Genomic DNA, 108,534 nt, shown 5'->3' with positions numbered 1-108,534 from the left:
GCCCCCTGATTTGGTGGGGAAAGTGAGGCGCAACGAGCGGAAATTACTCAGGCCAACTCAGGCAGCCGGTCAGCAGCAGAGCTGGGAACGGAACCCAGGAGTCCGGCTTCCCTGTCCTGAGCACTGAGCAGGAGGCAGTTCTTGTGCTGCCCAGTCCCCCCTGGTGTTAGGTCGCCTCTCCCCTAGGCCCCACCTTGTAGGACAGCTCGCCCCTTGCACTCACTCCCACACCCATCGGACACCTCCCCCCAGGGCAGAGAGGTGGGGCTGCCTGAGAGGGTATAATTCCCACTAGAGCCTGCTCTGGGGCAGGGCGACTCATCCGCTTCTCTGGTACGTCGGGTGTGGGGGGCAGTGATCAGTTTTCGCCGAGCCCAGAACTCACATGAGCCCGAAGGAGAAGATTCTTGCCCCCAAGGCAGGTTGGTAGATGGGCCTGCATGGAGAGTTGTTTCCCTTTAAATGGAGTGAAACCCTCCCATGTGCACGTCTCTGTTTGAACCAGGTTCTAGCAGTTTAACTTCAGTGGATTGGGAACTGGTTCAAGCTGACGTGCGATCAGTGTGTCCTCACGGGGGTGATGCTGGTTTCACTAAACTGGCACAAATCGCGGGCGGGGGGCTGCCTTTTCATTGTGTGGCATCCCAGGCACTGCCACAATCCAGATACTCAGACAATCCTGCAAACCTTTCTGTGCCTGGGTCACTTTCAGACCCTGCTCGTGTCTAGCTACATACAGAACAACCGTGCCACTAAGCTCAAAGTGCTTGCAATGGGCACCATGGCTGTCCCCATTTTACCAATGAGGAAACTGAGGCACAGGAAGGGAAAGCCCAAGGGTCACCCAGCAAACCCATGGTCTAACCACTCGCCACATGGCTTTCCTGAAATTAAAGAGAATAGTTACCTTTCCTGCAATGGGATTGGACCATGCAGCCATTTGCACGCAACGGTTGCATGGCCAAATACTTGTCCTTCTGTCACGTTCTTGCAGTGATGGGGGTCTGCGGGGTGGTGGGAGTTCTGGGAGGCACACTGGTTTCACACAGAATGGTGGTCTTCGGTTGTCTGTTTACCATTCAGAGTTTACAGCCGCAGTATCCGAGCCGGACCCCACCCGCTGGATGTATTTCTGCGGCCTGCGTGGCATGTTCAGATCCTGCGGCATCTCAGTCTTCGTTTGAACTGCAAAGGGAATGTCTAGCCAGTGGGGTAGTGAACAAACCCCTGAAAATGTGCCCTGTGAGATAGCATTGCCTGCCTGAGTCTGCAGAGAGACTGAAGCAGGGGCTCGGAGAGCTGCGAACACTACACTGAGCCCAGTGTTGACTCCAAAGCCGGTTGATGGCACTTTCAATGTCTGTGTTCGGTGTCCCATTGTGGATCCTTCGAGCAGCTGGGGGAGGGGGGGCGCCAGTCTCGGGTGGCAACAGCTGACGGGAAGAACAGGAAAGATGCACTGTACCAAGGGAGCGGGGGAGAGAAACGGGGCAGGGCTGGCCTCCAGGGAAGCAGAGACTCCCATCAGGCCATGCTGGATGCGACAAGAAGGGCCTAAGGATAACCATGAGAGTTGCTACCTGCAGGCCACATTCTCCCCCTATCTCTGTTCAGCTCCCCTTGGCATCAGCAGCTGCTCCAAGGGGGCCAGGGTGTCCCAGGGCCATGGCCAGGCCATGGAACGTGGCATCCAACCATGTCCACCAAACGAGCTTGTCAGCCGAGGTTTGTAACAAGTCTGTGCCCGTCGCTGCCCCCAAACGCTACGGTGAATCCAGGGCTCTAGACCACTGCTGAGCACACGGTGCGTAACTGACTGGGCCCCAGGGGATCCGGGCTCATTCTGGTGCCGGTCATCCCAGAGTAGCCATGGGTTGTCTCAGATGGGTTTGGAGATGGGTTATTTGCCTGATATCCCCTGTGTCTGCAGGCACGTGGCAAGCTGGGGGAAGGACCCAGCTGTCCTGGGCTCTCTTACCCATGAGAAGCACTCTCCTTTTTCACAGCCCTGGAGCCACAAGGCCTCTAGCCACAGCTCGGGTCCAGGGGGAGTGACCCCCCCTCTAGGCAGCCCCTCTCAGCCCTGCTCGGTGGGATGCACTCTAGGGAGCGGAGGGGATTCAGCCCATGGCCTTCCTGCTGGGACTAGCAAGGAGGGGTGACACCTGCCCTGCTATGACCTGCACCGAGTCCCCTCAGACTCCCTTTACACAGCAGCCACCCAATGGGCAGCATGGGCCAGATTCGAACCCAAGGGTGAGGGGATCTGAGTGTAGGGCAGAGCATGACACCCACTGCTGGGAATCTGCAGCGCCTGCCAGCCAGGGATCCCCAGCCACTGTATGCAGGAGTGACTTAGCTGCACAGGGCAGTGTCCTCTCCTCCAGGCTACAGCTGGGGAAACTGAGGCACGGAGTGGGGAAGTGATGTGTTGAAGGTCACACAGTCAGTGGTAGCGATGGGGCTAGAGCCCAGGAGCCCTGAGTCCCAGCCCCTCTGCTCCAGCGCACCAACACGCTGACTCCTGGAGCTGCTTTGAGCTGGGACCTGATGAATTCCCATTTCGCTCCCCCCATATTCACCCAGTCTGCAGCGTCCCCACCCAGCTGCCCTGCTACTCGCGGCTCTTGTTCACCCCGCTACCCTGGCAGCAGCGCGGCCCAGAAACCTACAGCCAGTGGGGAACGGGTCCTGGGTTGTCAGATCCATGGTCTCCCATCCCAGGGCCTGCGGCCACCAGGGTAGGAGTGATTTTGGGAATAACCAGGGGACTTGTTTATAATCTCCCAGGCTCGGCTCTGGTGTATCTCCAGAGCTGAGATTAGCCCCCTTCCCGCTGGCTGGGATGTTGAGGCTCCACGGGTGATGTGGGGAACCGACAATGCAGTCGTGGCTGCTGGCTTGGAGGCAGTGGCAGATTAGCCCTGGCCAATTGGGGGGGACAAAAAAATGGGCACCCCCATGCCCCGACTAACTCCGCCTGCCCACCCAGTGCTCCTGCCGGGGAGCAGAGGAAGCCCCCACATCCCAACCTCATTTCCCTGGCAGGAGAATGTGGGGGAGGGGACCCCACTTGCTTTGGTCCAGGGCCCCACAAAAGCTTAACCCACCTCTGCTTGGAGGCATGGGGTCAGTGCTGGCAGGGTCCTGGAGGGCAGAGAGGGTGAGTCACAGGCTGCAGGCTTCTCCAGACCTAGGGAAGGCCCGAAAGCAACCGGTGCCCCCCTGGCACCCATAGGATTGTGTTTGAAAAGGGATTGTGTGGTGGGCAATGGGGCCTGATCCACTCCCTCATCATCTGGTTTACATGGCTGGCGGGATGGAGGAAGGCCCCTGACCCCAGCACTCGGCAGGGAGAGGTGTCACTGCCGGCGTGACCAGAAGATCTCGCCCACACGGAGCTGGTGGAACGGGGCAGCACTGAGGTTGGGTGGGTCATTTCCAGCCTCTCCTGGAGGCGGAAAGCTTCTGGCTAGACATGCCAAACCTACAGAAAAAACACAAAAATTGGGCTTGTTTTTGGCTTAATTGGCTTGTGAGTTGCTTGTTGGCTAGTTTGGAGCTTGTAGCTTGTTGCTTCTTTTGTTTTATTAGCTCCTGGGAAAGGGGGGGGGGCAATCAGGGCAAAGGGGTGCACAGCAGGCCCCAGACTGCACACCGGGGGGATCTAGTCACATGGAGTGTTGGGGTTCTTAGGGATTGGCTTGTTTTGGCCTTGTCTTGATGGGACTAGCTTGATTTTGGGCTTATTGTGAAAGTCCAGGTGCTTATTTACTGCAGGAAAGTTGGCAACTGTGTTCTGGGTTGATCCACTGCCAGGCTGTTTGTCTGGGGATGGTTGGATCCATCGGGGCAGAGGGGAGCCAGCAGCCAGTGGGATGTTAAGGATGGTGCACAATGTGAGCAGGGCACCCCAGAGTGCATGGTGGGGCCGGGGGCACCAGCCCTGTGCAGCCCCCACCCACTCCGTGGTAATATCTGCTCCTCCTTTTCCTCAATCCACGTGGGACACAAACGCTCCCCAAACCCCCCTGGCTGCAGCCCAGGCTCCTGAGCTCAGATCCCCCCAAGGCCTGGACTCAGCCTAGAGCCAGGATTTGGACCCCGAGCTGGGACCCCTAATTCAGGACTTGGACCTGTGGCAGGACCCTTGGCCCTGACCAGGGAACCCCCAGTATTGTGCCCCCCTGACCTGTGCCGAGGACAGGACTCGAACCTGCAACACAGGAATTCCTGAGGGAGGGGGAACTTTGACCCGCTCCCCATCTCAGAGATGGGTCAGTCCAGCCTGATTCAAACGTAAAACCCCGCCCCTTCTCAGGGATCCCTGTCCGTAGTAGAAGCCCCGCCCCGTCCGATAGAGCTCCGCCCCAGCCCCCCTCCCTTCTATTGTGAGGGGGGGCGTGGCCGGGCGTTCGGCCCGTCCCGGCTGTGGTCGCTTCGCGCTGCATGGCGGGAGTTGTAGTCCTGCGCTGGGGTGGCTCGGAAACGACAGCTCCCGTCGGGCCTTGCGCGCCGCGGGTCAGCTGAGCGGGGGCGGGGCCGGCCTGGCCTGGTAAAGGTCCGTGTGGAGCCGGCAGCCGTGGCGCGGTGGGGCCGGGACGGGACGGGAGGCTGCGGCGGGGAGCGGGTAAGAGATCCCCCCCCAGCCCCCCATCGGTGGGAACGCGCTTGGCCCCGCCCCGGATCTGCCCCCCAGAGACCCGGGTCCCTCCACACACCCGGGTCCCCCCCGGCACTTGCCCCCGGGTTTGTGAGCTCGCGAGCAGGGGCGGGGCGGGCTCCCGTCTGTCCGGCCTCGCTCCGGGGGCACTGGGTGGGCGTGGGCGCTGCCCGCCCCTGGATGGAGAAGTCGGGTCCGCCCCCCCCCCCCAGCGCTGGCAGCTCTGCGGGGTCCCTGCTGCACCAGCCCCGGGAACCCGGCAGCGGGGGGCCGGGGCCGGCTTTGCCGGAATGACCCGGGAAACCCGGGGGGATCCAGCGCTGGCGGCGGCCCAGAGGTGCGGGATGAATGAAATGTTGCTGCCCCTGTCCCGAGCCCGGCCCGTAACCCTGCTACTTGGCTGGGACGCGAAGCCTTGGGGTGTGTGGCCCCAGGGGCTGCCAGGACCTGGCTCGTCAGGTAAATCGCCATCCCCTGGTGGCAGCCGATCGGAAAGGGCTGGGCCCTGGAAGCTGAATTCCACTCTCACTGCTAGGCGGGGTCCCTCCAGGCCAGGGGCATTGGGGGGGGGGAGAGTCCTTGTCTCTGCACCCCCTGCGATGGGGAGAGCTATGTTCTCCAGGGCTGCGTAGCCAGACCAAGTCCCACGCAAGGGAGGAGCGAGCAGGGCCGGCTTTAGGCCAATTCCCCCGAATCGGGCCCTGCGCCCAAGAGGGCCCCGCGCCCAGTGGCAGGGCCGCGGGGTGGGGGGAAGTGGCTGAGAATCCCTTCTCTGGCTAGAGGCTCCTTTTTAATTTTTTACTCACCCAGCGGCGCTCCAGGTCTTCGGCAGCACTTCGGCAGCGGGTCCTTCACTCACTCCAGGACTTCGGCAGCACTTCGGCGGCAGGTCCTTCGGTGCCGCTGAAGACCCGGAGCGAGTGAAGGACCAGTCGTCGAAGACTAGGAATGCCACCCGGTGAGTACAAGCCCCACGTGTTTTTTTTAGTCATCCCTGTCGGGGCCCCGTCGAAACTGTTTGAATCGGGCCCCACACTTCCTAAAGCTGGCCCTGGGAGCGAGTGCCAGAAAGTCCGTGTCCTTGAGCCCCTGGACCAGTGCATGGGGAGGGTGCTAAGCAACAGGGCCAGGGATGGCCGCTAAGTTGGGCTCTTGGCTTTGAATCCAGCAGCGTGAGGGAGAAGCGAATGTCCTGCTTCCTTGGCTGGAAGTGCACAAGGATCTGGAAAGAGAAGGGGGGTGTGAAGTACCTGTAGCTTTGAAGTGGGGATGTGGCTTAGTGGCAGGGGGGCTGTGTCAGCGGGAGGGGGGGTGTTGTATCAGAATGTGGCAATGCAGCTGTAGCACGAAGCGGGGGAGCGCACAGGGGAAGGCTGGGCTGGAAGAATCTGCAACTGCCCTATTCCCAAGAGGGTCTCCCTGCCCCGATGGAAGCATGGTCAGGAAGAACTTGCTGTGTGTCCCAGCATTGACACGCATTGTGCCCTGGCTGAAAGGTTAGGGGGGAGTGGGGGAGGGCTTTGTAGTGCTACCAGGGATTTGATGGGAGAGCAGAGGTGGTGTGTGCATTGGCTAGAGCCGGGGGTTGGCCTGGGGACTCCTGGGTCGGTGGGTGGGATGATGGACACCTGCTGTCCAAGGGATGTGGCTGTTAAAGAGGAAAATGGTCCCAACCTGAGCAGGGGCGGCTCTAGGCATTTTGCTGCCCCAATCATGGCAGGCAGGCTGCCTTCAGAGGCTCCCCTGCAGGAGGTCCGCCGAAGTCCCCTGCGCGACCAGTGGACCCTCTGCAAGCGTGCTGCTGAAGGCAGCCTGCCTGCCGCCCTCACGGCGACCGGCAGAGCGCCCCCAGTGGCTTGCCACCCCAAGCATGCGCTTGGCGTGCTGGGGCCTGGAGCTGCCCCTGAACCTGAGGGGCTCCAAGGTAGTGGTGACACCGCCCCCCCCCCCCACTGTGTAACAGTAGGTCTGGCTGCTGTTGGTTGACATCAGCACCTCTCTCTCTCTCTCTCTCTTCCAGGCAGGTGCCTTCTGATGGTTCCGAGTGGAGGCCTTGGGTTGTAGCTGGTGCCCACCCGTCCCCCCTTCTCCCTTCCTTTCCCACCTCATCTCCAAGTCCCCACCCACCCACCCACACACACATGTTCCGTATCTGGACTCACTAATGACAGCCTGGATCATCCTCCCCATTAGCCTGTCCACCTTCTCCATCACCGGGATATGGATCGTGTAAGCAGCCACTTTGCTCTGGTTTGTGTAGTGATGTGGGGAGGGTTGGGCTGGGCTAACCAACGGGGGCTGGGAGCTGGCTAATGAATGGGGTGCTCCAATAGCCATGAGATTGGGTGGCTAGTCCATGGGCTGCTTCCTCTGACAGTCTAAGCCCAAAACCAAGTGACTTTGAATCCAGTGAAGGGCAGGTTCCTGCCTCTCTGTGGGCTAACAGCCCCTCCCTTTAGTAGCCTCCTATGCTATGAACTAATTGTTGCCACCATGTTTTACTTGAGTCTTGGGTTCACTCCAGTTCTGCCCCCTCCTGGTGTAACTGTTTGGTGGCTCTTTGGTGTGTCCCCAGCCCAGCTCAGGCTACAGGGTGGCCGCTGTCTGGGGTGTTGGTGGGGGTCACGGAGTGAGCACTGAGGTTTGCTTTGTGATGGGGTGGGGAAAATAGAAAGGTGGGGTGGGACTGGGAGCATTTACTTTGGGAGGTGCAGATACCACTATTCCAGTGCTGGGGGCACTTCTGTGTCCTCTCTGGGCCCTGCCCCTCTGTGATCAGGGCATCAAACTGGCATAAGCTGTGTGGTGAATCCTCAGTTGCCAGGCTCCATGAGCTGGGAGCCATAGTTACCTGTGGGCCTGGCCAACATCCTGCCACTTACACTTCAGTGCGTTCCCCTTGCTGTAGCCCCTGGGCCTGTGTCTGACACGGGAGCCTGGGGGGAGGGTTAACTGGCTCCCCTTTGCACCTGGTAAATGGTGGTCACTACAGGGTTCAGCGTTCTTGTGTCTGACCCGTGGTGTCTGCTGAGTCTGGCTTCAGGACTGGCCTTACGAGCCCAGAACAGGACTTCCTGCCTGCAGGTTGAGCGGCTCGAGGGCTGCGTTCCAACCCAGGGCAGCAAAGGGTCCACTGACGGCCCCTCCTAAGGGGCGCAGTTCAGTGCTCCCGTGGGTACAGCCTTCTGGCACTTACCCACCCCCTCCCAGTGATGGGGAGCTACCGGCCAGTGTGTTTTCAGGCAGACCTAGATGCTAGTGGAGCTGGGTGGGGTCCCTCTCCTAATCCTCACCAAGGTGGGGCTGGCGTGTCTCCCACAGTCCTCAGCACGGCTGCCTTGACAATGGCTGCCCTTGTCCTCATCTCTGAGAGAGCCCTGGTGTGTCCCGAACTCACCCTGCAGTACCAGGCTCCAGCCACTGGGGGGACCCTTGTCCTCATCCACATGGGCAGAGCCAGGGTCACCCCAAACCATGTTGGGCTGAGTGCCCCTCTGCAGGAGGGGAGCCCCTGGGGGCTGCCGATGCTAGGGGGCAGGATTGAGGGGAGTGGCCTTGCAAAGCTGCCCATGAAACAGATGGGAATTCAGATGCAGAGTGCTAACCTAGGCATAATCCCCTGGATCCAGCTGCTGCCTCACCTGCAGGGCCCCCTGCCCCATGAGGTCTCCACAGAGCCCGCCGGGGCAGGCTGGCCAGCCTGCCGGCCTTCCGGGACCCCATCCCTGCCCCTGGGAGACTCTTGAGCACGCTGGGTGCTTAGAGTAGCCAGCAGTTGTTGCTGATGGCTCCAGCCCTGGCCTGGGACCTCAGCAGTGAAGTGACAGCTTGGTTAACGGCAGGGAGGTGGAAACTCGTTATAGATGGCAACCGGGGGCTTGTGCAGTCACACAGAAGGTAGCTCAGAACCCCCTGTATCTCACCCCTAGCTGCTCCTGGGGTTGGTGAAAGCCCCCCCGCCCCCGACACACACATGCTCTCCCAGAGCCACTGGGGAGTAGGGAGGCTGTGCCAGTTTCAGGGTTGGCTCCAGGCCCCAGCATGCCAAGTGCGTGCTTGGGGCGGCATGCCGCAGGGGGCACTCTGCCAGTCGCCGGGAGGGTGGCAGGCAGGCAGCCTTCGGCAGCAAGACCTGTGGAGGGTCCGCTGGTCCCGCGGCTTTGGTGGACCTCCTGCAGGCATCCCTGCGGGAGGTCCACCGGAGCCGCGGGACTGGCGACCGGCGCAGCGCCCCCCACGGCATGACGCCATGCTTGGGGCGGCAAAATGTCTCGAGCTGCCCCTGGCCAGTTTGGCCCAGTCTGGAGTGGCAGAAGCTCAGAGGGGCGCAGGGGTCGGGGGGGGGGGCCCTGCTAGGGCTCAGCACCAGCTACTCTCTCTGGCTGTAACTGGAGGTGAGGACTCAGGACCCGGCTGGGAAGCAGGGCCTGGTGAGAGCAGGGCGGAGGCAGGGCTCTCAGCCGGGGGGTGCTGGCAGGTGCGGTGTCAGGCCAGGCCATCAAAGTCAACCCCATCTGCTCCCCCAGTATAAGGAGGTATTGGGGAGGGGGCTGTGCTGGGGGCAGCTCTGCACCCGGTGGGGGAGGGGCCAAGGGCGGCTGGAGGTTCCTCAGAGCAGTTTGCCCCTGACTTTGCCTGTCAGGTGACCTCTGACCATACAGGGTCCTGGGCAAGGAGCGCAGGCCTCCGCATGCGCCGGGAATGAGCCGGGCCTGGCTGCCTCGAGCAGCATGGACACAAGACTGAGCCCTTCACCCCTGCAGTGCTGCACGCGCCCTGCTCAGGGAGGGGTGGGGGTAGTGATGGAGTGGGGAAGGGGTCGCAGGCCGGGAGCTCTGCTGCCCCTCCCCTGCCAGCTCCCAGGCCTTTCTCATGCTCTCTTGGGCCAGGCTATCAAACCGTAGTGCCCCAGCCTTGCCAGTGCAGGAGTCCAGGCTCCACAAGGAGTCATGGCAGTGGCATTGCTGTGCCTTCAAACTGCCCCAAATCTTCCCCCCACAGAATAGCTCCTGGCCCACATGCCCACTGGCCTGCCAGCCTGGATCACAGCTCTGAGCTGGTGCCCCCAGACACCAGCCCCTCCCTGCCACCACCACGGTGCTATTTGCTCTAGCGTGATGGGCAGCTGGGGCAGTACCCCCTCACCCAGGGCAACAAATGGGCTGTTCCTTCTGCACCGGGGAGCCGCTCTCTTCCCCCAAGGCGGTTCTGCCCTGGGGTTGGGGGGGCAGGATCTGGGCTGTGAGTGTGGATGTTCTTGGCACAGGCCCTGTGGTGACTGGCTGGAGCCCAGGGAGAATGGCTTGTCCCTGCGCTGGCACCGAAGGCGGCTGTTGAAAGCGTGGCGGGATGAAGGGCACATTCCTTCATGTTGCCCTGGCTGCTGTTTGGCTCGGCTCCCTGGGCTGAGTGTGCATCGCTCCACCAGTGGCCCAGATACCAGGTTCATCCGAGCCGTCGTGCTGCTGGGGGAAGGGGGTCTATGGGGAAAGTTGGGGACCTCTCAAATTGCTTGTAACTTTCCAAAACCCCCCCACTTGGTCTTTCCGAAGGTGACGCCTGGGAGCGGCAGGGGAAGCCGACTCACAATGCTTCCACTTCCCCTCTGCCCCAGCTCACGCATGGCCATGCTCTGAAACGTCCTGGGGCACGTGCCCTGGTATCGGGTGTGCTGCAAAGCCAAGCAGATCCCAATCCCTGTTCTAGTGCTGTTCTGCTCCCCGAAGGGAGGATTTGGGGGGGATGGTCCTGCTGAGCCCAGTGCCCCCCCAGTAACTCCCTTAACCCAGCGGAGATACCACCCATGGCAGGGGCTGCTCCCTGGGCAGCATCAGGCAGCGAGGGGCCGAGCCGTTTGGAGACCTCTGTGCACCCCGTCACCCGCAGGGCAGAAGCCAGTGAGGGAAGATCCCAGCATTTGCAGAGGTTAGGAAAAAATTGTCTCTGTGCCTGTGACCCAAGGCTGCTTGATGGAGACTTACTTGGGGGACAGACTGAGCCCCCGCAGTGCCGTGGCTGGTCGCTCTTCAGAGCAGAGCCCTGCATGCGGTGTTGGCTACGGAGCCCCTGGCTGCCGGCGCTGCAACAAGCACCAAAGAATGGAGCCGTTTGGTTCCCCCAGCACAGCGTGAGCTGAGCGACTCCCTGGGCTGGGCAGGGCACTGGCTTGTGTCCCTCGAGGGGTTTGCAGGGGTGAGAGTGGTGGTGCTAGGGGGCAGAGGTAGCTGGGTATTTGGCCTGCGTGGCCCAATGGGCAGGGCCTGTGTCATGTACCCCCAGGTGGGCTGGGTGAGGGGCTTCCTATGGGTAGTGGGTGTGGATCACACTGCCAGGTCTCAGCCCCAGTGAGCTGGCCTTCCCAGTGCTGTGTCCATTCCCAGCACCACCACCCCCCCCAGGCTCTTCAGGGCACCTGTCTGGAGATGGCACCATTACCCAGGGCTCGGCTATGGACACTGGATGCGCCTCAAGGGGTTCTTAAGTTGGGCTCCCCTGCTCCAGAGGCCAGGGAGGTGAGAAGACTTCTATGAGGCAGGAGGCTGGGTAGGTGCATTAATTTCCCTCACTAGTTCAGGTGTGGTGACCCTCGCTCTGCTCCTCGCAGGTACGCCATGGCAGTGATGAACCACCACGTGTGCCCCGTCGAGAACTGGTGAGCAGCAGCCCCCATGGCTGGCAGTGCGCATGCAGCCCCTGCCAGATGCTGTGGCCCCACCCGCTTCCTTCCTTGCCCTGGCCAATTGTAGTACCTAATCTCTAACCAGTATGGTCAGGCTCTGGGGCTAGCCCCCCTGCTCCAGTCCAGCTCCTTGGCCTGGATCCGGAGTGCTGCCCCTGGGATGGGGGGAACAGGGGGTGCCCAGGAAAGTCCAGAGCACCAGCTGCCTGGCTGTAACCTTCCCCTGCCTGCCTAGTGTGTGGGGCCTGGCGGCAGCCATGTTAAAAAGACCCTATGGTGGGGGAAGCAGTCCCTCTGTGCTGCCAGGGGAGGGTGCCAGGGCTTCTGGGCAGCCTGGAGGAGGTGGGGCCATGTCTCCAGGCCCCCAGGGCAGGGAGAGGAGCCCCTATGGTCTCCCCTGTGTATGGAGGGCACCGTGCCCAGGGGTGGGTAATATGGACTATACCACTGCTCTGGGAAGCGGTAGGGCAGAGGTCAGTTGCTCCTGCCCCCTATGTCTGTTCCTAACTCCCCCTTCCCCCCCATGCTGTTCTGGCCCCTTTCATCCCCCTCCCCCCCACTTACCAATTGGTTTCAGGTCCTACAACGAGTCATGCTCCTCCAGCCCTGCCAAGCATGGCTACCCCAAAAGCTGCTGCACCTTGGAAGATGTGCCTCTGATCAGGTGAGGCTGAAGGGGGGGGGTTGGTGTGAGTGGTACCTGGGGCCCATCGCACTAGGGGCTGTATCCCACCCCGAGGAGCTTACATGAGGCCAGAGGAGCTGCACCCTCTGCCCTAAGTGAGAGAGCGTCACAGCTCCCTCACCCCAGGGCAGCCCCAGCCTCGCTGTCAGGCTCCTCTTGCCGCCCGCTTCTCCCCCTCCATGTATCACTCAGGGCTGGGGGCGGGGTGCTGTGGTGGCTGTTTGCTGGGCTCTCTGGAAGTGCCAGGCACCCAGAGCCCTCTGGCAGCATGTGATGGAGTGAGCCATGGCCAAGCTGCCTGTGTGCAACAGGGAGATGGTGCTGTGGGCCACTCAACCCACAGCTGATCCCACCCTGCTGGGGGCAGCAGTGCAAACCAGCTCACCCCTAAGCTGCAGGGCCAGCGCTTCCACTAGGCAAGCCTAGGCGGTCGCCTAGGGCGGCAGCATTTGGGGGGGTGGCATTTTGGCACCCTTGGTGGAAATTTGGCGGCGGGGGGGAGGGGTCCTTCCACTCTGGGTCTTCGGCAGAAATTCAGTGGCGGGTCCTTCACTCGCTCTGGGACCTGCCGCTGAAGTGCCCCGAAGATGCGGAGCGGAAGGACCCCCGCCACCGAATACTCAGGAAGAGCGCTGCCGCCTAGGGCAGCAAAAACCCTGGCGCTGCTCCTACTGAGCTGTGGCATTGCATCATCCCAAGTCACATGCAGCATGTGTGGCATGGTTGCAGGAGAGTCAAGGAGGGGGATAGGGGAGCAGCACAACTTGTGGGGGCCCAGGGCCTGGCGCAATATGTGCCATGTGTGACAGGTTCCCCCCAGGGTGCCACCTGGGGCTGGGGTACCACTGAGCCTCTGACCCACCAGCCTGGGCTCCCACTCGCACTGTGCTGCTGTGACAAGCTGCAAAGCCCTCCAAGCCTGCACTTCCACCAACATTCACACAGGTGCAGTCACATGCAGGCTCTCTAACCACCAGCGTCTCAGCCTAGGCACCCAGAGCAGTACCGTCCTGCCCTGCTCAAATCTGGCCGGTATATGGGTTTAATACCTGGTCCACTGCTCCCTCAGTGTGAAGAGGACCATGCACACTTGTGGTAACCAAGCTGAGATTTTCCCCAGGCACCTTAGTCAAATGCACACTGGTTTAGATTAAAACTTAAAAGAAGTGTATTAAAATCTATCTTTCTGTAATTAAGTGATTGTAAGTGATCGCAAACAGATCAAGGCAGGTTACCTAGCAAATAAACCAAACCACAAGCTGAGCTTGACGCACTAGATAGCTAGGATATGAATTAGCAAATTCTCACCCTGAGTGATAAACAGGCTGGCAGATTCTTAAGGCACAAGCTGCCTTGGCTTTGCAGCTTGGCTTTCCCAGGCTTTAATACACAGGCTAAAACTCCCTTAACCTGGGACCATCACTTCCCCCGTTCAGTCTTTATTCGTCAGGTGTTTCCAGGTGTGGTGTTGTCAAGAGTGAGGCCCCCTCAGGTTGTCATTGCCCCTCTTTAATATCTCCCCCCCCCCCCCCACTTGCTGGAAAGCTCGTTTGCTGTGACCTGGGTCAGACAGGTCCCATTGTGCAGTGCTGTATCAGAGAGGTTTCTGTTGCACGCAGTTCCTGGGGTAATCCTGGTGCTTGTGCATTTCCTCAGTAAGCCATTAACATTGTTTGGCCTTTTTACTGTTGTAGCTGAAAGGCTGCTTGTGGGTGTTTTCAACCTCATAACATGTTTCCGTAGCCCATACCTAGCCAAACTTCACATACGCTGGTAGCACGTACAGTCCAACGAGATATTACTGTTGAGCAGATCAAGACTTAGATCCCTCACAAGGCACACTTTGTGCAAAACAGAATAATTACATGACAGTGGTGAATATTGGGGTGCCAAGGTGTCACCATGCCCAAGAGGCATGCAAGGGCACAGCTGCCAGGAGCCAGGGAGGTGACCAGCCCAGAGGGGTGCTGGGTGGGGGTCACACCCACCCCCTTTCCATGCCCACCGGGGAAGGCATGTGCTGCTCTGATCATATCCTGGCTTTGCTGACTGCTTTCTCCTTGCTCTGCAGTAAGTGTGGCACGTATCCCCCTGAGAGCTGCCTCTTCAGCCTTATTGGGAACATCGGGGCTTTCATGGGTAAGTGTTGTCAGGGACTCGAACCCCGACAGCGAAGTTCGTTGTCTGACCGCAGAGAGACAGGCAACACCAGCAAGGTCCGATCAAAAGCTCTTTATTGACAAGTGCACGCGTCAGTAAAGAACAGCTCATATCCAAAGAGAACCAGCCAGCCCTCTTACAACTAAGTATAGGTTATATAGACAGTTCCATCGCGTCACAAATTATTCATTTCACACAACCCATATCCCACCCCCCTTTGGTTAGTAACAAACCCTAATAACAAAGCACATCTGTCTGTCTTTATAATGTAAGCAAGTTGTGATGCCCCAGCAACTTTCTTATCAGCATGGTTGCCAAGCACCAGAAACTGGAAGACAGGAGTTAACAACGGACCTAAGACAGAAACAGGGAGTGAATACAGGGAGGCTGGCTCCCTATCAATCCTTCAAACACTCCCCTCTCTTATCTCACTTTTTCCCTGGGCTTTGTGAAACATGCTGCTTCTCAGTATTTTTCCATGCTGGGATTACCCAGAAACCTCTGTTAGCCTGACTTCAGTCAGGTTGGCATAACTGGTTTTGTGCTACATCTTTATTCAGGCCTAACAGTGTCCACCCCGCCTGGCCTGCTGAGGAGCCGCTCTGTGCTGAGGGCCCCTCTCCTGCGACAGCCTTGGCCTGCTGGCCATGTAGCCTGCACCAGGCTCAGCCTCCCTGCTGTGGGGATGGATCTGGGGCTGCATTTGCTGATCTGGCTCTGTAGAGGGGACCCTGTGCTGTTCTGTCCCCAGCGCTGCCTCTGCATTGGACTGGGGCCCAACCTCCACTCTGGGCAGGCAGCAGATCCCCACCGGGGCACAGAGCAGGCTGCTCCCTGCCCAGGGTGGCTCAGTGGTGGTTGGAAGGTTTTCTTTGCAACAGAAGTGCTGGAAACTGTTTTAAAATGTTATGCTTGTGGGATATGCTGAGGACATTGTCATGGACTCACAGGTCATGCCCACTCTGAGCCTTAGCACATCTGTCTCTTGCCATGGGCCACCTCAGGGAGTCCACTCACTCTGGACCCTCGGGGCCTCCACTCCCAGAGGGAATAATGCAACCTTGTTCTCTAGACCGGAGTGACTCTCAGCCAGCGTAACACAGGAGGGTTTATTGAGCATCTGAACACAGCACAGGAAACTCTCAGGGCCTCAGGCCTGGCCTCCCTCAGCACAGCACATCCCAGTCTCCCCTGCATCCAGGTGGGCCCTGCCTGCTCCCCCTCTCCAGCCCAGAGCCTTCCCCCCCCCCCTGCTTTCCAGCTGGGCATCTGAGATCACTGGCCCCAGGCCCCGCCTCTGTCCATTGTCCTCTTTCCAGGTAAACAGGGTCGCCTGGGCCTCCTTGCCTCTCTTTACAGCCCATTGCCTCACCAGGATCCTCTCTTTACAGCCCATTGTCCTCCCAATGGCCAGAACCAGCTGTGACTCCTGAGCTGGGCCTCCCCGTCACCAGTCAGTGGGGTCTCCATTCTCCAGGCCATTGGCTGGGGTGCCAAGTTCCATTGCCGGCCCTCTGTAACAACAAACTCCCTCTCCCCTCACCTTGTTAAACCATTAACACCTGGGGACACTGAATCCCACTCCCTCTGCATGAAAACCATTGGGGAAAAAAGAAACCCCCCCTCCACTTCATCACAGGATCCCCTGGCCCAGGGAGTAGGTCTGTCACTGCCAATCCTGTGGCCTCAGGAGCTGCTGTGGCTCAGAGCCCTCACCCCCGTAGCCAGCCCATAAGTGTAAAGGTCTTACCCTGGCTTCCGTGGGCTTGGCTATGCCTTTCATGGTGACCCCAACTGCCCTGCAGGTTCCCCTGGCCTCCCCCAAGTTCTTAACTACCAGACATTTTCCCCTCTGGTTTGTCACCCCCTGAGGTGTGAACCCAGCTCCCCAGTCACTGGGGGGGACACTCCATGTAGGTTGCACACTAGCGAGCTGGTGGAGGTGAAAATAAGCAATTGATTTAATAGACCCCCCCCAGACTGAGATGAGATAGCAAGGGACTGAACAGCTTCCCCTGGCACAATCAACATCTGCAGGCTTTCCACTGGCTCCCCCCATGCCCCTGCCACAGGATCCAGTGCTCAGGCAGCCCCTCGAGTTCTAGGGCCTTCCATTGGGGGAGGGTGGGGGGTTTCCCCGTCAGTCACTATCAATACACACAATGGGGGTATGATGGGTTCCCTGTGGGGTGCTGTGATGGTGCTGCCTGTAGGAGCCAACTGAGGTCACTCAGTTAGGGTGAACTGCAAACAAAATGGGGCAGACCAACCCCAGAAGCTGGTGGTTATTCCAATACTTAGATTTATCAAGCTAGCACAAAACAGCTTCTGTAGTACCTCACTGGTTACTTAAAAGTCTAAACAACGCATTTCCCTTAAAGTGCCCAGCCTCAGGCCTCTGTCCAGACACGCATGTCAGATATGATGATGATGCCTAAAAATCTTCTCATCATATAAAAGAAAAGGTTCTTCCAATCCCCAAGGATCAGCCACATACCCAAGTCCAATTACAACTTAGATCTTACCCAAAATACACACTATTAGCCAATTCTTATTAACTAAGCTAAAATTTATTAAAAGAGAGAGTGTGTTGGTTAAAAGATCAATATACAGACAGACTTGAATTCAGTTCTTGAGGTTTAGATACATAGTAGAGGTGAGCTTGTAGTTGCTAAAAATCCTTTTAGAAATAGTCCCGAGGTTATAGTCCAATGTCCATATTCAGGGTGACTCCAGTCAGTGACTGGGGATCTCAATCCTTATGGCTTAAGGTTTCCCCCTCTTGAAACCCAAAGCAGACCTGAGATCAAGTAGGATCATGTGCCAGGCTTCTTATACATTTCCAACAGCCTTTCGGCCTGAGAAAACAATAGGCTTAACTCCTTCTCCCAAACAGCCTGGCAATTAGTACAGGGTAATTTATCCATTAAACAGTTCAGATACAGGTTACCACAATCTTCAAAGAGACACATAGACAATAATACTATTTCACTCAAGTATCTTCCTATATGTTAATATTCCTTTTTTGATCTTTGAATCAAAGCTATAGTGATAGACAAGACTTGTTTGCTCATATCACAAGACCTGAACAAACATCTACCCTTGATCTCTAACAATGGAGACTTGCATTTCAAAGCTCTATTCATTTACAGATCTTCCTAACCAGTTCTTAAGGTTCACCCATGGGTCAGGTCAGTCGGGGAGTTAATTAACTCTTTCTGGCCCTGTCATCTTTCACAGAGATATTAGATCAGACTCATAACATCACAGGTGCCATCTGGAACTGGGGTACCCCTGACTCACCAGCCTGGGCTCCCTTTACCTAGTACTGCTGTGACCAGCCGGTGAAGCCCTCTCCCAGGCTCCAGGAAACATACTGGTAGAGACACACCCAGCTGCTGAACATCTGGAAAAGGGGGTAAACAGTGAAGTGGTGAAATTTGCAGATGATACAGAACTACTCAAGATCGTTAAGTCCAAAGCAGCCTGAGAAGAGCTACTACAGAATCTTGCAAAACTGGGTGACTGGGCAACAAAATGGCAGATGAAATTCAATGTTGATAAATGCAAAGTAAGGGACATTGGAAAACATAATCCCAACTATACATATAAAATGATGGGGTCTAAATTAGCTATTACCACTCAAGAAAGAGATCTTGGAGTCCATGGGTGGCGGGTAGCGGAGGCATGGGAAGGTGTTGCCTTCCCAAACAGCCTGATGTCCCCAGCCCATGCTCCACCCCCATGCCCCCCCCTGCCTGCTGTTCCTTGCGGCAGGCAGGCTTGGGCCCGGGCCCACCCCAGCTGAGCTGTCTGCCCACCCAGTGCTGGGGCCAGCAGCTCTGCCAGGAGGTGCCTTCACAGGCAGGGGGGTGTGCCGGCTAGGGGTCGGGCCCAGCAGCATGGTGCTCCGAGTGGGGGCTGGGTTCTGGTGGGCACAGAAGGGGCAGGGCTGGGGGGGGCTAGCCTCCCCCAAGCCAGGGGTTTACCCACCACCCATGTTGGAATCATTGCAGATAGTTCTCTGAAAACATCACTCAATGTGCAGTGGCAGTCAGAAAAGCTAACAATGTTGGGAATCATTAAGAGAGGGACAGATAATAAGACAGAAAATATCATATTGCCTTTGTATAAATCCATGGTACACCGACATCTTAAATACTGTGTGCAGGTTGCCCCATCTCAAAGATATATTGGAATTGGAAAAGGTTCAGAAAAGGGCAACAAAAATGATTAGGGGTATGGAGCGGCTTCCATAGGAGGAGAGATTAATAAGACTGGGACTTTTCAGCTTGGAAAAGAGATGGCTAAGGGGGGGGCGGATATGATAGAGATCTATAAAATCATGACTGGTGTGAAGAAAGTAAATAAGGACGTGCTATTTACTCCTCATAACACAAGAACTAGGGGTCACCAAATGAAAATAGGCATCAGATTTAAAACAAATAAAAGGAAGTATTTTTTTCACACAGAGCACAGTCAACCTGTGGAACTCCTTGCCAGAGGATGTTGTCAAGGCCAAGACTATAACGGGGTTCAAAAAAGAACTAGATAAGTTAATGGAGGATAGGTCCATCAATGGCTATTAGCCAAGATGGGCAGGGATGGTGGCCTTACCCTCTGTTTACCAGAAGCTGGGAATGGGCGACAGGGGATGGATCACTTGATGATTCCCTGTTCTGTTCATTCCCTCTGGGGCACCTGGCATAGGCCCCAGTCAGAAGCCAGGACACTGGGCTAGATGGACATTTGGTCTGACCCAGTCTGGCTGCTGTTATGTTCATACATATGCTGTGATCAGCTCTGCAGGGGGAGACTACAGCTAAGGAACTGCCCAGCTGCTCAAGTATACACCCCCCCTCGAGAGTGTAAACCCCAAATTATACCATCTTGCATGGCACAGAGACCTGTACAGTGTAAGCTCATGAAATCGCCCTCTCCCTTAATGCAGAGAAGGATATGCCACAGCTTTCTGCCCCAAGTTAGGACTCCCCCACAGTGGTTTTAGATAAAGCAAAAACAAGTTTATTAACTACAAAAGATAGATTTTAAGTGAGTATAAGGGATAGCAAACAGAGCAAAGCACATGACCTAGCAAACAAACAAAACATGCAAACTAAGCTTAATCTACTAAAGAGACTGGATATGAGTAGCACCTTCTCACCCCAGGTGATGGTTCAAGCAGGCTGCAGAGATTCTTAAGGGGCCAGCTGCACTTGCATACAGCTTAAAAGCCCCTCTAGCCTGTGTCCAGCACTTCCCCCAGTTCAGTCTTTGTTCCTCGGGTGTTTCCAAGAGTCTCGGGGGAAGTCAGTGAAGAACCCTGATGATGTCACTCCCCTGCCTTAAATAGCTTTTGCATATGGTGGGAACCCTTTGTCCCCAAGCTTGGTTCCCATGCCTTTCAGTGGGAAAACACTGGTATTCCAAGATGGAGTCCAGCCCAGGTGACCTATCCCTGTAGTGCCGCAGCAGCCATTGCTCAGAGGCCATTTGTAGCATCCTCAGGAAGACCCTCAGGTGGGGAATAAGCTCCTTCTAAGGCCTATTGTTCTCCCTAATGATTCATTCATTTGAATGGGCCCTTCCCAGCCAGCCATCTAGACGAGTGATTTTCAAACTGCAGGTCCCGACCCGGTACTGTTAAAAGTCCCGTCAGTGGTGCTGCCTGGCTAAGACAGGCTAGTCCCTACCTGTTCTGACACCGAGCTGTGCCCCGGAAGCGGCCAGTAGCGGGTCCAGCTCCTAGGTGGGGGGGAGCCACAGGGCTTTGCCTGCTGCCCCCGCCCCAAGCACTGGCTCTGCACTCCCGGCCGATGGGAGCTGGGGGGGAGGTGGTGCCTGTGGGCGAGACCTGTATGGAGCCGCTTGTGCACCTCTGCCTAGGAGCTGGACCTGCTGCTGGCCGCTTCCAAGGTGCAGCGCGGTCCGCAGTGCCAGGACAGGCAGGAAGCCTGCCTTAGCACCCCTGCTGCACCACTGACCTGACGCTGCCCAAGGTAGCCCTGTGCCCCAATCCCCTGTCTAGCCCTGAGCCCCCCACAACCTGGAGCCCCTTCCTGCACCCCAAACCCCTCATCCATGGCCCCACCCCAGAGCCTGCACCCCCAGCCCAGGGCCATCTCCTGCACCCCAACCCCTTGCCCCAGCCCTGAGCCCCTCCCACACTCTAAACCCCTCATCCCCAGCTCTGTTGGGTCACGGGCATCAACAATTTTCTTTAACTGGGTGCCCAGAAAAAAAAGTTTGAAAACCACTGCCCTAGTAGGCATTCCCCAAGTGTAAACACATTTGTAATACAGATACAGTGTCAATATCTTGCACTTCAGATACAGAAATGATCCATGCACACAAGTAAGATAATCATATTCAGTAAAGCAGAACCTTTCCAATGACCCCCCACATGCCTTGTCTGGTATACGATCAATCAGAATTGGGCCAGAATGATCCTCGCTCTGAAGAATAAGGGGTGCAGTGTCCCAGGAGCGATCCCCAGGTGCCTCATTCCAGTGGTGTTAATGGCCCTCTGGTCTGTGAGGGCTCGTTGCTGTGGCTGGGTTTGTGAGCACAGCTGGCTTGGGGGCACCTCCCCCAGCTGGCTACAAGGTGAAGCTGATCTAGCCCCACACACATCACATCAGAGCCACAGCCCAGCCATGCAGCTGGAGGGCGGGGCGCCCCATGGCTCCTGGTGTGGCTGGGGTCCTCTGGGTGTGGGAGGAGGTAGCCCCCCAAGCCCTGCTAACAGCCTGTCTCTCGGCAGTGGTGCTGATCTGCTTCCTGCGCTACGGGCAGCTGATTGAGCAGAGCCACCGCTCCTGGGTCAACACAACGGCGCTTGTCGCGGGCTGCACCAACGCTGCCGGCCTCGTCGTGGTTGGCAACTTCCAGGTGGGCTGGGCAGGAGCCGCTCTGCTTGGGCCAGCACCCGTCAGGGGCCAGGCTCTTCTCCTGCCCTGGCACCCTCAGCCTCTCCTCCCATGGGTGCCACGTGCCCCCTGTCCCCCGTCCCCTAAGCTGGCTGTGATGTCCCTTTGCTGGGGGGACGCTGCTGCCTGTCTGGCCATGGGGGAAGGAGGGGGCAGATGCTAGCTCCCCAGACCGGAAGGGCTGGGTGAGAAGAGGGCTTGGCAGCTGTGGAGCAGGGCATGTCTGGGGCATACGGGGTGATAGGGAAGCAGCACAGCATGGGAGGAGCTACTGGGGTGCAGAACAAGCAAGCCTGGGATGGGGGGGTTGTGCAGGTCCCCCATGGTGTGAGACCAGCCAGGCTGAACTGGGAGGGGGGAAGGTGAGGGCCTGAGAGGCAGGAATGGCCCAGGCTCACTGCTGTCCCTCCCTGTGCCCCAGGTGGACAACGCCAAGTCCCTGCACTACATCGGAGCGGGCATTGCCTTCCCGGCCGGGCTGCTCTTCGTCTGCCTCCAGTGCATCCTCACCTACCACACTGCCGTCAGCGCCCTGGACGGCTGGATGGCGCACCTCCGCGTCTCGCTCACCGGCGTGGCCTTAATCGCCCTCGTCCTCAGTATCCTTCCAGGGTTCCCTCGCCGCCCAGCAGGCACGGAGCACTAACCCCCACTCAACATCCATGAACATTACCTAGGTAACGGCGGGGCTGTGTCCTGCAGGCCGCCCCAGGGAGCCTGCTGCTGGTCTGAGCTAACAGAGCGGCCCCAGGTTTGATCCCTGGGCCCGATGTCCCCCCGTGGCCTCAGAGAGCAGGGTAGTTCCCAGGGCTGGAGCAGAACATCAGGCTCTCCCTGCTGCAGGGTAGGGGCATCACCTGCTGAAGGGGCTATGAACTGGCAGCCCCTCTCTGTGCCCCAAACGGGACGGCCTAGCACAGACACTGGGAAGGGCTGGGGCATATGGTGCCCTCTACAGCTCTGCCTGGCTGACCTCCCTGGTGCCAGGGTGCCCCCAGCATGCCAGGGGCTGGCCCTCTCCTGCTGTACTGATACATGGCAGGGTCCCCTGCCCCAGGCCTCACCTGTACCCACAGCTTCTAGCACTAGTGATCAGGGGTTGTGCGTGCCACCCTGCAGGCAGCACAGGGTTAAAGATACCCATTTGCCTGGGGCTAGAGCCACATCACCCTTCCCATGGGCACCTCCTGCAGACAGGCTGGGGGGGGGGGTGAGCTCGCCAGGTGTGGGGGCAGGGAAGGCTCATAAGGGTCATGCCAGGTGTGAGCTGACCCAGGGGGCTTCTGGCATGCCTCCCCTCCCCCTGCAGTGGGGGGATGGGGGCGGTGCCTGCAGTCAGTCCTCAGGGGGAGGGGAATGAGGGAAGCTGGTGACCCTTCCCCCCATGGCTGGAGGGGGAGGAGAGGCACACGGGACTCCAAGTCAGTGTGCAGGGTGGGGAGTGGGGTCTGTGACTCCACCCTCTGCTGAGGCCACACCCAGTGGGTGCCTTTCCTTAGCCAGCCCCTAGGCGGTGTCTTCTTCATCCATGAGAGCCCCCTGCTGCAGCACCTGGCAGCCGTCTGCGAGTGGGTCTTCGTCATCGACATGCTGGTCTTCTACGGCACCTTCGCCTACGACTTTGGGGCTGTCTCCACCGACACTCTGGTGACAGCGCTGCAGCGGGCCAGCAGCCGGGGCTGCAAGTCGCCCGGTGGCAGCAGCACCTCCACCCACCTCAACTGCACCCCTGAGAGCATCGCCATGATCTGAGCAGGGGCTCCCCTCCCTCCCCCTTTGATTTTGTACCAAAAAACATTTTTTAAAGAAAACACAGTATTGGGGCTGCCCCCCACAGCAGGGCTGAGCCCAGCAGCCCTCCCTGCTGGCCAGCCTAGCTGCTGCATCAATGGCCAAAGGGCGCCCTGGAGTGGGGCCACCAGCCTTCTCCTACCCGGGCTGGCTCCCGCAGGAACCTCACCCCTTCTGCAGATCAGACCCCTGCCGGCAGCGGCTGCTCAGGGAAAGGAGATCGGAGCTGGCTGCAGGGCGCGACTGCTCATGCTGCTCTGCTGGGGGCTTTCCTACCCCCGTCGGGGCAGCCTCTCCTGGGCAGGAGCCCTCTGCACATGTTCCCTTGCTCAAGCCCCTACCCCATTCAGAAAGGATTTGGGGTAACCCCACCGCAAAGTGGGGGGGGACGCACAGGGCTGTCCGATGGTGTCTGACCTTTGGAGGGAGGGTCTTTTCTCCCCCACCCATTAACCCCTCTCCTTCCTCTCCCCGTCCTGGGGGAGGTCTTGGCAGTGGGATGGTGGATGACGTGGCAGGGGGCAAAGAGCCTCGATCCCCATCCTTCTGAGCCGGTTTCTTTGGGTAAACTGGATTGGTATTTTTAGTACTTTTTATATCTCGAAGGTGTATAAAGAGACTTGTATGGAGCAGAGTGTGCTGCCTGGTCACTGGAGAAGCTTCCTGCGGAGGAGCCCTGTTTACCTGCCTGGAGTTGGCAGGGCTGTGCTGCTCACTGGGCCAGCCTTGAGAACGGCCAGCCAGGGCCTGGTTCCCCCCTTGCTCATGACACGTTGGGGCCCCTGTGGCAGGTGGCTATCCCCTGGAGGCCATGGGAGCTGCCCCACATGCCTCAGGAGCAAGCCCTCTCCTTGTGTAAGTGGGGAGGGGGGGGATCTGCTACAGCTGGCTGGTTACTGAGCTGGGCCAGAGCGGGGGGGCACCCACCAGCTTTTCATCCTTCATGGCTATGCCCTCCCTGCCTCCCTCAGCTGGGCATCCATTGCTGGGGAGCATAACCCCACTGGAGGCCAGGATTCTCCCAATGCCCCCCAGCTGGGTGCTCCTGCTTGGGGGTGAGCAGAGAGTCCTGGGCCATACCAGGGACAACGTTATCCAAATCCCTTTTCCATCGGGGGGGGGGGGGGAAACCTGAATCCAAGAGAGGGTCCCCTGGGCCCAGCTGGGCTCCAGCTCCCCGTAACTGGGTAGGGGTGTCAAATCAGCAGCCCCCCTTAAACACAGATTATGGGGAAACAGCCCTAATCCCCTGGCCCTCCCAGCCCCAGCTGTTCTGAGTCCGGTGCTGGTAGGGAGCAGGGAACACGGGCTGATCAGCAAAGGAGGAGCCCCATTCACTTCAGGGGACATCCCACCGCCACCCCTCTCCTGGCACCAGCAACATGCTGTGATCTCCCTCTGAACAGCAGGGAGGGCCTGCCCCAGCCTGGCCTGCTATTGCCCCACCACGGGGAGCTAGAGCCAGGGGCCCTGGGACAGCAGTTGGGGAAGGAGTTCAGCCCGCAGGCATGTTCCAGGCAGCCAGCTGGCTGTGGGGACTCTTGCAGGGTCCAGCACCCACCTGCATGGGAATGAAAGACAGACCCACCCTCCTGGCCTTCCCCTCCCAATTCCCTGGCTCCCCCGCAGAGATGGTTCCATACCCCAATCCCTCACCCCTCTGAAACCACACCCCCAGCGACGCCCCATAAACACTCTGGGTCAGAGAAAAACAGCTTTAATCAGCCTGGAGAGATGGCTGGATGGGAGGGTGGAGTCAGTTACTCCTGCCCCTGTGGTGATCCCACAGCGAAGTGGGGGAGACGCCCAGGGCTGTTCCATGGGGATGCTGGGGCTGGTCAGCAAAGGAAGGGCCCTGTCCATGTCAGGACACCCCCTGTGGACCCAGCTCTGGAATGTACCCATCCTGATGGGTCACCCCCACCGACCCTGAGAGCCCCCCACCCAGAAAGGGCATCCAGTGCCCCAGGCAGGCAGGGGCCAAGGTGGGGCCCCCCCCAGTCACGTGTACATGGCCCCATGCAGGTACTCCAGCCGGTGCTCACGCTGCTGCCTCCGCACCTGAAACATACCAGGGCAGGCAGTGGTAAAGGCGAGCATCACCCGCCCCACCTAACACATCGCCCCCACCTAGCACGGGCAGCAGGAGGCGCCGGTACCCACCACGTTTCCCTCCCACGCTGGGCAGTCTGCTGGGGCCCACAGCCAGACAGGGTGCTAAGTATTGGGCTTTAGCAGCACGTCACTGCGATTACCATCACGCTTCGGGCCTGACCCCCACACCATCATCCGGTGCAGCCAGACGAAGCCCTGGGCTGCCACCTCCAGCCTCTTCCCCAGGCATTGGGTGCTCTGTGACAAACATACCCACAGCCGGCCAGGCAGGCTCAGCTCTGGGCTGGAAGGGCAGGGGGGTCTGTGGGTCAGCAAGGAGGGGCACTGGCAGAACTACCAGGGATGGGGAAAACTGGCACTGCTCCACCCGAATTACACTCCAGCCCAGCAGGCCCTGAATTCTCCCCCCTTCCTGGGCTCAGCGTTCAATTTTCTAATGCTTTGCTCCCCGGCCACTCCCGCCCCCTGCAGCAGGACCCCACACTGCCCATCCCTGGCTCCCTGCGGGGGGCTGCGTGGTAACAAGCACCCCACCTTGTCTTTCTTGTACTCTTCGTACTCCTGGTCGTCCGTGGGCAGCTCGTGGCGGCACAGGGGGCAGGAGTTGGTCTGGGGGAGAGAAGAGAAATCTCGCTGATGCATCGTCCCCTCGCCCACCCTGGCACCTGCAGCCCCAGACCTTTCGGGCATCTCCTTGGCGCTGCCAATTCAGCAGAGGGTCACCTCCCATTGTTTCTGCTTTCAGTGGCCTGGCTACAGCCGGCAGCTCGAAAGGGGCCAGCCCCAGCCAGGGGAGGGGAAGCACAGCTGGCCCTGCAGGCTTGTGAAAGGAGTGGCACCTACCTTCCCCAGCCAGGGCAGGATGCAGCCCGAGTGGAAGAGATGCTCACAGGGCATCTTCCTGGCCCCCTCATCCTCCTCGAACTCCAGCAGGCACACGGGGCATTTCAGCCCTTTGTCTGGGCAGCAGCACCGGGCGGCAGGCAGGGGAGAGAGAAAAGCATCAGGCTCATCCAGCCCACTCCCGGACCCGACGCCCCAGGACCCCGTGAAAACGGGCACCAGGCCATCGTCCTGAGCGCCACGATCCAGCACTGACCCACCCCGCGGGAAGGGAAGCAGAGACCCCGAGTGCAGGCGCAGCAAAGCGTTTCTGTCAGTCGGACACCTGGGTCCAATCCTTGGTCTCATTCGGTGGCGAGGGGGCACACGGCACCCCTCGGGGGGGGGGCTGGGCACCAGCAGAGCCCCCGAGCTGCCCAGGCCCTTCCGGAGCCCTGACCGGGGGGGGGGATGGCCTCCCTCACCTGCCTGGGCCGGCGTCACCTGCACCGTGGGGAGGCTCAGCACGGCCCGGCGCGCGGCCGGCGGGGGCAGCCGCTGATCCCAGTCGGTGAAGTCCACGGAGCCCAGGTCGATCTGCTGCCCATTGAACAGGGTCCTGCGGGGGGGAGAGGCCGGTCAGGGGCGGGGCCAGGCTCCTGCGCGCGGGCGGCCCGGGGGGGCGCGTTCCCTGACCCCCCTCCCGGGCCCCGCCCTCACCGCGCGAGCTCCAGCAGCACGTTCTCCCGCGCGCGCTCCGCGGGCTCGCCGGGCTCGCAGTTGTGCTCCTCGAAGTACGAAGCCATCGGGGCCAGTGACTCTCGGCCCGGCCCGGCCCGGCCCCGGCCCGGCCCAATGGCCTCGCGAGACGGGCCGCGCCAGCCAATCCCCGCGGCCGGGGGCGGGGCTGGATGGGGAAGTACCAGGGGAGCTAATCGCCGGTTGGCCGGACGCGAGGCACGGGGACGCAGCCAGGAGCCAATCAGGACGCGCCGTGCGGAGAAGGGCGGTGACTCGTGCGGGACTGTCTGAGCCCCGGCCCGGACTGAGCGGGGGGCGGAGCTGGGAGGGCACCGCCCTGGGGGGGCTCACAGCTGGGGAGGGAGGCGCTGCTCTGAGAGCGCAGGCGCACACATCCTGCGAGGGTGCTGCCCTGGGGACGCTCACAGGCGGGGGGGGAGGTGCTGCCCTGGGGGGACACAGCTGGGGGGTGGAGGGGGACGAGGCACTGCTTTGGGGGAGCTCACAGCCGGGGGTGGGGTCATTCAGGATAATTTTCTTCACTGTTATCAGGGACTCGGGAAACAGATCCTGCTATTGATGATGCAGAATGCCCCTCCCCCCACTCCATCCTTCCAGAACAGGTTATAACCATGGTGGGAATCATCCCCCCTGGGCCCAGTAAGACCAACTGGATCGAATTTCTGCTCAGCAATGAGTGATGCCCATTCCTCCTAAAGAGAGACCGGTGAGGGTGTTGCCCGCAGAACCGTTGAGCTACCAGGAAGCTCCGGAGATCAGCCATGAGCTTTTAGAGACATTTGCCTCTAGGTCACTGATTCCAGTCCAGCCCAGGGTGGGAATGTCTGGCAGGGTTTTGATGGCCCTGGAGTTGGTGGGTCTCAGCCCAGTTCTTAGCAGACAGGTGCCCACATCCCAAACACTACCCATTGTGCTGAGCACTGTAGGTTATTTATGAGGTGTATTACAGTAATGCCCAGGGACCCCAGTTCTGGACCAGGACCCATCATGCTACGTATATTACGGTAGCACCTAGGAGCCTCCCTCATGGAGCAAGACCCCATTTTGCTGGGCGCTGTACAGACCCAGAGCCAACAGACGGGCCTTGCTCATAGGTGCTGGGGATGCAGGGTTTAGTTTGGTTCACTGGTTCTCAGCACCCCCACTACACAAATTGTTCTGCTCCAAAGAGTTAACAATCTACATACGAGATGTGACAACATTAGGAGACGGACCAGGAAACCACAAGTGGCTATTGTAAAAGCAGCAAAGAATCCTGTGGCACCTTATAGACTAACAGACGTTTGGGAGCATGAGCTTACGTGGGTGAATACCCACTTCGTCGGATGCAAGTGGCTATTGCCGCTCAGCCATGGGCTCAGCACACCCCCAACGTAACTGCTGTCGAGTTTGTTATAGGCATGATGGCAAAGGAGTGTGCTGACCTGTGCTCCGAGCACACCTTCACTGCAAGCATCTGGGTCTGACCCTAAGAACATTAGAGTGGCCAGACTGGGTCAGACCAAAGGGCCATCTAGCCCAGTGCCCTGTCTGCTGACAGTGGCCAATGGCAGGTGCCCCAGAGGGAATGAAGAGAACAGGGAATCATCAAGTGATCCATCCCCTGTTGCTCATTCCCAGCTTCTGGCAAACAGAGGGTAGGGACACCATCCCTGCTCATCCTGGCTAATAGCCATTGATGGATCTAGCCTCCATGAACTCATCTAGTTCTTTATTGAACCATTACAGTTACGGGCACAAAGGATGTGGTGTGTGTCTCAGCTTAACCTGGAGATTCAATTTGACTCCAGGGTGGTGGGGAGTTGGGGGAACAATGGGAAGGGATCGGGCGCCCCCTGGGCACAGATTGCTGCTGTGTGCAGCAAGCTCTAGGAGGTGGGGAAATCAAGCCAGCCATGTGGGGCCAGCAGACAAAGAGGTGGGGAAGATGGTGGACTCTCGATCGGTTTATCCGTCTCTCTGTCCATCCCCATTTGTCCCTCCCCGGCAGCCATATCGACCCACAAACACGAACATTTTACAAACAATCCGCCTTTACTGACCTGCCCGCAGCAGTGCACAGGACAGCGAGAGCTTTAAACAGATCGGGGGACTGGTCTTAAAACCAGGTCTAGTGGTTTTAGCACAACAAAACTAAAGCACAACTGTCTGCAAACCTCTCCCCGCACCCCCATTATTCTAACTAAAGCTTAAGGCACTTGTGAGCATTTATCTACCTGACCTGCCAGGAAACCTAACGCAGGGGCCTTCTCCCTTGCTGAGGTCCCTTCCCAGGGACTGCAAGCGTTATTGTAGGGTTGCTGGGGCTGATCCCAATGCGTTGTTATTGAGGGATTGTATGTCAGAGCTCAGCTGCACACACTGGTTTGTTATTGTAGGGTTGCTCTTGAGCCCTGGGCTGTGTAAGTAGGGGCACTGCCAGCAGATCAAAGGACGTGATCATTCCCCTCTATTCGACACCTGGAGTACTGTGTCCAGTTTTGGGCCCCACACTACAAGGAGGATGTGGAAAAATTGGAAAGAGTCCAGCGGAGGGCAACAAAAATGATTAGGGGGCTGGAGCACATGACTTATGAGGAGAGGCTGAGGGAACTGGGATTGTTTAGTCTGCAGAAGGGTTGCTCCCTGGAGCTGGGCTGTCGATACTGTTTCCCAGTGTTGTGACCCATCTGTGAAGGGGCCTTTCCAAATAGCTAAAGAAAACCCTAGCTCCAATGGTAGCCCCTGCAGTCTCCATGTGCGCGGTGTCCATATTGCACTGAGCCCAGGGCAGCTGCGTCCCTAGCAGAGAGGGCACTGGGTCATCTCCTTCCCTCAGTCAGCCTGCATGGGGGTGATCCTACTCTCAGTGGCCTGGTTCACGGAGGCCCGGCTCTCGGTGGCCTGGTTCACGGAGGCCCGGCTCTCGGTGGCCTGGTTCACGGAGGCCCGGCTCTCGGTGGCCTGGTTCACGGCCCCGCGCAGCGACAGCCATAGAACCACGGCCAGGATGATCAACACCACGACCACCACTACCACCGCCAGGAATATCTTGTACTTCCTGTTCTCCCAGCGCTTCTTTTGCGCCACCGTCTTCGTCGTCCTGCTGAAGGTGGAGCTCTAGGAGGAAACAAAGCAAGAGCTGTCAAGGGGTGACCAGGGACCTGCCCCCAGGCCCAAGGAACTCGCCCCAGGCTTCAGCTTCCCTCCGCTCAATCCCTGTATGGCTGCCACTTGGAACGCCGGTTACATCACTGCCCCCTGCTGGCCGGAGTTGGAACCAGGCAGCTGTGTGTCATGGGGCACGTATTGCTAACGGGAATTCTCCTTTTGGCCCCACACTGGGAGCCCATTTGCACACCCGTGGGTCTTGGATTTGTTCCCCCAGGAAAGTGATGGTGCACGAGCAGCCCCCACCCCACTCCATTGCTCCCTCTCCTCACCCCCCCCCCCCCAGCGTACCATGTTGCGGAGCTCATCTGCTCTGTCGTCCAGGTCGCTGAGCTTGGCCTCCCGGTCCAGCACCTTGTTATAGTTGACCAGCATAATCTGAGTCACCTCCTCTGTCTCCTTCTGGCATCGGTCCAGGTTCTTCTCCACCTGCGGGGAGGACAGGGTTAAACACAGGAAGGCTGGCTTCAGCCGTCTGGGCCAGCTGCGGGGGGGGTTGCTGGTGTGTACCCAATGTCACATTGGGGGCCCCTTTTGGCCTTCAGGAAGGCAGGAGCAGGTCCTGGGGGCTAGGGGGAGCTCACTTGTTCTAAGGCTTAACTCACTGTTTCCTGAACTTTGCCAAGCTGTGCCCCCTGGGCTCATCTCTTACTCCCCTGGGCTGCAGGAGGGAGGGCAGGGGGACCCCACTCTGCACTCACCCAGGCAGTGGCAGCTCCCCACTCCGAGCGTCACGACCTGGCGAACATGGTCACAGTGCCACTCGGCCTATTGCAGGCACAACAGCAGCTGGTCCCGGGACCAGTTTGTACAGGAAGCTTAGGAACCAGCCCAGCCTTCCCTTGTGGTCCATGGAGGGAATGATTTTGAAAGCTCAGGGGTACATGCGGGAGGGCTCCCTCTTCCCCATAGGTCAGCATATTGTATTTAGCTCTTCTTGTGGCCTCTTGTGCCCTGCGCCTTCAAATCCCTCAGGGCCGTGCCAGCTGCAGAGACCATAGACGGATTGTGTCTGTGGAGACTTTACTTATGTTCTTTCTTGATTCATTTCTCCTTAACTTTGAGACACATCATGCCCAAGAGGCCCCATTTGCTCTGTGCTTGGGAGGGTGCAGCCCCTGGCTGAGAGGTGCTGATCAGAGCACATTCTCTCTGGCACATCCCGTGTGGGTTGCTCATGGAGGACCGGGTGGTCAGAGCAGGAAATATCCACAAGGATAAATTCTCAGAGCAGACAAGCGGATGCCCTCTGACATCCACAATTCCTGGAGCGATGTTCCTGGCTCCTGGGCTGGCGGGATTCAAATCCCCCAGGGAAATATTCTTTCCACAAAGAGGTAAAAGGAATCAGACCAGACCCCAGTCAAAGGGTGGAGACGCCCAAGCCAGCCTCTGATCACTGGGTGGGACAAGTCCACTGAGCCAACTCCAGCAGGAAAGGGGAACAGTGGAGGAAAAATCCTTCAGCGATTGCAGGATGCGGGGCCGGAAGCTAAGATTTCAGCGCAACCAGCAACAGCTGGCCTTCGGGGGAGAGACCTTCACGGAAATGTACAGCATGCTGCAGGGAGCGGGCTGTGGAGCTCAGGATGGGGCGCTGTCCCCTTGCAGTCAGGGAGCGCTCTGCCGCATGGAGCAGGGTGGGATCTGTGTGCCCAGCCCCACTGCTGTGACTACTGCACCCCTCTCCCCTCCCAGAAGTGGGGCTAGAACCCAAGAGTCCTGGCTCCCTGCCCCACCCCCGCTCTACCCAACAGACCCACTCCTCCCAGCATGGCCAATGCACATGTCCGCAGCCCCAGTAACGGATGCTGAAGATGACACCACACAAAGGACCCTGCTGCTCTCAGCCCCCCGGTCCCCGAGCTGGAGAACCCCCAGCTTACAGCTCCCCCCAGGTGCCCATCTCCTAGCACCTGCTGCGTAGCCCCCCATGGAGAACAGGCATGGGGCTGTCTCCTGCCCCCCAGCCAGCCCCCCCTTTCTCCCCATCTCACTGGGGGGGGGCTGGGCTAACGTATCCCTCTCACTGGGTGCTGGGGTTGGGGTGCGGCATGCGGGGGTTGGGGTGTGGAGGGCAGGGACTGGGGAGTTAGGAGTTGCGGTATGGCATGGTTGGGGTACGGTGAGCGGGGGTTGGGGTGCAGAAGGCAGGACTGGTGTGCGGGGGTTGGGGTATGACGGGCAGAGACTGGGTGTGCGGGGGTTGGGGTACGGCATGTGGGGGTTAGGGTGCGGAGGGCAGGGATTGGGTGTTAGGAGTTGGGGTACAGGGTGCGGTGGTTGGGGTGCGGAGGGCAGGGACTGGGCGTGCGGGGGTTGGGGTGTGGGGGCTGGGATTGGGGTTGCATTTGCCTATGCTGTGGGATTAGCTCAGGGACGGTGCCCCCCTCCCTTCACCCCAGCCATGGCTGACCCCAACCCAGCCCTCATTTCCCCCCCCGAGCCTCTCTCTCTCCCTGCCTGCTCTGCTCAGCTGAGGACAATGCTCAGGGTTCGTCCCCCCCACCCCTGCCCCGGGGTCACCCCCACAAGTCTGGGGTGCCGAGACACCCCACGCTATTTTGGTTCCATCCTTTCTCATAGGCCATGGCCTGGCGCCAGCACTGGGCCGGGGGGGCATTTCCTGTGGGGGCCCAAGGTGTCGGCATGTCCGGCTGCTGGAGCGCGTCCCAGTCTCTGGGCCGAGAGGGGGGTGGGGTTTTACGGGAATTGGCCATGTCACTATTGTTTGTTCCGGGCTCCTTTGATTGATGCCTGGAGGCAGCGAGAGCTGGAAAAAGAAGTCACCAGGATAGGGAATTCCCAGCGCTGCCGGCGTGGGCTAGGCCAGGGGCCCTACAAGATGGGTTCAGTTCCTGGCTCTGCCGTGGACTCCCCATGTGACCACAGACCAGTCACTGCATCTGGCTGGGCCTCAGCACCCAACCTGCAATGGGATCCTTCCTCCTTCCATCCAGTCAGACCAAGCTCTCTGGGGCAAGGAGAGGATCTGGGCAGCGCCCGGCACGACAGGGCCCTGATCTCAGGCGGGGTCTGTGTAGTGCTTGGCACGACGTGGCCCTGATCTCAGGCAGGGTCTGGGCAGAGCCCAGTGTGACGGGCCCTGATCTCAGTCGGGGTCTGGGCAGCGCCAGGCACGATGGGGCCCTGATCTCAGTTGGGGTCTGGGCAGCGCCCGGCATGATGAGGCCCTGATCTCAGTCGGGGTCTGGGCAGCGCCCGGCATGATGAGGCCCTGATCTCGGGCAGGGTTTCTAGGTGTGACTGGAATAAACACCGCTCCCCATGCAGTGGCAATAGCCCGTTAGACGGCTGGGGAGATCTGGGGCGGATCGCAGCGGGGGCTGAGACAGGAGGATCGAAGGGGGTTTCAGAGCAGAGGAATTTCGGGGCTAGTGGCATGTGCTGAGCCTGTGCTGACGCAGGCAGGTGGGATCAGAGACCCACATATCAATGAGGGAATCAGTTGGGGGGGTCTGGATTTCTTGGGGGGCCTGGGGCCTGACTTTCCAGGCTACTGCAGGTGCTTGGCTCCTTGGAGACTCCCTGCCCTGCAGCCCCCACCCTGGAGTGTCCTCCCAGCAGAGCTGCACCAGCCCCTCGCAGCCCAGGGGACGGGAAGGGGCACGACCTGCCCTGAGCAGCAGGGCCCCCAGCAGCCTGAGGATGGGGGACCCGGGGGAGGGGCAGAACAAGCCGCCTTTCCCCACTCCCTGCAGTGGGGCAGAACAACAGATAAACCCCCATGTGCAGGAGGTTATGCTCCCCGCAGCCCCCAGGGAGAGGGTGCAGCCGAGCAGCCAGTGGGCAGAACCCCCCTTGTCAGGCAGGGTCTTTCTCCACCCTGCTCTCGGTCAGTCCCATCGTCCCTGCTCGGCTCACAACCAGGTCAAATAGACCCCCAGGCTGGCGGCAAACCCCAACCCACCGATCTCGGGTGGGCACTGGGGATGTTGCTTTATTAGGGGTATTACGGTAGCAGGCAGAGGCCCCAGCTGAGATGGGCAGCCCACCATACAGGTGCTGCCCAGACACAGCCAGAGACACCCCCTGCCCCCCAAGAGCCGACAGCCTCATCAGAGAACAGAGACAAAGGGCCGTTATCCCTCTTTCACAAATGGGGAAACTGAGGCCCAGAGCAATTCAGTGACTGGACCAGCATCTGTGCAGAGCCAGGAATTCACCTGGGCTCTCCTGAGGCCCAGCCCAGCCCCTGATCTGCCAGGCCACTGTGTGAATCTCTTTGGGAATCTCAGAGCCCTTGGCACTGACACCAGCCTCCCCGCTGCGATCTCACAGGGCTCACCCCAGTGGCTTGGGATCTTGATCCGGCATCACACATGGGGAAATCGAGGCCCAGAGCAGGGGAGGGACTGAAGTCACCCAGAGAGGCAGAGCCGGGAACAGAACCCAGGAGTCCTGCCTGCCAGTACAGTCCGGTGGGAAAGCGCCAAGTCCCGTGATGGCTGCTGGGCAGCTCAGAGCAGCACGTCCCCAGGGAGCCTTGAATAATTTAAATTCCACACACCAGCCCCCCCTCCCCTCCAGCAGGATGTCCAGCAGCCCTGGGCTGGGCTGAGCCCCTCAGGAGGCAGCCAGGGCCAGCCAGCTTGCTCCTGTTCCTCCCCAGAGGGCCGTGCAACGCCCAGCCCCACGGAGGCCCCAGTCTCAGTCTGGGCTCTTGGGCACCGGGGGATTAACAGCACTGGTGGGCACAGCAGATGGCAAATGCCCCTGCCTAGATGAGGCCGGCCCCCCCTGCCAGCGCATGGCTGCCCCTTGGGGTGGAACAAGCCTTTAAAAGTGAAAGCAACTGAGGCCCGGAGGGGCGGGGCGGGGGGGACAGTTCCCACAACCCCAGCTCCTCTCTGCAGTGCTAAAGGAAGCGAAGCTCCTTAGCCACAGGAGCACGTGATCTACTCACATCCCCAGGGCCAGGGCAGGGCCAGGCTCCTGGGGTCCCATCGCCCTGCCAGCTGGGGGCTAAAGCTGAGCCTTTTGCAGTGGGGGCGGAGGAGGGGCTGAGCCCCGGTGTCGAAACCAAGACACGGGCCTCTCTGCACCGAGGTTTCCTGTTGTCTTTTGCAGCGAGAGGGAGCGGGGAGGAGGGGGCTGAGCCTGGGCTGTTTGGTGGAGCTGCCCTGCTGGTTCCCAGGATCGGGCCCTGCAGCCCACAGACAAACACCCAACTCCCTGAGAGAGAGGGGGGTGGGTGCCTCCGAGAGACCTGGGTGCAGTATTTACAGCCCAGCGCAAAGCAGCTGCAGTCCACGGGCCAGACCCTTGGCTGGTGCACATCACACAGCTGGCTCGCCCAGGCTGGCCACACGATGCCACATCTGGAACACCAAGGCGGGTACAGAGCAATAGACCAGCCCTTCCTCAGAGGAGCGCTGCCAGACCCCGCTCCCCGCAGACCCCCCTCTCCATAGGCCCTTCCTCATCTCCCCCAGGAGGGGCTGGGGCCAGGACCGGCTGCCTGCCAAAGCAGATTAATCCTGTAGGGACTGTCACATGCACCAGCATGGTCTCTGAAGGCCCTTCCTCCACGGATCAGAGTGGGTGAGACAGAACCACAGGCCTCCCCAGGATCTGCCCCAACAGCTGGGAGTCACTATGGGAGATCCAAGGGCCTGACCCCTAGATCTGGGGTGCACTCAGGCTGCCTGACCCCTGGGGAGGGGGTTTGCAAGGGGAGCTAAGGCACAGGCAAGCTGCCACCCATAGGTCCCTGCACCAGCAATCCCTCCCCGTACCTGTGAGCAGCTACTGGGCAAACTCCCCGATCTGTCGGGCCCAGAGATGCTACAGAGCCACAAGGGGGAAATCTCTGGGCTTGTCCACACTACAGTTGCAACCACATCAGGGCCCCAGCAGCCCAGGTGTGCTGTGGGTGTGCTCGTCCCGGGGGGGCCCCGCGAAGGGAGGGGCGGCCTGACAGCCCCAGTGAGCCTGCAGGCAGCACAGCTCTTGGGAAGCAGGGCGAAGTGAAAGTCCTCCCGAGACCCATCGTGGTGCCGTGACGCTGGCGAGCCTGACACAGGAGCTGGGGCTTTTACACAGAGATAAACAGGGGCCGACAGCTGGGCAGACTTAGCTTAGGGCAAGGCCTTGAGGCGTCAGCTGGGGTGGTGCCCTCAGAGCAGCACGACCCCACAGCGCAGGAGCGATGGGAGCCTTACACCGGTACAGCCGAGGGCTGTCTCCCCGGGGAAACCGACCGGCACAGCTAGTGGGCATCAGCTGCTTTCCTCTGGCGAGCTCCCTGCAGGGACACAGCCACTTTCCTCTGGAAACGACTGCAAGCAAAGAAAATCTTGCTCCACAAACCCTGAGCCTGCCAGGGCAAGGAATCTCAGCCAGCCCCTCCGCACATCGGCTCAGCAGTGGCCCCACCGATGCACTCTTTACTCTTTCTTTTAGAGGAAATGGGAGGGGGCTGCGGAGATATTTATTTATATCTATTTGTACATTGAATAAGGTCGGGGGGTTGGGGGGGGTGGGAGGGGGACGCACCGAGCTCAGGTATCAGGGGCCAGGCTACCTGGCAAGGTTGAGACATAAGGCCGAGGGCTTGGCCACACAAAGAAATTTACCAGCCTAATTACAGCACTATAGTGACACCAGGCTAATTCCCCACTTCAGTGCAAGGGTCTGTTCTTGGTTTAGCACTGAAGAGACATAAACTAAACCAGAGCAAGCCCCTTTACACCAAAATCCGCGTGTCCACACAGGGTGCATAATCCATGAGGCAGAGCACAGGACTGGCATGTGGGAGACCTGAGGTCTAGTCCCAGCTCTGCCACTGAAGTTCTGGGTGACTTTGGGTAGGTCTCGCCCCTGCTGTGTGCCTCAGTTTCCCCCACTGGTAAAATGGGGATAAGGACACCGACCTGCTTGGTAAAGTGCTGTGAGATCTACTGATGGAAAGCCCAGGAGGTTGTATCTAAGCCCTGCTAGCGCAGACAGCAAAAGAACTGGTGTAGCGCTTGGCGGATAGCCCAGCAAAACTGCCCGGTTTGGCCCAGGCCTGATCTGGTTTAAGATCCCAGCACAGGTTGTCCCGGGGTGGCTGTGTGTACACAATGCCTCTGCTGACTCCGATTAATCGATTGACTCGGTGAAGACAAAGGGTTGCCTGGAGCTGGGATCAGGATGTGGCCTTTGGCTTCTGGTTCACCCGGGCCGGCGTCCGGGAGGGGCTGGGCTGGAAAGCGCCTGTGGCGGGGCAGGCGACCGGAGAGCAGCGGGGGGTTGCCACAAGCAGGGAGGGAAACGGGGAGATAGAGGAGGGCACAAAGCTCGGGTGGGGCGTGTCAGGCACTGAACAGCACCATGTGCCCGGGCCAGCGGCTCACCGGCCCCCCAGCGCCCCAGGATCAGACCAGGGCCCCGTGACCCCGCAGGGCCCTGGGCCGGGGGCCCCCGCGCCTAGAAACCGAAGCTGCTGCCCGCGCCCCGCGCCCCTCACCATGGCGCCGGCTCTCGGGAAGCCCCGATCCGCTCTGCCCGGGCCGGGGTCCTGCTGCGCCGGGGGGTCCGACTCCCACCAGTTGCTCCGGGGCCCTGGGCGCTGCCGGACAGTCGGGGCTTTCCCAGCTGCGGACGCGAGGCCCCAGGCGGCTGCCTCCCAGCCTGCCCCACAGCGGCCACAGGAGAGGGGAGCGCAGAGAGGCGGGGCGGGAGAGGGGCGGGGCCATGAGAAGCGCCTGCCCAGAAAGCGCCCGGGAGCCGGCTCAGCCCAGTCCGCAGCGCACTTCGCCCTGCCGTCGTCACTCCGGAGTCACACCAAGGTCTCACACTGGATCACTCCGGAGTCACACCAGGGGGAAGTGTTGGGCGCTGGGCTCAGCCTCTCTCTCTTTCTTTCTAGTCTTTTCACTTTCACTCCTGTCCTAAATCTATTCTGGAGTGAATCTGGCAGGGCAGGAATTGGCCGGATCAGCAGCCGCAGAGGTGGATGTCTCTGGGCGATGGGCTGGGTTCCATACCTGGCTCTGCCACTGCCCTGCTGGGTGATCTTGGCCAAGTCCCCTCCCCTCACTGTGCCTCAGTTTCCCTTTCTGCAATATGGGGATAATGACCCCTCCTTTAGTGAACTGCTTGGAGATCTGTGGATGGGAGCTCAAGGCAGGCCTAGTTCGGGGAGAGGACAAGCCTCACGTTTAGCCCCCAGCCCTGATTTGCTCCTGCAGCACCTTTGGGTGTGAATGCAGGGCTCAGCTGTCATAAACCCAAGAGGGATTCTTCCCTGAGCCTGGGGCACTGCCGGTGTAAGCTGTGCGCAGCAGGGGCCGGCTGGCTGTAGGTTGGAAGGGAGCTCGGAAGGGGAGGCTGCGAGGGGCATTTTCTGGGGGGAGGGGTAGAGAGATGAACAGGGATCTGGGAGGAGAGAGCCTGACCATGGCTCTGGGGAGGAGCGGGTGGCAAATGCTGCTTTGTATTTAATTGCCACTCCTGGGAATTGCTGAGAGTTTCCAGCCGGCTTGTTAGTTTCTTTCCATGTACCCAGGTGAACGCTGGACTCCCAGGCCAGCGCCGGGGAAGCAGGAAGGTGAGGGCAGGGTGTGTGGCTTTCTCCGCAGCATGTGGCAGAGGGAGCAGCGCACAGAAAACACTGCACGTCAGTTACTACAGGCCACTGCTGCCCCACCTGGCTTCCCGGGGGGCAGGTTGCATGGCAGGGAGGGTATCAATTTCTGGTGTCTCACTGCACTGAAAAGCTCCCCCTTTCACTCTGCCAGTCCAAGTGCCTTGCCAAAGGCTCTGGAGGACATGAAGCAGTCAAGGAAAGAGGGAAGGCCCTGGATCAGTAGCTGTTAGACAGGAAACAAAGGGCAGGAGGTGAACGGTGGGGTCCCCCCAGACTGGGCTGTTCCACAAATTCATTAATGATCTGGAAAAGGGCGTGATCAGTGAAGTGGCAACATCTGCCTATGAACTAATATTGTTCAAGACAGCTGAGTTATGGGGGATCTCCCTGACCGGGGGACTGCAATTCAACATTTCTAGGTGCACAGTAATGCACAGTGGGGGAAACAAGCCCAACTCCACAGACATGGGGTCTAGCTCAAGAAGGAGTCTGGAGTCATGGGGCTAAAACTCCAGCTCAGTTCCCAGCAGTGATGGGAAAGACGACTAGGAACTACTAGCGCAGGGATAAAAAATAAGACAGAAGTTATCCCCTCCCCCCATCAATCCCTGGTGCGCCCACCCTGGAATCCTGTGCCCAGCGCTGGTCGCCCCAGCTCCAAAAGGAGAGAGTGGAGCTGGCAAAGAGTCAGAGAAGGGGAACAAAGATGGTCAAGGGTGTGGAACAGCTTCCCTATGCGGAGAGAGTGCAAAGTTCAGAGCTGTTCAGCTTAGAAAAGAGACAAATACAGGGGATGGGCTAGAGACACGTACGCTCACAAAGGGTGTGGGACAAGTGACTGGAGACGTCTTATTTACCCTTTCCCACAATACACAAACCAGGGGGCACCGGATGAAATTAAGACGCTGCAGGTTAATACAAACAAGAGGAAGTACTTCCTCACACAATGCACAATTAATCTGTGGAATTCCTTGCCAGGGGATGTTGTGAAGGCCAAAAGAATAACTGGGTTCAAAAAAGAATGAGATAAGTTCACGGAGGCTAGGCCCCTCAATGGCTATTAGCCAGGATGATCAGAGCCACAACCCTATGCTCAGGGCGACCTAAACCTCCAACTGCCAGAAACCAGGAGGAGAAGACGGGTGGATCTCTCCAGAATCGCCCAGTGCGGTGAGCTCCGCCTGAAGCACTGGCCATGTCTCAGGTCATGCTGCAGGGGGCGCACTAAGTCCTTGCCAACATGCAGAAGTGGCATTGGTGCCTGGTGCCACCCTTTGGGCATTCACACCAGGGAAGTGCATTGCATCCCCATGCCAGCCCATGGGGTCAACAAGAGCGGGGTGCATTGCTCATTTCCACTGCCATGTATTGTGGGATCCCAGCTGTGTGGTGTGGGGTTCCCACTGGTGGCACAGGGGATGGTGGGAGCTGGGGGGCCCATAACCCACTGGGCCGATGGCAGGAACATTGGTGTCAGCCCTGTGGCTTTGGCACCGTTACACCTGTGATGGGGCAAATCCACCACTGGTGCCAAACCCACTGAGCCCCAGGCTGTTGCACTTGGGATCGCCCTGCCCCAGTGTGACGGTTGTTTACCGTTTAATTACCTAATGGGAAGTGGGCTCTAACGAGGCCTCTCAGCTCTGGGGGCCGGGGAGGTGGCTGGGGAGTTGCACACTTCCCTTCTTATGCCGTGACGGTGCAGCTGCTGCACGGCTCCTGTGGGGGCTGGCACAGGGCTCTGCACTGGGAAGGTGCCCGGATTGTCTAGAGCTGGTCTCAGTCAGCCTGGGCCAGCTTTCAGGCTCATGAAGCTGGGGCCAAGGCCTCAGTTTTCGTTACACAGTAATTAAGGCTCTAGCTGTGGTGCTGTAAAGAGCCGGCAGAAGGTGACTTGAGCGGAACTGATGCAGCCATGGGTCCGAGTCTGCAGGCAGCTACTGTGCAGGCCCCATTCCCCGCCCCTGTGTTAACTCTGAAACCTAATGTTGACTGTGTAATTGGAGCTGTTAACTAGTTCACTGTAGATCGAATTCCATGACACAGGAGGGGCTGATGATAGCAGCAAGAGCTGGGCACAGGCTAGGCCAGTGGCAGTTCAGGCTGGCAGCTCGGGTGTGTGGCACCTGATCAGTGACGAGACCTGGTCTATGGGTGGCGCTGACGAGCATGCCGCCCCCCCCCCCCCCCCCCCCCCCCCCGCGTCCCATTCCCCAGGGCTCCAGGCAGATTTCCATACAAGGCAGCGCCGGCTGAGTGACAAGGAATGGTCAGGTGCTGGCCCAGGCCCAGAATGCGCCAGTCCCACCCGATGGCTCGCAGCATGAGATGGGGGTATGCAATGCAGACGGGCTGTGTTGGGGAGTCTGCCGGGTGGGTGGGGGGATGTGGACTTGGAGGTATTGGAGTCTGTTGTTAGCTGCTCCCTTCTCCTGGGTCCAGGAAAGAGTTGGGGGGCAGGGTTGTGGCTGGGGTAACTGGGATGCGAGGGGAGGGGCACTGAACAAAGTGCCCAGGACTTTGCTCATTTCAGGGTGTAACTGCATGGGGGTGGGGAGATCCGGGGGTGGCGGGGGTGGATCGAGTGAGGGAGGCCAGGGCCAGTGCTGGGGCTGCAGAGGGGATAGATCGGGGGGTGGGGGTGGGAATCGTGCTGGCATTGAATGGGGTAGATCCAGCGGGGATGGGGTGGCAGAGCTGGGCTGCAGCAGAGTAAACCCAGCTGAATAGTGCTGGCGCCAGTCCCTTTGGCTCATTGCATCTCTGCCCTGGCAGGGACCAGGTGACTCCGGTCCCCGCAGCCCTGAGAAGCGGCAGCCAGTGCCTGAGTCTGGGAGCCACCTGGCAGTGCCCACACGGCTGCAGATGCCCCCACCATCCTCCCAGTGGCCAGGGGCTGCCGACCCCCCTCTACCTCCCTGCCTCCCTGAGCCATCAGACCAGGCCTCAGCCCAGCCTCCGTTGCACCCGCCCATAGCTGAGGCCCAAGCAGGGAACACGAGCTGTTTCCCACACACTGCACATTGTCTGTGCTGCCCACCCCGGCTGCCCAGGCCAGCTCAGGCACAGAAGCCAGCATCTCAGTGCCCTGAGCAGCTGCATAGGGGAACACAGAGCTCCCACAGCCTCAGCCAGGTGGGGAAGCCCAGCCCCAGAGCCAGCTACCCCACTAGCAGATCCTGCCCAGTAACCTGGCTCCCATAGCAGCCAGTTCCAGCTGCTGCTGAGGAACGGGCAGGAAGCCCATGGCCTAGGGCCATTGTGGTGTCACCTGCCTATGGAGGGAGTTTTGCCACATCCCACCAGCCGGGGGCTAGCTCATATCCTGAGGCAGGACTCAGCGTAACAGGCTAGAAGTCTCTGAGGTCCCCCTGGCAGCTCTCATCACCAGCTCAATGTCTCAGCCTGCCCTCAAACACTGCTGAGCTTCTGGCCTCAGGGACACCCTGTGGCAGGGAGTTCCACATGTTAACACATGGTGCAAAACAGAACAGAGCTGTGGCGGGGGAACAGAGGGCATGGCCCAGCCACAAAAGGGTCCATCTGCTCACAGACACGCCCGGTCCTCAAGATCTCTGACCAGCCAATGGAAGTTTGTGCCAGTGATGGAATTGCATCTAGCTGGTGTCTCATTGACTGAACGGGTTGCTACCTCTGGGAGGAGCTTGTTTAATTTTTGCATTTGTTTGGTTGTTTTAAGTATCCCTCACTGGATTTGAGCCCTTGATCAAACATTAAAACCAACAGCTGTTACTGCCCTCTGCTGGGTGGAATCAGGTCTGCTCTCCTGTGTGTCATAGCCAACTGCGGCAGAGAGGCAGCCACATCTCTCTGCTCAGCAGAATCTGGTTACCTGTGGCCAAGGGAGTGTCCGGGGAGACTCCTGGGAGGGCGCTGCATGGGGAATCAGTGACGGTGCCCTCTAGTGGCTGAGCCTCGAGTGGACAATGGGCCAGCAAAGGGCAAGGCTCCTGAAGCTCAAGTGCTAGGGGCCTGGGCTTTGGGCCAAGGATCCCCTCTCCCTGTGTGTGTAGGGAGGGGAAGGTCACCCAGTAATCTCCTCTCCATTGGCTACAGCATGTGGCCCCTGGGCAGCCAGGGCAACATCAGCCTTCGCCAGCTGCCCTTGCCAACTCCACCCGTGTGGGCATTGGTGACAGCCTCAGGCACTGGCTGTAGCCCCACAGGGCTGGGGGGACCCAGTGCCAGGGGTGATGTGTCCTGCAGTACCCCTCCCCTGATCCCCACCATGAGCTCAGCCCATTCATGGGGGATGGAATAGCATCGGCCATGCTGTCTGTATAGGAAATGCAAAGGTGGGGAGAAGCCTGTGAGGCATGGGGCTGGGGTTGCAGCATGGGCAGGGAGGGCTCCAAAATCTGCCTCCTCCAACCTCCAGCCCCATCTTCAGCACAAACCGGCTGGAGGAAGGAGACACTCGCTGGTGCTGGTCACCACGGCCCCCTCCCAGCCTGGCCTGTGCCCAAGGAGGTGCTTTACGTCTCTCCGGCAGCGGGAATCAGGGACACCAAAAAGCAATAACCCGCTGGCTGTGGGAGAGGCCTCAGCCCATGCAAGGGGTTGGGGTGGGGCGGGGCCCTTGGTTCATGCAGGTGTGTCATCCCCCAGGGCAGGGCTCTGGTGAACGCTAAGGGGGTTCCTCACCAAGGCACAGACAGACGGTGGGGGTCTCTCTCGAGCTCTCCGCCTGCACTGTCACCATTGAGATTCTGCATTGGGTGAAGCAGTCCCAGCAGGGAACGCTAGGCCCTGCCCCACATGCTAGCCCCAGCCACTAGCCCCTAGCCCTCTCTCAGCTCTCACAACCAAGCTGCTGCCATGTTTGTGCCAGGAGACATGGGCAGGAATCCTGGGTTGTCTTCCTGGCTCTGGCATGGCCCTGGCAAGCAGCTTCAATGCCCCAGTTTCAGGGAGTGCAGCATGGCAGATCCTCACCTGGAGGGGCCCTGGAAAGAGCTGGGGGCAGGGCTGGCTGCCTGGCAAATCATGCGCTCTCAGCCCCAGAGGGTGAGGGGCTGAGGGTTACAAGTTGGTCACAGCATGGAACCAAGGACCATCACAAACACCCCTCTCACCTCCTGCTCCCCAGGCCAGGCACACTGCCAGCCTGTGCAGTCCCAGCCTCTGCCAGCAGGGGGCGCTGTGGGGAGCGATTCCACCAGGACTCAGCAGACAGAACAGAGCAGAGGCTGGTTCCTTCCAATAAATCTCTCTTCTCCAGTGAGGTATAAATACATTTATTACAGGGAGCGCAGCCTGCGTCTCTGGGGGGCGAGGGTGGTGAGGGGGGGAAAATCAGGAAGACTTGGCCTCCCACTCCAAGGTCAGGGTGGGGGGGGCTCTGAAACTACTTCCACTGCTTGGCTCAGGGACCCCCACAGGTCCGATGGGGGAGCCTGGTCATAAGATCCACATACACAGCCAAACTCAGGGCATGTGGGGAGGAGGCAGGGGGGACTGAGGCTGCAACAAGCCCTGCTCACCCTTCCCCGCCCCCCAGAGCACCCGCCAGCTCCCAGCTGCTCCCCTTGGCAGAGTCTCCCCCTGCAGGCAAGAGGGGGTTACTGCACCCCCAAGAAGACCTGCCCCTCCAGGCAGGACAGGGGGTGCACGGACTGTTGGGGTGCCATGGCGGAGATAGCTATGAGAACCTAGGGAATGAAGCCCACGAGGCCCCGGCCTAGACAGACAGAGGTTGCTGACAAATCCCCCACCCCCTCCTGCAGGGATCTCTCCTTCTCTCGTTATTTATTAAGGCAAAAGGTAGATTGCTCCTCGCAGGGCTGCATCTGGCTCAGGACAGAGCAGCCCTTGCCCACGCCCAGCTCTGCCTCAGAGAGGGCACGGGCTGGGGGGGGAGCATTCCCCAGATCCAAGCCCATCACCCCAGCCCCAGGAGCGCATCCTCCCTCAGCTGGACGAGAGCCAGCCGCACTGGGCAGAGGGCACAACCCGCCCCCTGGAGCCGAGCTGGGGGGCTGCGGCCATGGGCGGCAGATCTAGCTCCATCGGCCATATGGAGAGGGGCTGGGAGCTGCTCCCGTGTGGCTTGGCTCTGCCAGCCTGGGAACACCGATGGGGGTGCCCGGGAAAGGGTGTGACAGAGGGTTTGGGGGAAGGGAACTGGGCAGAGCCAGAGGGAGCAGGGGAGTTCCCCTCAGGGGGCTACAGTCCCCAAGGAGCTTTCATAGGAGCAATGGGGGTCAGGGTACGAGTGCCCTCCCCCTCCTGGCATAGGAATGGGCAGCCTCAGGGGGCTGACAGGAGGCGTTGCCCCCCCAGCCCAGCGACCCTCAGGCAGTGGGGGCAGGGAAGCTGTGGAGTGGGGGGAAGAGGCTGTGGGGCGGGGCCTATGTGGGGATGACGTTGGTGGCGAAGAGGATGATGAGGATGATGATGATGGCCACAATGACGCAGATGATGGCGATCATCTTGACGTTCTTCCACCAGTACTTGCGGGCCACCTTCTGCGAGGTCGTCTTGAAGTGCTCAGACTGGGGGGGAGACGCGGAGGAGTTAGCACCGTGCTGACCCAGAGCCTTCAGCCCCTGCCTGGCTTGGCCCTAGGCAGCTGGGCAGCCCCCCACCTGCTGGGGGCAGCTCTAATTAGAGAGATTTGGGGGGATTAGAGAGATTTGCACCCCCTTAGGGCGAGGCCGCACCTGGACACAGACTCACTGGGCTGGCAGATCGGGCCAGTACTGATCTTCATCCATATCTACACAGGCTACCCCAGTTCAGTGCTGGGTTACCAGACGTGCCCACTGGACTGCGCTCGCTGCGTCAGAGCCCGCACCGGGGGGGTTCGCCAGGGCATTTCCTCCTGCCGCGGCTAAACCAGGGCAGCAGTGGGCCCGGGCTCTCCAGCATGGCGGGTAGAAATCGAGCTTCCACCGCTTTAGCTCACGTGGGCAGATCTGCGGGCATGAGCAATGCCAGCAGGCGGGTCCACACGCGGGCGCGGCCCCAGCTCCAAGCCAAACCGGCGCCGGGGAGCTATGGGCACATTATTCCAGAGCTGACCACTAGAGGGTGCTTGTGTTTCCCTCAGCAGCTGCGGGCACCAGGTTAGACGGGCCCGGGCTGAGAGCTGAGAGCCTCAGATAAGCAGCGCCAGCGCAGGACAAAGGGCAGCGCAGGGACAGCATCTCGCTGGCTGCCAGGGATATCAGCGGCTGAGCAAATAGCCCCGCCCCGCGGGGAGCAGGCGTCACGCAATGCACGTGGGCAGGGACCAGAGGACTGGCAGGATCCGAACTAGAGTGAGGCGTCATCCGCCCACCCCCGCCGAGCAGCCCTGTGCCTGCTTGGCACCGTCTCCACGACGGCAGAATGCCCAGCTGAGCCTATTGGGGCAGCAGCCCCCAGAGCGAGGTTAGGGGTCACGGCAGTGCCCAGGCCTGTCTTAGGTTGGGTGGCACCAGAACCAGGGGCACCCAGTGCCAGGCCTTTGCCCCAAACCCCCTATCGAGCTCCAGCCCCCACCCCCTGCAAATCAACTCCAGACTTGGGGTCCCCATGACCTCACCAGGAACCTCACGAGCACAGGGTCGGGGTCTCCCCCAGCCTGCTGCTCCCCGGTCCCCTCCCCCACCAGGGCTCACCGTCGCCTCCAGGTCCTCGGTCTTGTTCCGCAGGTGGTCCAGGTTCTCGCCCCGCGCCAGGATCCGCTCCACGTTCTGCGACATGATGTTTTTCACCCCCTCCACCTCGCTCTGCAGGTTCTTCACCCGGTCGGTCGCCATCCCGCTGCCAGCAGTGCCCTCCTGTAGGGAGAGCGCCCGCCAGGGGTCAACGGGAGAGCGTCTGCAGCACACACGGCCCAGGCAAAGCCTCCGGGGGCCCAGAGAACAGAGGTCCAAAGGTGAATGGGGGAGGGGCCCTCGAGAAGAGGCCCAGCTGCAGCCCTGTCCCTCTGAGGAGCTCAGAATGCTTCACAGACACTGTTCGAGCCCACAGCCTACCACAGGAGAACAATCTTGTGGGGAAACTGAGGCAGCTGACATAGCAAACCCAAAGGCAGGGGCAGAACCAGGAATAGAACCCAGGAGTCCTGTCTCCCAGCATCCCCACACAGCGCTAGGAATAGAAGCAGGTGTCCTGGATCCCAGCCCCCTGCTCTAACCACTGGACCACAGCACCTCAGCCAGCATAAGGAAGGGAGAGGAGACAGCTGGGGAAGGAGGGTGCCTGGCCCAAGGCCAGGGGGGTCCAGGACACTGAGGCAGAGCTGTGGGCACAGAGGCTGAGGGAGGTCTCACGGGGCAGGACTGGGCTGGGGGGAGCTCTCTGGGCAGAGCACCCCCAGGGTGATTGCCCTTCCCCTCCTCCCCCCAACACTTATCACTGCGGAATGTCAACAGGGAACTTCCAGCGCCCGCATCACGTCACGTATCCACTGCCAGCCAGACTTGCCCAGCCGGTCGGGTCGGTCCCAGCAATCTCCCCTCCTGCAGTTCTGCCCTCTGCCTGCAGGGGGCACGGGGCAGCAGGTGTGACACCGCCAGCCCAGGGGGGCCCGGGGCAGAGCCCTCTGCAGGGGTGGAGAGGGGGGCTGTCTCCAAAGCTCTGCTTGGTCCTTTGCCTCCTGTGGAGAAGAGACCCAGCAAACTCAACCCACCCAGGGACCAGGGACAGCCCCAGGATGGAAGCATCCCCTGAGCCTGTGAGACCCCGGGGGGGGGTCAGGGTCAGAGACACCCCCTTGTCTCCTCCCCCTCCTGCTGAGCCTGGTCCAAGCAGCTGGGCTGGTCAGACCCAGGCATGTTGGGCTGGGCGGGTCCCAGGCCGGAATGTCAGAAACGCTGCCCTGGGCCAGCGCCCAAAGTACGTCAGGCACCGGGGAGTGGAGCCAGCCCAGGGCAGCGCTGCCCAGTGTGGGCCGGAGGGAGCCCAGGGTCTGTCTGAGTCCAGCAGCCCGCAGAGAGACTCCCCTTTAGACTGGCCCTGGCAGGCAGCATGACTGCCACCTCCCCTTTCCGGCCGTTCATAGCAGCTCACCCAGGCCCCCTCTCAATCCCCCAGCACCTGCCGAATTTAGCCCCCACCATGCCGATCCCCCAAATCTGACCCCGTTTTTAACCCAGGACAGGTCCGAGGTGGCCAACATGGCTCCAACAGGGGGATGCAGAGACTCCCCGCCGCCCCTGGGGAGGTGGAACCCCAGGTCCCCAGCAGGAAGCAAATAGCAGAGGGGCCAGCACGCCCCTCCATTCCCGCTGCGTGACCCCTTTAAGGGAAACCTCCCCAAGTCCCTACTGCACCCCTCACTGCCAGGGCACCTTGGCAACACCTGGGGCACCAGAGCTCCTTCCCTTAACCCTTCAGGTCCCAGGCTGCTACCCCTTCCCCCACCCCAGGGCTCTGGACTGGGGTGTCCTGCGCAGCCAGCACCGGGGCCAGGAATTAACCCCTTCTCTCCTGACTCAGGTGAATTAGTGACCCCAGATGCAGGGGGCTGGATGTGCCAGTGAGCCTGGGCGGGGGGGTGGGACGGGGACGTTAATCTTTTACCTTCTGCCCATTTGCTTTGCAGCTGCTCACAGACAGCTCAGATGGACAGACCATGGCTCAGAGCCTCTGTCCCCCTCAGTGGGGGATGACAGCTAGGGGGGCCTCAGAGGCACCAGTCCTTTCACATCCGCCCCTTAAAGATCCCCCCAGCCCCCTGCATCTTCCCAGCCCCTGCCAGCCCCACACAGCAGGCAGCTCAGGCCAGGAGCCCCCAGGGTCTGTGGCCCCTTTTAGACCCAACCCAGCTGTGAAAGACGCGATGGCCTCCATCCACTTCACCCGCCAATGCTGCCCCCAAATGCCCACTGAGCCATCCCCCCTCCCCCATCCTGATCCCAAAACAGCTCTGCAGTTCCAGGGGCCTGTCCCCCACCTGTGCCCGGCTCCGGCTGCAGACCAGGGCTTGGGCGCTGCAGTCCCTCTAGGGCGCAGGAACCGTTAGGCCGCCCACTTCCTCTTTCTAGGCAGCTCTGCAGGGATCCGGGGGGCGGGGGCTAATAATGAGACCCAGCACCCTTGGGGGGGGGGAGAAAAGAGAGGGGGCCATGCAGCTCAGATCCTGTGGACCAATGGGGGGCCTTGGCACACGACACAGCCAGGAGCCTGTTACTTTGGAGGTGGGGTGTCTCTCTGGGCTCAGGAATGACCCTGTTCCTGCTCTCCCTTTGAGAAGCTCCAGACCCCACCCCCATTCCCTTCCTGGAAAAGATCCCAGCTGCCCCTTCCCCTCCCCACGCTGGCTACAGCCAGCCCCCGCCTCACAGCAATCGCTACCTGCACCCAACCTCTGCTTACCCAGGCACTGCCCGGCCGTCACCATGGAGACGGCCCAGGGAGCAGCCTGCAGCGCCGAGCGCGCAGTTCGGGTCCCTTGTTTGAGCCCCCGCTTCCTCCCTCTGTCACCCGGATCCTGCCCTGTGCCCCCCTCCCCCCAGCAGCCACCAGACAGGGTGGGCCACGCTCAGCTACACCACAGTGGGTGTATGGCCCAGCTGGGAGCCAGGACTCCTGGGTTCTCTCCCCAGCACTAGAGAGGAGTGGGGGGTGGGGAGGGGGGTGGTTAGAGCTCAGGCAATTCACTTAACACCCCCCCCCATAGCGGGGGAGAGGCGTGTGGGGGGGGGGTGTTGGCCAGGCGGGATCCCCCCGCCCCCAGCAGCTGTTTTCAGTCCGCTCCCCCCTGGCAGCCGCTGTGCAGCCAGCTCCTGAGCCGGTCCCGGGCCCCTCCCCGCGCGGAGTCACTCCGGATCCCCTCCGGCCACCGGAGACCCGTGTAAAGGGGGGGAACTATTGCCCCTCGCCCGCGACCCCGATCCCGGGCACTCACCATGCTCCGGGGGCTCCGCTCCCGCCTCTCCGGACACTTCCTGGTGCGCTAAGTTTCAGCCCAAACTTCCTGCTTCCTGCAGCCCAGCCCGGCCCGGCCAGTCCCCAGGTGCGAGGGGCGGGACCGGCTCCTGCCGCTGCCTTTAAAGAGACACGGGCCGGGCCCGGCTCCCCCAGGGGGTTCGGGTCCCTCTGCCCCGGCACAGAACCCAGGCATTGGGCCCCCAGTGATGGGCTCCAAGCTTTGCCCGCCCCCCGTGTCCCCGGCACCCCCAGGTCATAGACCCCCCCCAGCTAGGTCATTCACAGACCTGTTCAGGAGACCCAGCCCCCCACCCAGCAGGTTGGTTCTGTGCACTGGTTATCCCCGGGGCAAATCCTTCATCTCCGAGCAATCAGCTCAGGCTCTCTGCAAACTCAGGCAGTTTTCCTCAGGGTCACCAGGGAAAAGTTTTCTTCATACCGAGAACAGATGGAGGCTGGATTTTGTTTTGTAGCAAAAGCCACAGCTGTGGGAAACGTTGGGGAGATCTCTATGTCCCTGTCCGCCACCAAGCTGGTCCTTTCTGCCGCCCCCCGCCCCCCTCAGGTCAGAGCCACAGAGAATGTAACATTTTTGGTCTACGTATAAATATTTGCCTCTTCCCTTCAAAGTGGATGAGCGAGAAGAACCAGCGAGGCTGCACTGGGAGCAAAAGGTGTTGGGGTTTGTACAGGGCTGGGGAGCAAAGCAAAGATCAGGCCGTGTCGCCCCCTGCTGGCAGGATGGAAATGCAGATTCAGCAGCATTTGAAAAAGGCAGTTGGGTGGGAGGGAGATGTGTGGTCGGTGGTTCTGCAGGCCGCACCCCCAGCAGTCTCTGTTTACAGCTTCCCAGCCCTGGGTAATTGTCAGTATTAAAAGTCTGTGTTGGTTTATGACTCTGTGTTCGGTGACCCAAAGCAGAAGTGCTGGTACCTGGCCCTTTCCTGCGGTATCCCAATGAGATTTATCAACATGAAAGGCCTCCTGCCTGCCCCCCCCAAGAGGAGGGGTCAATCTCATCAACCCCATTCTACAGCAGGGGAAACTGAGGCACTGAGAGGTGAAAGGGCAGAGTCACACAGCGAGTCAATAACAGAACTCAGGAGGGTTTTATTAGGTTTGAGCCCCCAAGCCCCAGATCACACTCCCTTCCCAGAGCCAGGCACAGAACCCCACTCCCAGAGCTGGGAAAACCCAGGAGACGCCCCCCCAGCTCTAACCACTAGACCCCACTCCCCTCCCCGGGCTGGGAACAGAAGAACCCAGCACTCCTGCCCCCCAGCCCACACACGAGCTCCGCCTGGTGCCTGTCACGGAAGCAGGGGGGCAATCTGATTAGCGCCCCGTCCTAACGACTGTCCCCCTTATCTGAGGAGTTACTCCTGATAAGAGGCCGGCCTGTTACCCAAGCCAACGAAAGGCCGTTACTGGGCAGGGACCCGAGTCTGCGGCCGAGGAGCAGCAGCGTAAACGGGCCCCGGCCCCGCACCCCCGGCCCGTCTCTCCAGCGCCCTTCACGGCCCGGCCCGGCCCGGCCCGGCCCGGCGGCCAGCAGGCCCGGCCAGCCGCGCAGAGGCCACGTGCCGCGCTCCCCAGCCCACTTAAAGCCCCCGCACTCGGCGCTCAGGGTGGGACCGGGGGCGCCAGGACCCCGAGCGCGGGGCTGTCTCGAAGCGGGAGGACCCAGGCGTCCGGGACAGGCCCGCGGGGGGGAGGGGCCGCACGGGAGGAGGCGGGGCTGGGTGGGGCCCCGGGTTCCGCCCGGCTCAGCGCTGGGAGTGGGGCGGGGACCCCCCGAGCGGCCCCTCGGGGCTGCCGCAAAGCGCCGCCGCCGCCCGCCCCGCGCTTGCGACACTCGCCCCCCCGCCGCTTTGCGGCCGCTGCGCTGGTGACGTGTCTGCGGCCAAGGGGCTCGCTCTGGAGCGTCTCCTAGCAACCGGGGCGGGGCGCTGGGAGCCGCGCGGAGATGGAGCCTTCGCGGGGCCGCGCGGCAGGTACCGGGGTTCGCAGCTGGACTCCTGGGTCCCCGCCCGGGACACCCGCCCCGCGAAGAGGGGCCCGGCCCGGGGCAGGCAGCCGGGTGCTGGGTCCCGCCTGGCGCTCAGTCTGCCCGGGGCTGCGGGGCGGGAGCGAGGGGCAGCGCAGAGCGGGGAGGGGGGCAGGGCCGGGAGTGAGGGGCTGCGGGGCGGGAGTGAGGGGCAGCGCAGAGCGGGGGGGGGGCAGGGCCGGGAGTGAGGGGCTGCGGGGCGGGAGTGAGGGGCAGCGCAGAGCGGGGAGGGGGGCCGGGCCGGGAGTGAGGGGCTGCGGGGCGGGAGTGAGGGGCAGCGCAGAGCGGGGGGGGGCAGGGCCGGGGTACCGGGGCTGCGGGGCGGGAGCGAGGGGCAGCGCAGAGCGGGGAGGGGGGCAGGGCCGGGAGTGAGGGGCTGCGGGGCGGGAGTGAGGGGCAGCGCAGAGCGGGGAGGGGGGCAGGGCCTGGGTACCGGGGCTGCGGGGCGGGAGTGAGGGGCAGCGCAGAGCGGGGGGGCAGGGCCGGGGTACCGGGGCTGCGGGGCGGGAGCGAGGGGCGCTGTTGGGGGGCTGTGGCGCTCTGAGCTGATCCTACGCCTAGAGCCCCCAGTGTCACACTGTCTAGGATGCTAAGAACCTCCTGCCCCCCGAATAATGAAGTGACCTGCCCTGTGTCCCCCCCCCCCACGCCCCCCGTTGGTTTGCAGCTGCCCTGCTGTCAGAGTCCTTGCCCGGCCGGAGGCGGCGCGATGGTGAGGGGGCGCGGGGGGCGCCGGAGCCCACACAGCAGAGCAGCAGTTGGGCCAAGCGCCTGCTGGGCTTCGAATGGGCTGATGTGTCCAGCTGGCACCGCTTCGTCTGCCTGCTCAACAGACCCACGGACCCGGCCTCCTTGGGTGTCTTCCGCTTCCTGTTCGGTGAGTGCCTTGGGCAGGGTGCCCCTGGGATCTCTGCCCCTCTGGGGAGCCTGACTGGTGAGAGGGCACCTCAGAAATTGTCCTGTGTCCCGGGGGGGGGGGGGTTCTAACCTCCCTTGAATGCTCAGACAGTTGGTGCTCAGTTTAGTCCCCCTCCCTCAAGCCCAGCCTCCTGATCTTGGGGCACTCCAGGCAGGTTAATGTTGTTCTCCTCATTTGTGGGAGGGAAACCAAGGCACAGAATGGCTGGAGGGAGAGCAGAGCTGGGGAGATGACCCAGGAGTCCTGGTACTTTGCTCTCACTACTCCTCGTGCTGCATGGGGTCCAGGAGCGGAGACGTGCAGGAGTCCCTCGTCCCCTGGCCTGTCCCTGCTTATGGGTTACCCGGCCCCCGCTGACCAGGCTGCGGTTTGAGAGGGCTCATGTGGTGCTGCTGCAGGCCCTGTCCAGAACCTCTGATGCCCCCCAGCCAGCCACAGCCTCCCCACATCCTGTCCCACCCACCCCACCCTGCCACTGTCTGGCTGCCAGCTGGTTCCGCTGGCCGGCCGTTGGGGGCGGGTCCAATCCCTGCTCCCAGCCCTGGGCAGGGCTGGTTTTGCAATGTGGTTAGGGCCAGTGTCCTGTGCTTGTGGGGGTGGGGAGGGACTTTGGCCTCAGAGTGCGGAGGAGAGGAGGCCCCAGTGGTCAGGAGGGAGCATGTGTGGTGGTCCCAGCCCTGCTTCCAGTGAGATCCGAGGGGTGCCCTCCCCTCTGGCCCCCAGTGCTTGGACAATGGGATCTCCTCAACCCCCTGACTCTAGCCATCCCATGGTGGGGCAGTGCAAGGCATCTTCCCCCTGCCCCCAGGGCTCAGCCTAGGGATCCAGAAGCCATGGCCAGCCCAGGCCCCACAGCCTCGTGCCAGGGTGGGTAGCTGTGCCCGTGTGGCTTGCAATGAGCCTGCCGGGAAAGGGGTTAAACCCTCCGTGCTGTGGGGCGTGGGGGTCTCCCTACGAGGCGGCTCCTGGACTTGGACGAGGAGGGTCCTGGGGCCATGCTATGAAGCAGGGACAAGCTGAGTCAGCACTTGGATGGGAGAGCTTTTTGGAAAAGGGGGCTCAGTCACGGGCGCTGTCCTCTCGGAGTCCAGGCTGACCCCACTGTCCTAGCATGGTGCTCAGAAGAGGGCTGGGAGCCAGGACTCCTGGGTTCTGTCCCCAGCAACAGGAGGGAAGTGGGTTAGAGTGGGGGTGGGGGAGTTGGTAGCCAGGATTCCTGTGTTCTCTGCCCAGCCCTGCTGCCTTACCCTGGGCAAGTCCGTTTCCCCTCAGGCCTGGCAACTTTCACAAGTGCTGTGTTCACATGACATGACTCCTGCTGCCTATGGCAGCCTCTCCCGGTCCTTAGTGGCCCCACTGGACCCTGGGGTTCCAAGCAGGCTCCCTGCAGAGGCTGGGTCTCCAAGCAGCTCTCTGAGCCAGACCGGGGGCTGCCTATTGGGGTGGGCGAGTCTCTCTGGCCCTTACTTCCAGCCCGGGGCAGGACAGCAGGATCCCTGCTGGGCTGCTACAGCCAGTGAGGTCAGCCTTGTGGGGAGGCAGGACACCTGGGTTCCTGAGGGTGCCCCATGGCGAGTCCCATCCCCTTGCTGTGGCTCAATTTCCCTGCCTGTGAAAGGGGGGTCACTGCACTGAGCCACTGGGGGAGTGAGTATTTGTCGTCGTGCAGGTGCTTGGTGGGGTGGGGGTGGCTCCAGGCACAGCTTCCATGTGGCTGCCTCGTCGCTGGGGTCCTGTGCCCAGACTGGGCCGGGTGGGCAGCAGGGCAGTGCCCAACTGCACGGGCTGCTGGCCCCAATCCGTGCTCTGCCTCTGGGACTGACCGAGCCTGGGGGGCCCAGTTAGCTCTGGGCTGGACGTGAGGGATTGATTAACCCTCTCCATGACTGACGCTGCCTCTGCCCGTGTCTCAGGGTTGCTGATGGCCCTGGACATCCCCCAGGAGCGCGGCCTGAGCTATCTGGACCATAAGTACCTGGACGGGCTGGAGGTCTGTCGCTTCCCCCTCATCAACTTCTTGGAGCCCCTGCCGCTGGACTGGATGTACCTGCTCTACGCAGTCATGCTGCTGGGTGAGGGCACGGGACTGGGCACTGCGGGTTGGGCTGGGGGAATCAAGGGGGGCTGGAGGAATTGGGAGATCTGGGAGTGTGACGTTCCCCTCTGGTGTTGTCTGGACCGGTGATCTGCTGGGTCACTCCAATCCTTGACTCTGGGAGCCGGCCTTACCCTGCTCTGCAGTGAGACCCCCACTCCTGGTCACGCACAGCCTCTGGCAGGTAAGCTGCTCCCAGCTCTTTGCAACTGAATGACACTAGACAACATCTCTTGTCCCAGATGCAACCCTAGGAACCTCTGTCTTGCAGTGTCCAGTTATGCCTGCTGGACGCTGCAAGCTTATGAGAGTTTGTCAATTTAACAAAGAAATTGATCTGCACCAGGCTTGTTATCCCAAGGGAAGTCTGACACACTGCAAACCAAACGCACTGCTTCAGGTAGAATAAACAAACACATTTATTAACTATAAAGGTAGATATAAGTGATTATGAGTCAAATCATAACAAGTCAGATTTGATCAAATGAAATAAAAGCAAAACTCATTCTAAGCTGATCTTAACACTTTCAGTGGCCTCACAAACTTAGCTGCTTCTCACCACAGACTGGCTGGTTGCTCTTCAGCCAGGCTCTCCCCTTTGATCAGCGCTTCAGTCGCTTGGTGGTGGTGTCTGTAGATGGAGTTGGAAGAGAGAGAACATGGCAAATGTCTCTCCCTTTTATCATGTTCTTTCTTCCCTCTTGGCTTTGCTCCCCGCCACTTCAGAGTCAGATGAGCATTACCTCATCGCAGTCCCAAACTGACCAAGGGAAGGGGGTGACTCACTGGAGAGTCCAACTGATGTTTTGTTGCTGCCTAGGCCAGTGTCCTTTGTTCCTGCCAGGCTGGGCTGGGTTTGTCTCATACCTGCCCTGATGAGGTGTGAACTGCCCCTCTGGTCCTGGAGAGTTTTTGCCTGGGTTTGTGTTAAGCCATGAGGACACATTTTCAGCCTCATAATTATATACATGAAATGATAACCTACAACATTACTATAACAACAATTACTGTAACATCACTACAACAACACTGCTCAGTGCATCATGAGCTTTCCAAAGACACCTGACATGACAAACTTTGCATTGATACCACACAATCATTTTACAAGGATGAACATGGGGGTGCAGGGTGTTCCCCCGAGGTACAGAGCATCACACCTCCCCTCTTAGTTTACTGCAAGAGGGTTAGTCACTGACTAGCTCAAGGTCAGTTTGTTGTTATAGTTCTCTTGGCACACAGCCATCAAGGCCAGGAGGCAGTGTGCCTCAGTTTCCCCACTCACAGCAAACCAGGTGTTTTATGGTTTTTCTGCTGTGATAAGCTTCAAACCTGTTTACAGGTGTTTATTGAAAAGTAGCATTATCATAAGGTTTAACATCCATGTCAAAATTCTTATCCCCAAAACTTAACATTGATACCAAACATTTTTTAATCACAGATGGAGCACGCCCTCTGTTCAATAGTCTAGTTCGAGGTTAGTTTGTTCATTACCCAGGGTGTCCTTTGACTCTCTCCCATGTAATCAGTCACTGACTTTTCCTTCCCTCCAGGGTTCCCCTCTGTGTTGGTTCTTAATTTAATAATGTTTCTGGCTTTTTGATATCTCAGGGTCTGGCAAGATAAGAGTCCAGGGGGATCCTCCACATTAACTGACCCTTTGGGGAGTGGTCTCCATATGTAGGAAATCCAGCTCACCCTTCGGGGTTACCTGGTGTTTCCCCCTCCCAGCACTGGGTCCTTCCCTGCCCCCTAGAGGGCTGTGATCTGTGTTCTGTGGGGGAGGTGTGTTTACTCTTTGATCACATTCACCCTTTCCCAGCAGCTCTCCCATAACTGCTCCCTGTGTCTGACCAGCCTGGGGGAAACCACCCCCATTCTGTGAGTTGGGTTGTCTGTATTCTGACAGATTACCCCCTGGCCATTTCCTGGTCTCAGCTCCTCTGCTGTTACAAAAACAACGAGGAGTCCTTGTGGCACCTTAGAGACTAACAAATGTATAAGATATATAACAGTACATGAAAAGATGGGAGTTGCCGTACCAACGAACATGTACTAACATGTACTGTTATATATCTTCCTACTGTATTTTCCACTCCATGCATCTGATGAAGTGGGTTTTAGCCCATGAAAGTTTATGCCCAAATAAATGTGTTAGTCTCTAAGGTGCCACAAGGACTCCTCGTTCTTTTTGGTGATACAGACTAACACGGCTACCACTGAAACCTGCTGCCCCAGGCGTTGGAGCTGCATCTTGATGTAAAGAGACACAGTTACTTTCCAAAAACTTCTCAGAAATAGCATCCTGAAAAACTGGGACCTGGATTGGAGTACCTCCGCCACCCCTTTGACTGTCCCCAAGAAGTCAGCTGTGTGACTGCTCCCCTCCAGGAGGTCAGTTACACAGTTCCCTCTCAAAACCTGGGTCACAGGCTGAGTGTCCTGGGCATCCTGCCCGAAGTGACTAGTGAGGAGACATTCCTGTACCCCCACTATTCCTTCCCCCGTTTCCTCCTCTGGGCCCCCCTCTAAGACACATTCCTCTGTGCTCCCTAGGAAGGGGTCTGTCTCTTGTTAGCTGGCAGAGTTCTGCAGATGAACAACTGGGACAGTTTCCTTAATCCCGGACAACCCCTCCCCTGCCCCTGCGCCTGAGGGCATGTTGCCTTCTGCTGGAAAGGAGCTAATCTCAGCCCCTCCCACACTTGGAAGCACCTGCTTCCCTGTGTTAGAGTCACAGAAATCCTCACCCACTTTAGTGGTTTCTGAGATCCCCTGCCCCTTCTCTGGGCTCTCCTCTGGGACACATTTCTCTATGCTTCCTAGAGCCCGGTTTGCCTCTGGTTCAGCCGCGACCTGCTGGCAGCTAACAACCTGGACAGGTCTCTCCCTGGCCGGCATTACAACCCCATCCCTTCCTGATGTTGCCTCCAGCTGCAGTGCAGGAGTTGGTCTCAACCACCCTCCCACCTGGAAGCATGTGGCTACTCAATGCTGCAGAAGAATGAAAGAGACTCTCTCCCATTCCTCAGCAGTTCCTGAGACCGTACCCTTTCCCTCCCTTGGGGGTCCCAGCATAACAGTCCCTCCTGTTGCAGGCAAATACTTTAACCTGAGCTACACGGAAAGGAGCAGGTGGAATAGGAGATGTTCCATCACCCCCACAGTCAGAACACTTTCCAAACCTTCCCACACCACATGGATTTTAGCTAATGGTACAAGGAATCTGCTTTCGCCCAGGGGTAAACAGTGAGGTGGCAAAGTTTGCAGATGATACTAAACTGCTCAAGATAGTTAAGACCAAAGCAGATTGTGAAGAACTTCAAAAAGATCTCACAAAACTAAGTGATTGGGCAACAAAATGGCAAATGAAATTTAATGTGGATAAATGTAAAGTAATGCATATTGGGGGAAAAATAACCCCAACTATACATACAATATAATGGGGGCTAATTTAGCTACAATTAGGAAAGAGATCTTGGAGTCATCGTGGGTAGTTTTCTGAAGACGTCCATGCAGTGTGCAGAGGTGGTCAAAAAAGCAAACAGGATGTTAGGAATCATTAAAAAAAGGATAGAGAATAAGATGGAGACTATCTTATTGCCCTTATATAAATCCATGGTACGCCCACATCTTGAATACTGCGTACAGATGTGGTCTCCTCATCTCAAAAAAGATATACTGGCATTAAAAAAAATTCAGAAAAGGGGTTTGGAATGGGTTCCATATGAGGAGAGATTAAAGAGGCTAGGACTTTTCAGCTTGGAAAAGAGGAGGCTAAGGGGGGATATGATAGAGGTCTATAAAATCATGAGTGGTGTGGAGAAGGTGAATAAGGAAAAGTCATTTACTTGTTCCCATAATATAAGAACTAGGGGCCACCAAATGAAATTAACGGGCAGCAGGTTTAAAATAAATAAAAGGAAGTTCTTCACACAGCGCACAGTCAACCTGTGGAACTCCTTGCCTGAGGAGGTTGTGAAGGCTAGGACTATAACAGGGTTTAAAAGAGAACTGGATAAATTCATGGAGGTTAAGTCCATTAATGGCTATTAGCCAGGATGGGTAAGGAATGCCGTCCCTAGCCTCTGTTTGTCAGAGGGTGGAGATGGATGGCAGGAGAGAGATCTTATATTGACCTTTGCAACCACACTCTGCTTAACCAGAGAGATCTGGGCCCCTGTATCCCTCTCCCCCAAGCATTCCCTGCCATCAGTTTGGACAGCCGAAACATGCTCCATGTCTGGTTCTGCAGAGGATGATGTCACAGAACCAGTATGATAGCTTTCAATGGCCTGGGGGGTTTCTGTGGTGAGGACAGCAGAACTAACATGAGCTATTGTTTGCCTGCTTCCTCCTAGCACAGGGCATCTATTCTTCAGGTGATCAGTGGAATTACACTCATAGCACCTGAGCTCTTCTGCTTTAACAGGAGATTTGGGATGAGAGTTACCAGTAGAGGAATGTTTTGGGCTAAGAGAGTGTTTAGGCTCCCAACCTCGTTCTCTCTTCTCAGGGGCAAAATGGGATCCTCCCTTCCCACCAGTTTTAAACCCCTCTTTCTGTGGCCTGCCCTCAATAGACGTCTGATTCTGTTCAAAGGCATCAGCTAAAAAATCCACCTCCTCCACAGACTTTACATCTTTGTCCCATAGACACTGCTTTACACCCGCCTTACGTATGGGTAGGAAATGCTCTTGAGTAACAAGATCCAACATTCCCTCAAAACTTCCCATCTCCTTACCCTGCACCTATTTCCCTGAGAAATCAATCATTTGGTTTACATATTCCCCATTACTCATCCCAATAGCCCTCTTCAGATTCCTAAATGTAACTCGATATGTTTCAGGGGTAATCTGAAAACTTCGCAAAACAGTATCTTTAAATTTACAATAGACTAAAGCATCTTCAATAGGCATCCCACTGAATGCATTTCGAGCTTTGCCAGTTAATTTTGCAATCACGGTAGGAACTTTCTTGTCAGGGATTTCAAGTATTACACACAGCCTTCAAAGGTAGTCAGATATTCAACAATATCATCGTCCTCACTCTATGCAGGACATAAGTGTCCCATTTCTGGATTTTTGGTGTGATGGGAGTCGTTGAGTTCTGGTTCTGCTTCTGTGTCTCTAGCAGGTCCAGTTGGTATTTTTGCTCTCTTTCTTCCCGCTCTCTCTCTTTTTCTTCCATGGCCCTTCTGTGTGCAGCCTCTTTTTCTTTTTCCTTTATCTCCAATTCCTTCAGCTGCAATAATCGCTGGTGCTCCAGCTCTTGTTCTGCAGATTAAAAAGCTCCAACTTCGCAATCGCTTCACTGCTTTCACTCATGTTCCTGCTTTTCTGCCCCTATTTCCCCTTCGGGAATAAACAGAAAATAACAAACCTGTGACCTCCTCCTGACTGTTCTTAGCCACTGCACTTAAGATTCACTTAAAATCTCAAATATCTTAAAGTGTGAACTTCACTTGGAGTAACAAGCCGCGCATACACCCTGCTCGCTGCACCACTGTGACATTCCCCTCTCTTGTTGTCTGGACCAGTGATCTGCTAGGTCACCCCAATGCTTGACTCTGGGAGCCAGCCTGACCCTGCTCTGCTATGAGACCTCCCCCCACTCCTGGGCTGTCCATGCACAGCCTCTGGCGTGTAAGCTGCTCCCAGCTACTTGCAACCGAATGACTCTAGCCAATATCTCCGGTCCCAGACACAACCCTAGGAACCTCCCTCTTTCAGTGCCCAGTTATGCCTGCTGGACGCTGCAAGCTTATATGAGTTCGTCAATTTAACAAAGAAATTGATCTGTACCAGGCTTGTTATCCCAAGGGGAGTCTCTGACACACTGCAAACCAAACGCACTGCTTCAGGTAGAACAAACAAACACATTTATTAACTATAAAGGTAGATATAAGTAATTACAGGTCAGAGCATAACAAGTCAGATTTGGTCAAATGAAATAAAAGCAAAACTCATTCTAAGCTGATCCTAACGCTTTCAGTGCCCTCACAAACTTAGCTGCTTCTCACCACAGACTGGCTGGTTGCTCTTCAGCCAGGCTCTCCCCTTTGATCAGCGCTTCAGTCGCTTGGTGGTGGTGTCTGTAGATGGAGGTGGAAGAGAGAGAACATGGCAAAGGTCTCTCCCTTTTATCATGTCCTTTCTTCCCTCTTGGCTCCCCCCCTCCCCCCCGCATCCCTTCAGAGTCAGGTGAGCATTAACTCATTGCAGCCACAAACTGTCCAAAGGAAGGAGTGACTCTCTCTAGGGTCCAACAGATCCTTTTGTTGCTGCCTAGGCCAGTGTCCTTTGTTCCTGCCAGGCTGTGCTGGGTTTGTCCCATACCTGCCCTGATGAGGTGTGAACTGCCTCTCTGCTCTTGGAGAGTTTTTGCCTGGGGTTGCTTTAAGCCAGGGGTTCTCAAACTGGGCGTCGTGAGCCCTCAGGGGGTCGTGAGCTGTCAACCTTCACCTCAAACCCCGCTTTGCCTCTAGCATTTATAATGGTGTTAAATATATAAAAAAGTGTTTTTAATTTGTAAGTGGGAGTTGCACTCAGAGGCTTGCTGTGTGAAAGGGGTCACTAGTACAAAAGTTTGAGAGCCACTGCTTTAAGCCATGAGGACACATTTTCAGCCTCGTAACTATATACATGAAATGATAACCTACAACATCACTGTAACAACACTGCTCAGTGCATCATCAGCCTTCCGAAGACACCTGACATGACAAACTTTGCATTGGATACCACACAATCATTTTACAACGATGAACGTGGGGGTGTAGGGAGTTCCTCCGAAGTACAGAGCATCACAGGGGGGTGCTGAGGGATCAGGGGGTCCTGGGCTGGGCTGGGAAGATTGGGGGGTGCAGTGTCTATGGGGCCCTGACCGGTTTGAGATTAGGGCTCACGTCCCATTTGGGGACAGGGGCTTGCCAGGACCATCCCAGACACAGGCATGCCAGGGCTGCTCTGCTAGCTGGTGGCCCTGTGCCCTGTACTGCCCCCCCAGGCTGGGCCAGGCCCCTCGCAGGGACAGGCTCAGAGCCATGGCCAGCAGGGTCATAGAATAGAATATCAGGGCTGGAAGGGACCTCAGGAGGTATCTAGTCCAACCCCCTGCTCAAAGCAGGACCAACACCAACTAAATCATCCCAGCCAGGGCTTTGTCAAGCCAGGCCTTAAAAACCTCTAAGGAAGGAGATTCCACCACCTCCCTAGGGAACCCTAGGATGGTACTGGCAGCATGGGGTCCAGGCTGGGGAGCCCTGGGGAGGAGGGGAGATCCCTGGCCCCTGCTGAATCCCTCCCACCTGTCCCAGGTGCCCTGGGGATCATGCTGGGCTGCTGCTACCGGCTGAGCTGCCTGCTCTTCATGCTGCCCTATTGGTACGTCTTCCTCTTGGACAAGACGACCTGGAACAACCACTCCTACCTCTACGGCCTCCTCGGCTTCCAGCTCACCTTCATGGACGCCAACCGCTACTGGTAGGGTGGGGCAGGCAGGGGGCGCACGTCGGGGAGGTGGGGGCAGAGCAAGTGGCAGGGAGGGGCTGGGGGTCGGGGCTCTTGAAACCGGCTCTGACTCAGCCCTTTCTCCTCTCGGATCTCCACCTCGGCCCCCCGCCAAACCCAGGACCCTGTCTGCCTGCTGGGTGCTGACACCGCTGCTGATCATGGGGGCCCTGGCTGGGACTCCTGGGTCCCCCTGCTGAACGCAGAGCGGGGCCCCAGGCAGCCTGGCTCTGTCCCTCCAGCCAGAGCTGTGGCAAGGCCCCAGGAGCCCTGATGCCCGAAGAGATGGAGGGCCCCTTCCCAAGTCCAAAGGCTCTTTCCCCTCCTGAAGAATGAGACTGGCTCCATCTTGGCGCAGCGCCCAGCGCAGGCTGTTGGCGCCCAGAGCCGTTCTAGTCACACGGCGTACGGGCTGGCTGGGACGTAGGCTGCATTTCCCAGTGCTGGAGCCCTGCCAAGACGCCCTCATGCTGGTAGCTCTGTCATGCGTGTCTCCGTGATCCGTCTTGTGCACGATGGCGCGGTGAGGTAAAGCAGCCGCCTGCAAAAACCAAACCAACTTCCTCCAGCCGCAAACTCTGCGTGACAGCAGTGCAGAGATCAGCCACGCTACTGACGAATACACGTCGCGAGCAGCCGTCGGGCTCAGCTTCTGTGAGCCAGGCCTCGTGCCATGGGGCAGGGCAGAGCCGAAGGGCGAGGCACCGCTGTCACTCCGGTGTCATGTTGGTGCCCCTCTCCTGGAGCTGCAGGACGGGTCAACGGGGATCAGGCCGCAAATCTTTATACCCGAACCCCCAATTCTGCCCAGGGGGAAACCTTGCAATCTGAGCACCACCCGCATCTGCTTTGCATTGCCCAGTCGTATGGCTGGGCACAAACGCCAAGCCACATTGCCACAAATAAACTGCAGCTCCCCGATGAAACCTGACCCAGCCCCACCTGGGCCCTTCTACATCACTTATGGCCTCTGCTTCCCTAGCCTAGAAATGGCACCTAACCTGCAGCAAAGCCAGATCCCCGGGCCAGATGGGACCATTGTGCTCAGAGAGTCTGACCCTGGATAGCGCAGGGCTGGCAGAGCAGGCCCGGAGCTGTGGGCGGGGAGCTGCTGGGGAGGGGGCTGGAGCGCTTCCCCTGGAGCCCAGCTGAGAGCCGCTGCCCAGCCTGCACTAGCCAGGCTGTGGCATAACTACCATGGTGCCTGTGGGGGGGCAGCCGTGGCTGCACTGCTCCCCGTGCTGGCACGGCCGCGCCCTGACAGCAGCTCCTTCCTCCCAGGTCCATCGATGGGCTCCGGCACCCCCGGAAGAGGAACGCCCACGTGCCCCTGTGGAACTACACGGTGCTGCGCATGCAGGTACGGGCGGGGGGTGTCCACGGGCAGCCTCCCCCAACCCACACCCACGCTGCCTCACTCTGCCCTGCAGGGGAGCACTGCCCTGGGCCCCTCTGTTGAATCCCCGGCAAGGGGCCAGCCCCCCTGCTCTGCCAGTTCTCACCAATGCCCTCTGCCCTGGGCGTCGGTCAGGACCCCTGCTGGGGCTGGCCCTGCCATGCTGGGGAAATGGGCCCCTTATATCTGGAGTATCGGCTGGGGCTGTGGCCATGCCTCTGAAGGTGGAGAATGCTGGTGCAGTCCCTTGGGCTGGCCACTAGGGGACAGCAGCATATAGCACGTCACTGCCTGGGAGGGTGAGGGCAGCAGGACTCTGCCCCCACCCCCCAAAATCTCAGGGCTCTGTGATGGATTGGAGAGGGGGATGGCCTGGGTGGGGGAGCTGGGAGCCAGGACTCCTGGGTTCTCTCCCCAGCTCTGGGAGGGGAGTGGGAGCTGGTGGGTTAGAGCGGGGCAGGCTGGGAGCCAGGACTCCTGGGTTCTATTCCCACCTTTTCTGTTGACTCACTGTGACCTTGGGCCCATCCTGGCCCCTCTCTGCCTCAGTTTCTCCACCTGTGGGGGAGGGATAACAATACCGAGGTGCTCTGAGACCCTGGTAACAGAGGTGCAGGCAGAGATTATCCCCCTCACCTGTAAATGGGGCACTTTGTCTGTGTGTGAGCTCTCGGGGCCCGCGCTCAGCGGTCGTCGCTTTCTGCCTGGTGCTGGCAGTGCTGGGAGCCAGGCGCTGGCCAGCCCCGGGGCCGGTTGGGGTTGCTCACGGGCGCTTTGTGTCACCCAGATCTTCATCGTCTACTTCATTGCGGGCATCAAGAAGCTGGATGCTGACTGGGTGGAAGGCTACTCCATGGGGTCGCTGTCCCGCCACTGGCTCTTCGACCCCTTCAAGTGAGTGTTGGGGTGACGGGGGCAGCCCTGGAGGCGGGTTGAGCTCTGGGTTCATCGTCCCGCTGGGGCGCTGCCACGGCAGACGTTGGCACTGGGGGTGGTCGGCCAGGCACTAACACCGATCGCCCAGCTTGGCCAGTGCCTGCGTGGGGACCCCCCCCCAATGGCTGCTCGGCCTGAGCTGGGAGCTCACGTGTGAAACACATGGGCTCACGCCAGGTCACCTGCACACGAACACAACAGGCCCCTGCACTGAAATCCCCCAGCTGGCACCAAGGGAGGCTGGCTGGCTCCTCTGGGTTTGCCCCATGCTCCGAACGGGGGTGGGTGGGTGTGTGGGTGTGTGTGGGTGTCACTGGGCACTGGGTGACATGGGGATGTCTGACTGCCCTGTGTCGCCGGGCGTGACCCCCCTATATGCTGGACCCATGCTGTGCTGGGCAGACGATGGTGGTGGGGAGAGTTGGGTGCTGGGAGATAGATGCTCCCCAAGTCTTTGCACCAAGGGTTCAAACACAGGACAATCTGCCCCAAGCCCCGAGATCTGGGGTCTCGAAGGCTCAGGGCTGGGATCCGAATGGCTGTTACAAAGTGAAGGGGACCTAGGGAGAGGGAAGGGGCCCTGGAAGGTCAGGCTGGAGGGGGAGGGGGCTGGGGCCTGTTTCCCTCCCTAGCCCAGCCAGGGCAGCCATCACCCCCTGGCCGCCACCAGTCAGTGCCATGAAGGGGCTGTGGCATTACCAGCCCTGCATCCCCAGAGGCTGCTTGGATATGGGGCTCGGTGCTGTCATGGGGCAGAGAACACAGGTGGTCTGGTGGGGGGAGGGGAGGGGGCAGGCAACCTGCAGGTGGCTGCAGGGGAGAAGCTCTCTCATCAGGGCAGGGGATGGGGGTCTCACCTCCTGCATGCTCCCCAGGCTGGTGCTGTCTGAGGAGATGACCAGCCTTCTGGTGGTGCATGGCGGAGGCCTGGTGCTGGACCTGACGGCTGGTTACCTGCTGTTCTTCGATGCCACCCGCCCGGCAGCGCTCGTCTTCGTCTCCTACTTCCACTGCATGAACTCGCAGCTCTTCAGCATCGGTAAGGGGGCTGGTGTGGGGACGGAACCCAGGAGTCCTGCTCCCACCCCCCACATCCCCTTCCCAGCACTGGGGAGAGAACCCAGGAGTCCCGGCTCCAGCCCCTCCCTCTAACCTACTTGACCCCCCCAGCACTGGGGAGAGAACCCCCGAGTCCTGGATCCCAGATCCTCCCTCTAACTCACTCGACGACCCCCCCCCCCCAGCACTGGGGAGAGAACCCAGGAGTTCTGCTCCCAACCCTCCTGTGACCACATCCCTCTCCCAGAGCTGGGAATGGAGTCTTCCCTCTCAGCACTGGGCATAGAACCCAGGAGTCCTGGCCCCCCATAGCTGCTCTAACCCCCGCCCAGCCAGTGCCCCTGGCCTTGCCTGAGGGGAGGGGAGCTCCCTGGCTGACGGCTCGTTTCTCCCCACAGGCATGTTCTCCTACACCATGCTTGCCACCAGCCCCTTGTTCTGCTCCCCGGACTGGCCGCGCCACCTGGGTGCCAGGTTCCCGGCCTGTCTCCGAAGGCTCCTGCCCTCCGTGGAGCCGCCGCAGCCCAGTGAGGCGTGCGTGTACGGGGGGTCCGAGCGCAAGGGCCAGGGCAGGGGGGAGCGAGGGCCGGGGCTGCGCCAGAAGCTGGGGGCCCTCTTCACTGTGCTGTACGTGCTGGAGCAGCTCTTCCTGCCCTACTCCCACTTCATCACCCAGGTAGGGGCCCCTGCGGCTGGGGCCGCGCTGCGCAGGGCTCTGGGGAGAGCTGTGGGGAGGGGAGGAGCTGGGGGCTAGTGGAGGGCAGCGCTGGGAGGGGTGCTGGGGTGCTGCTCCTCGGGGGACAAGCCGGTACCTCTGGCCCGGCACCGATTGTGCTGCCCCACCACGTAGCCGTGGCTGATGCCTGGCTCCCAGGGAGGGAGCCGGCTTTGTGGCTGGCCACCCTGACCCTCCCCAGCTGGGGTGACTTCCCCTAGGAGCTGGGTGTCCACCCGGTGACCAGTGGCCCATGCGAGCTGCACAGACCCAGCGGGGTGGTGATGGTCCCGCAGCTGGGGCTGCCAGGTGGGTAACATCAGCCAGATCCCCGACTGCCCAGCAGGGGGCAGCAAAACAGCACAAACCAGCTCCCCGGGAAAGCGGCTTGAACCCGCTCGGATGCTGGGTTCAGGGATCCCCGATGCTCCTCCCGACGTGGTCCCTGTCTCCCAACCTGGTCCCTATCGCTCCCCGCCTGTGCTCCCTATCTCCCCCGTGCTGCCCCCCAACATGCTCCCTATCCCCCCATGCTTCCTGTCCCCCCCCGCTCCCCCTGACGTGCTCCCTATCCCCCCATGCTCCCCCTGATGTGCTGCCCCCTCCCCCAGGGCTACAACAACTGGACCAAGGGGCTGTACGGCTACTCGTGGGACATGATGGTCCATTCCCGCTCCCACCAGCATGTGAAGATCACCTACCGGGATGGTGTGACTGGGGAGCTGGGCTACCTCAACCCCGGGGTAAGTGACCCCACCACGCTCTGGGGTGGAGCCAGGACCCCTAGGTTCTATTGCCGCCACTGACTCCCTGAGGCATCCCTGCCCCGCTCCCTGCCTCAGTTTCCCTCTCTGCGCAGCAAAGGGGACTGGACAATCAGTCTGGCCACCTGTGTCCGGCGCCCTCACTGTGGCCTGGCTGTGCTTGGTGCCCCAGAGGAGGTGGACATTAATGGTCGTTAACAATATTAATTAGCACAGACAATGAGGCTCTAGCTGAGGGTCTCAGGCCACTAAACAAAGGCGGGCCCAGGCCATCCCTGTTGTATGGATGGGGAAACTGAGGCGTGGGGAGCTTTTTGACTGAAGGTTACAGAGGAAATCTGTTACAGAGCCAGGGATAGAACCCAGGTGTCCTGGCTCCCACCAGACCCCACTCCCCTCCCTGAGCCCTGGATAGAACCCAGGAGTCCTGGTTCCCAGGACCCCCATCCCCCAGCTATAACTACTAAACCCCACTCCCCTCCCTGAGCCCTGGATAGTACCCAGGAGTCCTGTTGACTCATCTTCCTCAAACTCTGCTTGTCAGTGTGTGGTTCCCTGCCCTTGTGTCCCAGCCAGAGCCCCCTGTGCTGGGATGCGACTGTATCTGGGGCTGGGAGTCAAAATGGGGGGTTATTGGTTTGTTTAAATTCCCATGGAGTGAAATGTGGGGGAGGGTCTCTGCCGGGGCTCTCCCAGCCCTGCGCTCAGGCATGAGACTGTCCCTCGGCGGCTGTGCTGCCTTCTCTGCTGGACTATCTGAGCCTCGCAGATAGGACTGAATTTCCCTGTCCCGTTACAAGTGAGGAAACTGAGGCACTGAGCAGGGAAGGGACTTGCCCATAGTCCCCCCCAGGGAGTCAGCCGCAGAGCTGGGACCCAGGAGTCCTGACCCCCAATCCTGTGCCTTGCGCAGAGGGCTGGCGTCCCTCTGAACCTATGGGATGGGGAGGTCAGAGCTGGCTCTGAGGCAGAAGCTCGTGGGGATGGAAATCTCCTGACTTGTGGGGGGCTGGGGATCCCAGGGCTGGCTGGCGCCTGGCTCAGCGGGCGTGTCCGGGCAGGTGTTCACCCAGAGCCGGCGCTGGAAGGACCACGCTGACATGCTGAAGCAGTACGCCACCTGCCTGAGCCGCCTGCTACACAACTACAACGTCTCGCAGCCTGAGATCTACTTCGACATCTGGGTCTCCATCAACGACCGCTTCCAGCAGAGGCAAGTGTGGGGACAGGGGGTCCTACCTGCCCTGCGCTGGCCCCAGCCCAGCCGGCCCCATGCCCAGCCTTTGGCTGTCCCCCAGCAGGGAGAGGACAGAGTAGGGGGAGGGGCTGGGCTGCTGGGTAGCACTGCACAGAGAGAGAGAGAGAGGTGTGTGGGTGGATGGGTGGCACCTCAGGGACTTGATGCCCCTTCTGTCCTGCAATGACCCTGGGGCCGGCTGCCCACTGCCCCGCGGGAGACAAACCAGGCAGGGAGCCGGGTACCGGAGCGTCCTGCTGGCCCAGCCTCTGGCGCGCTCACCGGGTCCCTCTCGCCGGCCAGGCTCTTCGACCCGCAGGTGGACATCGTGCGGGCCGAGTGGTCTCCCTTCCGCCACACTCCGTGGCTCAAGCCACTGCTGGTCAACCTGTCCCCCTGGAGGGCAAAGCTTCAGGAGATCGAGAGCTCGCTGGACAACCAGACCGAGGTGGTTTTCATCGCTGATTTCCCAGGTATCTGCCTGCAGCCCATTCCTTTGGGGGGTTCCTGTTACTAATAGAACAACCCACCTGCCTCATCAACAGGATTGGAACCTGGCATCTTCAGAGCACAAACCTCAGCTGCTGCAGCTTGACCTAAAGGAGCTACTCCATTGCCGGGCAGCTGTAGGAGGCTATTATCCTCTCCTGAGGAGCTGCTGCTAGAGTGGGGCAGAGCTCCAGACGCTGCCAGTGTGGGTCACGAGTGTGTCCTGTGGCCAGATGGTGCGGAGGTGGGTCCCAGTGGGGCTGCCCTCGCCATCCTTTATGTCCCCTCCTATACCCCCAGGCCTGCACCTGGAGAACTTTGTGAGTGAGGATCTGGGCAACACGAGCCTGCAGCTGCTGAAGGGGGAGGTCGTGGTGGAGATTGTCAAGGAGCAGAGGAACTATACGCTGCAGGAAGGGGACAGGATGCAGGTGAGGGCTGGGCTTGGGGGGCAGGGGTGGAGCCCGGCCTGTGTCCCTGCCTGGCAGGAGAAGAGCCATGGAGGGTGGCTGGCTGGTTCTCAGCCCAGGTGTGCTAGACACGCTGGGGGGCCATGGGGACTGGGCCCGAGGGTCCTGGTTTCATATCTGGGGGTGGGGGATCCTCCCCCCAAGCTGGGAGCTGTGTTCTGGCTCAGCACATCTGGCAAGGGCAGAGAGTTGGCTGGTTCTCAGCCCGCTTGGCCTGCTGCCACTTGCTGACCCCCTCCGTGTCCCAGCTGCCCCCGGGCGAGTACCACAAGGTGCACACGGTGTCACCAGAGCCCTCCTGCTACATGTACGTCTACGTCAACACCACGGACGTGGCCCTGGAGCGGAACCTGACCCAGCTGCAGGAGCTGCGGGACAAGGTGCAGAACGGCAGCGGTGAGTCTCTGGGGCCCTGCCCCTTAGCCTAGCTCCTGGCTGCTGGGACCGGCACTGCCCCCTGAGCCCAGATCCCCTGGAGCGCTGGCTGTGGGGAGTAGCGGGCAGAGATCCCTCCCACTGGGCGCCAGTGGCTGTGTTCCTGCCATGGGGCTCCCCGAGCATCTCCCCTTCCCTGTGGCGTACGGGCCCCTGGGGGTGAGAAGCCATCTCATGCCTGCGCCCCACCCCCCGGTGCAGAGACGGAGCCCCTGCCCCCAGAGCTGCAGCCCATCCTAGATGGTGCCCTGGGGGACGCCATGCAGACGGACCCCGTCGTCCAGGTCTTCGTGCAGCGCCAGCAGCGATTGGAGGAGCTGCAGAGACGGCGAAACGCCACACTCGGAGAGCGGCTGCAGCGCTTCGGCGCCAGGAAGTACTTCCTGTTCCGCCGGAGGTGAGTGCCCGGTCATGCGCCAGCCCCCCGGCACCGTACACCCGCCTGGCACTATTCCCTCCACCACCACACACCAGCCCCCCCCCACTGCCCTGCCGCCACTGTGCCCACCTCCTCCCAGCCACGGGCCAGCCCCTCACTGCCGGATGCCACGCCAGGCCCCCACCACTGTGCCCACCTCCTCCCAGCCACGGGCCAGCCCCTCACTGCCGGACGCCACGCCAGGCCCCCACCGCTGCACCCACCTCCTCCCAGCCACGGGCCAGCCCCTCACCGCCATACACTCTGCCAGGCCCCCACCACTGCGCCCATCTCCCAGCCACGGGCCAGCCCCTCACCGCCAGATAGGGTGACCAGACTTCCCGATTTTATCGGGACTGTCCTGATATTTGCTTATTTGTTCCGCATCCTGACCAAAGGTCAGTCGGGACAGGAATTGTCCCAATATTTTGCCTCCGCTCACAGGCAGAGCGGAGCCCGGAGGGGGCTCATGCCTCCCCGCCCCCAGCCCTGACTCTGCCCCCTCCTTCCCCCATTGGATCCCTCCCCAAATCCCTGCCTTGGCCCCACCTCTTCCCCAAACACGCCACATTCCTCCTCCTCCTCTCCCCTCCCTCCCGGGCTTGTGCTGATCAGCTGTATGGCAGCGCAAGCACTGGAGGGAGTGGGGAGGTGGAGACAGAGCGGAGGAAAGCTGGTGGGGGGGGGGGGCAGGGTGTGGAGCTCCGGCAGCCGTTTTTTTGGTTGGTTTTTTGCTCCGCCCCCCGTGTCCCGATATTTCACCTGTGTGATCTGGTCACCCTACCGCCGGATGCCCTGCCAGGCCCCCACCACTGCACCCACCTCCTCCCAACCAGGGGCCAGGCCCCACTTCCGCACGAGCCATGACACCCCAGCTGCCATACCTTCCCGGCTCCCTCTACCCCAGCCACGTGAACCACCGCCCATCTGAGCTGAACACCCCCAGATCTGCCCCCCTGAGATGCCCCTCTGGGCCCATCTCCAGCCCTTGCTCTTTCTCTCCCCTCACAGCTTCCTGATGACCTGGATTTCGCTCAGGAACCTGGCGCTGGGGCGCCCGTCCCTGGAGCACCTGGCGCGGGAGGTGGCCTACGCCAACATGCAGCAGGAGGCGGGTGCAGCGGGGACGGAGGGGGTGCAGAAGGAGCCAGAGCGGGCTGAGCTCTGACCCTAGGGGGGACGGCCCAAGGACACATTGCAGATGAGGGATCCCCTCCTCCCATAATCTCAGCTTGATCGCCCAGTGCACCCGGGGATAGGCGCACGCCCTTGGGTCCTCCCGCTTCTGCTGGGCTGATGGGGAGCAGTGCTCACGCAAGGGGGACCAGGCCCCTGCTCACAGCCCGAGGCCCTCGAGTGCAAAGTCCTGGTGAGCATCAGGCCTGGGCCCACAGCACCACAGAGCCTGAGCCCCACGCTGCCCATGGCCCAGCCAGGCTGTCTGCTCTGTGCCAGCACCTACTGCCTGCAATAAAGGGGAAAAGTGTGTGAAGAGGTGGGGGAGTAGAGCACGGGGCTGGGAGCCAGGACTCCTGGCTTCTCTCCCCAGCTCTGGGAGGGGAGTGGGGGCTAGTGGTTAGAGGAGCAGCCTGGGGTCAGGACTCCTGGATTCCATGCCTGGCTCTACCATGGACTCATTGTGGTGCTGGGGACAGACATGCTCAAGGCTGAGCTACCTTGGGGGAGGGGCTGGCCAGGCTGGGGTCATTGGGTGGGGCAGCGGGGGGAGGGGGTGGGGGCGCTGTCTGATCACTGGGGGGGGAGGGGTGGCTTCTGTCTCAATGGTCTTAACCCTTTTCTCCCAATAAAGCGCCTTGTTTCTAAGCCTGGGGCTGTTCCCTGTGCACTGCCTGCGGGGTGGAGTTAGCGGCAGCCCAGCTACCCGTCCACACGGGCTCTCCCTCCCCTGCACTGGGCAGCCCTCCTCTGTCAAGGAGTTTGTGGGGTGGGGATTGGAGCACAGGATGTGGGTCCGGCACTGCTGGAAAGTTGCTGTATGCCATGCCCCGTCTGGGTGCCTCAGTTTCCCCACCTCTTCCGCAGTACCAGCCTGCACCGTGCTGCAATGCCCTCTCTGTGCTGCTGGGACGGGGGGCCCACATGTGGGGCAGGACTCCAGACTCACAAGCGTGTTTAGCTGACTTGTCCCTATGTTCCCCTGCCTCCCTAATGCCTGCCCCCCACGGCCAGTCCTGCTGCTTTTAACTGCCACCACCCCACCCTGGAGGTCCTGTCCCTGCCCCCCATGCTCCTGCTCATACCCAGCTCAGAATCCCTGCACCTGGGTCCTACCCCCCAGTGCCTGTCCCTCCCCATCCACTTGGAGTGAGGTGACCTAGAGCCTGCCCCGATCCCAGCACCATCTCCTGGGTGGGCCCCTCCCCGTAGGTGCCTGGCCTGGGGGTGTGGGGCAGAGGCCTGACGGCTAGGTGCTGGGGGCACTGCAGAGCACTGTTACCCCTTGGCCTGAGCATGAGTGAGCTCCCTCCTATGTAGCCTGCCCAGCAGGGAACAGGCAGCGACCCCCGGAGCCCCCTGGCCTGGGTGTTCTCCATCAGTGCAGGCTGGGTTAGGGCAGAACTGTACTGACAGCCCAGCACTGGGAGCAACGCAGAGAGCTGGGGCCAGGGCTGCTGGCTCAATCTCCAGCTGCCCCCACATCTATGGTGTTTTCAACCTTCCCCCTGCTCCCCATAGTACCGCTGGCCCATGGCATAGCCCCCCCCCCCCTCGCCCCATGTGCCTCTACCAGAGTCCAGCCTTCAGGCCTGTGCCCATTGGTACTCTTGAGGCATCTTGTCCAGCCGTGAGGGGGGGCCTGGCAGTGCCATGGGCTCCGTGAGGCTAGTTGGGGAGGGGGGCAAAGGTTCCAGCCAGGCTGTGGGAGATGCAAATCTGCCCTCTTCCCACCCCCACCGTTAAAGGAACCCCACAGTGCGACCCTAACCAGCCAGCCCCCCGCCCCCCAAAAGGGCTCACTTCCCTGGGGTGGGGCTGATCACTCACCCCTGTAGCCTCAACAGGTTTTTCTGTGGGGTGGGAGTGCAGGATTGGCCCCCCCAGCACTGTCCCTGGATGGACCCTCCCCCCACACACCTGGGGGCAAGATCATCCTCCCGCTGACATGCTCAGCCCTGCTCCCGCGGAGCGATTAGGGGTGGCCGAGGCAGAGAAAGTCTCTCAAGGATTGTTGGATGAAGGCGGCTCCGAGAAAGCGGCTTAAAGGCTTTAGCTTGGGTCGGGGGTAGCTAAGTGGGGCAGGAGGCCACAGGCTGCCTGTGCGGTGCCAGGTCAGTGACGCTGGGAGGCACAGATAGTATTAGCCTGGCCTTAAAGCGGTAGGGCCTGGAAGCCAGGACACCAGGGTTCTATTCCTGGCTCTGAGACAACTGCGGTCCCATGGTCAGAGCAGGTGGGGGACAGGAGGCAGGATGCCTGGGTTCTGTTCCTGGCCTTACCACCGTGAGAGCAGCGACACACTCAGTACAGCTTCAGACAAGGCTCAGCCCTGTGACGCCAACAGCCGCTCCATCTCTCTGCAGGCCTTGTGGGTCACTGTGATGCTGCCTTTACCTATTACAAGAAGTGGCACGAATGTCTCTGCCGGTGGAAGCCTGAGGCAGGGACAGCAGGGGCCTGTGAGTGACAGGCACTGGCAGAGCTGGGGGGAGGGGGTCAGCAGAGCAGCATATTTGCTGGATCAGGCCCATGCCAGTTATGTGTAGATGCTGTTTGCCTGCAGGCTGGGCTTTCTCCTCACGTCCTCGATACATGAACTATTCAAGAGCTGGCTCAGCTTGGTTCAACCCGCTGCCTGGGTCACAGCAGGGCCTGTGTCCACCCCCCAGGGCTGGGCTATGCCAGAGCAGGAAGCAAGCTGTGGGGCCCTTCAGTTTAAGCAGACCATCCCTGCCTTGAGGCGGAGGTCGGCTCTAACAGGAAGGTGCAGTGGGGGCATGGGTGGAGCCAGAGAGGACAGGACCCAGCTGAGCAGGGAGGCTTGGTTCATCAGCTGAATAAGGGAGCAGCCAAGCTGGGCTGGCACAGTGCAAACATCACCATCACTGTACAGGGCTGGCCCTCACCTACCCTCACTGTGCACCAGCCCCCCTACCCCCGGATCTTTGGTGGCCAGAGCGCAGCTGGACAAGGCCCTCAGCAGAGGACTTTGCAAGTGCTGGATCAGTGATCCCATGCTCTGCAGGGGCTGGCTGAACTGCACTCCCTGGGCCCAGCCGGTTATAGACTGAACAGGGGTGTGTAAATGATCTCCCAGGAGCACCCAAGGGCCCTGGGGTGAGCTGCCACCTCAGACTCCATGGGGCGGTGAGGCTGCTACTCAGTGTAAAGCCAGAACGACTCCTCTGGAAGTAACTCCGGCCTGACACCGGCATCACTGACCAGGGAGCTGAGGGTTCTAGGCTTCTCACCCATGCTCTGGCCCATGTTTCCCCACCTGTAAAATAAGGCTTCAAAACGGTGGCCTGGTGCCCAGGGAGAAGCGGGGAACAGCTGTGGGGATTGCCTGTCCAGCACAGAGCCCACCTGCAGCTGCTGTAATACAGTGAGAGCCCCTGCCCTGCAGAGCAAGTGCTGCTCTGGCCCCAGGAAGGGATGCACTGGCACCTTGCTAAAGCTTTCCCCCTCCCCCCCAATGCAGGGACACTCCCACCTGTACAAAGCATGGTGCCTCCTAGTCAGCCTGTCCTGCCACCCAAAACAGAGCCCAGGGATTGCATCTCCTCCCCACCCGCCCTTTGGCTAGTTTCTGTCCTTGTGGCTGTTGCAGTTCCCTGGGACAGGCCATGCAGGAGACTGGGGGTGAGATCTGCCCCAGACACTGGCCTGCAGGAAAGGATTCCTGGCTGGTTAGAGCCCAGGGTGGGCAGCAGGACACCCAGGCTCTGCCCTGACTCAGAATGTCTGCACTCACTCACTCACTCATGCCCGTCAACTCGGCCGTAACCCTGAGCTCCAGGGCACGTGTGGAGGCGTGACACCAAGAGCCTATTAGCAGCCACCCTGTCCCACAACCAGACCCCCCCTCTCACCAGCTTTTAGAAAGCCTCTTAGCTAGGTCATCCCATTACCCCCTGGCCACACAGCACGCTCTGGCCCTGACAGCAGACAGACCCAGATCTGGCCAGCAAGCTTAGGGAGCTGGCCCCATCACCACAGTAGCCAAGTGTCACATGCTCATTAATGGATTCACTCTCAAAGCCCCCCCTGCAGGGAAGGAAGGATCATCAGTCTTCCAGTTGGGAAACTGGAGACACAGAGACACTTGCCCAGTCTCACAGGTCAGTGGCAGGGCTGGGACTAGAACCCAGGCCAGTGCCCTAACTACAAGCACAGGCTGCTGGGTGTCTGTTAACATGAAAAATCCCCCTCCTCCCCAGCAATAACTCATTCATAAGCACCCTTTGCTCTCACTGCTGTGGGCCAGAAGACCAGTTCAGCTTGAAATGCACAAACAGCCAAAGGACTGCCTTTTATTTAGTCCCTCTTTTATCGCCTTCTACTTCCTGTTTTCACCACTCCCTTCCTGGCAGCTGGCTTCATAAGAACAGCCGTATTGAGTCAGACCAAAGGTCCATTCAGCCCAGTATCCTGTTGTGATGGAGTAGGGACTGTTTGTGTGGTTGATAGGTGAGAGCCAGGTATTCAGCTGTAACATGAACCTGGCCTGGGGGAGGGGAGGTCGTCACCTCTGGCTGGGGCTAGACAAAGGGAAGGGTGGAGTGGAGTCAGTTTCGGTTTAGGAGCTGGGTGGTGCGTTTACAGGAGAACCCATGCTGGATTCCAGACACCCTGAACCCACAGAAGGGCCAGATTGAGGGGTCCTGGCGCTGAACACGAGCTCTGCTGTATCCTGTGTTCATGTTGTCCAATAAACCTTCGGTTTTACTGGCTGGCTGAGAGTCGCTGTGAGTCCCAGGAAGAGGGGTGCAGGGCCGGGCTCCGTGACACCTGTCTACCGACAGTGGCCAACACCCCAGAGGGAGTGAACCTAACAGGTAATGATCAAGTGATCTCTCTCCTGCCATCCATCTCCACCCTCTGACAAACAGAGGCTAGGGACACCATTCCTTACCCATCCTGGCTAATAGCCATTAATGGACTTAGCCACCATGAATTTATCCAGTCCCCTTTTAAACATTGTTATAGTCCTAGCCTTCACAACCTCCTCAGGCAAGGAGTTCCACAGGTTGACTGTGCGCTGTGTGAAGAACTTCCTTTTATTTGTTTTAAACCTGCTGCCCGTTAATTTCATTTGGTGGCCTCTAGTTCTTATATTATGGGAACAAGTAAATAACTTTTCCTTATTCACTTTCTCCACACCACTCATGATTTTATAGACCTCTATCATATCCCCCCCGTCTCTTTTCCAAGCTGAAAAGTCCCAGTCTCTTTAATCTCTCCTCATATGGAACCTGTTCCAAACCCCTAATCAAACCCCTTTTCTGAACTTTTTCTAATGCCGGTATATCTTTTTTGAGGTAAGACCACATCTGCATGCAGTATTCAAGATGTGGGCGCACCATCGATTTATGTAAGGGGAATAAGATAGTCTCCGTCTTATTCTCTATCCCTTTTTTAATGATTCCTAACATCCTGTTTGCTTTTTTGACTGCTGCTGCACACTGCATGGACGTCTTCAGAGAACTATCCACGATGACTCCAAGATCTCTTTCGTGATTAGCTGTAGCTAAATTAGCTCCCATCATATTGTATGTATAGTTGGGGTTATTTTTTCCAATGTGCATTACTTTACATTTATCCACATTAAATTTCATTTGCCATTTTGTTGCCCAATCACTTAGTTTTGTGAGATCTTTTTGAAGTTCTTCACAGTCTGCTTTGGTCTTAACTATCTTGAGCAGTTTAGTATCATCTGCAAACTTTGCTACCTCACTGTTTATGCCTTTCTCCAGATCATTTATGAATACGTTAAATAGGGTTGGTCATAGGACTGACCCTTGGGGAACACCACGTTACCCCTCCCCATTCTCAAAATTTACCATTTATTCCTATGCTTTGTTCCCTGTCTCAATCCATGAGAGGATCCTTCCCTCTTATCCCATGACAACTTAATTCATGTAAGAGCCTTTGGTGAGGTACCTTATCAAAGGCTTTCTGGAAATCTAAGCACACTATGTCCACTGGATCCCCCTTGTCCATGTTTGTTGACCCCTTCAAAGCACTCTAATAAATTAGTAAGACAATTTCCCTTTACAGAAACCATTTTGACTGTTGCCCAACAATTTATGTTCTTCTGTGTGTGTCTGACAATTTTATTCTTTACTATTGTTTCAACTAATTTGCCTGGTACTGACATTACACTTACTGGTCTGTAATTGCTTGGATCACCTCCAGAGCCCTTTTTAAATATTGGCGTTACATTAGCTATCTTCCAGTCATTGGGTACAGAAGCTGATTTAAAGGACAGGCTACAAACCAGTTAATAGTTTGGCAATTTCACATTTGAGTTCTTTCAGAACTCTTGGGCTAATGCCATCTGGTCCCGGTGACTTGTTACTGTTAAGTTTATCAATTCATTCCAAAACCTCCTGTAATGACACTTCAATCTGTGACAATTCCTCAGATTTGTCACCTACAAAGGACAGCTCAGGTTTGTGAATCTCCCTAACATCCTCAGCCGTGACAACTGAAGCAAAGAATCCATTTAGTTTCTCTGCAATGACTTTATCGTCTTTAAGTGCTCCTTTTGTATCTCGATCATCCAGGGGCCCCACAGCTTCCTGCTTCCGATGTACTTAAAAACATTTTATTATCTTTTGAGTTTTTGGCTAGGCATTCTTCAAACTCCTCTTTGGCTTTTCTTATTACATTTTTACACTTAAGTTGGCAGTGTTTATGCTCCTTTCTATTTACCTCACTACAATTTGACTTCCACTTTTAAAAAGATGCCTTTCTATCTCTCACTGCTTCTTTTACATGGTTGTTAAGCCTCGGTGGCTCTTTTTTTAGTTCTTTTACTGTTTTTTTTAATTTGGGGTATACATTTAAGTTGGGCCTCTATTATGGCATCTTTGAAAAGGGTCCATGCAGCTTGCAAGGATTTCACTCTAGTCATGGCACCTTTTAATTTGTTTAACTAACCTCCTCAGTTTTGCATAGTTCCCCTTTCTGAAATTAAATGCCAGTGTTGGGCTGCTGAGGTGTTCTTCCCACCGCAGGAATGTTAAATGTTATTCAAATCAGCATACCCCCCCCCCCCCCCAACCAGGCCTCAGCATAGAGCTCAGCTCCAGAGCCTCTCTTCCAAAGTTCCCTTTTGAGTCCAACAGCTCTGACCCCAAGTCTTAAGGGGTGTGTGCGCACGAGACTGGATCCGTTTTAATAGGCACAGCTCTACATACAAGAACCAAAACATCACATTTACTGCAAGCTACTTAGTTACCTTAACAAAAATCTTCACTTCCAGCATTTAACACTATGCTAGCATTGAAGGGCTGCTTCACAGAACACACTGGCCCCACTTCAAATGGAGGTGTAGTTCTTGGCCAATGTCTCTGACCTCTGCAAGACTCTGACCCTACTACAACACAGGCAAGCATTTCTTGCTGAAGGTGGGCCGTGTTTTGTTTCAAGGGGCCATTTAGTGTCACAGGATAACACATCCATCAGCCAGGAGTGATATGAAATTCAGGCCCAGAAGGGAGAGCACCAACTTGAAATTGAAAGGCAATGCATCCAAAGTAATCCTGCTGCTACCATCACTCTTCAAAGGATTCCATTGTCGCTGCTGCTATAAACGGTTAACTAGGAGGGGGTTCCAGACAGACGCTTGACAGGAAAGTGTATCAAATGCTCCCGCAAGCTGGATAGTTACTGTGCTCTTAAGGTGGCCCCTGGAGGTGCAGTTAGCCAAAGCAATAGAATAGAGGTTTGTGTGCCTTTTCCAAGGGCAGTCATCTTTGCAACAGGACTCAGAACCTTTCAGTGACTTCAAGTCACTTATGTTAGCTATTTCAAATGGCTAATTACTGTTTGTTTATAATTAAGATAGTATCACTTGTTAGGTGTTATGCATTACTGCAAACTGCTCTCCAGCCCGTGGGAGCAGTGCTAAGCCCAGAGAGCCCCATGTCAGGCCTGTGCCCTGACAAAAGGCAAGCACAACCTTCCCACTTATAAAGAGTAGCTTATACTACCGTTCTGCAAGACTAATTCAAACTCTGAAATATCCATGTGCCCCACCCACAGTGTCACCAGTCCACCTCAGGGGGTCAATAAAGACAGGCTAGCCTAAACCCAGGGAGTTAAAGGTACATACTGTTACAACCCTGCTGGCACAAACAGGTGCCTGCCCTCTCACACACTAGTTCTCAAACTTTTGTACCGGTGACACCTTGCACATAGCAAGCCTCTGAGTGAGACCCCCCCTTATAAATTAAAAATACTTTATAAATTGAACACCATTATAAATGCTGGAGTCAAAGCAGGGTTTTGGGTAGAGACTGACAGCTCACAACCCCCTCAGGGGTCCCACCCCCAGTTTGAGAACCCCCTGCTCTAGCAGGAAGCCACAGATCAGTAGTGATCCACCTTTTCAGGAGAAGATCATGGCAGCTGATGGGTTAACAGACATAGCTACCCTCTACAAGTTACATCTCACTAACACACAGCTCTGGGCAGTAGCTTGCCCAGCTCCCCTCAGACTGCCCTACAGATCATGGATGGTGTGTGTTTAAGCAGAGCACAAGACATATGCTAGAGCTGGGCTAAATTAGAGAGTTAAATGATTTTTCTTGAACCCAAAGCACCCCTAGGAGTGATAGTCCCCATTAACCACTGCATCACTACAGCAGGCAATGCAAGGCAGTCAGTTATTGGCAGTGGGTATTTAGTGACAGCTGGGAGTTCAGCTCCTGACCAAAGTGCACAGTATAGCTGCACTTCAAGATCACCTGTGCTGCCATAAACTGGTGCTGCAAGAAGGGGCCCTAGCCAGGCTGGCACAGAACAGATCCAGTAGGAGGGGGCAGTCCCCTAACAGAACACACCAGAGGCTGAACTTCATTGTAGGCTTGGATCACAGCCATCCTACTCCCATGCTCCTCCTACCCATCTCAGTTATAATTCAGAAGTGGTGACTGGGAAGTTCGATCCCCAGCCTTAAACTAAAGCACTAGTCTTTCCACAGCAGGGCAAACAAATGACTGGCCTCAAGGAAGCCATCCTCATCTGTCCCCCAGCCCCAGATTGGGTTCCCCTTCCCACAGATGTAACCCTAGCATGAGCTTGGCTATTCCCACCTAAATGTGATGCACTGTTCCAGATAAAGTTAGAGCAGAGACTGGCAAGGTAGAACCTAGCACTTTATTCAGATCTTCAGTTAATTGGTGGGATTCGAAGAACCAGACATACGTAATAAACCTCCACAAAAATAGATCATGAAAGGCACTTTCCACTCAAGGCAGAGGCCATGGGATAAGCATGTAAACAAGCTGGCTTCTCTGTACAACACCAGCCAAATCAGCCTCTCCCAGGGCCAGTTGCCTTAGCTTTGCCCTCCCCCTTATGTTTACACCAGCCAGACCCCCTGTAGGTGTGACCCAAGGTTTTTCTGTAGGACACCTTGGCCTATCAGGGAATGCTGGAAACATGGCAAGGAATCATGGTGTCCAAAACAAAAAAAAAGTGTTAAAAAAGCTGCCATCTGAGCCAAGGGCTTCTCTGTACTCACACCCTGCCCCAGAGAACAATAAATAAGCAATTAGAAAAATGTTCAAGTATGAAGGGTTATTTTTGCCACCTCTCCTCCCCTCCAAATGCACCTGTGGCTCTGAAGGAAGCTGGCTTCTCTGTAGCTACACCAGCCGTTCAGAGCACGAATTGGACCTGGCTTTGAAAATAAAACAAAGTTTAAAAACCCAGGAGGAGTTTTGTGCAGTGTGGAATTCTCCAGCTTTCTTATAAAGAAAAAAAATTACTCTGGTACCAAAGTGTGCAGCCTACAGACCTTGGGTACTGCCTGGGGACTTCTCTGTAGTACATCCCCAGGCTGCCAAGTGCCCGTTGGTTAAACAGGAGATGGTGAGGTTTGGCTAGTGCTGAAACCATGCATAGGATTGATTATCTTTTTAAAAACCTTATTACGTACGTCCTCCAAGAAAGACAGCTGAAAGTGGAGAGGTTAAAATCTGGTGCCACTCCAGATGGAATTAAGAGCATAAAGCACCACAAGTGGGTAGAGTAAGAACTGCCTTTGAATAAAAACCACATCAGGCTGGAGCTCCAAGTGAAACTTGCGTTGCATGCAAGGCTAGTCTGCTAGGGGGAAGCACTCCCAGACAAAAGCTACATAGTCAGACTGACCAGGTTACGGGGACTAGAAGGCTTTACATTCTTAGACACCACAAAATCATGCTGCTCAACAGGGCTGGGGCTGGACAGATGCTATAATGAACCACAGATTCCACATGCATGTTACAAGGACTACTTCTCAGTCAGCATTTAAGGGGGAAATTCACTGCAGTTCTTAGCTTTCATGGTTGGGTTCTTGGGCATACAACAGATCCAATCTTAAAGATTCATTTACTAGACAGACTGATGTCTGCTCATCTCTAGGCAGTTACACAGATCGCTTGTGCTCACTAGTTCCACTAATAGAGTGAGCACAAGGCCAGAAATAGGAAGATAGCATAGTCTAACTCATGGTCCCCATAGAATTAATAGCCATGGCAATGGACAAAGTTTGCTGAGTAAGAGCTGAACAGGAGGACAGGATAAAGTTAGGGAAGAGGGGCTCTTTCCCCCAGAGCCTGAAAGCTTCTCTGTAGCCTACGCCAACAGGTCTGGGGAGAAAAGCCTAACACTTTCAATATTTTAGCTTTTTGGGCAGTTCCCATGGGAAGCTGTCCCTACCAAAGTGGCCATAGGCTGCAGTCCTCTGATAAATGGGCTTCTTCAGATCCAGATCCCTGGAATATACAAGTCCTTAACTTAATACAGAGCATTCAATCACAAGCAAAGAAAAACAAGACAGTTTTCAGAGGCTCGGGTTTAGGTGAAGTTTTTTGACTCAGCAGGGGGAAGTCATTGAGGCAGACACTCCATTGGTGGAGCAGGCTTGGAACTGCTTATGCCATTTGGGAGGCCAAGACACCTTCCACCTTGCTATAAAATCCAGACTCAATACAACTGGATTCATTCACTGACTCAGAGGCTCCTCTCGCTTCCTTTTAAGAATCAGTTGTCATTTCTCAGGCTGGTTTGTTCTTTAGACAGTGTCCTAGACACTTAGCTAGTTGCCGGGCAGTCTGAACTCATCCTGAGAAACAACAAGTGTCCAATCTCACATGATGTCATAGGATACTTACCCCTTACAGGGCTACAGCACATCAGGACCTGGTGATCCATTTGGTGGAACCACTTATCTCTTCTGTTTAAGCAGCTCTTGTCCTAGCCCAATGGCTGCTTCTGACTTTAAATCTGATGCTTCCAGCACAGGTTGCAAAACAGGCATGAATGCAAACAGCAGCTCAACATTGCACCCAAAGGGTTTGCTAAGATGGTTAGGCAACCAAGTCCTGCTATAGAATCCTAGTTTAAGTCCAGGAGCATTTAGCACCCAGTCCAAAGGCAACCTCGGCCTTCAAGCACCATTAGTGCTCTCAGATACTTAATCCGAAAGGCCACCTGTTTGGTTACAGAGATGGAGTTAGCTACTAAAGGCAGTCCAGCATGGAGAAGTGTACTTCTACTGTCAGCATGACATAGTAAGGAATCAATTCAGCAGCATTTGTACTATGAGTCATTCCCTACTCATTAGCAGCTTCAGATTTGCCTACAAGCAAGTAGGGAGCTATTCCCCCGCCCATCTGCATGCATTACCATCTTTACCTGACAATAACCCCAGGGCGGAGGTCAAAGTTCTTCTTCACGATCTCTAGCAGCTCCCGCTCACTCTTTGGAGAAGTGCCATAGTGGAAAATGGAGATGGACAGTGGGTGGGACACTCCAATGGCATACGAGACCTGAGGGCAAAGGAAAGTTTAAACTCCTCAGGGGACTTGCTGGGGCAGATGACCAAGTGCTCCCCCCCCCCTCCAGTCTAACACTCCCTAACCTCACATTCTGAAGGGGTACTTTGTTCCCAGTAATGCAGGGGCTCATCTATCCACTCAAATAATTGCAACTGCACCTCCACTCTGTATCTCATTCCACACCCGTTACAGTAGTTACAAGAATGATCAGCTCTCCGTTCAGCTGCTCTGAAGGTACTGACACTGTTCATGTTACTCTCTGCACCAGCCAAGCTCCCCTTCTCATCTTACCTTCTATTCCTGGGTCGTTCTCTCTCTAGAGAGTCTATCCTGGAAGGGACACCCAAGCAGTGCAGCACACTGCAAGCTGGTCACTGCCAGCGATGCAGATAACGATACTATTGCACTCTAGGTTATTACTCCCTGGTTTGGAGATAGTCTATTTGCCACTCGCACAGCAAGCTCCAGTTATTCACCACTCATTGTCAGCTGCTTTCCAAATGCCATCCTACCAGCTTGTACTGATGGAAATGGGCTTCCCAATACAGCTAGCCACACCCTTTTCTCCTCTTGGCACAGCAGCCCCAATGCGACTTTAAAGGGAGAGACCCCTGCCAGCCACCAATAGCAGCTGCTAAATCCAGCTCATTTACAAACATCCCTCTCCAAACTTCAGGCCAGCAGGCTGGCCGTACCTGGACAAGCACTCTCCTGCACAGGCCAGCCTTGACGAGGGACTTGGCTACCCAACGAGCAGCATAAGCAGCAGAACGGTCCACCTTGGTGTAGTCTTTCCCTGAGAAAGCACCTCCTCCATGAGCACCCCAGCCACCATAGGTGTCGACAATGATCTTCCGGCCAGTCAAGCCAGCATCTCCCTGGAATTAACACCCCCCATTAAACCAGACTCCATTTAGAAACACTCGTCAGTTTAGAGCACAGTAGCTGCCCTCATTAGCCACTGCTTACATTAATTTAGAGCCTAATCCTTGCACCCACTGAAAACAATTGCAAGAGCCCCCTGAAATCAGTGGGCACAGAACTTTCAAATTAAGCCCCCCAGTTCACAAGGATCTGGTTTCACTTTTAGTGTAATGGTACAAATGGCAGCTTAATTATATCAGCTCCACTTGCTCCAACACACTTGTTTGCTGACAAGTATTTACTCCACTGAACTCTGCAGAGCCATTAGTTCTGGGAGAGAAAACTGGCTGGCTGGCAAGTCTGCACTGGAGGCCCACACTAGCCTGGCTATGATCCAAAACTCCCCCTCTGGCAATGCGTTTAAGATTGGTCACCTTCAATGCCTGCATGTAGATCAGACACACCCAAGTGAAACTCCGGAGTCCATTCCTTGGAGGATCAAATCATAGAATATCAGGGTTGGAAGGGACCTCAGAAGATCTAGTCCAACCCCCTGCTCAAAGCAGGACCTATTCCCAGACAGATTTTTGCCCCAGATCCCTAAATGGCCCTCAAGGACTGAACTCACAACCCTGGGTTTATAGCAGGCCAATGCTCAAAGCACTAAGCTATCCCTCAGGCCAAACCTGTAACAGGGTTCAAAAAAAGAATTAGATAAATTCATGGAGGATAGATCCATCAATAGCCATTTTCCAGGATGGGCAGCGATGGTGTCCCTAGTCTGTTTGCCAGAAGCTGGGAATGGATCACTTGATTACCTGTTCTGTTCATTCCCTGTGGGGAACCTGGCATGGGCCACTGTCGGAAAACAGGATACTGGGGTAGATGGACCTTTGGTCTGACCCAGTCTGGCTGTTCTTATGTTCCATGAACTCAAATTGTCAAGATTTACGCACTCCTCTCCTTTGATGTATTACTACAACATTTCACCTTTGTTATTAGAATTTTAAAATATCATCTGAATCCATCTCAGTCTTACCTGGGGACCACCGATGACAAAGCGGCCGCTTGGCTGCAGGTGGTAGATTGTATCATCATCCAGGTATTTTGCAGGCACAACAGCTTTGATCACTTTCTCCTTCAGGGCATCCCTCATCTCATCCAAGCAGACATCTTCATCATGTTGAACAGATATGACAATCGTGTGGACTCTAATAGGGATGACAGCACCACGGTCCTGCATGTACTGCACGGTCACCTGAAATGATACCCCAGACCAGGAGAAGAAAACCAAGTCAGGTACAGCCACATCTACACCAGATCCTAACGGGACAGCAATGCTCTCCACCCTCCAGACTGCTAAGTAGGACTGAGAAAATACAAACTAGTGTCATTTCATTATTGGTCTGCCATTCCCCAAAGGCGGAAATTCATTCTGCTCTTGGCTTGCTATAGCCAGGCTCTCGTGTACATGCCCATTACTGCAGTGTATGACAAGGCTCCACTTACCTGAGTTTTAGAGTCCGGTCGCAGCCAGGGCAAGGTGCCATTGCGACGCAGGTCTGCCAGCTTGGCATTCAGCTTGTGTGCTAGGACAATGGTCAGGGGCATGCACTCCTCAGTTTCATCTGTAGCATAACCGAACATCAAGCCCTATGGGAGAGAGAGGGGTCTGAAACCTCAACTTCAACAGAGCCACCTACTGACAAGTGCTAAATATGGTCCTATAAACTAGAAAATGTTTCCGCAAGCTGGGAACAGCTGTTACTAGAATACTAACCTGGTCCCCAGCACCAATATCCTCTTCATTCCTGTCTAGATGGACTCCCTGGGCAATATCAGGAGACTGCTGCTCCAAGGCTACCAGCACATTGCAAGTCTTGTAATCAAATCCTAAAACACATAGCAGAACTTCAGGTTCACAGAATAACTGCACTGTCCAGCTAATCCTAGAAAGTTTGTAGTATTTGTTCCTTAGAACACCTAGCAAACTGATTACAGATGCTGTTAGCTTCTAAAAGTCTTATACTCAAGCTAGAAACAAAAGCTTTCCAAACCCAGAGAAACAAGTGGCTGGAGGCACTTACCTTTGGAAGAATCATCATAACCAACGTGTTTGATTGTATCACGCACAACTTTCTGGTAGTCAACAGCCGCTCTGGATGTGATCTCACCGGCCAGGAGGATCATCCCAGTCTTTGCAACAGTTTCTAAAAGAGGATAAAAGGATCTCCATCAACTTCAGTGTCACTCACGGAGAAACAGCTCTCATACGGTAGCAAAAAGTGCATTTAACAGGGGCAATTTCTCCCCTTTTCTAGGCTACATATCCTCACCACAAGCAACTTTGGCATCTGGATCTTGCTTAAGGTGGGCATCAAGGACAGCATCACTGATTTGGTCACAGATTTTATCTGAAAAGAAATCAGACAGCCAATCAAGCACTCTCAATGCACCGTGCACCTTCCTGAATCCCTTTCTCTTTCCGCTCAGTATGTTGAGCGTCAGCCAATTCCGGGAATCTCCACGCAAATTTGTCAAGAGAAAGCAACAACTGCAGTGTTACACAACCCCAGGCAGAAATGCTGTTATCTTGCACTGTAATTTCCTGTCCCTCAGATGCAGCACTTGTCCCATACTATACAGGGGATTGGGGGGTTGTTTGTTTTTTGGGGGGTTAGTTTGGAATCCCAAGCATTTTCTAGTGGTACTTTTAGGATCAAGTTACTATGTCAGGGTTTAAATTTAGCCACTTACTCTCTGTGATGTAGCTATAAGACAGGATTTTGACATTGTGCAACTTACCCCCACAGCCCTGAAGAGGACAATGCACTGCATTGCCAAGTGACTCACTTAAGCACCCAAATCACAGCAGCATGTGATCTGCAAGTGGTTCTGCCCTCAAGCACAAATAGAAGACAACAGCTTCAATTTGGTTTGTACAGGTGTTTAATTTTAGAAAACTGTTCTGACAAAATGGCCACTTGCAGCAAGACCACTCTAGCATGCACTCTAGATTTGCACACCTACAGCAAGAGATCGCATGTGCCCAACGTAGCCCCACAGATGGAATTTTAACTTGCAATACTGTAGGCCGCAGTCATGTTGCCATTAGCCATGGCTGCCAAGAAGCAACCAAGTTGTGAGCAGCAAGCAACCAGCCTGTGACTGCAGAACTGGTTTCAGCTGGTCAGCCAGCCTGCGCATAGCTAGTCACTCTAGCATGACTGCTGCAGAGAATTATTCTAGAGCAATCTGAAACCCCTAAAGCACGAAGGGCTTTGCAAGAATTGTTCAAATTCTGTGATGAATAAGCTACTCACTCAGGGCTAGATGTCGTCCTTGACAATGACCTTTCAGATCAGATTTGGAGCAGACTAACATAATTCTGTGTTCTGCACAGGAATGAAATGGAATAAAGGAAAGCCTGCCACTGAGCTAGCCCTCCCATCATCTTTAAACCATTCATTCCTCAGATCTTTCACCAGTCACCCTGAAGAGCAGTGCTGGAAATGATGCAACAATAAGCGTAATTTTCTAGACCACCCAGGGAGGGAAAAAATTCCCCTGGATGTCATTTACAAAACAACACGATCTTTTACACCTTGAGGAAAGATATTTTACTAACAGCCCCCAGATAATAAAACAGATTAAAGGGAGGACTTCACGACATCAGAAAATTTCTGGTTAGGATAATTACGCCAGCAACAATCATTTGAGCCCTGCTGTCCCTAGGCTTGTAGCGAAGACAGACTGATATTAGTGGAAGTAGTTTCTGAAACCAGTTCACCTGTTTTGCCAGACCATAAATGGCCAATGGTTTGGAAAAGGTAGTGACCTACACACAGCAAACGCCTCTGAGCAGTCTATTAAGTTTGTTGCGCAATGTGAAAGTGATTTATAATGGGAATCTAATAGAACAGGGCCCCAAAATGGAGACTGCAGTCAGAAAAAGAAACCACAATGTTATACTGAAACAATGCCAGGACTGAGATAGTATGTTAATCCTTCCTTGTCATGGAAATGAAGGAATCTATCAAAGAACCCGTTGAGCTCATACATTTGTCCAAAGCAATTCCACACAGAACCCGACACTATTTTAGACACTTTCTGTAGCGGGTGAGGAAAAGGTAGCGATCTGTGGACCTGTCAGTGTTCAAGTCTGAAACACAAGGATATTAAAAAGTAGTATACACACCATCTGGATTTATGTTTTTATTTAAACCTCAGTTACTATGTTCAGCATCCTTTGAATTCCTCTTCCCAGAGATATAGCATTGGAGTGTGGAGACACCGTCTGAGTACCCCAGCCATCACAGCACTTCACAAAAGCTTTCTTACACAGATGAAGAAAACGAGTCAAAGGGAGGTGAAGGGACTTGCTCAAGGTCACTGAGCAGGGCAGCGATGGAGCTCAGAACAGAATCCAGGTCGACAACTGCCCTAATCACTAATCTGTCTCCCTGCCGGCACCGTGAGGCTATGGCGATGACGACCACACAGGTTCCTAGATGGCTGGGTCTCTCCAGCCCAGGAGAGAGAAATGGGACATACGCACCAGCTTTACGTGCTCACGCCCTTGTAAGTGCCTCGGTGCAAATGGCAGGTGGGTTTCCAGAACAGGTGCGGCGGACAGGCAACTGCACCAAGAGGGCTGCAAGTGTCTCGCATGGCCCCAAGGAACCAGGAGGCGGCTGGGTGCTGTGGGTGTCGCTTTGCTGGACGGAAAAGTGCTTAGTCATGTGCGCGGGGCTGACTCACCGCCCCCCGCGTGGAGGTCCCGGCATCACCCCGGGCTCGGTCCCCGGCCCCGGGGCTGCCCAGAGCCACGGACAATGGACGGCAGGAGGCCGCCTCGCCTCCCCGCCCCCACCCGAGCCTCCCGCCCCGGTGCCCGCGCGGGGACCACGTGCCGCCCGGCCGAGCCTGCAATGCGGCGCGCGCCCTCGCGGATAATGGCGGAGGCAGCGGGAGCGCGCGCCCGGCCGAGTTTCGTCCTCGCCCTCCCCGCCGGCGCGCGCGTCCCCCCGCCCCTCACAGAGACCGGACTGCTCCGCCGCGTGCACGCGCCTGGGCGCTTCCTCCTGAGGAGCCCGCGCGGCCGGGCCGGTTTCCCGCCCCGCGCACGAGGCCGCGCCCCGCCCTCCCCAGACTCCGCGGCCCTCACCTGGGTGCCCCTCCCCCACGGACTCGGAGGTGAAGAGGAAGCTGCCCTCGTCGATGAAGGCCTCGTGGAAACCGTTGAGCTGCCCGTTCATGGCGACACCGGAAAGAAGCGGCGAGAGGAGAACAAAAGGACGCACCACACCAGCCGCGGCAGAATGAGAGCAGCGCCTCAGCGGCACCGCTATTTATACCCTCCACGGCCCCGCCCCCGGCAGGCCCCGCCCCGCCCCGCCGCAACGCGCCAATCTCGGGGCGGCCGGGGAGAGCGAGCTCGGACTCAACCACACTCCGGGGAAGGGGCCACGTTATGTAACAAATCCCCCCTTCCCCGACACACCGACCAGCTCGCTCGCAGGCGGAGGAAGGGGGTTTCCCATAACGCACCATAGCGCAAGACAATAATTCATGTCCTTAACTCGGCCCCGGGAGGGCGGCACAGGGAAGTGCTCTGTCCCCCCCCGTGTCTGCCACTTGGACTGATCCCAGACAATAGGTACTGGCTCGGGGCGACTGTCGCCGCAGGGAGGCGCAGGAGGTCAGTGCTTCTGCGCAGGCGCAGTGAGAGCCTCCCCACCACGCCTGGCGGAGCTGCGACCCTCCCGCCCGCTTGCCGGGAACTTGGAACGGGAAATGTGGCTGCTGCGCGTGCGCAGTGTGCCTCGCGCGCTAAGGCAGCAGGAGCCCCGACCCGCTCTGGCGACCATCTTAGTTTACTCCTTGTCCAGTCCCCTGACCGCTGTGCCCCCCCCACCTCTCCTCCGGTTTCTCCCGCCAAGCCACCCCGCCGTATACCCCATAGCCCTGTACCCATGTGCCGCGTACCCTGCCGGGCACCACCCCGCCGTATGCCCCGTAGCCCTGTACCCATGTGCCGCGTACCCTGCCGGGCACCACCCCGCCGTATACCCCATAGCCCTGTACCCATGTGCCGCGTACCCTGCCGGGCACCACCCCGCCGTATGCCCCGTAGCCCTGTACCCATGTGCCGCGTACCCTGCCGGGCACCACCCCGCCGTATAACCTCACAGCCCTGTACCCAGGTCCCACATACCCTGCCGGGCACCTCCCAGCTGTATACCCCATAGCCCTGTACCCATGTGCCACGTACCCTGCCGGGCACCACCCTACCGTATACCCCATAGCCCTGTACCCATGTGTCATGTATCCTGCTGGGCACCACCCCGCCGTATACCCCCATAGCCCTGTATCCACGTGCCACTTACCCTGCTGGGAGCCTCCCCGCTGAGCCACCCCGCCGTATAGCCCTGTACCCACGTACCACATAGCCTGCTGGGCACCACCTAATGTATACTCCCAAAGCCCTGTACCCATATGCCACCTACCATGCCGGGCGCCTCCCCAGTTTTTACCCCCATGGCCCTGTACCCACGTGCCCTGTACCCTGCCAGGCGCGGAACTAAGGTAGCATCTGCACTAGGTGACCAACCCGCTGCCACCCAGCCCCTGCCTGGGACATGATGCCGCCTGCCCTGTCATCTCCCTCCCCATACCCAGGCACCCTCCACTGCCACGGGGCAGTTGTTGGAGAACCCCCTGGGCCTGGCTTTTGGGATCCAGAGGGGTCTGTGGGTGCCTGGGATGGAGTAAGGCCCCAATCCCCAGAATCTAGGCTTTCATGGTGGGAGCAGAGCTTGGGCACGGCAGCGAGGCTGTGGGGGGCAGCGCCCAGCCGAAAGCCACCCGTTGGGGTGAACTTGAGTCAGTGGGGCTCCCTCCTCTTAGGGCAGGATCAATGACTCAGATGCAGGGGCAAGGCAAGTTTCCACCCGTGGAGGGGATAGGAGGAGATGGCCTGAAGCGGGAGAGAGACTGTCCACAGCCTGAGCAGCTGCGGAAGATCTGGGCCCTGTTTATAACCTTACCACAGCGCTGCAGCCCGGACGAGCCCTGTGGCCTGTGTCTCTGAATTCAACACAGTGGGCACCTGGGTTGCATGGGTAGAACTCAGTGGATTGCATTTGGCCTGAAGACCACATTTTGGTTTCATCATCTGACATATGGGGCGAGCCAAGGGATTCCGGGTGAAATGCACCTTAAAGGGCTGTGATCTGCATTGCTCTAGCACTTGTCCCCTGCTGACTTCACTTCTGTGCTTACACATGCACAAAATTCCATTGACTGGCCCTTTTTATAAATATCTGGACCAGCCAAACAAATAACGGGTCTGGGCAAAGATAAGGCCAGTTTCTCACGAATTCGTGAGGCTTCCACCCATAACGGATGACAAGGGGGACACAAAGATACAGTCATTTCCACTGCCACACTCGTACACACAGAGACAACTGGATTTATTATGTCAATATTTACATCTCAGGCAGTATTCTTTTTTGAAAGTCAGATGTTATCCTGATGGCAAAAATATTCAAAATCCAGCCAGAGATGAGGTTTAGGGCCAGGACAGCCAAGTGGCTCCTCTTGCTGTCCTATCCTTTCAGTATTTTACCTGCATCCCTAACTTCCAGGGACACTGTCAATTAGGCTGTGATGGGTTTTTTCAAAAGCACATATTCATAGAAATATTTTAATGTCATTTTTTAAACAGAGAAATGAAATGAGTTTTTAAGGCAGGGTTTACCACACACAGCCTGGCCGGGCTCCGGACTTGAGAAAGCCTCGTGTGGGCTGCAAGGGGTGAGTGCTTTCAGTTTGTTTGTTTGATATGTAGCTCAGGGCCTTCTGCTTCCTTGTTCAGTGTTAGCGACAGCTGTGCCAGCGGAGCACAGAGCGCTCTGGTCCTTCCCCAGCGGCCCAGTAGGCACATGGAGCAGTGGACATATTGCCACCTTCAGGGACGAGCCGGGGGGATTTTCCATAATACTAATAAATGGTGATGTTTGTGCTGGTAAAAGGGCTCTGCTCTCTTTATCTCTATGTCAGACCAGCTCTGCCAGCAGCTGCTGAACTTCCCAGCTGCTGTGCTGCCAATATCCCTGACCTGGAAGAACCACAGAGGGATTCAGCCTCCTGGCTGAGACTGCCAGGTGGAGTCCTGCTATGATAGTGTTTGGGATGTGGACACCTGTCTGCTAAGAACTGGGCTGAGACCTGCCAACTTCAGAGACCTGCCAGCCATTCCCACCCTGGGCTGGACTGGAACCAGTGACCTAGAGGCAAATGTCTCTAAAAGCTCATGGTGGATCTCCGGAGCTTCCTGGTAGCTCAGCGATTCTGCGGGTGACACCCTCACCGGTCTCTCTTTAGGAGGAATGGGCATCGCTCATTGCTGAGCAGAAATTCGATCCAGTTGGTCATACTGAGCCCAGGGGGCGTGATTCCCACCATGGTTATAACCTGTTTTGGAAGGATGAAGTGGGGGGAGGGAGAGAGCCACAAGAGTGATTAAAGGATAAGCCTTATAGCGATAGACTCAAGGACCTCCATCTATTTAGCTTAACACAGAGAAGGTTCAGGGGTGACTTGTATCTACAGGGGAAGCAAATATTTAATACTGGGCTCTTTAGCCTCGCAGAGGAAGGTCTCACACAATCCAATGTCTGGAAGTTGAAGCTCGACAAATACAGACTGGAAATAAGGTGTAAATTTTTATCAGTGACAGTAATTAACCATGGGAACAATTTACCCAGGGTCGTGGTGGATTCTCCATCACGGACAATTTTTAAATCAACACGGGATGTTTTTTAACAGATCTGCTCTAGGAGTTATTGTGAGGGCAGTTCTCTGGCCTGTGTGATACAGGAGTTCAGACGAGGTGATCAGAAAGGACCTTCTGGCCTTAAAATCCGATCTTCCATCTCCAACCCTTGCCATTATCCCGTTCTGGATTGTGTCTTCTAGAAACTTCTTTGGGCCAGATCCTGCTCTTGCTGAAATTTAAAGGGACTTTTGTCACTGATGCCAGATGGAGTAGAGCCACATCCAGGACCCGTGTTTGTTTAAGTATGTGAAGTATGCAATGATATTTCCACTGGGAGAAGTGAGAGCTGGCTGAATAGATGTCATGATTATCAACCCCCTATTGATATTACAGATAGAGAGGTCAGATAGATTTCAGCAGTAGTCTATAGCAGAGGTGGCTCTAGCAATTTCGCCACCCCAAGCACGGCAGCACGCCGCGTCCCGCGGCTCCGGTGGACCTCCTGCAGACGCCTGCGGGAGGTCCACCAGAGCCGCCTGCCGCCCTCCTGGCGACAGGCAGAGCGCCCCCCCGCAGCATGCCGCCCCAAGCACGTGCTTGGCGCGCTGGGGTCTGGAGCCAGCCCTGGTCTATAGCTAGCTAGCTAGATCCCCTGCATGTGATGGCTAGATTCCTCTGTTAATAGATCGATGGATCAATTATTCCCCCATATGAGATAGATAGAACCCCTGTGCGCGATGGACAGACCTCTGTTAATAAATAGATCTCTGATGCTGCCCAGTAGAGGATGGGCTGCAAAGAGAATAAAGCATCTGCTACTAAGATTATAAGCAATGCCTCTGTTAGTTCAAACGGTGAAGGACAGACCAGAGCTCCACTCCCTGCGCCCTGAGTGAGTGGGATCTCTCCAGCCATTCTGTCTGTTGGCCGCAGAGGCTGGCTTTGTTGGGAGGACGCCCCTGGGGAAGAGGGAGCTTACATCTCTTCCACCACCTAACCTTTCTCAGAGCCCTCCTGTGAGTGACTCAGCATTCTGAGTGCTCAGAGCGGGTCTGGACAGCTTTGTGATGAGAGACAGGTGCTGCTGATAGAAAGCAGCCGGCATCGCTCCTGAATGCTAATGGGATTATTTAAAACGGCATTTGCCAATAGGAAAGCAAAACATGTCTAATTGTTCGGAGGCTGAGTGACTGCCGACGTTTCAAAATCACATGAGGGTATAATCTTGATATTGTAATGGCTGGCGTGTCCCCTTCCGGAGAGACTCAAACCTGCTTGGCTGTGTGCCACCCTCCTATCCTGCCGGCAGCTTCTGGCCAGGTTCTGGTGGCAGGGCCGGGGCTGTGCTTTTGGAGCAGGGGCGAGTTCTGTCCCCGCTGTTGCTGTGACGATCTGGGCAGCTAGCCTGTGCCGCCCATCAGCGGGCGAGGGCCAGGAGGCACGGGATAGGCGGGGGGTCACAGTAACAGTGGGCACAGACGCCCCCTTGACCAGACTATTGGGAGCACCTCACACCCTCGCACTCCCCTGCTGGGCAGCAGGGCTGTTATCCCCATTGTACGGCCGGGGACCAAGGCACAGCGGTCACACAGGAAGCCTGTAGCAGAGCCAAGGACTGACCCTAGGTCTCCTAGCTGCTAGGCTACCACTGTAACCACTGGGCCATCCTTCCCCTCCCCAGCTGGAACAAGGCTGGCACTGTCAAGATTTCCCAGGTAACGGGCTCCCAATTCTCCATGTAGGGTTGCCAGTTTTGGTTGGACGTATTCCTGGAGATTTCATCACATAATCTTTAATTAAACATTCATCTTTAATTCCTGGAAACTCCAGGACAATTCTGGAGGGTTGGCAACTGTATCTCCATATCACCAGTGCCTAGTAAATTCACCCAAGGGGGCTGGCTGGGGTTGAAAGGAGGAAAGAGTAAGGAGATGGGTAATTGCCACCGTCCAGTCCTTAGTGACACTCATGGGCCATGTCAGGGACAGGCATCATCCGCTGAAGCTGGGCCAGCCCTGATGCCGGGAAGAGTCAATCCTGGATGGCCTCAGGCCCGGCTCCCTTCTGTGGACATCTTGGCCATGTTACACTGTCCTCAGGGCCGGCTCCAGACCCCAGCGCGCCAAGCGCGCGCTTGGGGCGGCGTCCCGCGGGAGGGTGGCAGGCAGCTCCGGTGGACCTCCTGCAGACGTGCCTGCGGAGGGTCCGCTGGTCTGGTGGAGCATCCGCAGGCGTGCCTGCGGGAGGTCCACCGGAGCTGCGGGACCAGCGGACCCTCCGCAGGCACGTCTGCAGGAGGTCCACTGGAGCTGCGGGACCGGCGACCGCCAGAGTGCCCCCCGCGGCGTGCCGCCCTGCTTGGGGCGGCGGAAATTCTAGAGCCGCCCCTGACTGTCCTGCATGATGCAAGGAAGCCGAAGTCTTACCAGTGCTGGAGCCAACCCAACACAGCCCAGCAGGTCGCAGCGTCCCGCACCCACGCCCAGGAGCAAGCTATTCTGTCAACACACAGGTGCCTCCCAGGCCCTGCCCCTGCTCTCGGGGCCTCTGGAAAGCAGCAAGCCCTGCTCTCGCTGGAGGTCAGCATGGCCAGGTGTAGGCAGTCTGGGTGGCTCCTCTGCCAAGCTGATGTAAGAGTCGGTGGCTCTTTCCATGGGATGGGAGGGGCTGGGCCAGCGCCTCTTCACCATGGAGTCTGGGAACTTCTCAGGGCTTTGCAGGTTGAGGGTGGGAGGGACCCTGTGATCCTATGGGGCAGCCCCTTCCTAGTCCCTTTGATGGTCTGTGCAGTGCTGTCTCCTAGTGAGGACCCTTCCCCAATGCCCTCTCCTCCTCCAGCCCCTGCCGGGCTCACACAGCAGCACGGAGCCCTATTCCCAATGGGCTGAGGCAGCGCCTGGGTTTGGGTTAACTGCCCATCTGTGCTTCGAATGTCCAGCCCCCTCCCACAATGTGCCTGCCGCTCTCGCCATGGCTCAGGCAGCTGGCAGGGAGCACAGAGAGTGACCCGGTGGCCTCTGGCACAGCTGGGGACAGGGGGAGCCAGCACTTTCCCGGAAAGGAGGGCATCAGTCAGTGTTAATCCCAGCCAGCAATTCCTGGATGGCTCTGTGCAGAGCGTAAAGAGCAAACCCCTTTCAGGACTAGGAGCTGAGCTAACAAGCTCTGACAAGACCCAGCAGCTTCTGTTTGCTCTTCATTAACATGGCTTAGGCTCACACAGGGGCTTGGCCCAGTGGCCTGATTACAGGCCCAGGAGCCAGCAATAAACCAGGGGTGTGGATCCCTAAGGGACACGATGGATTCACCGTCACTTGGAGATGGGGTGTCTCTTTCTAAAAGAGCTGCTTGAGCGCAGGCAGAAGCAACAGGCTGGGTGAGGGGCGCTGGGCTGGGTTACGCAGCTGGTCGGATGGGATGAGCCAAATAGGCCCTTTTGGCCTTACCATTTAGGAATCAGGAACTAACAAGTTCTAATCCCAGCTCTGATGGTGTCTCTTTCGAGAGTCACGACATGCCCTATCCAGGCCTCAGTTTCCCCATTTTTAAAACCGGTTGAAGGCTGTTACAAGAATCAAGGAGTGAGTGTATCTCCCACACTTTGAATTATGGCACACAGCAGGTGAACCCTCAGAGGTGTTATTTCTGGATCTTTGTATCCAAAGCAGTGGGCAGAACTTGGATGTAATATTTGCATACAAGTATGATTTAGTAGTAAGACTTTGAAGAGTTATTGGTACCTAGGAAGTGTTACGTCGTGCTTTGAAGCATACCGAGGATTCTTTGCATGCTGGATATTAATGCTGACCCAAGTATCATTATTCACTTCACTCACTCAATATTTGCTTTATTTCGCTGCATGGACTGAACCATCCACCAGCTTCCTTGTAGTTTCGGCGCTTTCCAAGCCCGGTGTCTTTGCTAAGCATCAAAGAGTCCTGTGGCACCTTATAGACTAACAGACATCACATGTGTTTGACGAAGTGGGTATTTACCCATGAAAGCTCATGCTCCAAAACGTCTGTTAGTCTATAAGGTGCCACAGGACTCTTTGCTGCTTTTACAGATCCAGACTAACACGGCTACCCCTCTGATACTTTGCTAAGCACGTGATACCCTCCCACCAAGGGGCCGATCCACATCTCTGAGCCACCCAAGGAGTCTTCCACCAAAACCACGGAAGACCAGATGTGGCATTCCTGATGTCAAGCCATTTCTGGCCTTGAGACCATCCCCAGGAAGGGGCACTGACCCGCTTTCTAATTCAGCTTCGCAGCACAGAAATGACGAGTCTGTCACCCAGTCACCTTCCTCCTGCCCCTGAGCTTCCTTCTGAGCTCCAGTGGGCTGCACAGCCTCCAAACAACCTCCAGCTTTGCACTGTGGGACGCTTCCCCTTGTGAACAGCACTGAGGAGACACGAACAGTGGACATCCTCCCCCCTCTCCCTCACAATTCACCTGGACCTCCCCCCTCTCCCTCAATTCACCTGGACCTGGAGCTGAAGACCTTGCCCCAGGCGCTGGAACCAAGAAGTACCTCCGGCGCCTGGTATACGCCTGGCACAGCGGGTGGGCATGGCTTCGGACTGGAGCTGCTACCTCGGCGATCAGGACCAAGGGGGTTATGCTGGGGGAGAGGTGAATGGGGTGGGGAACAGGGAGGAGGAGTCTGTCTGGTGCAGGGGGACTGGGAGGAAGACTGGGGATGGGGATGCTCATTCAGAGCTCTGAGGTCTTGGTGGATTCCGGCCCCATTGAGTTTTAATCACCCTAACGGCAAATGCAGCATCCTAACGTGCCTGGACTTGGGCTGGCATCACAGGTCTGATCCATAGCCCACTGATGTCAATGGTGGTGGTGTTGGCCTGGTGCTTGTTACTCCCAGGGCAGGTGTCAACGGGTGGCGCCTTTGCACAGTCTTCCCAGTTCTATTTCTTAGTGTGCGAGCGAGTGGTGAGTCTTGGGAAGACATGCTGTGTTGTGGCTAGAGTGGGGCTCTGCAAAGTCCGGAGCAGAGGGAGCTGAGCGAATAGCAGGCATGGTCGCTCTCTGCTTTGGGCACCAACAGGTCAGTTCTTGAGGCAGAGTCACTCTTTGGGAACCCCACAATCTGAGATCCGCAGAAGAAGCAATTGCCCTGCATGGTGTTTGTCCATCAAACAGCTCCGCCTGCTTGATACATTTACACAAGGGATTCTATATTGAGGCTGCCTGCGACAGCAAGGGACTGGGCACAATGACCCAGAAAGTCCCGTGCCATCCTCTGCTCTGATCTCAGTGTAAATATACATGGGACATATCGAGTATAGCCCAGTTTGGCATCACGGATGTTTACGTCACTAGGAAGCGGACCTGCAAGGCCTCGGACCCTTGCAGGGCAGAGGGGCAAATCCGATGCTGGTGGCAGAAAAAGGGGCAACCTCTCAGTCTGAGTGGATCCCAGATTGCAGCATAGTCCCCAATCCAGCCAGGGCTGTGGAGAGGGAGTGGGTGTTCTCCCGTTTGATTCCCAGGGGAAAGGAGATGGAATTCCTAACATCCTAGGAGATTAAGGCATTGAATTGGGGGGCAGGGGAAGTGCGCCCTCTGCCCCTCCAATAAGCCCCGCCCACGCAATAAGCCCCACCCAAGGAAGTCCCCAGAACGAGACGCCGGAAATGGGAGTGTGGGGCTCTTGGGCTCCCGTCGGTGGGGCGTGGATCTGCCCAGGGGCTCTGCCAAGCTGCTCGGCTCCTTGACTGGGAAAACATAAGCAGTGGCCAGCCTCCGTTCCACGCGGTGCCACCTTGCGACCCGCCCACTCCTGTCCCACCTGCGGGATGAAATCGTGAACAATGCTGGGCACCCAAGCGAACCCCGCTCCGAGGTACATGGGCTGGCTCGCACTCCTCCCAGCAATTGTGCCAGGCTCAGTGCACACCCAGGCAGACGTCTTGGCATTGGTTCCACACGGGTCACGTTTCTGAGACTGTCGTCACAGCTAGAGGCTGGTAGTGTTTTAAAACAAAAGCTGAGGCTCCGTGGAAGTCGCCAGCAGCAGGAGCAGGCTGCTAGTCGATGGTGCTGCCACATACCAGCTCAGTGCGAGCCCTCCCCCCTGAGTGGGGCAGCCAGGACCCCCGCTCTGCAACTGGGTGACTGTAGGCAAGTCACTTAATTTCTCTGAGCCTCAGTTTCTCCAGCTGTAACATGAGGGGCAGTATGGTCCAGGGACCTGAAACTCATGCCTGGCTCCACCACTGAACTCCTGCAAGACCATGGACAGGTCACATGCCCTCACTGGGCATCAGTTTCCCCTTTATCATGTTTATTTAGACTGTGAGCTCTTCAGGGCAGGGACCAGCTCTCCCTCTGCGCAGCTCTAGGCACGATGGGATCCTGATCTACGCCGATACTTGCCCAGCTGGCAGGGCAGTGCCAGTAAAGCGCTTTGAGATCCCGGGATCCAAGCGCAGAGCTTTGACGATCACATTCCTGGCTTTGGGAGGGAGTGGGGCAGTGACTGTCAAGGCAAAGGGAAATACGACAGCTCCCATTTGAACAAGTAACCATAACCCAGAGGATCCTCCCAGCTGCTCCGGTGTGTCCCAGGTACCTGGGCGGGCCCCAGTCCAAAGGGCAGTCAGCTGAGAAGCATAGCTGTGCCTGCTCTCTTTGACGGGCTCTGCTGATCTGTGAATCTATTATTAAATCGAATCAGGCCGGAGAGGCTAATTATCAACCTGGGTGTGTGGCGCCTGGGCCAATCAGATCCTTCCTGGATTCACACCCCTTTGCTTATGGTGTCTCAAGGCAAAGAGCAGTGAGTGTATTAGGACCTGGCTTAGCAGGAAGAAGGCCAAGACAGAGGCCCTGAATGTGCAGCAGGCCCCACTGGGGGTTAGCAGAGTGTTTTGAACCTGGGGCCTTTAGCACCAAAGTGCTGATCTCTGCTGCTTGAGCTAAAAAGGGGAGCATATTAGCCACCAGCAGTAGTAGACTGTTATCCTCACTGTGACCAGGCAGACTTTACAAGCAGGCTATGCACGTACAGCAGTGAAGGCTTCCCCTACATCATCTTGCCAGCATAGCTTCCACAGTGCTACAGAGAGATCATTCCTCTGTGGGTTCTCCCTTTCACTCTGATTGCTCTGCTGACATCGGCCGCTGGGGTTAAGAGCTAGAACAAGGCTAGCTTGGGTGCGCCTGGCTTTCCAGTGCCCCACTGAAATCCTGGGAACTGATGAGTGGGTGGCAAAGTAATAACCACCCCTGGCTCTTCTCATCTCTCAAAGCTCTTTCCCAAGCTGGTCAATATCCTTACCCCTCTTTTATTGAGACCCAGCAAATCAGGGACAGACCCAGGACTAGCATCCAGGTCTTCAGAGCACTACCCCTGTGTGCTAGCTACTAGGCCATCTATAGCAGACCTGCTGCTACAGCAAGCTCAGCCTGCCAGCTCCTGGAGAATAGAGAATGACACTGTGCTCACAGCTTCCTCCCAAAAAAGCATGTGCCAGCCTCTGACTCAAAGTCCCCTCTTGCTTCGCAGCAGCCCCTTGCGGTCGCCCGTTGCTCCTGGGGACAGCTGTGGAAAGGGAAAGTACCGAGCGCCCCTGGTGCAAACACACAGCCACGTGTTTTGCACACCGACGTTCACAAGTGCCTTCCCCAGAAGCGCTCCCATGACCATCTCCAATGCTGTGGGTTGGGGAGTGGGAGAGCGCCTGGGAGGTATCTGTGGACAGGGAAAGGGGGGTCAATTCAGTGAACCAATCGTTCTCCCAGCTGTGCTGCAGAGCACACGGTAACTGCCGCGTAGGCCTAGTCTGCCCTGGGAATTTTTCCTGATTTCAACCATTGATCCTGCTGCACTGTTTGCTATAGTGCTGTGCCTCCCTGCTTGAATCCAGAGCAGGCTGTAGCAGTGCGGCCTAGTGAATAGAGCACTGGACTGGGACTCAGGAGAGTTGGGTTTTATTCCCAGTGCTGCCGCTGGCCTGCTGAGTGATTTGGGGCAAGTAAATCACTGCCTCACTCTCTGCCTCAGTTTCCCCGTCTGTGAAATGAGGATAAAGATCCTGGTCTCCTTTGTGAAGTGCTTTGAGATCCGTGGCAGCTGTGTGCAGGGCTGAGGCAGAGCCACTGCACTGGTGTCTGGAATCAGGGCAAATCTGTGGGGCAGACTGAGCCTTAGAAACCCACAGGAGCATAGGGGCAGAGGCCGGCCAGGACGGCAGTACAATGGGGCAATGACACTGAAGCAGGAGGTGGCGTGGATGCTGTGACTCCTCTGCAATCGTAGGCTTTACATGGGCCGAGCAGACCAAGCTGGGATAAGTCACAGGCCAAGGGGCCCAGGGGGCTGTAAACAAGGCTGAGAGGACATTCCCGCCTGTCCTGGCCCTCGTTGCACAGCCCCCAAGGGCTGGCTGGGGCTGGTTGATTGCGTTGCCCTTCCGTTCTCAGTCGCAGCGCCTCACAGCCGCGTAGGGGGCAGCCGGATGTGGGGCGAACAGGATGGAACTCGACAGCCCGCCCCGATGGAGAGCAGCAACTCCCTTCCCAGACACGGTCACCCCAGGACTAGTACTCTGGGGCATGACCCTGACCCTGTGTCCAGGCCACAGAGCCCATCCCAGCCCTGGCCAGGGAGCCCTGCATCTTTAGCTCAGGCTGCGGCAGCTCCTGCTTTTCCCTCTGGAGGTTTGGGGAGAGTTGGCCGAGCTGTCAGCTGCTGGCCCTCACCCGGCTGCCAAGGAGGGTGTGGTGGTGGCACCGGGAAGCCAGCCGGGATTCTGGCCGAGTGAAACACCCTGCTGCTGTTTCTGGGCACCAGCAGGGCTGCTAGCACAGACTGGACTTGGGTATCTCTGCACACACACACCCAGCCCCACTCTATGGGGCCTCAACAGTGCTGCCCTGGGAGCCCTATGGCCAGGCTGGGAGAGATGGGGAAAGCCCTGCCCAGCCTGCATTGGCTCTGAGGGGCAGGACCATGGGGCTCCCCACAGGCCCACACCTACAGAGGGGAATGGGTGGCACATGCACATGTCAGGGGCTTCTCCACGTCTCCCACGCCGGGAATCGGGCAGGGCCAGAACCAGAGCTCGGGCCACCCTGCAGCTGTGCAGTGTTTGCCAGTCCCTGGGACGAGCGCTGTGCAATCCCCAGCAGACAGCAAAGCCTGGGACCGGTCATGAAATGGGAACACCACTAGCTCTTGGCCAGTCTCTCAAGCCTTCCTCCGAAGGATCCGATAGCACTTTGCCAGCATAAGCTACTCCTATGCCACAGACCTAGAGACCATATTCACCCAGCGGTGAATGCAGCCACCTCTGGGGCAGAACACAGCAGCTGGTTTTAATGTGGCCCAGCAACAGGAAGAAGATTGCTGGAGCTAATATGACCAGCAGGGTGGAATTCGGGTGGATGGGCTGGACCATTCTGAGCTGGGATTGGCCAGGACACCGGGGATCACACCCCGGTTCTCAGGGTGTTAACAATGCGGGGACGTCTGTTTTATGGCTCATAATAAACAAGCCTGGCTGGTAACATTACTGATACATTGAAGGCTGATCAGGTCTCGGTGAATGTCCGGCACCCCCCCACACGCCTCACTTCTGGAAAAGGCACCCCTCCCCCAGGGATCAGCTGTGAGCCCCTCCAAGCCAGCTGGAGGGACCTCTCCCTGGCAGAGAGCTATGGCCAGCGTGTCCCACCCCCATCACAGCTACCCCTGCGAGCAGGCTCAGGGGACCCACCCCCGTCCCATTGCATCACTCCACTGGGAGTATCTGCCCTCCCCCCCATCTCCGGGCTGGCCCCCGTAGCCCCCCCCCAGCCCGCCTGATGCCACCTCCAGCCTCAGAACGTCATGTTCCGGCTGGGCCATGTGGGTTGCCAAGGCAACCAGTGATTTCAAATGCCATCTCAGGCGAGCCTGTGGGAGCAGCCCAGGAAGGGGGGAGGAAGTGGGATGAGATGGGGGTGGGATGGGGGCTGGAGATGGGCACCAAGGGTCTGCTATTTTCAGCCCTGCCTCTTGCATGTGCCACGGGTCACATTAGTCCGGGGCTGCAGCTAATCCTGTTAGTGCCTGCGAAATAATTGCATTACAAAACAAACGGCCGGTGCTCAGCCCACTGCCGGCTCCCCCAGCCTTGGCATTTGGCCCAGCCCTCATTAAAGGCCTGCCTTGGCCCTCGCCTTGTGTTATCGGCCAGCCCCCTGCAAAGCCGGGGGGAGACTCTGCCCCCTGGGAGCCAACGTCACTGATAACACAAAGCATTTGGGGGATCAGGCCTGATGGGGTGAGGTTACTGCTGAGCTGAGGCTGCTGACTGCATTCAGGCAACCCCTCCTCAGGGCAGCCAGGACTCCTGGGTTTGATTCGCAGCTGGACCCTGGCTCGCTCGCTGGGAGGCCGTGGCAGGGTCCCCTTCCAGAGCACCAAGCCTAAAGCACAGGCCTAAGCGAGCTAATGCTTCCCCTCCTGGCCCCCCGGGGTGCTGTCATGTTTTCCCTGCTGTGCTGAGCAGCTGAGTGGATGCAGGGTGTGACATGAGGATCAGGTCAGGTATTTTCTTTGACACAACCTTGTTTATGTGCAAAGTCCTGGTTCTCCAAACACGGGGGAGCCAAGCCGCAGGAGGGTCTCGCTTTGCTCACAGCCCCAAGACTTTCTCTCTCTCTCTCTCTCTCTCTCTCTCTCTGTCTCTCTCTCTCTCACACACACACCCCTCTGATCAACCAATAGCTCTTGTACGCCTCCATCCGGCTTGTTCACATCTCTGGGCAGCAAGGGATTTGCCTGTGTTTTGGGTTTGGAGACCACTCTTGGGCCATGGAAAGTCCTGACCTGACCCCTGGGACCGAGACGGCTCCACCACCGCTGCGTACAGTTATTTCAGTCATTTGTCCTGATGGAAAGGCCCGGCAGAGGTTCCACCCAACCCAGAGCCACAACAGTAGTGCTAGTCCAGGCCATGGCTACACTACAAGGCGCCACAGATGCAGTTATGCTGCTGTTGGGTTAACCCTTCCCACAGCACCGGAAGGGGTGGTTCCACTGATACAGTGAATCCACCGCTCTGAGAGGCAGGAGCTAGGTCGCCAGAATTTTTCACAGCCGAGTGACATAGTTGGTTTAATTTTTAAGTGTAGACCAGGCCCTGGGGGTATCTAAAACTAGGGTCCCAGGCAGGACTAGCCCGTGCCACCATAGCCTGTGCTGCTGCCGCTGGGACTTTTAGCAAGCTGTCTCCCAGGAAGCTCGCTCAGGGATGTCTCCACACGCACCAGTCCCCCCAGCTGATTGCCGTGCAGACAGACCCACTGAGAGCCAATCCCTGCCCCAGAGCTTTCAACCTACACAGAGATGAAGGGACTTGCCCAGGGTCCACCAGTGGGTCGGTGGCAGAGCCAGGAATAGATGCCAGCTCTCCTGATCCCACTCCAGTGGCCTGGCCTGAACTCTGCTCTGAATGCGGGGTCGGGCTGGAGTGTGACTGTCTGGCTCTGGATTCCTTGTCCTCAGTCCGATAGACTCCAGCCTTGGGCCTCCGAGGCCTTTCTGTCTGCAGTCGTTATTCAGGCTAATGGGTTCTCTGTTGATTGAGACGTGCAGGGGAAGCGGGTGCTGAGGCTGCCTCTGGTAGCTCCCAGAGCCCCTTGCAACACGCCGACCATCTTCTAACTATCCGGAAGCCTCTTTGGGACCAGAAAGCACCCGGCAGCCTGTTTTGAACTGGACAAATCCCTCCCAGTACATGGCGCAGGCCTCAGGATCCCCTACTGAGTGGGTTTAAGTGGGGTCTCAGCTTTTTTCGGGCCTTCTGCCCAGAGGATTTCAGCCCTGGTGTTTGCTTTCCCTTTGCTCACACGGTGCTGTGGGAATGGGTCAGACCAGGGGCCCATCGAGCTTGGTATCTGGTCTCCGGCACTAGCCCATCCCAGCTGAGTCAGAGAAAGGAGTAGGAAATCTCCATGGAGCCAGGCTTCCCCCAGCGTCCAGCACCCATGGAGAGGGCTGGAAAAGCTGGTGCAGCAGGGAATGACGTACAGTTAGGGGTCAGGCCTTCCTGGCCTAGTTCAAACCTGTGCAGAGGTTCCCCGTGTCTATGATAACAGCCGGATCAATACGTAGCAGCGTGGGGGCAGAGCACGGGGCAGGACAGCCAGAGAGGTAGGGTCACATCCCAGCTCTGCCACAGGCCAGACTGAGACTCGGGAGATCTGGGTCTGTTTCTATAACTGCTGTGCTGGGTGACCTCAGGCAAGTCCTGTCCCTGCTCTGTGCCTCAGTTTCCACATCTATAGAGGGGGACTAATGACAATGATCCACCTTTGCTCCCTAGGAGGGAGATAGCAGCTACTGGGCTATGTACACACAATGAATAGTCCAAAATTAGGATTTGTTTTGCTGTGGAAATCCCCAGCAGCACCTGAAAAGCGTGTCAGCCCGCTCCACCTCCCCACCCCCCTGGCCCCCAGGGCTGGCATTCCCGGAGTGTGTGGTGCTGGCGTCATGAGGGCCCTAGCAAGTCCCGGCGCGGTATTGTGCAATCCATCCTGCCCCGGTGTGGAATGCAGGTGTCCAGGAGCCAAGGCGCATGGCTCAGCTGGTATTGATAGAGCTGGGTGGGGGCCGGAGTGTTCCCGCCTGCCAGGGAATGGGTGTGGGACAGCCCATAATATTGGTTATCTGAGGCCCAGGGCTTATCGGGGCAGGTTATTACGAGAAGGGCCTGGACAGAACTCCGGAGCCAGCCCCAGTGGGAGCTAGTGAATGTCTCTGCCCCGTGATGAGCTGGGTCAGAACCCTGCCCCCACCCCTTGGCAAGGCCACGGTGCAGCTCAAGCATTCTCACTGGCTAGAGGAGCAATGGCAGTGCTCCTGCTCGTGCTCCAGGGTCATGGGAGTGAGCCTGGCAGAGTCTGACCCAGGAGCAGCCCCCCCAGGGGTAAACAGCCTGGGGCAGGGAGCCCTGGGGGGTAGGTTGACCCCTGCCATGCTGGGCTGGGCTGCTGGGCATTTATTGGGACCCAGAGGGCAGGAGCCCAGAACATCAGCTGATCCCCGGCTCTCCCTCTCTCTCTCCCAGCTGGTAGCCCCTGTTGCCCTGGTCTCCGAGGCAGTTAGTTTAGGCTCCAAATTTGGGCTGGTAACCAAATGGGCTTTTCCAGCCATGCGATCCCCCGAACCCTGGCCTGAGCTTTCCCACTGGGCTGGGCTGGGCAAGCCCCACCCCAGGCCCACCCCTGCACTGCCACCTGGGGCAGGACTGGAGAGTGAAACTGACCAGGGATGGGACAGTGTGAAACTGACCAGCCTCTGTGACATGCTCCTTCTGCCTCTGCTCTCCCTGAAACTGGCGCAAATCGGGCGGGCAGGGGGGAGTGGAGTTTCTCGGGTGCAAAGTGGGGAGAAAAGAGAATCGGGGCACAGTGTCCTGGCTCCCATGAGACTGGCCCTACAGCTGAGCCCCGCCCCAAGCTCCGGGGCTCATCTCCTGTCAACTCCTGCTCTCTCCCATCCCAGCTCACTGCTGTTTAGAAGGCAGGATCCCTAATGTCCCAATCCCTGGAGCTCCCCTGCCTGTTTCCTTGCTGCCCTGCACCTTGTGCAGCCCTCAGCGTCAATCCACACTCGCCCCCTTGCCCTGTCCTGCTTGCCCCCTTCCCTTCCCTGGCCCTGCTCCCTTCCCTTCCTTCCCGTTTAGCTGATCTCCTCCTAGCTAACCCCCCCGCATCACATCCTATTTGCTGCCATCCCTTGTTCCGCTGCCGGTGCCCTACCTCCCCCCCTGCAGCTGTCTGGTCGGTTTAGAGCCAGCTCTCGGGGCTGGAACTGCGGGCACTGCTCTGGGTTCGTGCAGGGCCTGGCACAAGGGGGCCCTGTGATTGGCTGGCCCCAGACTCTGCTGTTGTGGGTAAGAATGATACGTAGGTTTACAACACCAGCAGATCAGGACAGGATTGCATGTTTGGGCGCAGGCTGGAGGATCAGGCCCTTGGCGTCTAGCCCCCTTCAGCAGCTCCCTTTGGACCTGAGGGCACCTCACAACCCCCCTGCTGAGTGGGTCACAGGGTGTGCAGCCCAGGGGTTACTGCAGGGCAGGGCGTGAGCCTTCCCCAAACACACGTGCTCCATTTGCAGAGTGCTGGAAAGTCGTTCGGAGCGTTACATAGTCCTGGCTCGGGTTCTTAGTGGGGATCTGCTGGCGGGTCGGGCGGGCGCTTGGCCTGGCGGCTGTGGGTGTGTGAGGGCTCAGCTGTTCTCCCCAGAGACAGTGAGGAGCTCATTGGCCCAAGGATCTAGGTGTGTGTGTTGTTCAACATCCCCTGCTCACTGCCCAGCTGCCTCTCTCACCTGCCTGAGCTGCCTCATGGGGTGGCCAGCGTGGCCTGACGTTCCGGCCAGGGCACGTTATCTCGGGAGAGCAGGGAACAGGCACGGAAAGACGGCCGCAGTTTGCATCATCCTGGGCTCCCAGCGATGTGGAGCCCAGGTGCGGACCTGCGCTTAAGGGTGGGGGGAACCGGAGACCGTGTGGGAAGCTGTGTGGGTGCTTAAGCCTCGTATCTGCAAAACACGGTTAGACAGCACAGGTGCCAGAACAAGCTTTTCTGTCCCTGCTGGCCCTGCTTCATGCCGGCTGCATGGCCACTCCTGGGCTCTGTTCCCAGCTCAGATGCTGACTTCCCCGCTCCCTGCCTCAGTTTCCGCAGGGACGATGACCCTGACCCACTTTGTGACGGGAGGTTGTGAGACTCAATGCGCCAGTGTTTGCAAAGTGCTTTGAGCTCCCCGGGCCACAGGATGGACGGAGGGTGACCAGGGCGTGATTGGCGGAGCCACTTGGATGGAATCCAGCCGTGCACTGAAGCTCAAGGCCAGCTCACCAGATGGAAGGCCTGAGTGACACTGAAACTTCAGATCTACCCAGCTCTGTGGCTCAGGGCGTGGATTCTCCAGCGCTTCCGAGCCATAGTGTAGACAGGGTCTAAGAGTTGCCAGCTGGTCCCAGCCATGGTTCGGTTTAATCCCGTCGTCCCGAACATGGGAGGTGGCTGAGAAGGTGCCTGGGGAGCAGGTGTGGGGCTGGGAACATCACTGCTCTCAGATCCTGGCCTTCTCACCCCAGACTCCAGGAGCAATTTTAACTGGAGCCAGCGATGGTAAAGGGGCCTCATTCTGATCTTGCTCAAGCCGGAGTCAATCCAGAGTGACGCTCTTGAAGCAGGGCAAGTGAAGCAGGATCAGGCCCAATGGGAGCTGGGATACCTCCCAGCTGCATTTCAGCTCCCTGCCCCACTAAGGTCTCTGAGAGCAGGTGGAGCCGGCTCTGTCCCTGGGAAACTGCCCTAGCGATGTGATATCTCAGCTGCCCAGACGCCTGCCAGGGAGAGAAGGGGGGACACACCCTCTGCCATGCAGCTCCTGATAGGGAGGGAAGGCCAGCGTCTGTCTGCACCCTGGCTGGATATGGGAGTGAATGTGCATCAGGGGCTGTGTGGGGCAGGGGGATCCCTCTGACGGTGCTCGGCACCTGCTGCCAAACAGAGGCTGTGACCTTTCTGGGAAAGGTCCTGGTGAGCTGATACCCACCGTCTCTGATCCCTCGTCTCCTCATGCCTGGGGTGGAGGGGGGGGCAGGGCTGTGGTGGGAGAGTGGAACAGTCTGTCGCCCTAGGGCTCTGGCCCATGTTTCCCGGCTGGGTGGTTTCAGGTCTTTGTGCATCAGTGAGAAGCATCAGAGCAAGGCCCAGGCATCAGGACACACAAAAGATTGGCCAAGGCACAGGCACCAAATAAGACATACCTGAGCCCTTAGGACTCAAGTGGGAGGCATGTGGTACATGGACCTTGTGACTCTCACCCAGGCTGCTTAGCTCGACTGTAACAGAGAATCTGTTGAGGGCTAGTGACCAATTCGTGGACATCTGTGGTGGGATCCCACATCCTTCCTCCACACGTGGCCACGGGGCACATGAGGCAGCAGCAGGAAAAGAACCCAGAACCCCCTGGCTTCCACGAGAGGGAAGGAGAATCACTACCAGCTCTCTGCAGTATGGGGCCTAGGACACACGTTGCCGCACACGACATTTGCTGCGTCACAGCAAAGTGCTGGCTGTTTGGGGGCACAGATGCTGACTGCTGATTGG

General features: G+C 57.8%; 6 protein-coding genes across 10 annotated transcripts; 2 read left to right on the top strand and 4 right to left on the bottom strand.

The window, feature by feature from the left end:
* Nucleotides 1–4,525: 4,525 nt before the first annotated feature.
* Nucleotides 4,526–23,536, top strand: TMEM150A (transmembrane protein 150A). 4 transcript variants are annotated; one of them, XM_045006885.1, is made up of 8 exons: nucleotides 4,526–4,630; nucleotides 6,684–6,892; nucleotides 11,268–11,315; nucleotides 11,920–12,006; nucleotides 14,099–14,166; nucleotides 20,951–21,078; nucleotides 21,538–21,715; nucleotides 22,627–23,536. In XM_045006885.1, the coding sequence occupies exons 2-8, from the start codon at nucleotides 6,828–6,830 to the stop codon at nucleotides 22,866–22,868; spliced, it is 816 nt and encodes a 271-aa protein (XP_044862820.1). In that variant the 5' UTR covers nucleotides 4,526–4,630; nucleotides 6,684–6,827; the 3' UTR covers nucleotides 22,869–23,536. The 4 variants fall into 4 exon arrangements, with proteins under 4 accessions (XP_044862820.1, XP_044862821.1, XP_044862822.1 ...); XM_045006886.1 differs by lacking the exon at nucleotides 4,526–4,630 and adding an exon at nucleotides 5,006–5,122; XM_045006887.1 differs by lacking the exons at nucleotides 4,526–4,630; nucleotides 11,920–12,006 and having other exon boundaries at nucleotides 6,687–6,892.
* Nucleotides 23,537–24,608: 1,072 nt separating this feature from the next.
* Nucleotides 24,609–26,704, bottom strand: RNF181 (ring finger protein 181). The gene is made up of 5 exons (XM_045006459.1): nucleotides 26,565–26,704; nucleotides 26,330–26,463; nucleotides 25,866–25,981; nucleotides 25,557–25,631; nucleotides 24,609–24,968 (listed from the first exon to the last, which is right to left on the bottom strand). Exons 1-5 carry the CDS (start codon nucleotides 26,648–26,650, stop codon nucleotides 24,909–24,911), a joined length of 471 nt encoding a protein of 156 aa, XP_044862394.1. The 5' UTR covers nucleotides 26,651–26,704; the 3' UTR covers nucleotides 24,609–24,908.
* Nucleotides 26,705–29,096: 2,392 nt separating this feature from the next.
* Nucleotides 29,097–37,442, bottom strand: VAMP5 (vesicle associated membrane protein 5). 2 transcript variants are annotated; one of them, XM_045007985.1, is made up of 4 exons: nucleotides 37,231–37,442; nucleotides 30,048–30,185; nucleotides 29,550–29,705; nucleotides 29,097–29,519 (listed from the first exon to the last, which is right to left on the bottom strand). In XM_045007985.1, the coding sequence occupies exons 1-4, from the start codon at nucleotides 37,231–37,233 to the stop codon at nucleotides 29,421–29,423; spliced, it is 396 nt and encodes a 131-aa protein (XP_044863920.1). In that variant the 5' UTR covers nucleotides 37,234–37,442; the 3' UTR covers nucleotides 29,097–29,420. The 2 variants fall into 2 exon arrangements, with proteins under 2 accessions (XP_044863920.1, XP_044863919.1); XM_045007984.1 differs by having other exon boundaries at nucleotides 29,097–29,705.
* A 6,152-nt stretch (nucleotides 37,443–43,594) lies between these two features.
* Nucleotides 43,595–49,366, bottom strand: VAMP8 (vesicle associated membrane protein 8). The gene is made up of 3 exons (XM_045008156.1): nucleotides 49,214–49,366; nucleotides 45,978–46,139; nucleotides 43,595–44,867 (listed from the first exon to the last, which is right to left on the bottom strand). The coding sequence occupies exons 1-3, from the start codon at nucleotides 49,214–49,216 to the stop codon at nucleotides 44,724–44,726; spliced, it is 309 nt and encodes a 102-aa protein (XP_044864091.1). The 5' UTR covers nucleotides 49,217–49,366; the 3' UTR covers nucleotides 43,595–44,723.
* Nucleotides 49,367–51,093: 1,727 nt separating this feature from the next.
* Nucleotides 51,094–71,426, top strand: GGCX (gamma-glutamyl carboxylase). Its single transcript, XM_045005005.1, has 15 exons — nucleotides 51,094–51,230; nucleotides 51,951–52,160; nucleotides 54,116–54,274; nucleotides 61,610–61,775; nucleotides 63,084–63,162; nucleotides 63,986–64,092; nucleotides 65,010–65,173; nucleotides 65,592–65,869; nucleotides 66,520–66,651; nucleotides 67,734–67,885; nucleotides 68,213–68,382; nucleotides 68,699–68,829; nucleotides 69,117–69,264; nucleotides 69,505–69,700; nucleotides 70,733–71,426. Exons 1-15 carry the CDS (start codon nucleotides 51,203–51,205, stop codon nucleotides 70,887–70,889), a joined length of 2,277 nt encoding a protein of 758 aa, XP_044860940.1. The 5' UTR covers nucleotides 51,094–51,202; the 3' UTR covers nucleotides 70,890–71,426.
* An 8,624-nt stretch (nucleotides 71,427–80,050) lies between these two features.
* Nucleotides 80,051–88,937, bottom strand: MAT2A (methionine adenosyltransferase 2A). Its single transcript, XM_045004885.1, has 9 exons — nucleotides 88,769–88,937; nucleotides 85,938–86,015; nucleotides 85,689–85,811; nucleotides 85,382–85,494; nucleotides 85,111–85,254; nucleotides 84,641–84,859; nucleotides 83,433–83,615; nucleotides 82,595–82,728; nucleotides 80,051–81,672 (listed from the first exon to the last, which is right to left on the bottom strand). The coding sequence occupies exons 1-9, from the start codon at nucleotides 88,857–88,859 to the stop codon at nucleotides 81,570–81,572; spliced, it is 1,188 nt and encodes a 395-aa protein (XP_044860820.1). The 5' UTR covers nucleotides 88,860–88,937; the 3' UTR covers nucleotides 80,051–81,569.
* Nucleotides 88,938–108,534: the final 19,597 nt, after the last annotated feature.

This window comes from Mauremys mutica, chromosome 2, assembly GCF_020497125.1.
Source record: "Mauremys mutica isolate MM-2020 ecotype Southern chromosome 2, ASM2049712v1, whole genome shotgun sequence".
NCBI classification, from domain to species: Eukaryota; Metazoa; Chordata; order Testudines; family Geoemydidae; genus Mauremys; species Mauremys mutica.
This window is presented reverse-complemented; position numbering and strand designations above follow the sequence as displayed.

What these genes read in the sequence shown, in the direction of transcription:
- TMEM150A (XM_045006884.1), top strand. Translation starts at nt 13,893, where the DNA reads ATGACAGTGGTGAATATTGGGGTGCCAAGGTGTCACCATGCCCAAGAG. An exon ending in GAACATCGGGGCTTTCATGG is followed by an intron (nt 14,167 to 20,950) that starts GTAAGTGTTGTC and finishes GTCTCTCGGCAG; the next exon opens with TGGTGCTGATCTGCTTCCTG. An exon ending in TCGTGGTTGGCAACTTCCAG is followed by an intron (nt 21,079 to 21,537) that starts GTGGGCTGGGCA and finishes CCTGTGCCCCAG; the next exon opens with GTGGACAACGCCAAGTCCCT.
- RNF181 (XM_045006459.1), bottom strand. Translation starts at nt 26,650, where the DNA reads ATGGCTTCGTACTTCGAGGAGCACAACTGCGAGCCCGGCGAGCCCGCG. An exon ending in TCCTGCCCTGGCTGGGGAAG is followed by an intron (nt 25,632 to 25,865) that starts GTAGGTGCCACT and finishes TCTCTCCCCCAG; the next exon opens with ACCAACTCCTGCCCCCTGTG. An exon ending in AAGAGTACAAGAAAGACAAG is followed by an intron (nt 24,969 to 25,556) that starts GTGGGGTGCTTG and finishes GGTATGTTTCAG; the next exon opens with GTGCGGAGGCAGCAGCGTGA.
- VAMP5 (XM_045007984.1), bottom strand. An exon ending in CAGATGAGCTCCGCAACATG is followed by an intron (nt 29,706 to 30,047) that starts GTACGCTGGGGG and finishes GTTTCCTCCTAG; the next exon opens with AGCTCCACCTTCAGCAGGAC.
- VAMP8 (XM_045008156.1), bottom strand. An exon ending in CCGAGGACCTGGAGGCGACG is followed by an intron (nt 44,868 to 45,977) that starts GTGAGCCCTGGT and finishes TCTCCCCCCCAG; the next exon opens with TCTGAGCACTTCAAGACGAC.
- GGCX (XM_045005005.1), top strand. Translation starts at nt 51,203, where the DNA reads ATGGAGCCTTCGCGGGGCCGCGCGGCAG. An exon ending in CTACGCAGTCATGCTGCTGG is followed by an intron (nt 54,275 to 61,609) that starts GTGAGGGCACGG and finishes CACCTGTCCCAG; the next exon opens with GTGCCCTGGGGATCATGCTG. An exon ending in TTTCATCGCTGATTTCCCAG is followed by an intron (nt 68,383 to 68,698) that starts GTATCTGCCTGC and finishes CTATACCCCCAG; the next exon opens with GCCTGCACCTGGAGAACTTT.
- MAT2A (XM_045004885.1), bottom strand. Translation starts at nt 88,859, where the DNA reads ATGAACGGGCAGCTCAACGGTTTCCACGAGGCCTTCATCGACGAGGGC. An exon ending in TTGTCATCGGTGGTCCCCAG is followed by an intron (nt 83,616 to 84,640) that starts GTAAGACTGAGA and finishes TGTTAATTCCAG; the next exon opens with GGAGATGCTGGCTTGACTGG. An exon ending in CGCCCTGGGGTTATTGTCAG is followed by an intron (nt 81,673 to 82,594) that starts GTAAAGATGGTA and finishes TGTATATTCCAG; the next exon opens with GGATCTGGATCTGAAGAAGC.